Source organism: Oncorhynchus gorbuscha, linkage group LG23, assembly GCF_021184085.1.
Source record: "Oncorhynchus gorbuscha isolate QuinsamMale2020 ecotype Even-year linkage group LG23, OgorEven_v1.0, whole genome shotgun sequence".
Classification (NCBI taxonomy): domain Eukaryota; kingdom Metazoa; phylum Chordata; class Actinopteri; order Salmoniformes; family Salmonidae; genus Oncorhynchus; species Oncorhynchus gorbuscha.
The window spans coordinates 22204141-22348319 of NC_060195.1; the positions used below are offsets into that span (position 1 = coordinate 22204141).

The following is a 144179-nucleotide window of genomic DNA, read 5'->3' on the forward strand; positions in this document are numbered from 1 at the left end:
TGGTTAACGAAGCATTCAGTGACTCTCCACAATCACACTTCTTACGGTAAACACCTTCATGCATTCTTAGCTTTTCTTCTTTACATCTTTTACATTCATCACTTAGATTGTAAACTTTATGCCCTGCTGCAAAAGCTCTTCCTAGAGCACCTGCTTATTCTTTGTTTGAAACAGACGTAACATTTCCCTCAGCCAACACGGTATCTGTACTGTCATTCCTCTCCCCATCATTTTCTTTAACATTTTCCACACAGAATTCCCGCCTTGCACCTTTCTTTGCATTCTTAATGACTTTCCTAGCCAACGCTCTCTTTCTCTGCTATCAAATGTAAAATAATTCTTCAAAGTTTTAAAAGCATTATCACAATTGATGGCCTTAGTACATGCTTCAGTCCACCAAGGAACTATCTTTAGTCTACCATTCCCCCCTCTTATTGGAATAGACAATAAGGCAGCATCCAATATGACTGAATTGACAGATGCAGCAGTCTTCTACCGACCTTTCCATTGACAATTTATGACCCTCTTTTTCACACAAAGTGTCAAAAAGTTCTGAGTTTGCTTTGTTAAAGCACCAATTTGAAACCAGTTCCCTTTTCTGAAACATACGTCAAGATCTATGTTGCACATGACCAGTGGCGACCAGTCATTCAGGGCAGATGGGGCAGTGAAAAGCTCTTACAATATTCGATCATTATATTTCTCAAAAACAGGTTATAGCTACATGTGCACCACCAAGTCAGAACAGTAGGCAAAATTAAGAGGTGAAAATAGACAAAATTATTAGGCTGAGACATATGGGCTACTAACACCGTAAATTAATCGAAATGATGGATTGCCTCTTATCGGCTTGTCGTCCCTTTATGCCATAGTTTGTACATCTCAAATGTCAGTATAAACCAAATTTGTTTAAGCAAGTGAGCCATATCAGCTATGTTTTTTTTTAAAGCAGTAAATGAGGCTGAATGAACTGGTACGTGTTGGGACTCTGCTGTAGGGACAGCTTTATGTAGGCCCTAACAGTTTGTGGGCACCGTTTGTCACTGTTATAGTGCAATTAATGTATTGTTTAGTATTGAGTAGTGGCTTTGCTGGCATGCAGCCCACTCTTCTTTTTTTTGTTGCCCCACCAAGATTTAGATGCTAAAATCGCCACTGTAAGTTATGTTTTTTTAAAGGTAGTAAATGAGGCTGAATGAATTGATTCGCTGCCAGACAAGGCTCTGCTGATGTAGCAGTGGTAAGATGGGACTCTGCTGTTTGGGAAGCTTTATGTAGGTCATAACAGTTTGTGGGCACCATTTGTCACCGTTATAGTGCAGTTTATGTATTGTTTAGTGTAGTGTAGTGGCTTTGCTGGCATGCAGCCCATATTCTTTTGTTTGTTTGCCCCACCAAGATTTACGTGCTAAAATCACCATTGCACATGACTGGGAAATTATCACAACCTATTGTGGATTCTATCTTCACATCCCACTCACATATACCAGCAATGGAGGACATGATGATGTACCTCTCATTCAATCTTCAACAACTGAACTATTGGAATTTGTGGTATTGCTGCCCCACAAACTGTTATGCGCATAGACATTTCCACAACATATCTCCTTATCACTTGAACTGGATTTCGCAACTGTGTCTAATTCAGATACAGAAATGGGTTTACAAGGATTATAGTAATTCAACGACGTGATATTACCCCCTTCTCTACACATCTCCACCGCCCCACATTCATGCTCTTTGAAACCATGTATCACTCTATCTGCTACACCTTATTTGATAAATGTAGCACACCCACCACCTGGATCCTCTATTCCATCACCTCTCACAGAAATAAACCCAGATACAATATAATCCAATTGAGGATTAAACCATGTTTCTTGTATACACACCACATCCAGTAAAACATCTAAGCCATGTATAAACTTCTTCAATTCTTGTCCATTGGCTATCAACTCCAGGTATGGGAGTGGCTTTTTGGGCTCCCGAGTGGCGCAGCGGTCTAAGGCACTGCATCTCAGTGCAAGAAGCGTCACTACAGTCCCTGGTTCAAATCCAGGCTGAATCACATCACGCCGTGAATAGGAGTTTCATAGGGCAGCTCATAATTGGCCCAGCGTCATCGAGGTTTGGACGGGGTAGGCCTTCATTGATAAGAATTTGTTCTTTTAATTTTATTTGTAATTTTATTTCACCTTAATTTAATCAGGTAGTCTAGTTGAGAACAAGTTCTCATTTACAACTGCGACCTGGCCAAGATAAAGCATAGCAGTGTGACACAGAATACAAATTATGACTTTTATTTACTTTTATTATTACTTTTTAACAGCAACAGTTCCAACCTAGACTAGTTTCAACAATAATTTCTACAGTAAGATGTACAGTAGGCCTGATCATTTCTACAATAAGATGTACAGTAGGCCTGATCATTTCTACAATAAGATGTACAGTAGGCCTGATCATTTCTACAGTAAGATGTACAGTAGGCCTGATCATTTCTACAGTAAGATGTACAGTAGGCCTGATCATTTCTACAGTAAGATGTACAGTAGGCCTGATCATTTCTACAGTAAGATGTACAGTAGGCCTGATCATTTCTACAGTAAGATGTACAGTAGGCCTGATCATTTCTACAATAAGATGTACAGTAGGCCTGATCATTTCTACAATAAGATGTACAGTAGGCCTGATCATTTCTACAATAAGATGTACAGTAGGCCTGATCATTTCTACAATAAGATGTACAGTAGGCCTGATCATTTCTACAATAAGATGTACAGTAAGATTTCTACAATAAGATGTACAGTAGGCCTGATCATTTCTACAATAAGATGTACAGTAGGCCTGATCATTTCTACAATAAGATGTACAGTAGGCCTGATCATTTCTACAGTAAGATGTACAGTAGGCCTGATCATTTCTACAGTAAGATGTACAGTAGGCCTGATCATTTCTACAGTAAGATGTACAGTAGGCCTGATCATTTCTACAGTAAGATGTACAGTAGGCCTGATCATTTCTACAGTAAGATGTACAGTAGGCCTGATCATTTCTACAGTAAGATGTACAGTAGGCCTGATCATTTCTACAATAAGATGTACAGTAGGCCTGATCATTTTTCATCTTCATCTGTACTGTTATAAACGCTTTGGTACACCAGAAGTACATTCATTTCCAATGGAACGCTGCGTTTGCCTTGCAGCATTGCATTGCAGAGGCAGTTGCAGTGCGTTCTGTGTGGTGCATACGTTCCATTTATCGAACATATGCATCAAATTGTATGAGTAGACTTTACACAAAGTAGCAACATGTGAATGTCGAATTTTTGTTGCACACATATCCAGTAAAAAAATGTGGGATTAAATAATAAAAACAGTTTGATTGCATAGTTTCTTTACATATTTGTATGAATGTATTTGCCAAGTAGCATACATATGATTTATTCGATGACATCTGAACATGTATTGTGAGAGCCTATAATTTCCCTCCTAAATGCAGTAATAAATAGTCAAGATAGCAGTGAGTAGGCTCTTTCAACAATGAGACCAATGTTGAGGAAGGTGGTTTTGATCGCGCAGTTGGACTGCGACCAGCCCCGCCGAAAGTGTGGGTCTAGAGATGGTTGAAGTCCCGAAAGCATGCAGGGGAGTTCCACTGTCTCATTCAAGAGCTTCAACTATTTCGAGAAGAATTTCGAAGTTACTTTTGTCTGAACCGAAGCGAGTTCGATCACCTGCTCAAGGTGGTTGGAGCCAGGATCGCCCGGGTGGATACCAACTACCGGGAGTCAATTACCCTAGTTGAATGCCCGATTTGTCTCCGGTAAGCTAAATTCTAGTGAATTTTAAAAGCTTTTGATACCGTAATTGATTGATATTAGATATATTTTATGTGCAACCTAGCTAGCTAAAAGGCTCTCTAGTTAATAACCCTTATGTGACATGAGATGTACTTTTACAGAATGTTCATTAGGACTATAACTTTTCCCAAAGTTGGTTTAAAACATTTTTGTAATGATGCAATGTTACCAAATGAAAAGAAAGTTGGGGTGCCCTCTATTCTGATGGAGGTAGGCTAGTCTTTTCCAGGACCACTTGTTGTTCAAGACAGTTGGTCATTCATTAAATTCTTATTGGAATCATTTACACTCTGTGAAAAATGGTTCCAAACGTGTCCTTCTGCTTTCCCCATAGGATAACCCGTTTTGGTTCCAGGTAGAACCCTTTGGGGAAAAGGTTATATACGGAACCAAAAATAACCAATTTCAAGTTACACACAATATTGATCATTATTTTGAATTATATTTCAGATTCTTGGTGACAGGGAACTCCTACAGGACCATTGGATTCAGCTTTGGAGTTGGATGGTCCACGGTGGCAGGCATTGTCCCCTCTGTGCCACAAGCCATTTGGGACTGTCTGGAGAGGTGGAATTTCCCCAACTGTCTTGGCTCCATTGCTGGGAAACATGAAGTAATCCAGGCTCCAACGTGCTCAGATTCTCAATTCTACAACTACAAGGGTACATATGAATTTGTACTCTTGGCTGTTGTAGATGCCTTCTAATGTTTCCGTTTCGTCGATGTTGGTGCTTATGGCAAGGGAAGTGATGGCGGGACCCTCCGGGACTCTACCTTCGGCCAGGCACTTCAGGATGGCACATTGGAGATTCCACCTCCTGCATCACTCCCTGGGGTTGAAGACCTGGGACCCGTTTCACACGTCTTCGCCGGCGATGATGCCTTCCCTTGAGACCCAACCTCATAAGGCCCTACGTTGGACGTCAGCTGCCATTGCCAACGCTTGTAAGGATCTATAACAAACGACTATCCAGGGAAAGGTTAGTTGTTGAATGAGCCTGTGGGATTCTGGCAGCCAGGTGGAGAATGTATCGGAGAGTGCTTGGTCTCAGCCTCTCAAATGTCGATGCCTGCGTGAAGGCCACATGTGTTCTCCACAACTACCTGCAGGTCATTCCAGGAGCCGCTCCGGATGGAGATAGGCACGCCAAATGGTCACCTTCCTGATGTCACCAGGGCAGGTGCCAACAACGCCCCCAGACAGGCACTCCAGGTGAGGGAGAAGCTGACCACCTACTTCTCATCGCCAGCAGGTGAAGTCCCATGGCAGTATGCCGTGGAGTGAAACGGCTCTTTTAAGAGCCCCATAACACAAAGGTTATTTTAAGAACCATCCACCGTTGTCCATAAAATTGCATTTTCCCCCAGATTACTTTATGTATCAATGTCTCTCTTCATTTGGAAGCTATATTTAAGTGAAATTTGTGATTAAAGACCACCACACCTTAACCCCTTCCCTCTCCCACTAACGTCAGTATTATACACACCTGGCATGGTACACCAGGTGAGCGGGAGCACTAATTAAGGTTATACGACATACAGTTAGTATGATAACAAAGGGAGGGTAACCTAGGTAACAGTTTACCTAGTACAGTTTACCACCATGTTCACTGGCCTGACAAATTACAGGTGGGAAAAAAACGAATTAGGAAGAGAATGTGTTTTTACTTTCATCTTGTCTTAGATCAGCAAAGGTGTAGGGAAGAAATATCTAAATTAGATATTAATAAACAACTGACTATGAAAACATTATCATTTAATAAGTATTCAAGTACAGGAAAGAACATGACAGGTATGTGTGTTGTAAAAATGTTTACAAAAAATGTACTATTGAAAGAGGTGTGTGTGCGTGCGTGTAAAAAAATATATATTTAAAAAATGAATGTGTAGCCTGTAACCTGTAAGAGAACAGCAAGAGCATGTATATTTGGCACAACTGCAAACCGATACAGGGACTACTCATAAAGCCTAGACGTAGTAGGGGAACTTCAGACATGGCCATAAAGAGAGAGAGGGCAGGGCACTGGAGATCTGAGGTACGAAGAGGTGTGTGTGTGTTTCTGAGAAAAAGGGAATAATATGCAGCCATAACACAGCAAAACAAACAAATGGCCCCTGGACATCGCGGACCAGTCGATAAAACAGAACTTCATAAAAAGTTTCAACACCCTGGTTTTCAAGTGGTTTTAAATGAAAAAAAAATATTGACCTTTAGTCTCGTAAGAGACCAAGAGCATCTGTGAAAACTCCGTATGAGTTTCAATTCAGAAATCTATGTAACACTAATAACGAATGCTATACTAAGACTTTATAAACAAATTAATTGACTGAATTTAAACAGAACTGTTGTGTGTGAAAAGAAAGGTACAACGAGGGAGGTCAAAACAACAACCAGACAACTCCTCTCCTCTTCCTGTCCTTCCTGTGGGCTGGTTGGCCCCGGCAACTCCTCTCCTCTTCCTGTCCTTCCTGTGAGCTGGTCGGCCCCGGCAACTCCTCTCCTCTTCCTGTGAGCTGGTTTGCCCCGGCAACTCCTCTCCTCTTCCTGTCCTTCCTGTGGGCTGGTTGGCCCTGGCAACTCCTCTCCTCTTCCTGTCCTTCCTGTGAGCTGGTCGGCCCCGGCAACTCCTCTCCTCTTCCTGTCCTTCCTGTGAGCTGGTCGGCAACTCCTCTCCTCTTCCTGTCCTTCCTGTGAGCTGGTCGGCCCCGGTAACTCCTCTCCTCTTCCTGTGAGCTAGTCGGCAACTCCTCTCCTCTTCCTGTCCTTCCTGTGAGCTGGTCGGCTAAATTGACTCCATTTCTGAAAGGGAAGAGAAAAATAACACATACAAGCTTAACATAATATGACACCAAAAAAGGTGAGATTTATGTTAACTAAATACTGCTTGTATAGTGTAGTTAGTGGCATAAATATAGGAACAGTGTGGTAAAGTTGGTAATACTTGCTGTTTACTCATGGAATTTGTATTTCAGATCAAAAGATGAATATGACAGGCAGATATTTTGACAGCAAACTGTTTTAGGATATTTCTTTTCTAACCCAGAAACAACAGCTATACATTTGCCTCATATTAATACTTTGATCTGAAATACCAATTAATCTACATGACTATACTGTAAAAATGACCTACTTTACTTCACCGTTGCACACTTATGACACTACCTGTGATGTGGAGAAAAAAAAACGTACCATTGAACTCAGCTTCGAAAAGCAGCTGATACATTTGAACCTTGACTGCTGCTTTAATTCACTGAGGCAGCCTCTTCAGTGTTGGCACCAGGCTCATGGCAAAGACGGTCTCTTCATCCTCCTTCCTGTGAGCATTAGGTTGGGCTGCATCCCTCTCGACGGCTTGGAGGAGAGCCTCTGCTGAAATGAGTTGAGTGGATCTGGGGGCTGGTGTGACGTTGTTCCTCTTCGTTTCTCTCTCTGTTTCTTTTCACGGCCACATCCTGTTCAACGAGGTCCTCAGTGGTCACTTCCGTGAGGTTCATAATAATCTCAGGTGGTCCAAGATCCAGAGGTGCTTCCTCTATTTCATCATCTTCCATGGCTGCACCGGTGGTGGTCATACTCGTGGATGATGTTGTAGAGGGTCTCACTCCACTGGTGAAGGTGAGGGTCGCATTTGTAGGTGACGTTGAGGGTCTTGATGCACCGGTGGCAACAACACTTGTGGATGATGTAGTAGAGGGTCTGGCTGTAAAATTGCCACTCGTTGCCCGAGGCACAATAAATGGATCCAGAAAAGAATGTGGCAGAGGCCAAGGCTGCTGGCCTGAAGCTGCTGACCCAGACCTCTTCTTCTCTCTCTCTCTGATACCTGCCCCTGAGTCCTCTCCACTTCCTCCTTTCTCTTCTTCTACATAGACATGAACATGATAAGCCAAAACATTACCTAGCATAACTATAGTTATTAGATAGCTATCATGGACATGTCACCTACTGTACACAGACAAACAAACACACACGGTTATCTGACCAAATTATCAGGGGTACAGTAGTATCTACTATTTCTATTACTATTAATCTAGCATACACACTCACACTCTTTCAAACATGATTATTTGGTAAAGTTATCAGGGGTAGTAACTAGCATAATTTATTTGACTATTTATTTTACACACACACGTCATTGGCTAGGTTAGCAAGCTAGCTAACGCTAACTAGCCACATCTAGCACAAGCTCACTACTAAACTGACTTGGCAATTCTACTATCGTGGACCCTTGTCTCCAATCAGCATTTTTTGTGTGTTAATGTCCCTGTAGCTGTCAGCAGTTGTGTCAAAAAGACACCGTTTTGAGGATACTGCGAAAATGATTCTCTCCTCCATGTGTTCAACCGCATGCGACCATTTGCAAAAGTTATGCAGCAGTGATGCAAAACACAGTCGGTGTGTTCGAAGGCTGCTTTAACTAACCGGATAACTGAGTAGTGATCCTAGCTGCACCCTATTCGGCAGATCCTAGCTGCACCCTATTCGGCAGGTTCCCCTCAATGTGTAACAGTGCAGTTGTATTGTCCACTCGACCGCCACTATTTTTGCTTTTCATCCTTTTTGCTTCAATAACTTTTCCTCCTTTCAGGGAAGCCTTAACTTCTTCCATGGTCATTTCCACTGGCATCCCAGCAATTACTCCTCTCAGGTTAGTCGTAACATCATGAATGTGACATTTCACCCGACCCCAATATAGTGAGTATATATATTTTGTTTTACTATTTGCAATGATCAGAACCTTCCCATAACCCAGTGGTTTGGCATCCCTAATCACCCCAATATTTTTCCTAATTGATTTTGTGAAATGCAACGGATGAAAGTACTTACTTGCTGGTTCTGGGAACACTACCAAAACTTTATGACGTTCTACTCCAACGTCTTAGTCTAGAGTGGTCCGTTACAGGTCTACTCTCAACACTACTCATTGTTTCCCCAGCAGTATTCATCCCTCCATCACTCTCATTTGTAAATGGCTGACCACTACTGGTTTTATCGTCATTATCATCAATTGCCCTTTAGAGATACAGTATCTCTATTGCTTTGAATGCTACAAAGGAAAAAAATAAGGAAAAAAACATTTAATATATTGTTTAAATCAATAAAAAAATATAGAGTTGTAGTTGGGGGCAGGTAGGCTACTTGTTTTAAAAGTTAGAGAGGGCTGTGTTATTGTTCAGGAGAGGGACTGTAAGGGTTTTCTACAAGGACCCTGAGCATTCCCTTCAGTGGCAAACTACATTTACATTTACATTTAAGTCATTTAGCAGACGCTCTTATCCAGAGCGGGAGAGGGGTCTATAAATGTGTCATAAATGTGAGGATTATTCCATTGACATTTTGTGTGTCTCAATCTTAAATGTCATGAGGTATTACTCAATTTAAATGAAGGGAAGCTACATTGTGAGAAACATGATTAATCATATCACCTTTGTAAATTATTTTAAAGGGTTAATGACCTTAGGTTTGAGCATCTGTGGTCTCCATTTCAGAAAATCAAAAATGACCTAAAATGTATCATTGGTGTTACTACTCTGACAAGTGGCACAATATTATCATAATGGTAAAATCTATTTAAAGTCTTTAAGCTGCTATAGTAGTTGATTTGGAATGAGAAGAAGTACACAAATGCATTTCAGTAAATACAAATACAGAAAATGGAAGAACATGTTTTCCAAACTCAATGGATTACTTTACAATAATGGATTAATTCAGTAACTAAACATTTCTTTAAGTCATTAATGTTTACAGGTTCCTGTAAATCCATACATCAAGGTAGTCTATGCCCCGCCCATAAATGTGCAGGTAAGATCAGGTAAAAAGGGTGAGAACAGGCAAGTCTCCTTTGACAATCGTGTGGTTGAAGAAGGATATGCTAGCATTGCTGCTGCTGCACTAAAGTAATCTGGAACGGCTTTGACAGAAATCTTGGGATTATTGTTGATTTGAAAATTACATTGGCTAGATTAAACTAAGGATATAGACAAGGTGAACATTTTCAACCATGAACAGATTTCGAAAGTGGTTTCACAAACCTAAGGTAAGTGTCTTTTAAAAAATGTAACCATGCAAGTCAGTTTAGAACAAATGCTTATTTACAATGACAGCCTACCGTGAAACAGTGGGTTATCTGCCTTGTTCAGGGGCAGAACAACAGATTTTTACCTTCTCAGCTCAGGGATTCAATCCAGCAACCTTTTGGTTACTGGTCCAATGCTCTAACCACTAGGCTACCTGCCACCCATCACAATCTTTTGGCCCTATCAAATGTCTGATACTCTTTTTTTGGAAGATTTTATTCAAATCTAATAATTCATAACCCTTTATTATTTGAGGTATTTTAAGAAAAACATCTATTCTTGCATTTCCTAGCAGTTTCTTTGTCTTTTTTTTGTGAGAAACATGTTTCCCATTATATATTTTAAAAAATGGAGCATCAATAATCGTATAAACATTAGCATTACTATTCCATGTAGAATATCCTGTATTTGAGTCAGACATGTTAGCAGTATTCTTTTTAAACTTCAAACCAGTGGTATGTCCACGTTTCCTCTGTAAACACGGACATATAAGCTGCTGCCCAGCTAATTACAGTAAGGGCTCCTTTTTCGGTGGCTGCTGGGCTTTGTAAAAGAAACACAGCCTCGTTCAATAGCTCTGCTTCTGGGCTTGTTCTCTCTCATTTGTTGAGCTCCTTTTGTTTGTCCAAAGTGTAGAATCATACAGAAAAAAATATGTACTGTTACTCCCTCCCTCCCTCCTCAGTCCTTTTACCATAAAAAATGTGATTAGTCTATTCAGTCTTTCATTTCTTAATGTTACACTATTTGATTGCCTGAAGAAATCGGACCAACAATTGCTCGCCCAGTTCTACTGTGCTGATGAAGAGCTGAGGCAAGTGGCTGCCAAGCTCAACAGCCTGAATGGCAAGAACGAACCCCAACGTTGTGCCCTGCTGGTCAGCCAGTTCCGCTCCTGCCAGGTAAAGAAAGGCTGTTTCCCAAATGGAACCATATTCCCTATTTGGTGCACTACTTTTGACCAGAGCCCTAAAGGCCCTGGTCAAATGTAGTGCACTACTAAGGGAATGGGGCGCCATTTTGGACACTGATAAGTGAATCATCATCACTTCCTCTTATTGTAATGATAAAAGCACCAGTAGAGACCTTTAAGATAATGATTCACAAACTGTAAAATAGTATGTGCTATCTTCAATGGGATTTCAATTCCTCTTCTTGGATTTACAACAGGACAATGTGCTGAGCATCCTCAACCAGATCATGAATGAGTGTATTCCAGGCGAGAGAGCCAACCGAGACTTCTATGTCAAGTTCCCAGACGAGATCCAACAAGAGAACCTGGAAGGCCAGCTGTGGTTTGGAGCTGAGGTACCTGTTAGCATAATCTTATCTTGACACTTCAGACGTTCATGTCTCGGCGACAGCATTATAGAACAATTGCTGGTCATAGCGGTTTTAGCTATTATCTTCGAAAAGCTGACTATGTAGAATAACACATTTATGTTATCTCCCTAGTGTTTGGCTGCTGGCTCCATCATCATGAACCAGGAGGCTGAGAGCGAGGCAATGCGTCCCCTAGCAAAGGAACTGACTCGCTGCATAGATGAAGTACGGAACATCGCCCGTGACCAGGCTCTGCGCAATCGGAACATCTATACAGAGCTACTGTGCCAGGCCTTGAGAAAATTTGACAACCTGTTTGCAGGTTTCGAGTTCAGGTGAGACAGTGAAAATTATATTTTACTCCCACAGGAAAAGTGGGTTTCATAGCGTAACACACTCACTATCTTTTTCCTTCTGTACCTCAGCTATGTTTCAGCCATGGTACCAGTCAAGTCCTTTAAACAGTATGACATCCAACAGGATGTCACTGTGCTGTTCTGTGAGACAGTGTCCAGGTGAGAATGTATACATAGTTCTCACCTACTGTATATATGCTTCCTATCAAATAATTGATTTATTAATCTACTAATAAATGTTACTAAGTCACTTTTTCCCTCATGGATTCTGTTAGGGCACTAAAACGGGGATATATCACTCAAGACCTGATCGATGACTATGAGCCTGCACTCATGTTTACAATCCCACGATTAGCTATAGTGTGGTGAGTGTTCTGAAGAAACTCTCCAATAAATACCTTTTCAATTGTCATTTTTATTGTACAGTATTTGAATAATCTACGTCACTACAAATTCTCAAACCAAATGCCATGTGTCTGTCTAGTGGTCTAATGGTGTTTCCTGATGGCCCCATGAAGCTGGATGGTGAGTTGGAGGACATGTCTGAGTTATTCAGGCCCTTCCACTCTTTACTGAAGAAAATTAGGTACAGTACCTCCGTTTCAAAGCCTAGTTTTAACAATAGCATTAGTCTTGATGAGTTATTTTCAAAAGTCAACATTTTGGTATATGAACAGGAATCTCCTGCGCACGCTCAAGGAAGAAGAGCTTCATTCGTTGGAACGCAACCTCTGTGTCACTCATGAAGAGGGTTTGGTTGCCCGCCGCTGTTCTTCAGCCATACCACATTCAGCCATCACTCTGGCCCAGCAACTAGAGCATACCATGCATGGGAAGCAGGGGGCAAAGTCCCAGTCAAGTGTTCCTCCTCAGGTATGTGTCGTGATGGAGGAGGACAAGGAGGACAACCCTTCCCTCCTGGAAGTTGAACCTGGCCGTTTAGAGTGGGACGCAGAGGTTGAGCTGTCATCCTCCATGCAGACTGACATCATGGAGATGGAGCTGCTCAGCATGATGTTCTACCAGGCGGGAGATGAGATGTCCAGCTTTCTGTCCCCAGCACCCAGCCAGACTTCATCTCCTTACCCCCAGAGGAGGGGGGCTGCCAGCCTCACCCCCAGCCCCATGGCCTCTCCTCTCAGGCTCCGCAGGGCTGGGAGCAGAGTGTCGTCTGGTGGTTGGTCGTCTGGTGGGTCAAGTGTAGACAAAGAGGAGCGTATCTTCTACATGGATGACTTGGACGGGACACAGAAGCAAGGCTATTCCCTTTCTAACTCCCCATATCTGAATATGAAGCGGAACATGTCTTGCCCTTCTTCACCGTGGACCAGCTTGTCCAGGAAGTGTGCGGAGGCAGCCCTCCAGCGCAGCAAGAACTGGCCCAGCAGTAGCAGGCTCTCGATCCCAGACCCTGGGGCTCTCTCTGTCCCCCCCATCTGCCTGAATGGGGAGGAGTTGAGCCAGAATGTGAGCCAGGATGTTTTAGAGACAGCAGAGCTGATTGCACTGAGGATGAAGGGGATGAAACTCTCTGCAACTGTGATCAATCCCCCATCTCCCAACCTGTCTACCTGGACCGAGAAGGTGAAAGAGGAAAAAGATGACGATGAAGACGACGATGAAGAGGATTCACAGCTGCAGTCTCTGAATGAAGGGGCCACATACTGCCAGATCAGCCCCTGTATCTGCCTCCAGTGCCCCAGTCTGCATATATTCCCACCAGACCAAGACACCTACAGCTGCCTGACTCCCCAAACCCAAGGTCCCCCCTTATCTGCTGTTAGAAGCCCAGCTCTGAGCCCCAGGGAACTGGGGAAGGAGAGGAGCCATGTGCTGGGCCCACGGTTCTCTTCACTACGGGCCAAGGGTCAACAGAGAGATGGTGTTCCAGCATCTGTTGCCTGCCCCAGCCTGACCCAGTGGAGAACCAATGGAGATGGGAAGGCTGAACAGATAGTGGTAGAGGCAGAGCCAGAGGAATACACCCTGTCTCAGTTCAGGTAAGTGCTAACCTCATACTTGCTCTAGTTTGAATGACGTAACCCAAAAGTTGATCAATTATACTACTATTACACTACTATAAACCAGTAGATTATATTATGTTCTCTAATGGCACTTTAGAAATTACAGAATTTTTATAATACATGACAATAACAGTTTTAGCCTAGTTTTCAATGACTGAGCAGAACCTAATGTTCCCTATGTCCCCTACTTCTCTCAGCTATCAAACCAGCAGTAATAACACAGAGGGGATTGAGCATCCTGACATCCAGTTGGCCTGCCACAATATCCGATCCCGTTTCAATAGCAGCGGTGACCTCCTTCACCGTCTGTTTGTGTGCATCTCAGGTACAGTAGGTCCTCATTGTCTTTCGCTTTGTCAATATTGTAAAAAATGTGTTAATTTCCCCTCCCTTTAGAACCCCGTCATTAGCCACATAATTTTAATTTAAAAAAAAAAAAAAAAAAAGTTTGACAGGGCCACTACGCTAAAAATGAGTGTTGAGCTATTAGTGCTTTTTGAGGTCGTTTTGGTTTCGGTCCAAAAAAAAAAAAAAAAAATCACGGTTTTCAATTTCATTTTTGATTATTTATTTTTTTACAATAAATGCACTACGCATTATGTGGGTTGAATGCTGTAACAACACTGAATAAAACAATAAATAAAAGTCCCATGATGGTAGTGACAGTCCATTTATTAACCATAATGTATTCACATTACCTTAATAAAATATTTCAGTTGTGTATATTACATGTATTTTATTTGATGACTTTATTATTTCCTTCCAAGTCATCATCTCATCTTTATAGAGCTTCTACCTATGCTGTCTTAACAACTCCCTACTACATCGCACAGTTTGGGCTTGATCTGATTTATCTCTAGAGAAACTGCGCATCGGGCAGAAAAAAAACAGAACGAAACGGCATTCAAATAATGTAACCGAAATTTCAGCACGACTAAAAATGGACCAGCCCATCTGGCATTTCTGCCCCTGTATTATGTCATACAGTATCTGGATATGCCTATCCCTCTGTTTGACATAGCTCTTACATCCTAAAACAGACTGAGGGGACAAGTGATCTTAGTCTCTGATAATGTATCAACTCTAACCAGGTGTTGCAGACCAGCTACAAAGCAACTACTCCAGTGACCTAAGAACCATATTGAAGACACTCTTCCAGATAATGACGACTAAGACAGTTCTTGCAGAAGAAGACAAGCAAAGGAAAGGTACTGCAGTGCTTGGGCATATAATGTGACATAACCTTGACATGAGAGATTCTACACTGCAAAAAGTTAAATCTAAGTACGCTTAAATATCTTATATCGAGTGATTACTCACTTTAAAAAAATTCTTACCAAGCTAAATTATCTAACATCATTGGCAGAAATGTTTTCTTATTTTAATCTAAAAGGGCTTATCTCTTATTTTAAGAAATTTTGACCTTAATCATATTATTTGCAGCGTCCGTAGACCACAGGAGGTTGGTGGAACATATATTGTGGACAGGCTGTGGTAATGGCTGGAGAGGAATAGGTGGAATGGTATCAAATACATTCAATAGATAGGTTCCATGTGTTTAATGTCATTCCATTTGCGCCGTTCCAGCCATTATTATGAGCTGTCCTCCCCTCAGCAGCCTTCTGTGACGTAGATGCATCCAAAATCTCTCGACTCCCAGTTCAATATGGTCTGTGTCCTGTTCATGTCTAACCAGCATCCTTAGGCCTGAGTAACAAGGCTCTGGAGGACTGTGCCTTGTGTATGGAGTGGCTGTCCTCCTCCCCATCGATGGAGCAAGATGTCCAATGTGAAGGTGATGTCTCCTTTTGGTCTTGTCATTTTAACTGTCCCTATTATCATTTTCTAACCATACATCAACAACCTCAATCACATGTAGCGCTCCCAAACTGGGTTCCTGATGAGGCCTGTAGCGTCTGCACAGCATGTAACGCCCCCTTCACCTTAATACGCAAGAAGCACCACTGCAGGAGCTGTGGCAAGGTACCTGTAAATACCCAGACAAGGGTACCATATAATCAGCACTCAACTTCCAGCCACACACACATACTAATGAACACAGACTTGTGAATGTATGCAAATAATTTTGAAATGTATGTCGTCTCAGATCTTCTGTTCTCGCTGCTCTGCCCGCTCAGCGCCTCTACCGCGGTACGGCCAGGTCAAGGCTGTGAGGGTATGCACCCACTGCTACATGTTTCACGTCACGCCATTCTGCCCCTGGAACAGCAACTGACTCAACCCTGGCCCTTATTATTATTCTATCAATCCAACTGTTTAAGGTAGTTTACTAGCTTATCAATTAAATAGGCATTCACAATGTGGTACCTGTTTGTGACTTTTAGATGTGTATTAGTAAGAGTATCAAAATGTCATACAAAATGTTTCAACATGTGGAGGACCTTCAATCGTTTGTATTGAATAATATTTTATATTGAGTGTTTTTCTTTCTACAACATCACAACTGGGCACTGACATGAGTGAAACCTCTCAGAATGTTTATTACTTTAAGACAAGACAGATATTTTATTCTGCTTCAATCCTTGAGTTGTAGCCACACCATCTGATTTCACACATATGCAAGAACAAGAGTGCTTTCTCACTACTTCTCACTAGGAGTGGTTGACAATGTCAAACTGAGTGAGAGGGATCATTAGATAACAATATCATTTCATTCAGCTAGCAGTGCATTCTTTAACCATTCGTTTCACAAGTTCACGAAGATACAATATAACTGTTGTGTTGCACAATATCCACTACTTTGAATTGTTAGGCTGCTGGGCACGTACAGCTTAACTTTCTTCCGTGCTACTTTTACATTGTCAGCAACCTGGTTGGACAATTCATTGTACTCAAAAACACATCAAGCATCTCCACTAGAAGATCCATCAGACAGAATTAACATTAAAAGAAACAGTGAGCAATTAGCCCTCTGATTCATTTTCTTCCCCCCAAAACAACTATTTCAATCATGGATAACACCTGAAAGATAAGAGCTGTTAAAAAAGAAGAAGCACATTCAAAGACTTCAAGCATTTCAAAACTTCAGCTCAAACAGAACTAATTTTGTCAAATCAAGCAGGACAGAACAAGCCCTCCCCCCAGTGTCCCCAACGTAAAGGTTCAGACAGTCAAGGGAGACTTGACACAGAACGGCTGACTGAAAAAAACAACCACCCCATTACAAAAGCCCTTGGTACAACAGCAGTGCAAACCATTCGCTTTCTTTAACTAAACCACATATAGGACTACCCTGGAGGACACAAGACATCACAGTAGCCTCTTAAAATAACATATTTCAAATTTGCTCACAAAATATCTGTATATGACAGGATCTTGTCATCCAAGCCAGCTAGTGGCGTGCTTATTTTTTGTTTAGATCGAGGACACAGGAGCGTTTCCCAGGGCAGAGGAAGTGTGGTCAGTGGCAGGGACATCCAGCCTGGCCTCACAGCAAGCTGTTTGCAGACCAAGCCTTCATTACACCACAACGCAGTCCCACTGACCTGAGCAACTGCTTCAGAGACCTGGGATGGAGAAACAGAGCAGGCTGTTAACGAACACTTGCCCCAGAGTCCATGTCTAAGATAACACAAACAAACAACAATAAGATACATCGACATGCTTCAGTCTGTGGATGGCAGATGCATTTCATTACCTACTAATCTTCTTAAACGTCAGCACTACAGAGATGGAAAGGAGATCTTGTCAACTTGATTCATCTTAATGTGATTATCAAGGATTTGGAAGATCTCTTGAATGTTGGGTACATATCCTGACTGCAGCTTGGACCAGATTGGTACATCTAAAAAGGAGTGTAGAAAAGATAGGAGACAAAGATGGTTACATATACATATATATTGTGTACATCCATGCAAGGATGTAAAGTGAAGAAAGTGTTTTCAGTGACCCCATTCAACTCACCATTTAGTGTGATTTCAAATGCACCAGTGGACAAGAAGTGGGTCTCCAACATGTTACTGAGGAAGAATGTCATCAGGCACGAGAATATCTGGAAGACAAACAAGTGTGTTTAGTCAAAATCTATTGAAGTTGAAACCGTAAAACCTCACCTTATTTTCTTGAGTCCACGTCCATGCTCTGGGAGTCTCCAGTCCAAGCATAGCGAAGGGATTTTGTCCACTGACAACCAGGGCAATGGCAAGAAGTTTGAAGTAGGAAAATAAATTTCCGAGATATCTGGTGGAGGGCAAAAAGTGGTGATCAGAACACCAAATTCCCTGACGAAATAAATATGTTGACTGGCTACATGGCAATAACGTGCCATCTTACTTGTTGATGGTTGTGGGAGGGTAATTTTCCCCTTCTATGCGGATGTCCGGGTACAACTGGCTGATAGACCGGGAGTACTCCTGGAACACCTTGCTATACCCTCAGGAGATGCTGTAACACAGAAACTGGTTAGAAATGTGTGTATTTGACATAAATTAGAAGTTATTTTATTTAAGTTATATTTCGTGGCTCCCAAGTGGTGCAGTGGTCTACGGCACTGCATCTCAGTGCTTGAGGTGTCACTACAGACAACCTGGTTCGATTCCAGGCTATATCACAACCGGCTGTGTTTGGGAGTGCACAATTGGTCCAGGTTTGGCCGGTGTAGGCCGTCATAAATAAGATTTTGTTCTTAACTGATTTGCCTACGGTAGTTAAATAAAGGTTACATTAAACAAATAAACATAGCTGGATACTGTGACACCAAATTCCAGACTAGCAGCCTGCATATAGTTAGCTAGTTCAGGTAATATGCCGGTTCTTTCATTCTATATTAGGAGCCAAAAGGCTGTATATAGCTCGGAGGATTAGCGAGCAAGCTCAGTTAAGAACTTACTAGCTAACTAGCTAGTAGCTAGCATCAAACAATGTCCCCAAACGATCAAATGGCTAGTTAGCATAAGCTAGTTAGCATTGACTAGCTAACTGCGCCTGCTATCTAACGTTAGCTAGAAAAATAGCTACATAACAGAAAAAAACGATAATCTTACCAAAACTGGAATTTCAGCACTGGCCCAGTGTAGAGGGCCTGCTTGCTGAGCCTCTGTGGGTCGGCATCCCGCAAAAGATCAGCCCCCATATTCAGGCTGTCAGAGGCCTGCGCTGGGTGTTGAGTCATCATGGACCTCCCGACGTAAATGTCTTTTACAGTGACAACTGTGAACAGCAGAAGCGCCGTCAAGATACCCGTTTGGCTATATTCTGCCATTTGAAACGGGGTTTAGGGGACCAACGCCCCGCTTCACAGCCAAGTCTATCGACTGGCAAACTACTGTACACCTGACAGTTTTCTTCTGACCCGTCTCCACTGACAAGCTGCTACAAACTGGCTAGCTCTGTATTAGCAGCAGCTTCATCCTTTTCCTGTAATCTGTGCACCACATCTCTGAAATGCTGCCCCCTGCCGGAGTGGATGCAGCACTATTTGTATGAATACGTTATACTGTATCTCTAATTCCATGGATACTCTGTACAGTGCCTTCAGAAAGTATTCATACCCCTTGATTTATTTCAAATATTGTTGTGTTCCAGCCTGATTTCAACATGGATTAAATCGTATTTGTTTCTCAACCATTTGCACATAATACCCCATAATGACTAAGTGAAAACATGTTTTTAGAAAAGTTAACAAATGTATTGAAAATAAAATACAGAAATATATAATTTAAATAAGTATTCACACCCCTGATGTTAGAATCACTTATGGCAGGGATTACAACTGTGCGTCTTTCTGGGTAAGTCTCTAAGAGTTGTGTACACCTGGATTGTACAATATTATTATTTTCAAAATTCTTCAAGCTCTAGTTGTTGATCATTGCTGGACAACCATTGTCAAGTCTTGTCATAGATTTTCGAGCAGATTTAAGTCAAAACTGTAACTCGGCCACTGAGGAACATTCACTGTCTTCTTGGTTAGAAAGATCCAGCATAGATTTGGCCTTGTGTTTTAGGTTATTGTTCTGCTGAAAGGTGAATTAATCTCCCAGTGTCTGTTGGAAAGCAGACTGAACCAGGCTTTCTTCTTTTTATTTTTTATCCTCAAAAACTCTCCAGTCCTTAACGATTCCAAGCATATCCATAACATGATGCAGCCACCACTATGCTTGAAAATATGGAGAGTGGTACTCAGTAATGTGTTGTATTGGATTTTTCCCAAACATAACACGTTGTATTCAGGACAAGAAATGAATTGCTTTGCCAAAAATAATGATGTATTATTTTAGTGCCTTAGTGCCTTGTTGCAAACAGGATGCATGTTTTGTAATATGTTTTATTCTGTACAGGCTTCCTTCTTGTCACACGGTCAATTCGTTTAGTATAGTGGAGTAACTACAATGTTGATCCATCCTCAGTTTTTTCCAATCCCACCCATTAAACTCTGAAACTGTTTTAAAGTCACCATTGGCCTCATTGTGAAATCTCTATCTTTGTAGTGACTGGGTGTATTGATACACCATCCAACGTGTAATTAATAACTTCACCATGCTCAAAGGGATATGCTCAAAGGGATTCAATGTCTGATTGTTTTATTTTGTACCATCTAGGTGCCCTTCTATGTGAGGCATTGGAAAACCTCCCTGGTCTTTGTGGATGCATCTGTATCGGCTGATGTACAAAGGGCTTTATAAATACATTTGATTGATGATGTTGGAGAGATACTTTTGGGAAGGTGATGTAGCTCAGTATGCAGCTATCATCATTGATGATGTTGGGGAGATACTTTTGGAAGGTGCTGTAGCTCAGTATGCAGCTATCATCATTGATGATGTTGGGGAGATACTTTTGGAAGGTGCTGTAGCTCAGTATGCAGCTATCATCATTGATGATGTTGGGGCGATGCTTTTCAAACAAACAGTAAGTAGGAAAATTGAAAATGCCATTATTTTAATTGCATAAAGTAAATTCTTACTGAAGGTTTCACATAATATCAAATCAAATCTTATTTGTCACATGTGCCGAATACAACAGTTGTACTGTGAAATGCTTACTTACGAGCCCTTTTCCAACATCACAGAGTTAAAAAGTAAGAATATTTGCACAGAAAAAAGAAGGAAATAGTAACATAATAACAATAATGAGGCTTTACACAAGGAGTACTGGTACTGGGTCTATTTGCAGGGGTATGAGGTAGTTGGGGTGATTGAGGTAATATGTACAGTTGAAGTCGGATATTTATATACACTTAGGTTGGAATCATTAAAACTCGTTTTTCAACCACTCCACAAATTTCATGTTAACAAACTATAGTTTTGGCAAGTCGGTTAGGACATCTACTTTGTGCATGACACAAATAATTTTTCCAACAATTGTTTACAGACGGATTATTTCACTTCTAATTCACTGTATCTCAATTCCAGTGAGCCAGAAGTTTACATACACTAAGTTGACTGTGCCTTTAAACATGTCATGGCTTTAGAAGCTTCTGATAGCCTCATTTACATTATTTGATTAAATTGGAGATGTACCTGTGGATGTATTTCAAGGCCTACCTTCAAACTCAGTGCCTCTTTGCTTGACATCATGGGAAAATCAAAAGAAATCAGCCAAGAGCTCAGATTTTTTTTTTTGTAGACATCCACAAGTCTGGTTCATCGTTGGGAGCAATTTCCAAACGCCTGATGGTGCCACGTTCATCTGTACAAACAATAGTACGCAAGTATAAACACCATGGGACCACACAGCCGTCATACCGCTCAAGAAGGAGACGCGTTCTGTCTTCTAGAGATGAACGTACTTTGGTGCGAAAGTGCAAATCAATCCCAGAACAACAGCAAAGGACCTTGGGAAGATGCTGGAGGAAACAGGTGCAAAAGTATCTATATCCACAGTAAAACGAGTCCTATATCGACATAATCTGAAAGGAAGAAAGGAAGAAGCCAGCAAGGAAGAAGCCACTGCTCCAAAACCTCCATAAAAAAGCCAGAACACGGTTTGCAACTGCACATGGGGACAAAGATTGTACTTTTTGGAGAAATGTCCTCTGGTCTGATGAAACAAAAATATAACTGTTTGACCATAATGACCATTGTTATGTTTGGAGAAAAAATAAGAACACCATTCCAAATGTGAAGCGTGTTGGTGGCAGCATCATGTTGTGGGTGTGCTTTGCTGCAGGAGGGACTGGTACACTTCACAAAATATAAAATTATGTGGATATATTTAAGCAACATCTCAAGACATCAGTCAGGAAGTTAAAGTTTGGTCGCAAATGGGTTTTCAAATGGACAATGACCTCAGGCATACTTCCAAAGTTGTGGAAAAATGGCTTAAGGACAACAAAGTCAAGGTATTGGAGTGGCCATCACAAAGCCCTGACCTCAATCCTGTAGAAAATTTGATAGCAGAACTGAAAAGCGTGTGCGAGCAAGGAGGCCTACAAACCTGCCTCAGTTACACCAGCTCTGTCAGGAGGAATGGGCCAGAATTTACCCGACTTATTGTGGGAAGCTTGTGGAAGGCTACCTGAAACGTTTGACTGTAAAGGCGTTCGTCTGTTGAATGAAGAGAGTCAGACCGAAATGCAGCGTGTAGGCTACTCATGACTTTAATGAAAGTATCGCGGTACATGAAATAACTGAATTAAATACAAAAAAACAACAGAACGGAACGTGAAACTAATTACAGCCTATCTGGTGACTACAACACAGAGACAGGAACAAACACCCACAAAATACAACGCGAACTCAGGCTACCTAAATACGGTTCCCAATCAGAGACAACGACAAGCACCTGACTCTGATTGAGAATCGCCTCAGGCAGCCAAGCCTAACTAGACACACCCCTAATCATCCGCAATCCCAAATAATACAAACCCCAATACGAATACAACATATAAACCCATGTCACACCCTGGCCTACCCAAACATATAACACAAACACAAAATACAATGACCAAGGCGTGACAGAACCCCCCCCCCCTAAGGTGCGGACTCCCGGACGCACCTCAAGAGCATAGGGAGGGTCCGGGTGGGCGTCTGTCCACGGTGGCGGTTCTGGCTCGGGATGTGGACCCCACTCCATTAATGTCCTAGTTCCTCCCCTTCGCGTCCTGGGATCATCCACCTTCTCCGCCGACCATGGCCTAATAGTCCTCACCCAGATCCCCACATAACTGAGGGGCAGCTCGGGACAGAGGGGCAGCTCGGGACAGAGGGGCATCTCAGGACAGAGGGGCATCTCAGGACAGAGGGGCATCTCAGGACAGAGGGGCATCTCAGGACTGAGGGGCAGCCCGGGACTGAGGGGCAGCCCGGGACAGAGGGGCAGCCCGGGACAGAGGGGCAGCTCGGGACAGAGGGGCAGCTCGGGACCGAAGCAGCCCGGGACTGAGGGGAAGCCCAGTACTGAGAGGAAGCCCAGTACTGAGAGGAAGCCCAGTACTGAGAGGAAGCCCAGTACTGAGATGAAGCTCAGGCAGGTAGTAGGCTCCGGTAAATCCTGGCTGGCTGGCAGATCTAGAAGAGACTGGATGTCGGGCAGATCTGGAAGCACTGGCGGCGCTGGGCAGACTGGGAGCACTGGCGGCGCTGGGCAGACTGGGAGCACTGGCCGCGCTGGGCAGACTGGGAGCACTGGCCGCCCTGGGCCGACTGGGAGCACTGGCGGCGCTGGGCAGACTGGAGACTCCGGCAGTGCAGGAGAGGAGAAAGGCTCTGGCTGTGCTAAACAGGCGGGAGACTCCGACAGCGCAGGAGAGGAGAAAAGAGCTGGCTGCGCTGAACAGGCGAGAGACTCCGACAGCGCCGGAGAGGAGAAAAGCGCGGGCTGCGCTGAACAGGCGAGGCGCACAGGAGGCCTGGTGCGTGGTGCTGGAACTGGTGGTACTGGCTCGAGGACACGCACAGGAAGCCTGGTGCGGGGAGCTGCTACCAGAGGACTGGTGTGTAGAGGTGGCTCTGGATAGACCGGACCGTGCAGGCGCACAGGAGCTCTTGAGCACCGAGCCTGCCCAAGCTTACCTGGCTCGATGCCCACTCTGGCCCGGCCAATAGGAAGGGCTGGTATGTGCCGCACCTGGCTCTGCACCCGCACTGGAAACACTGTGCGCTCCATAGCATAACACGGTGCCTGCCCGGTCTCTCTAGCCCAACGGTGAGCACAGGGAGTATGCGCAGGTCTCCTACCTGGCATAAATATTCTCCCTTCTAGCCCCCCCCAATATTTTTTTTGGGCTGCTTTTCCGGCTTCCAACCGCGTTGCCGTGCTGCCGCCTCTCCGCTTTAGCCGCGTCTATTTCATCCGTGGGACGGCGATATTCTCCCAGCTGCGCCCAGGGTCCTTTTCCGTCTAATTCCTCCTCCCATGTCCAAATCTCCAAGTGGTGCAGCCTCTCCCACTGCAACCGCTCTTCACGATTAACAGGGAGAGTAGGCTCAGGTCTGACTCCTGACTCAGCCACTCTCTCTCTGCGCTCTCCCCGTTACTTTCGGTTTTCGCTCTGCGTCACCGTGTTTTCCTTTTAGACTCCATTCGTCTATAGCCCTCTTCGCATTGCTGTAGGGAATCCCAGGCGGGCTCCTGCACTCTCTCCGGGTCGGCCGCCCACCTGGCGATTTCTTCCCACGTAGTATAATCCATGCCTCTACCGTCCATAACTCCTCCTTTAGATCCTGCCAGTTCACACGCTGCTCGGTCTGTGAGTGGTGGTGGGTGTTTCTGTTGAATGAAGAGAGTCAGACCGAAATGCAGCGTGTAGGTTACTCATGACTTTAATGAAAGTATCGCGGTACATGAAATAACTGAACTAAATACAAAAAAACAACAGAACGGAACGTGAAACTAATTACAGCCTATCTGGTGACTACAACACAGAGACAGGAACAAACACCCACAAAATACAACGCGAACTCAGGCTACCTAAATACGGTTCCCAATCAGAGACAACGACAAGCACCTGACTCTGATTGAGAATCGCCTCAGGCAGCCAAGCCTAACTAGACACACCCCTAATCATCCTCAATCCCAAATAATACAAACCCCAATACGAATACAACATATAAACCCATGTCACACCCTGGCCTACCCAAACATATAACACAAACACAAAATACAATGACCAAGGCGTGACATTGACCCAAGTTAAACAATTTAAAGGCAATGCTACTAAATACTAATTGAGTGTATGTAAACTTCTGACCCAATGGGAATGTGATGAAAGAAATAAAAGCTGAAATAAATCCTTCTCTCTACTATTATTCTGACATTTCACATTCTTAAAATAAAGTGGTGATCCTAACTGACCTCAGACAGGGAATTTTTACTACGATTAAATGTCAGGAATTGTGAAAAACTGAGTTTAATTGTAATTAGCTAAAGTGTATGTAAACTTCTGACTTCAACTGTACATGTAGGTTGGGGTAAAAGTGACTAGGCAATCAGGATAGATAATCAATAGTAGCAGCAGCATATGTGAAGAGTGTGAAAGTGTGAGAGTGTGTGTGACTGTGTATGTGGCATCAATATGTATGCATGTCTGTGTGTGTGTTTTGTGTGTGTGAGCGTATGTAGTGTGCGTGTGTGTGTGGTGTGTATTGGAGTGTCAGTGTAGTGTGTGTGAGTGTGCAAGAGAGTCCGTTCAAAAAAATTCTGAGTAGCCATTTGAGTAATTGTTCAGCAGTCTTATGGCTTGGGGGTAGAGCTGATCAGAAGCCTTTTGGACCTAGACTTGGTGCTCCGGTATTGCTTGCCGTGCGGTAGCTGAGAGAACAGTCTATGACTTGGGTGGCTAGAGTCATATACAATCTTCAGGGCCTTCCTCTGACACTGCTTGGTATAGAGGTCCTGGATGGGAGGGAGCTCGACCCCAGTGATGTACTTGGCTGTATGCACTACCATTTGTAGCGCCGTGGACTCGGATGCCAAGCAGTTCCCATAAGAAGCGGTGATACAGCCAGTCAAGATGCTCTCAATGGTGCAGATGTAGAACATTTTGAGGATATGAGGGTCCATGCCAAATATTTTCAGTCTCCTGAGGGGGAAGAGGCGTTGTCGTGCCTTCTTCATGTGGGCACGACAATGATGTGAACACAGAGGAACCTGAACCTCTCATCCCGCTCCACTTCAGCCCCGTCAATGTGAATGGGGGCGTGCTCGGCCCTCCATTTCCTGTAGTCCACGATCAGCTCCTTTATCTTGCTGACATTGAGGGAGAGGTTGTTGTCTTGTCACTTGTCTTGTTTCATTGTCGTCGGTGTCTTGTTTCATCGTCGTCAGGCCTACCACCGTTGTGTTGTCAGCAAACTTAATGATGGTGTTGGAGTCGTATGCGACCACGCAGTCGTGGGTGAACAGAGACTACAGGAGGGGACTAATATGGAGCACTAAGATACTTAATACAGGCTTAGTGTCTCACTGACTTATGAGCAGATCCAATAAATATCCCAAACGATCCAATAAACAATTGAGATATTATGAAGTATGTAAAGTTTTACTCTTCGGCTAAGTAATATGAAATGTTATTTTCATGAGTCAGACTGCGACTACCAATTTCTGCAACATCTAGTGGAGATTCTTTGTACTACATTTTTTAAATAACCTTGAAAATTGTGTCAAGTGAAAGATCCTCACCTCAAAATGTTATTTTTAGTAGTATGTGCTTTGTGATCACCAGCTGCAAAATGCAATAAAGGACACATGATATTTGTTGAATATTTAATTTTGAGGCAAAGACAGGAAACGGTCACAAATTGGATGTTTTGATGATGATCAGAAATATGATGATGATCAATGGAGAGAAAACAGAAAGCAGAAATAGCAGACCTGAAGCCAGAGAAACCCCTGGTGGGGTGGGGGAAGGGTATTGGGCTAACTAGCATCGTTGCCTCCCCATCCTCTGCATTATGGTTATGACAATTCGATCTGAAGGATTATTAGTGGATATGTCTTAAAATATAGTTAAAAAACAAAAAAATATACTCAACAAATGTAAAACGATTACAGCACATATACAGTACGTCAGTGTAAAGCCCAAATAGTCTTTATGAAAGTCCCTTTGTGAGATTGTGACAATCATGTTACACACAAGTATATTGCATGAAACAATAATACTGACAGCAGACATGTACAGACATGATAATACCGACAGCAGTCATGTACAGACATGATAATACCGACAGCAGTCATGTACAGACATGATAATACCGACAGCAGTCATGTACAGACATGATAATACCGACAGCAGTCATGTACAGACATGATAATACCGACAGCAGTCATGTACAGACATGTACAACTCAAATACAAAATAAATTAACATACTTTACAAACACCACAGGATGACCTCTCTTGACTTAAGGCTATTATTACAGAATGTGATAATGGTAACATATCAAAGAAAGAGAGTAAAACAAGAGAGGGTCAGACAGAAAGACAGACAGACAGACAGACAGCAAAACACTATTATAATTTTTAAGAAGAAAAACTGAAATAACTGCAGGCACATTCTTTCAAGAAATGTTAACATTAGAACAGTATCTTCGCCTTTTGTTGTTTATGTTAAATTGTTCAATTCAAGTCACAGCAGTATTAAAAGGAGATAAGGAATCATTGCAGAGTGGAGGAGCCTCAACAAGGGCAGTTACTCTTATTAACATCTGTCTCTTGTGAAAGCCTAACCCTTCCATCCTCCCTCTCAACATCCCTGTACAGCAGGGACTTCTGGGCTTTCAGCCGACATGCCAGGCACATGAAAATGGAGTCCACATTTTGGCTCTCCTTGGGATCTTTCGCTGAGGTCTCAAACAGCAGCATGTTGTGGGCATCTGCAAACTTGAGGGCAGTGTTGGAGGGTACTTGGATATGACTAACCAGGTCACACTTGTTACCCACCAGTACCCGAGGCACAGTGGGTGAGACACGGTGCCCGTTGCACTCCTGGATCCACGTCTTCAGGTTCTGGAATGAGGCCATCTTGGTGACGTCGTAAACGAAAACGACAGCGTGCACATTGCGGTAGTAGTGTTCTACCATGCTCTTTCTGAAGCGCTCCTGTCCTGCAGTGTCCCACACCTGAACCTGTTGAGGAGTAATAACACATCCAGTGGTCAGAGAGGAATCGTGTGTATTGGTCAGAGAGAAATGGGAAAACATCTCTAGATAATGCATCACAGTAAACACACACAACCTTGGCTGACCATTGCGTTATGTTTGGAGGACCATTGCGTTATGTTTGGAGGACCATTGCATTATGTTTGGAGGACCATTGCATTATGTTTGGAGGACCATTGCATTATGTTTGGAGGACCATTGCATTATGTTTGGAGGACCATTGCGTTATGTTTGGAGGATCATTGCGTTATGTTTGGAGGACCATTGCGTTATGTTTGGAGGATCGTTGCATTATGTTTAGAGGATCATTGCGTTATGTTTGGAGGATCATTGCGTTATGTTTGGAGGACCATTGCGTTGTTTGGAGGATCATTGCGTTATGTTTGGAGGATCATTGCGTTATGTTTGGAGGACCATTGCGTTATGTTTGGAGGACCATTGCATTATGTTTAGAGGACCATTGCATTAAGTTTAGAGGACCATTGCATTATGTTTAGAGGACCATTGCGTTATGTTTGGAGGACCGTTGCATTATGTTTAGAGGATCATTGCGTTATGTTTGGAGGATCATTGCATTATGTTTAGAGGATCATTGCATTATGTTTAGAGGACCGTTGCATTATGTTTAGAGGACCATTGCATTAAGTTTAGAGGACCATTGCATTATGTTTAGAGGACCATTGCGTTATGTTTGGAGGACCGTTGCATTATGTTTAGAGGATCATTGCATTATGTTTAGAGGACCATTGCATTATGTTTGGAGGATCATTGCATTATTGTTAAGTTCCCCAGTTTCAGTGCTGTTGTGGGTTTGTATGTGTTTGTATGTGTGTGTTTCAGGATGGCTTCCTGGATTTTAAGCAGCTGATTGGTCGGCCCCATTGGAGATTGGAGCTCTGACCCTGCCCTCTCATCAGGGGATACAGCTGTCTGCAATTACCGACTCCTTCTGCAGCTTTAAAAGCCAGTGTTCCTTTGTTATGAGGCAGAGTGTCTTGGTCTGGTAAATTTGTTGTAATGTATTTTGTAGCTTGCAGAGATATGTGTTTGCTTATAGTACCTAGTGTTTTTGGTTTATTCAAATTGTTCATGGAGGTTGACTTATGTTACATTTGTTCCCAGGAAGGCAAGAGACATACATACATACATACATACATACATACATACATACATACATACATACATACATACATACATACATACATACATACATACATACATACATACATACATACATACATACATACATACATACATACATACATACATAACATACATAACATACATAACATAACATACATAACATACATAACATAACATACATACATTGTATGTACTCTGTCTAGGCACACTGGGTACCACCCCCTGTGCCAGGTGGCATTGAGAGTAGGTGGGTAGGCAGGTAAGTTAGGAGCGGGGACTTTAACTTTCACTTTGGTTCTGTTTATTTATTTTACTAGGCAAGTCAGTTAAGAACAAATTCTTATTTTCAATGACAGCCTAGGAACAGTGGGTTAACTGCCTTGTTCAGGGGCAGAACGACAGATTTGTACCTTGTCAGCTCGGGGATTTGATCTTGCAACCTTCCGGTTACTTGTCCAATGCTCTAACCACTAGGCTACGCTGCTGCCTCTTCTGACCAGCACCTTTTTGGCCACTTTACTGTGTGAAGAGAACAAATTCCCTGTAAATGGTAATATTCTCTACCTCTGTCATCCTTACCTGCACCTACAGTCACATACCTCTTTCACTCCACGGGGAGTTGAGTGTAGCAGGGTGTTATGTACACCTCTTGGCGGGTAAGCAACAATTATGTTTGGAGGACCATTGCGTTATGCGGCCTGTGGGCATGAACCATTCCCAAAAGGGCAGACTATTAGAATAATTCCACATGGATGCTTTTATCATTAGAGAACCCACTGGTCACACCTGTCATTTCAACGTGGACAACTGAGTAATATCTGGTTGAGATGTTGACAGATGAAATTACAACAGTCATTCACTCAAAGACAGAAACAAGTTAGTTGCATTCACAATGTGTTATCACTGTGCTTTCAACCATCTAAAAGCACATCCAAATGACAATGGAACAACAAAGTCAGATTTTTGGTTTAGTTTTCATCTAAATGTTTTATCACTGGGATTCAACCATATAAAAGCAAAGTTGAAATAGGAATACAATGACTGACATTGTTTATTTATTTAACTTCATGTGTCATCACTGCCCTTCATCTAATAGCACAGCCACATGACCTGTACTGCTGTTGAGCTTACATGAACAGTATGTACCCTATGCATAGTATAGTGATCAATGCTGCTTGAGATGCTTTATTATAGCATGCGAAGGTCGCAGGTGCTATCTTGACCATGAACACTTTCTATGATTACATAAAAGGACATAGTTACAGTAACCTCAATGTGGTCACAGATGGTCACAGGTCATTGACTTCCGGCGCCGACTGAGATGGCCGCCTCGCTTCGCGTTCCTAGGAAACTATGCAGTTTTTTGTTTTTTTACGTGTTCTTTCTTACATTAGTACCCCAGGTCATCTTAGGTTTCATTACATACAGTCGAGAAGAATTACTGAATATAAGATCAGCGTCAACTCACCATCAGTACGACCAAGAATATGTTTTCCGCGTCGCGGATCCTGTGTTCTGCCTTACAAACAGGACAACGGAATGGATCGCATGCAGCGACCCAAGGAAACGACTCCGAAAAAGAGGGAAACGCGGCGGTGTTCTGGTCAGACTCCGAAAAAGGGCACATCGCGCACCACTTCCCAGCATTCTTCTTGCCAATGTCCAGTCTCTCGACAACAAGGTTGACGAAATCCGAGCAAGGGTGGCATTCCAGAGGGACATCAGAGACTGCAACGTTCTCTGCTTCACGGAAACATGGCTTACTGGGAAGACGCTATCCAGGGCGGTGCAGCCAACTGGTTTCTCCACGCATCGCGCCGACAGAAACATACATCTCTCTGGTAAGAAGAGTGGCGGGGGCGTATGCCTCATGACTAACGGGACATGGTGTGATGAAGGAAACATACAGGAACTGAAATCCTTCTGTTCACCTGATTTAGAATTCCTCACAATCAAATGTAGACCGCATTATCTTCCAAGAGAATTCTCTTCGATTATAATCACAGCCGTATATATCCCCCCCCAAGCAGACACATCGATGGCTCTGAACGAACTTTATTTAACTCTTTGCAAACTGGAAACCATTTATCCGGAGGCTACATTCATTGTAGCTGGGGATTTTAACAAAGCTAATCTGAAAACAAGACTCCCTAAATTTTATCAGCATATCGATTGCGCAACCAGGGGTGGTAAAACCTTGGATCATTGTTACTCTAACTTCCGCGACGCATATAAGGCCCTGCCCCGCCCCCCCTTTCGGGAAAGCTGACCACGACTCCATTTTGCTGATCCCTGCCTACAGGCAGAAACTAAAACAAGAGGCTCCCACGCTGAGGTCTGTCCAACGCTGGTCAGACCAAGCTGACTCTACACTCCAAGACTGCTTCCATCACGTGGACTGGGACATGTTTCGTATTGCGTCAGATGGAAATATTGACGAATACGCTGATTCGGTGTGCGAGTTCATTAGAACGTGCGTCGAAGATGTCGTTCCCATAGCAACGATAAAAACATTCCCAAACCATAAACCGTGGATTGATGGCAGCATTCGCGTGAAACTGAAAGCGCAAACCACTGCTTTTAATCAGGGCAAGGTGTCTGGTAACATGTCCGAATATAAACAATGCAGCTATTCCCTCCGCAAGGCTATTAAACAAGCTAAGCGTCAGTACAGAGACAAAGTGGAATCTCAATTCAATGGCTCAGACACAAGAGGCATGTGGCAGGGTCTACAGTCAATCACGGACTACAAGAAGAAACCCAGCCCAGTCACGGACCAGGATGTCTTGCTCCCAGGCAGACTAAATAACTTTTTTGCCTGCTTTGAGGACAATACAGTGCCACTGACACGGCCTTCAACGAAAACATGCGGTCTCTCCTTCACTGCAGCCGAGGTGAGTAAGACATTTAAACGTGTTAACCCTCGCAAGGCTGCAGGTCCAGACGGCATCCCCAGCCGCGCCCTCAGAGCATGCGCAGACCAGCTGGCCGGTGTGTTTACGGACATATTCAATCAATCCCTATACCAGTCTGCTGTTCCCACATGCTTCAAGAGGGCCACCATTGTTCCTGTTCCCAAGAAAGCTAAGGTAACTGAGCTAAACGACTACTGCCCCGTAGCACTCACTTCCGTCATCATGAAGTGCTTTGAGAGACTAGTCAAGGACCATATCACCTCCACCCTACCTGACACCCTAGACCCACTCCAATTTGCTTACCGCCCAAATAGGTCCACAGACGATGCAATCTCAACCACACTGCACACTGCCCTAACCCACCTGGACAAGAGGAATACCTATGTGAGAATGCTGTTCATCGACTACAGCTCGGCATTCAAAACCATAGTACCCTCCAAGCTCGTCATTAAGCTCGAGACCCTGGGTCTCGACCCCGCCCTGTGCAACTGGGTACTGGACTTCCTGACGGGCCCTATCCCATCTGGACAAGAGGAATACCTATGTAAGAATGCTGTTCATTGACTACAACCACAACCCCGCCCTGTGAAACTGGGTCCTGGACATTGACGGGCCTCCCCCAGGTGGTGAAGGTAGGAAACAACACCACTTCACTGATCCTTAATTAACACTGGGGCTCCACAAGGATGCGTGCTCATTTCCCTTCTGTACTCCCTGTTCACCCATGACTGCGTGGCCACGCACTCCTCCAACTCAAGATTACAGACGACACAACAGTAGTTGGCCTGATTACCAACAATGATGAGACAGCCTACAGGGAGGAGGTGATGCCAAAAAGACCAATGACAACAATGCCAAAAAGACCAATGACAACAACCACCGAGGCACTGCCAAAAAGACCAATGACAACAACCACCGAGGCACTGCCTGTTTACCCCGCTATCATTCGGAAGGCGAGGTCAGTACAGGTGCATCAAAGCTGGGACCGAGAGACTGAAAAACAGCTTCTATCTCTAGGCCATCAGATTGTTAAATAGCCATCACTAGCACATTAGAGGCTGCTGCCATATATACAGAGACTTGAAATCACTGGCCACTTTAATAATATTTATATTTTGCATTACTCATCTCATATGTATACTGTAACCTGTCCTATTCTACTGTATCTTAGTCCATGATTTGATTTAGTCTATTGTTATTGTTTAACTTCAATTTTTTGATTGAGATTTTTGATTGAGACGGAGATCAGAACCAACATATTAAATTTGAAATCAACCAGAGCTTGAAACCCTAGACCTATTGTATTGTTTGTTTTTTAGTTGAATTCTGGGTTGAATTGCAACAATAGCTGTTGATGACTTCACATATGCTATATAGGCCTAAATAATATCATTAATGATATTGATTCATAGAGTATGGTTGCTGTTAAACCTATTTGAAATGACTGATTGCAACAGTGAATCTATTTATTTTTTCAGTGGAGGATTCTCACAATAGCACATTGCTAAGAGTCTGACAAATATGAAAGCTGAGCACGGCTGGCCTTGTTTAACACTGGATGCCTAGCGACTAGTTTTATCTCATAGGCAAATCTTCGATGTTATATCAACTGTTTAAAATTGATTCCCATGATGACATAATCCTGGAGTTGACATTTCCCCTTCAAAACAAGTTTGTTGATGAATTTTTGCAAATCCAATGTGTTTTAATTTAACCCATTCCATATCACTATGTTGGCAAATTACATTGAAACGACGCCGATTCAACCAGTTTGTGCCCTTGTGGGAAGGCACTATATTTGAAGACTGTATTAGTGTATGTCTTCCATTTCTGAATAAAATAACTACTTGAACAAAGATGCTCTATTGCTAATGTTTTCATACCGAGGAAAGGTTTATTTTGAGGGTGACTCAATGAGAAGTCATGATGAAGAGCTAATATTGTAGAAACATCACAATATCTATCGACGTCACTGTCTGTTGCTAGATACACTGGGATTAGGTCATGTTTGGGGCGGGGGCATTCAGAGGTTATACTAGACTGACATTTTGTGTTTTTATATACACTGAATAAAAGTGTAAACGCTACATGTAAAGTGTTGGTCCCATTTTTTTTCATGAGCTGAAATAAAAATATCCCAGACATTTTCCATATGCACAAAGTTTTTCTATCAAATGTGCACATTTGTTTACAGCCCTGTTAGTGAGCGTTTATCCTTTACCAAGATAATCCATCCACATGACATGTGGCATATCAATAAGCTAATTAAACAGCATGATCATTACACAGGTACACCTTGTGCTGGGGACAATAAGGTCACTCTAAAATGTGCAGTTTTCACAACACAATGCCACAGATGTCTCAAGTTGAGGGAGTGTGCAATTGGCATGCTGACTGCAGGAATGTCCACCTGAGCTGTTGCCAGAGAATGTAATGTTCATTTCTCTAACATAAGCCGCCTAACAATTTTTGAAAATTTGGCAGTATGTCCAACAAATCTCACAAGCAGACCACATGTATGGAGTCAATGTGGGGGAGCAGTTTGCTGACGTCAACGTTGTGAACAGAGTGCCACATGATGGCGGTGGGGTTATGGTATGGGCTGGCCTAAACTATGGACAACAAACACAATTGCATTTTATCGATGGTAATGTGAATGCACAAAATCCGTGACGAGATCCTGAGGCCCATTGTAAGGCCCTTTTTTAAAGGTGACCAACATATGCATATCTGTATTCCCAGTCATGTGAAATCCATAGATTAGAGCCTAATTTAAATTTACTGATTTTCTCATTAACTGTAACTCAACGAAATATTTTATATTGTTGCATGTTGCGTTTATATTTTTGTTTAGTTACTAGGTCTTGCAGAGAACGGTTGGTGAACTGGGGATGTGATGGTGATCTGAAATTAAACGGTAAATTCCGTAATTTGAGAACCATGCCAACATTGCTGAAGGATCTATTAATTCAAAAGATTCAACCTAACAGGCCATTAAATATAAATTGATGGACTCGGGAGAGAAATAATTTTCTACTCGGTTTATTGACATGTCATGCATAGATTTATAACGGTTAAAGCCGAACACATAAATGGTAAATTGACCCAAATAAAAATGACCCTGTCCCGACCAGATGCTAAATTAGGCTATTACCTTAATTTTTTCGCCCTCTATTTCCACTGCTTTCTCCCTGAAATCCACACCGATTGTCGCCTCCGTCTTCTCGGGAAAGCTTCCCCCGGTGAAGCGGAAGGTTAAGCAGGTCTTCCCTACATTTGAATCCCCGATTACAATTATTTTAAATATTCGAGTCTGAACACTTGAATCTAAGGACGTGCTGAGATCCACAGATGATGTGAAATTTGTATTTCTTGAGTTTCTCGAACCGGTACCTCCCTCATTTCCAAAAGATTCATTTGCCATTACGCTAAAATGATGTACACAGTTGTGCACTGGTCTCGCGGATGGGGGAAGGTGAGGCAGTCAGGCACCGCAACAACAGCGACCCACTCCCTCACAAGCAGCTTCATTGAAAAAGGCAAAATGCAATTCATACAATGTTCCCCTATTTACAAATACTGTAAATATGCATAGAAAATAGTTTCTAGTCAGTAAACACAATGGTAATGTTTAAATGTGATTTATAGCCTATATCAAAGAGGAAATGAATAAGGCTACAGTAGGCTAATATTTAACAATCTTTAGATTGTCAACATCTGTCAATATTGTTTATTCCTCTGCCATAGACATTTGATTTTTTTTACATGTATTCAAATGTAACCTACAAATGTATTTCACTCAGGTTTGATTTCACACTTGAAAAATCATGTGATCCATTCAGCTGATCAGATGCCATCATCCAAAATGGTGCAAATGCATTGGCCTCTTACCTGTTGTCCAGATAAGACAAGTGTCAAGTATAATGCAGCTTTTAAGGTGAAAATCAATACTGAGAGGTTTCATGTAAGTGAGTGCACCAGTGATGCATATTTTCCACATTGTACTGGATATCCTAGGCCTATTATAAATAAATATTTAGGTCTAGTCATTAAGTGAAATTTCCCAAATATGTGTTAACAATGTATTAAATAAATTCACAGCTGGTAGAATTAGTTGCTGGGTCTCCATTTTGATTAGCTCTGTTGAACAATTAGAACATTTGTATCACACAAAGCTTCATTTTACGCCCTCTATGAAAGGCTCATTTGTTCCAAATGGTTTGCATAAAATCTGAAAGCATGCCTCAGAATGGGATTCACACAATCAGAGAGGGCGTACAAACAGATTCCTGTGTAAGTGATTCACTTTTATTTTTTATATTGTCAGAAGTAACACTAGGCACCTGCAAGCTGTATCGTAGTAAAAAAAGGGATATAGATAAACCAACAATGTGAGTTCAGTCAACACAGTATAATTAGATATTTACATACAGGAATATTTATAAATTCAAAGAAAAGAGAGCATTCCCTAAGTCACATCTGTTATGTTTTTATATGCTTATATTTCTGCCAACAATTAAAGCAGACATTTTTCTCCTTTCCTTGTTAGTGATATAAGAGTTCACACTATTTTACCTCATATAATATGCACATTAATGGTAAGGTTACATAAATACACTGTACATATGGTATTCTAGAGGATTAAGTTTTACATTCAAGTGTAATTGTCAGATTAGATTAGGGATTTATGTTGTGGCTCAGATCACCTGAAGATATGTTGCTTTGAAGTCACTTCCTAGAGCATTTTTTGCATTGCATTTGTAAATTCCTGAGTTCATAAGCACTGGATCTTGTATGACCAAGCTGCCCTCAACCGTCATGTGAATTCCTCCCTGTGCCGTGAAACGGTTGTTGGGAACAAGTGTGGTTCTTCCAGGTAGAGTCCATGTTATCTCAGGCTTTGGTATGCCTGCAGCGATGCAGTTAAGTGTTACTGATGACCCTCTGTGGACTCTAGTGATGGAAGGGGGTGCGTTTGTGATACTTGGAGGATACACCATAACTGCAACTGGGTATGACAACGCAGATGACCCAAATGTGTTGGTGGCCTTGCAGACATAGGTTCCCCTGTCAAATGTGGCGACCTCTTTGAGTTGAAGTGTGCCGTTTGATAAAAATGTAATTCTCCCAATAATCTGGGGCTTGTCCAGGACCAGGCCGTTTGGTAGGGTCCATGTTATTGAGGCCTGTGGCCAGCCATCCACAGAGCACGGCAGGTTCAGAATTTGGCCAAACGTGATCTTCATGATCCCTGTTGTGCCTCGAATCACAGGCTTTCTTCCTGGTTCTAGAGCGTATCGCTTCTCTGCAGTCCCAGCCACGTTTTTCGCCAGACAACGGTAAACCCCTTTGTCAGCTGTCACTGGCTGGTCGATGCGCAACGTCCCGTTTCCTCTATAGTGAGTGAAGTGTTGATGTCTAGTGCCTGGCATCAGTGCTGTGCCATTTGGCAGGATCCAAACAAACTCTGGGTTTGGCTTACCGCGGGCAGGACACTCCAGAGTGACATCACTTCCATCTTGTTTTATTGGTAAAATCTCAATGTTCGGCATGGCGAAGCTTGGCTTCTCTGCTATGGATGCCACTTCAAGCTCAATTGCCAGGCTTGCTTCTCCCAAGTGATTTTTGGCCAAACACACATACTGACCCTCGTCTGTCTTCCTCACTCCACGTAGCTCTAGACTCCCATTCTTGTGGACTTGGAAGCGTCCTCCCAGGTAAGGTGTTGGCAGAGAGAGGCCGTAGGGTGCGGCCCAGGAAACGCGTGGCTCAGGCTTGCCCTCCGCTCTGCAGTCGAGCAGTGTTGTCTGATAAGATACTGCCAACACTTTCATACTGCTTCTTCCACCTTGTTCATTGATGTGTGGCTCTCTTGGTTCTACTTGTATCTTAATGTTCTTGATGTCATCCCCAGCAGAACTCCTTGCCACACAAGCATACTTCCCTTGGTCGGCCAAAGTCACCTTCTTTATCACCAAAGTCCCATCATCTAAGGTGTGGTATTTGGTTGAAGAGGATGTGATGACATCATTGGTTGGGGAGAGCCACACAATGGTTGGTGGAGGCTCCCCAGTTGCCTGACACGTCATATAGGCAGACTCTCCGAGTCGGGCCGTGAGCAACAGCTGAGCCTTGGATGTGATTCGGGGGAAGTCAGGGCCTACTTTGATGCTCACCTTCATCTCATCCTCCCCCAGTTCATTCTTAGCATGGCATGTATAGTCCCCCTCATCCTTCTTTCCCATCTGCTGCAGCAACAGTGTTCCATTCCCGAAGATGACATAGCGGCGAAAACGGGTGCCGCTGTCATCCGACTGTAGGGCATTGTTGATCATGGTTCCATCAGGGAGGCTCCAGGACACCTCTGGGTCAGGGAGGCCTGAGGCAACACAGTCCACCTGGAAGTTCTCCCCGGAGGTCACCCTCTTCTGAGCTGTGGCCAGATGTTCGATCTTAGGTGGCATCATGAGCACCTGCACCTGGAACAGCTCCATGTCCTCACCGTTGGGCCTCTGGAACATACACAGGTAGCTACCTCCGTCTTTTTCAGTCAGCTGCAGGATCCGTAAGGTCCCATTGGAGAACACGGTGACAGGTCTCTCAGGGCTGATTATGAAAGAAATAGACACACAATATTAATGTTTTTAACAAGAGTTGGAACCGGTTCAGAGTACAGAACCAAAAACCAGAAAATAACAATTACTTGAAGAAAAGAACCCGAACCGAAAAAGAAAGTGATCTATACTGTTCCGGAACAGAACTGTCATTTTAGTTAATAACATTAAGAACATTATTTTATGTTACAGGCAATTTTGTTCCAGTCCCACAAAAATCGCAACAAAGTGCTTCAAGGCAAGCTTCCTCCATCCTCTCTATTAACCATAAACATTTCTGTTGCATCTCACACCCTACACTGTGACTGGCAGCACAGTGTGTGTGTTTGTCTGTCATTATGATTAAACCATGCTGTTATGACAAAATGCAATTTGCTCTTAATGACTTCACTATACAGATTAAACCACTTACCCACTACACAGCAAACTCCTCTATCCTCCCTGATTGGTGAAGTAATTTAATGTCGAGCTAAATGTAAAAAATAAATAAATATATATATATATATATACAGTGGGGCAAAAAAATATTTAGTCAGCCACCAATTGTGCAAGTTCTCCCACTTAAAAAAATGAGAGAGGCCTGTAATATTCATCATAGGTACACTTCAACTATGACAGACAAAATGAGAAAAAAAAATCCAGAAAAACACATTGTAGGATTTTTAGTGAATTTATTTGCAAATGATGGTGGAAAATAAGTATTTGGTCAATAACTAAAGTTTATCTCAATACTTTATTATATACACTTTGTTGGCAATGACAGAGGTCAAACGTTTTCTGTAAGTCTTCACAAGGTTTTCACACACTGTTGCTGGTATTTTGGCCCATTCCTCCATGCAGATCTCCTCTAGAGCAGGGATGTTTTGGGGCTGTTTCTGGGCAACTCCCTCCAAAGATTTTCTATGGGGGTGAGATCTGGAGACTGGCTAGGCGACTCCAGGACCTTGAAATGCTTCTTACGAAGCCACTCCATCGTTGCCCGAACAGTGTGTTTGGGATCATTGTCATGCTGAAAGACCCAGCCACGTTTCATCTTCAATGCCCTTGCTGATGGTAGGTTTGTTACTTTGGTCCCAGCTCTCTGCAGGTCATTCACTAGGTCCCCCGTGTGGTTCTGGGATTTTTGCTCACCGGTCTTGTGATAATTTTGACCCCACGGGGTGAGATCTTGCTTGGAGCCCCAGATCAAGGGAGATTATCAGTGGTCTTGTATGTCTACCATTTCCTAATAATTGCTCCCACAGTTGATTTCTTCAAACCAAGCTGCTTACCTATTGCAGATTCAGTCTTCCCAGCCTGGTGCAGGTCTACAATTTTGTTTCTGGTGTTCTTTTTATCAGCTCTTTGGTCTTGGCCATAGTGGAGTTTGTAGTGTGACTGTTTGAGGTTGTGGACAGGTGTCTTTTATACTGATAACAAGTTCAAACAGGTGCCATTAATACAGGTAACGAGTGGAGGACAGAGGAGCCTCTTAAAGAAGAAGTTACAGGTCTGTGAGAGCCAGAAATCGTGCTTGTTTGTAGGTGACCAAATGCTTATTTTCCACCATAATTTGCAAATAAATTCATTAAAAATCCTACAATCTGATTTCTGGATTTTTTCCCCTCATTTTGTCTGTCATAGTTGATGTGTACCTATGATGACAATTACAGGCCTCTCTCAGCTTTTTAAGTGGGAGAAATTGCACAATTGGTGGCTGACTAAATACTTTTTTGCCCCACTGTATGTATGTATGTATGTATATATATATATATATATATATATATATATATATATATATACATATATACATATACATATATACATATACATATATATATATATACATATATACATATACATACAGTGGGGCAAAAGTACACCTTATATATATATATATAGGCTCTCCCTTGGCAGTATATATATATATATCAGAGGTTTAAAAAGGAATGACATGAGCCGGTACTTTTTTGGGGTTCTAACCGGTTCAGAACTTTATTTTGCTGCTCAGAACAGTGGAACATAACAAAAAACAATTATGGTTCCGTTCAGAACGAAACAATTAGAAAATAATTTTGGTTTCAACCCCTGGTTTTTAATCAGAAATACAATATGATTTTAGTGATATTGAGAACATTTTAAAATGTATTATGTTGTAAGATACATTCTAATCAAATTATGTGCAATAATTTACACCATTTATAATTTACACAATTTACAAAATTTACACCATTTATGTAACTGCACAATAGATACTTTGTATTTGTACAACGGTGCTTCTCCCATTTCCTGCTTCTCTTGTCTTACTGAATTCTGTGCCACTAGTGTTCCACTGTTTGGGAACCATGTTGAGCAGGAATTAATTGGGTGTACTCGACAGACGCCCTGCAAATTGACCGTAAGGATATTTTTACACTGAAAAAAATGAGTTTTTTTTAAAGGTTCTTCCTCAACTCTTAATGTTCCTTAGAGAACTCTTGCCCGATAAAGAACCTTCTAGTTCAGTGTGGGGTTCTTGACGTGGCATCTACGGTCTTTAGAATTCTAAAAGGTTATTTAGATGGAAGCAGGTCCATTTAATAGCACACAGAAAATTGGCCAGTGTTCACTAGTGTTGATATTTCAGTGTAACATTTCTAGTATTGATTCAAGAGTTAAATTAACAATCAGTGGTGTAAAAGAACACACGCGTTGGTGTTAATAACAGAGTTGAACTAAAACCACGCCAACATTACCATATTTCCCAGCATGCTCTATTGCAGGTTGATTTTTGGTTTATATCTATGTTTTTGCATGTTTCTTGATTGTATGTTTTTTCATGTGTAATATTATTCTACTCAAATATAAATAACATACGTTTCCTAAACGAATCAAATCGGTTACTTGGACTTATTGCACCCATTATTAAAATGGTTGTTCCAGTTTAGAGGTTGGCTATCCCCACTCTGGGTGGCTTCCAATTGGAATTACACATCACTTTGCAAGCCAGAATAATGTGACTGGTATGCCTGATATGGCATGTAAACTATGAAAGGCCATTGTATTAGAGTAAAACGGGCCTAAAAATGAGGCTTTATGAAATAGGTATTGTCTTAAATCATTGAATTTGAATGATAACACATTCACTTAGGATCTCACTTGGTGAAGGCCACAGGCCTGAAAATGAATGAATGAAGCAACCATTTCTCTTTGACAATCAAGCACAGTCATGGGTGGTACTGGTAACTAAAATTCACTCAAAAGGCACCCTGGGCAATATGAAAATAATGCTCAACACATTATTTGCGTAAAATAAGGTGCTGAGTGTGTGTACTTCTTCAAAGAACCATCCCATTTAAGGTTATTCAGAGAACCTAAAATGGTTCTCCTATGGCATTGCTCTGGAGAACCTTATTTTTAAATGTTTTAAGAATGTAGTCTCTGACAGTGGGACCCATCAGGGTTTCTGACCCTGAGATCACAGGCTGGTTGACCGTGGTCAGGCTCCAGCAGATAGCTTGTTTTTAATTACACTAATTGTGTTTGAAAAAAATAATTGTGTTTGATTAAACCTCCCGGAAATTGAGGGCTGTAATAGAGTTGAGAAGTTCTTTATAAGGTCACTGGAGGGAAAGCGATTAGAACAGATCATTTAGCTTAATGAATAATTACAGCTATTCTTCAGATCTCTGATACCTAATCGATATCAGCACAGTGTATTATTATTATAGGACAACCCCTATATGGGTTTGATTACTAGCATGGTGGAGTTACCTGTAGCGATGTTCCAGCAATGTTTTGGATGGTAGCTGCCACAGAGTGCCACGGGGAGTGCCAGTGGACTCTGGACAGTGCAGGTACACAGTGGAGCCATACATGGCTGTGACTCTGTGCTGTTGGGAGGGATGGTGTGACAGTCGCAGGCTGGGGACCTCCTGCCTGGCCTTCAGGTGCAGAACTCTCCTGGCCGCACCCACTGCGTTGGTCACAGAGCACTCATACCTCCCTGAGTCTTCCGGAGAGATGTTCTTGATGTACAGCGTCCCATTGGGGAAGACAAACAGTCTCCTGCCGAGGATCTGGGAGGGTTTGACATGTACCCCTGCAGGGAGGGTCCACTTTAGCACGGGCGCAGGCTCTCCCTTGGCAGTGCAGTGGACGTACACACTTCTCCCTTCCTGGATGACGATGCTCTCCGAGGCCTCCTCATTGATGGTGGGCGGTAGCGCTGCCACGTGGATGTGAAAAGTCACTGTGTCAGCTCCGGCCGCATTGCTAGCGATACACCTATAGTCGCCTTTACTGGAGAAGTTAGCTGATTGGATCCTCAGGGTGCCGTTAGCCAGCAGAGAGGCTGACCTGTCAAGAGCTCCCACATCACGCACAAAGGTCTTGTCTGGAAGAATCCAGGAGATCTGAGCCTGGGGCTTGCCAGAGGCTACACAGTCTAAGCTTATAGCCTTCCCCAAATACACTGGGACCTCTCTGGAGTGGGGACCTATAATTTTGGGAGGCTGGGTCAGCACAGCCAGGGTAATGACCATTCGGTCCGAGCCAAATGTGTTCTGTGCCGTGCAGAGGTACTGGCCTCTGTCCTGTAGCTGAATGTTTTTAATCACAAAGGTGCCGTTCTTTACAACTTCAAATCTCTGTCCGTGTTTTGTGTTTGCTTGGACGGTAGCACCTGTTGTTGAAAAGAGAGAGAAGCACATCATTGGTACTCTGGATTAGGCTTGCGTCCTAATGTTAATGCAGTGAATTATTTTTTCATTTTTGTCAAGGGTCTCTCTGTCAAATATTACAGCATGAGTTGAGCACACTCCGGTGATGCCATTTTGTTAATATATTATACAAATGTCTTTATTTTATTTTTATTTCACCTTTATTTTACCAGGTAGGCTAGCTGAGAACAAGTTCTCATTTACAACTGCGACCTGGCCAAGATGAAGCAAAGCAGTGCGACACAAACAACAACACAGAGTTACACATGGAATAAACAAACATACAGTCAATAATACAATAGAAAAAGTCTATATACAGTGTGTGCAAATGAGGTAGGATATGGGAGGTAAGGCAATAAATAGGCCACAGTGGCGAAATAATTACAATACAGCAATTAAGCACTGGAGTGATAGATGTGCAGAAGATGAGTGTGCAAGTAGAGATACTGGGGTGCAAAGGAGCAAAATAAAAAATAAAAATAACAGTATGTGGATGAGGTAGTTGGATGGGCTGTTTACAGATGGGCTATGTACAGGTGCAGTGATCCTTGAGCTGCTCTGACAGCTGATGCTTGAAGTTAGTGAGGGAGATTTGAGTCTCCAGCTTCAGTGATTTTTTGCAGTTAGTTCCAGTCATTGGCAGCAGAGAACTGGAAGGAAAGGCGGCCAAATGAGGAATTGGCTTTGGGGGTGACCAGTGAAATATACCTGCTAGAGCGCGTGCTATGGGTGGGTGCTGCTATGGTGACCAATGAGCTGAGATAAGGCGGGGCTTTACCTAGCAAAGACTTATCCTTACCTGGAACCAGTGTGTTTGGCAACGAATATGAAGCGAGGGCCAGCCAACGAGAGCATACAGGTCGCAGTGGTGGGTTGTATATGGGGCTTTGGTGACAAAACAGATGGCACTGTGATAGATTGCATGAGTAGAGTGTTGGAGGCTATTTTGTAAATGACATTGCCAAAGACAAGGATCGGTAGGATAGTCTGTTTTACGAGGGTATGTTTGGCAGCATGAGTGAAAGATGCTTTGTTTGCGAAATAGGAAGCCGATTCTAGATTTAATTTTGGATTGGAAATGCTTAATGTGAGTTTGGAGGGAGAGCTTACAGTCTAACCAGATACCTATGTATTTGTAGTTGTTCACATATTCTAAGTCAGAACTGTCCAGAGTAGTGATGCTGGACGGGCGGGCAGGTGCTGGTAGCGATCGGATCATTTGAGAAACCACGGCTGTTGAGTCTGCCGATAAGAATGTGAAGATTGACAGAGTCGAAAGCCTTGGCCAGCTCGATGAATACAGATGCACAGTATTGTCTCTTATCAATGGCGGTTATGATATCGTTTAGGACCTTGAGCATGGCTGAGGTGCACCCATGACCAGCTCGGAAACCAGATTGCATAGGGGAGAAGGTACGGTGGGATTCGAAATGGTCGGTGATCTGTTTGTTAACTTGGCTTTCGAAGACCTTTGAAAGGCAGGGTAGGATAGATATAGGTCTGTAGGTCTGTCTAATCCTTTGCAGCCTCAATTAGCCTATGCATATATTATTTCTGCTGCTCCTTGAATGTTAACAAGCTTATAAAATATAGTATTTCTGTTGGATATTATTCTTTACGATGGTAAGCTCACAAGAGCCTGAAGTCAAAATATTTATGCCATGCATTACAGAGAGACTATACTGTAATTCCCTGCAGAGAGGCAATAATTGTTTCTACCCTACAAAGTCTTTCACAATAAAAGTGTTTAAATACCTGTGGAGACTTTAGTCCAGGAGAGCGCTGGCTGTGGGTCTCCTGATGCTTCACAGGGCAGCAGCACATCACCCTCAGCCAGGGCAGACACACTGACTGTATTCACAGAGCTGATCCTAGGCTTCACCCCACTACCCATCAAGTTGGGGAATGGCAGGGCCGTGCTCAGCCTCCTCTGGCCCCAGGGGCTGTAGTGCCAGCGGCTGCCGTACAGGACACTGGCTGTGGAGTAGGGCCTGTTGGTGGGCACGGGGAGGGAGGTGGTGGGGGGCACAGGCCAGTAGTTGTATGACGGAGTGGGAGGCTGGTAGTGAGGTCTAGGTGTAGGGTGACTGATCTTGGGCTTAGTTGTCACTCTCTTCCCTAGCTGTGAAATACGGTCCAGCTGAGCCTGTCTGTATCTGTTTCTGAGCTTGGAGAGCATTAAGAGGTCCTGCTGTCGGGTCCTGCTGGCTGGGCCTGGGCTCCTGTGGGGTGGGTGGTAGGTCAGCGGGGCTGCCATGCCACTGCCCGGTGAAGCAGAGATGAACGCTGTGGGCCTGACAGTCTCAGCTGTGATTTCTGGTCGATTGGTGACCCCAATTCCCCGGCCCCCTGGGTGGGAGAAAAGCATGGGCCTCTCCGTAAAGAAAGGATGTGGCCCTGAACCATGAACTGAGGGCCACACTTGTAAGCGGCTATAAGGCCAATAGGGGGTGGGAGCGCGGGGTGGAGGGGTGGTTTGAACTCTCATTTGGACATTCTGTTGGTAGATCCAGGGGTGGATGGGGAGACTGGGACTGTCAAGTTTCATTTGAGAGTGATCCTCCTCATTTTTATATGAGTTTCTGTGTGTGTTTCTCAGAAAATCCTCCCGAGCAACACTGCCTTTTGCAACGGTTCTCAAATGTGTTTGTGTCTTATCTTGTGATTTTTTAGGAGTTGGATTTAGAAAATGTACTTTTGTTAAAGGGGTTTCTGGCTTTGCAGCTCCTTTATCTGAAACGTCAAGTTTAGTCAGTACGGGTGTTGCCATAGCAACCGTATCATGTGACAAATTAGGTTTTAAATGAATTTTATAATTAATATGAGTGTGCTTTGTTGTTGTTGTTATCGTTGGGGATGTTTGCCTGTTTTGGGTAGTCTGTCTAATAACATCCTGTTTTTTTAAGTTCTCCCATGTCCTCTCCTGTCCAGGCACCTCAGTTGGGGGAGGTAGATTTTCTGCTGAGGTGATCGTCTCTGGTGTAGGCACATGCTCTCTGTTTGAAAGGTTAACTATACTAAGGTCTTTCATCTCTGGTGTTAATGATTTTATGTGAATGCTATCTGATTTGTCTGTAGCAGTGTTGGGATTAATGATCAGATCAACAGGCTCATTGTCATCATGTGTTGAAATAGTGGGTATGTGTTCTGGAATATTGTCCTCCATTTTAGAATTGTCGTTTTGCGATGCAGTAGATTCTTGTTTTTCCACTCTGGTTGCGGGTTGAGGGAGTGTCGTCTGTGGTTTGTGTGATGAGGGGAGGGAGGGTTTCTGAGGTCGAACCCGTCTCTGTGGGGGTCTGCCCCGTCTGTAAGGGGGTCTTCGTCTGTTTGTCCAAATAGGATTGTTCTTCTGGTTCACTCTCTCTCTCTCCCTCCCCACATGCTTGTCTTCTAGATGCATTGGTTGTGTGACGGATTGAGGCGCTTCTGTAACAGACAGATTTATGACCGAGTCTGAATCTGGGTTTGGACCTCCTCTACCTCTACCTCGGTTCACAAGTAATGCTTTCCCTCTTGGGGCCTGTGTCACATGTTTTCTAGGTGGAGGTTCAGGTCGCTTTTCGGAAAAGTCCAATTCACCTTCTGTTTCCGTGTGGTGACTTGTTTTCGAATGGCTCTTGGTGGGCTTTTTAGTTGTGGTTGTTCTGGTAGTTGAAGGAGGAGCAGTAATAGTTGTTGTTGTGGTCGTGGTTGTTGTAGTTTGTCTCATGGTAGTGGTAGTAGGAGTAGTAGTGGGTTTAGGAGTAGTAGTGGTAGTAGTAGTAGTAGTGAGTTTAGGAGTAGTAGTAGTAGTGGGTTTAGGAGTAGTAGTGGTAGTAGTAGAAGTAGTGGGTTTAGGAGTAGTAGTGGTAGTAGTAGTAGTAGTGGGTTTAGGAGTAGTTGTGGTAGTAGTAGTAGTAGTGGGTTTAGGAGTAGTAGTAGTGGCTTTGGCTGTCATTGTCGTTGCTGTTTTTGTTGTTGGTGTAGTTGGTGCTGGTCTTGTAGGCGGTAGTGTCGGAGGTTTAGCATTAGCTTTGGCTAGGATCTCAGCCCAGCGGTTGGGGTCGAGCTCCTTGACAGACTTATTAGGTTTCCTCTTGTTATCCTTGATCCTCTTCCCTTTCATACCAGGGCGTAAAAACCCTCCAGGGTACCTTTGTTGTCCACCCACCCTCTTAGGAGACTGTGTAGCATGGGGGCCTTTTATCTCCTGGAACCCTGACCCCTCACCTTCATCCTCCTTACTCCCAAACAAAGGTGATTCTCCTTTGGCTGTTTCAACACCAGGTGATTCTTTCTCGACCTCTTCTTTTGCATCCGAGTCTTTCTCCCCTGTGACGACCACGAGATGAGCCAACATGTCTACTCCATAGAGGTTAGCAGCCAAACAGCTGTACTCCCCAGCGTCCTCATGAGTTGTCTTTTTGATCACCAGGGATCCATTTTGATTGACGTAGACCCTCCCCTTTGGTTGCGACGGTTGTAGGATCTGATTTTTAGGGAGGTACCAGCGTGTCTCGCTAGGCTGTGCTGAGTTCACATAGCAGGGGAGTGAGAGGGACTCCCCGCTCTCCACTTCCATCTTCTTCCCATTTAGAGTGTTCGGACTGAGCAGGCGTTCTTTCACTGTCAACCTCACAGGCACCATGTCCACATCAGTCTCTGTGCGGACTAGACAGTGATACAGCCCAGAGTCAGACACACTAGCATTTCCAATGACCAGTCTGCCTCCCTCAGACACCAGCCGGGAATTAGATTCTTCCAGGATAGATAGATCTGGGAGCATCCACTCCACAGACTGTGACCCTGAACTGATAACTGTACACCCCAGACTGACCTCTGAACCCTCCAGCACAGATTGAACTCTCCCAGGGCTTCCTCTCTTTATTAGGGCCCAGGAGGAAGTCACATCCTCCTGCTCTCCCCTACCACTGATGTGCTTGGAGATGAATGTGGTAAAGTCCAGCACCAGTTTTTTTGTGGTGGTTTGCCGTCTGTTCAGCTGCAGGGTGACCCTTGGTTGGAGGAGCCACGTCGGTTCAGCCATTAAGTGTCCTTTGAGATCTGTAAAGTAAGGGGATTCCTCGTTGTGTCCCTGGGAGTACTGAAACGTGACTCTGCTGGTGTTCTCCCTCCTCATCCCCCTCTCCAAGAGAGCAGGGCTCTCGTAGTAGTAGGCCACCAGCCTCCAGAGGTTCTGCAGAGTGTCCCGGTCAATCTCACATTCCAGCAGGCTGACCAGGCTCACGTTGACCGCCACCTCCCCGGACGTCCGCAGGTTCTCCCATGTCACAGAGGAGCTCTCGCTGGGCCGCCGGACATCGCAGGCCACATGTGCTTTGTTCCCGTGGTTGTCGGTCAGGACGAATGTGAGGTAGCCCAGGGGACGTTCCAGGTCCCTGGTGTAGGGCAGGTCGGGCTCTGAGTCCGCATCGTCCCAGCCGGGGCTGTCCCACTGCTTCAGATCGGACACCAGAGTGGGCCGCTCACAGACCAGCTGGCCAGCAGACAGTCCCAGGACCTGGCTGCCATTTAAGGACTGAGGTGAGGAGCAGACAGCACAGCTCTCACCAGAGGCAGCGTCACGCTCCTTCTTACACTTAATCACTCCTGACACAGAGAGAGACAGACAGACAGACAGACAGACAGACAGACAGACAGACAGACAGACAGACAGACAGACAGACAGACAGACAGACAGACAGACAGACAGACAGACAGACAGACAGACAGACAGACAGACAGACAGACAGACAGACAGACAGACAGTGAGAGAGAAAGAAAGAAAGAAAGAAAGAAAGAAAGAAAGAAGAGGTGAGGGTGTCAGAATTGTAATTTTTCAGTTTGTTTACCTTAAAGTTGGTTCAGAGAAAGTTACAGATTACTGCACGCTAATTAGAGCATTGTTTAGTGATCGCGTCATGCAACTATTTATAAATATTAGCAGTCCAACTGGGTCAGAGGAAACAGCACATAAACACTCACATTGATGTATTATACACATGTGCCGAATCATTGTTGTGAAGTGAATGACAAATATGTATGTGTTGGAGTGTATGGCAGACACTGGAGAAATATACAGCACAAACAACTAAAGAGAGAGGGAGAGGGAGAGATGGGAGAGAGATAGGGCTGAGAGAGAGAGACAGGAGAGAGAGAGAAGGCAGAGAGACAGAAAGAGAGAGAGGGCAAAGACAGAAAGAGAGAGACAGATTGACGGGAGAGAGAGAGAGAGAGAGAGAGAGAGAGAGAGAGAGAGAGAGAGAGAGAGAGAGAGAGAGGTCAGAGAGACAAAGAGATAGATAGAGACTGGAAAGAGAGAGAGAGAGAGAGAGGTCAGAGAGACAAAGAGATAGATAGAGACTGGAAAGAGAGAGAGAGAGAGAGGTCAGAGAGACAAAGAGATAGATAGAGACTGGAAAGAGAGAGAGAGAGAGAGAGAGACAGATTGACGGGAGAGAGAGAGAGAGGTCAGAGAGACAAAGAGATAGATAGAGACTGGAAAGAGAGAGAGAGAGAGAGAGGCCTCACCCTCATGTTTGTTGTTCCACTCTAGCAGCCACTGGAGATGGCAGTCACAGGTCCAAGGGTTGCCATGCAGGGAGAGCAGCTCCAGTTTGCTGAGGGGCATCAGGGTCCCAGGCTGGAGGTAGTGCAGCTGGTTGTCCGACAGGTGGAGGTGACGCAGCCCAGAGCTCCAGAAGTTCCCCAGGAGAGAGAGGGTGATGAAGCTGTGTGGGTGGAGGTCCCTCAGCTTGTTGCCCTCTAGCTGTAGGAGTTTTAATGATGTTAGCCCACTGAAGGTGTAAGGCTCGATGAAGTCTATGTTGTTGCGGTCCAGGTGGAGTCGCACCAGGCTGACCAAGCCCTCAAACATACCAGGGGTGATGGCCTCCAGCTTGTTGTAGCTCAGCTTCAAAATCTGACAAGAAATAGAAATTGGTTAAAAAAATGTAACATTTAAATGTTTTACAATATGGTTGCCTGTAGACAAGTGACTGAATATTTAATAGTGAGACACAATCCCCTGACTGTTATGCATCTATGTAGGTTATCCTTCTTGTCTTGAATGAGACGACAGACTCCCCTTGGCTGCCAGCCTGTCTGTCGGGGGAACTCACCTGCAGAGAGCGCAGGCTGTAAAATGCTCCTGGAGACACGGTCATGATATCATTCCCATGGAGCATAAGCATCTCCAGCTGGCGGAGTTGTGTGAACTCTGACCCCCCCACGGCCTGGAGGCTGTTATAGCTACACAGAGAGACATCGAGAGGGAGGGACAACGTGAGAATGTTGCAGGAGCTGCCTGCCTGTGTGAAATATAAACAAGTAAAGAGTCAATAATCCTGAGAAATTCTCAAAGACAGATCAAGCAATCCTTTGGCAGGGAAAGTTGTTTAATTCCAACCCCCCACATGTACCGTAGATTGTTGGGTGCAAGTACAGGGTGTTCTTTAAAAACGATTATATATCAGTTCAATTCCCATAACCCAGAGCACCCCATAGTTTCTTGTAAATAGGCTACCATGTTATACTGGGCTGTCAAAGAAAGTGTAACCAGAACATGTTGGCCTATTATATTGGATATTATTAAGATAGAGGACCCGACAGTCTGCTTACACTGAACAAAAATAGAGACACAACATGTACAGTGTTGGTCCCATCTTTCATGAGCAGAAATAACAAATATTTCTCACACATTTTGTGCACAAATTTGTTTACATCCCTGTTTGTGAGTATTTCTCCTTGCCAAGATAATCCATCCACCTGGCATGTGTGGCATATCAAGAAGCTGATTGAACAGCATGATCATTAAAAGGGTACCTGCTGTCTCGACCTCTGAATGCTCGGCTATGAAAAGCCACCTGACATTTAGTCCTGAGGTACTGACCTGTTTGTTGCACCCTCTACAAACACTGTGGCTATTATTTGACACTGCTGGTCATCTACGAACATTTGAACATCTTGAAGAACAATCTGGCCTTAATGGCCATATACTCTTCTAATCCCCACATGGCACAACCAGAAGAGGACTGACCACCCCGCAGAGCTCGGTTCATCACCTTTCTAGGGAGTTTTTCCTAGCCACGGTGCTTCTACATATGCATTGCGGTCCACGAAAGTAAGTCCACAAAGTGAACATTTTTGTATGGAGGTCAGTGAGAGAGTGTTGACTTTTGTTAACACATTGTTAATTTGCTACGTGAGGCGTATTTGATAGAATAGAAGTTTCATCATGGTTAGGCTGTTATGTTATTATTTAACTAGGCAAGTTAGTTAAGAACAAATTCTTATTTACAATGACGGCCTGGGCTAAACCCAGACGATTCTGGGCCAATTGTGCACCGCCCTATGTGCCTCCCAATCACGGCCAGATGTGATGCAGCCTGGATTCAAACTAGGTACTGCAGTGACACCTCTTGCATTGAGATGCGGTGACTTAGACCACTAAACCACTCGGGAGCAATGGCTATGAACGTGTTGCTATAAGTGGACTCACGTGACATTTCGGCAACTTTGAAAAAACAACATCTTTGTATTGGAGTTGTGCTTGTTGTCAGAGATAGAGGACTCATCATGGATATGATCTGTTTTGGCAAAATGGCTTCCACCATTTTAAAGTAGTCACCTGGGTGGGGATTCTTCTGAGTTGGGAGCAAACAGCCAATGAAGAAGAAGAAAAATGGACTACTTTAACATGGAGACAGACTCAGTAGCGCTGCCCGCGCTGTCACAGACACTATAATGATCACACGCATATCTGCCCTCTTATTGCCTAGAATGGTCCCACCTGATTTTGCTCCCTCCCTCCCTCCCGACTTCCATCTTTCAGGACATGCATTACCATTGTTAGAGCGGTCACTTGACCGTCTTGACATTATAATAGACAATCCTTGAGAAGGTATACACTTGTTTCCCCGTGGACCGGTTTGTACATGAAACATTCTCCATTCAGACTACAGAGGCACAGATATCCTCCTTAACTCTATTTAATGGCATGCTCTCTGGACAGACGAGTCAAACATATAACCTTTGGCCTCAACTAGAAATGTTATGTTTGTCGAAAACCAAACACTGCGTTCAAACAGAAGAACCTCATCCCAAACGTCAAGAATGGTGGTGGGAGTGTGATAGTTTGGGGATGCTTTGCTGCCTCTGCACCTGGACCTATCAATGACACAGCCATGAATTCTGCATTGTATCAGAAGATTCTAGAAGAGAATGTCAGGCTATCCGTTCTTGTGCTGAAGCTGAACCGAAAGTTAATCATGCAGCAAGACAGTGTTCCTAACCTGACACGCAAATCTACCAAAGAATGGCTGCAGAAGAAGAAATTCCGCATTTTAAAATGGCCTAGACAAAGTCCGTACCGAAACCCCGTGGGAATGTTGTGGCAGGACCTGACGCCAGCTGTCCATACAAGGAAACCAGAACATGACATTTTGCAAACACTCCATCACATGACTATAGCTCACAACCTTGTCCCACTCCAGAACATGACATTTTGCAAACACTCCATCACATGACTATAGCTCACAACCTTGTCCCACTCCAGAACATGACATTTTGACATCGTCACATGATGAAAGCACTCCAGAACATTACATTTTGACATCATATCATTAAATATAACATTTCTACAGTATTTGGAATACAGGAGCAGTCTTACCCCAGGTTAACCCTCTCTGTGTCCTTGGGCAGGTTACGTGGGGCAGAGGTGAGGTGGCGGAAGGTGCAGTGTACCTCCTTGATGCCAGGGCAGCTGCAGCCTCTGGGGCATGGGGCACACAGGGCCAGTGGAGAGAGGAGCAGCACCAGCAATAACAGCACTGCCCTCAGTCTCAGCCAGGGAGCCAGGACAGTGACACCCTCAGCAGCCATGGCAGGTCTCTCACGCCATCATCCGACCTGGGACAACATGAAGACACAGGAGAGAAGGTTAGTGTGCTTCAGCAGTTTCACTTTGTAAATGGTATAGCTATTGTTATTGTGATTGAACATTTGCAAATTCTAGAATACCTGTAATAGTGCAAATACATCAAAATATTCTTAAGTGGTAGTACAACATGCTAACATTACAAAAGCACAAAGGGCTGGAGTGGTATTAAACTGTTGAAAGTAGGCCTAGCTACAGTGTTTGGTTATATTCATTGCTGCATCGCTTGCTTTCTAACGTTGTCCTTCACTCTTAGAAAAAAGGGTTCCAAAAGGGTTCTTTGGCTGTCCCCATAGGAGCATCCTTTTTTGTCCCAGCCAGGTAGAATGGAACCCAAAAAGGTTCTACTTGAAACCAAAAGGGTTTAACTTGCAACTAAAAAGGTTTCTTCAAAGGGTTCTCCTATCGGGACATCCGAAGAACCCTTTAACGTTAAGAGTGTAAGAATTATGGGAATGAGTTTTAGAATATTGTTTTACTTTTTCATATCCAAATGCATGGAGCTGCTGCTGAATTCATAGGGGAAAAAACCCATAAGATTCTTCCTTAGAAAATGCAAAGCATTAAATACTTATTGCATGCCTGTGCTAGCAGGCCTACGCATTCAAGAGCTCAATTACAAAATCCCCCTTCAAAACGTTGATGACAAGTACAGTGCCTCCCAAACGGCAAAATATTCACCTTGAGGGCAAATAAAACAAGCTACAGTTTCTTGTGTTGTTGGTGCGTTGCCTTGTGTGGACCTTGGTGGTTAGAGGCTAAGCTGTTTGTCATGCCGTGTGTGCAGAGGGTCTATGAGGGAGACATGATTTATCATGTCTGTCGTTGGTATGATAATGACCCATGATGAGTGAGCCAATTTTGGACAGTTTCCTCCCTCCCTCCCCCTCTTCCTGTCCCACCACCTTTGCTGACCCCAGCTGCATGTTGAAATACCCATCTGAGTGAGAATAAAACATACTGACAGCCCAGGCCAGCCCAGCCTAAAGGGACCCTGTAAGAGAGTGAAAATACACTCTGTCTGAGGATGACAGGAGTTGGTGTACGAGTAATACGACCATAATATAGTCTTCAATCTGACTCCATTATCATGTGAATGCTGTTGGTCCATAAGCGTATCTGATGGGTCTAGTCAAGGAAGCTAGCCTTGCATTACCACTCTGAATACTGTACACTGAGTTTACAAAACACCTGCTCTTTCTATGACAGACTGACCAGGTGAATCCAGGTGAAAGCTATGATCCCTTATTGATGTCACTTTTTAAATACACTTCAATCAGTGTAGATGAAGGGAAGGACACAGGTTAAATAAGTTTTTTAAAGTCTTGAGACAATTAAGACATGAATTGTGTATGTGTGCCATTCTGTCATGTTTTGTCATTTATTATCATGTCTTGTCCCTGTGCTTCCCATTCTATTCGTTTCCCTCTGCTGGTCTTATTAGGTTCTTTCCCTCTTTCTATCCCTCTCTCTCCCCCTCCCTCTCTCACTCTCTCGCTCTCTCTTCTCTCTATCGTTCCGTTCCTGCTCCCAGCTGTTCCTATTCCCCTAATCATCATTTAGCCTTCCCACACCTGTTCCCGATCCTTTTCCCTGATTAGAGTCCCTATTTCTCTCCTTGTTTCCCGTACCTGCCCCGTCGGATCCTCATTTATATTCACCGTGCTGTGTCTATGTTTTGCCCTGTCGTGTCGTGTTTCCCTCAGATGCTGCGTGGTGAGCAGGTGTCTGAGTCTGCTAGGTTCAAGTGCCTTCCCGAGGCAACCTGCAGTTCTCGATCAAGTCTCCAGTCTGTTCTCGTCTTTACGTGTAGTATTATGCTTTTTGTTTTGTAATGTTTATTCTGGATTAAATACTCTGTTTTCGCCAAGTCGCTTTTGGGTCCTCATTCACCAGCATGACAGAAGGATCCGACCGAGGAATGGACCCAGCGACTACAGACGCTCGTAACACTGCCGTCGAGATCCAAGGAGCCATGCTCGGCAGACACGAGCAGGAATTGTCTGCTGCTCGCCATGCCGTGGAGAGCCTGGCCGCTCAGGTTTCCGACCTCTCTGGACAGTTCCAGAGTCTTCGTCTCATGCCACCTGTTACTTCCTGGCCTGCCGAGCCTCCAGAACCTAGGGTTAATAACCCACCTTGCTACTCCGGGCAGCCCACTGAGTGCCGCTCCTTTCTCACCCAGTGTGAGATTGTGTTCTCTCTCCAACCCAACACATACTCTAGAGAGAGAGCTCGGGTTGCTTACGTCATTTCACTCCTTACTGGCCGGGCCCGAGAGTGGGGCACAGCTATCTGGGAGGCAAGGGCTGTTTGTTCTAACAATTACCAGAACTTTAAAGAGGAGATGATTCGGGTTTTTGACCGTTCAGTTTTTGGTGGGGAGGCTTCTAGGGTCCTGGCTTCCCTATGCCAAGGTGATCGATCCATAACGGATTACTCTATAGAGTTTCGTACTCTTGCTGCCTCTAGTGACTGGAACGAGCCGGCGCTGCTCGCTCGTTTTCTGGAGGGACTCCACACAGTGGTCAAAGATGAGATTCTCTCTCGGGAGGTTCCTTCCAGTGTGGACTCTTTGATTGCTCTCGCCATCCGCATAGAACGACGGGTAGATCTTCGTCACCAGGCTCGTGGAAGAGAGCTCGCATCAACGGTGTTTCCCTGCTCCGCATCGCAACCATCTCCCTCCTCTGGCTCTGAGACTGAGCCCATGCAGCTGGGAGGGATTCGCATCTCGACTAAGGAGAGGGAACGGAGGATCACCAACCGCCTGTGCCTCTATTGCGGATTTGATGGACATTTTGTTAATTCATGTCCAGTAAGAGGCCAGAGCCCATCAGTAAGCGGAGGGTTACTGGTGAGCGCTACTACTCAGGTCTCTTCATCTAGATCTTGTACTACTATGTCGGTCCATCTACGCTGGACCGGTTCGGGTGCTACATGCAGTGCCTTGATTGACTCTGGGGCTGAGGGTTGTTTCATGGACGAAGCATGGGTTCGGAAACATAACATTCCTTTCAGACAGTTAGACAAGCCTACGCCCATGTTTGCCTTAGATGGTAGTCATCTTCCCAGTATCAGATTTGAGACACTACCTTTAACTCTCACAGTATCTGGTAACCACAGTGAGACTATTTCTTTTTTGATTTTTCGTTCACCTTTCACACCTGTTGTTTTGGGTCATCCCTGGCTAGTATGTCATAATCCTTCTATTAATTGGTCTTGTAATTCTATCCTATCCTGGAACGTATCTTGTCATGTGAAGTGCTTAATGTCTGCCATCCCTCCCATTTCTTCTGTCCCCACTTCTCAGGAGGAACCTGGCGATTTGACAGGAGTGCCGGAGGAATATCATGATCTGCGCACGGTCTTCAGTCGGTCCCGAGCCAACTCCCTTCCTCCTCACCGGTCGTATGATTGTAGTATTGATCTCCTTCCGGGGACCACTCCTCCTCGGGGTAGACTATACTCTCTGTCGGCTCCCGAACGTAAGGCTCTCGAGGATTATTTATCTGTGTCTCTTGACGCCGGTACCATAGTGCCTTCTTCCTCTCCGGCCGGGGCGGGGTTCTTTTTTGTTAAGAAGAAGGACGGTACTCTGCGCCCCTGCGTGGATTATCGAGGGCTGAATGACATAACGGTTAAGAATCGTTATCCGCTTCCCCTTATGTCATCAGCCTTCGAGATTCTGCAGGGAGCCAGGTGCTTTACTAAGTTGGACCTTCGTAACGCTTACCATCTCGTGCGCATCAGAGAGGGGGACGAGTGGAAAACGGCGTTTAACACTCCGTTAGGGCATTTTGAGTACCGGGTTCTGCCGTTTGGTCTCGCCAATGCGCCAGCTGTTTTTCAGGCATTAGTTAATGATGTTCTGAGAGACATGCTGAACATCTTTGTTTTTGTCTATCTTGACGATATCCTGATTTTTTCACCGTCACTCGAGATTCATGTTCAGCACGTTCGACGTGTTCTACAGCGCCTTTTAGAGAATTGTCTCTACGTGAAGGCTGAGAAGTGCTCTTTTCATGTCTCCTCCGTTACTTTTCTCGGTTCCGTTATTTCCGCTGAAGGCATTCAGATGGATTCCGCTAAGGTCCAAGCTGTCAGTGATTGGCCCGTTCCAAGGTCACGTGTCGAGTTGCAGCGCTTTTTAGGTTTCGCTAATTTCTATCGGCGTTTCATTCGTAATTTCGGTCAAGTTGCTGCCCCTCTCACAGCTCTTACTTCTGTTAAGACGTGTTTTAAGTGGTCCGGTTCCGCCCAGGGAGCTTTTGATCTTCTAAAAGAACGTTTTACGTCCGCTCCTATCCTCGTTACTCCTGACGTCACTAGACAATTCATTGTCGAGGTTGACGCTTCAGAGGTAGGCGTGGGAGCCATTCTATCCCAGCGCTTCCAGTCTGACGATAAGGTTCATCCTTGCGCTTATTTTTCTCATCGCCTGTCGCCATCTGAGCGCAACTATGATGTGGGTAACCGTGAACTGCTCGCCATCCGCTTAGCCCTAGGCGAATGGCGACAGTGGTTGGAGGGGGCGACCGTTCCTTTTGTCGTTTGGACAGACCATAAGAACCTTGAGTACATCCGTTCTGCCAAACGACTTAATGCCCGTCAAGCTCGTTGGGCGTTGTTTTTCGCTCGTTTCGAGTTTGTGATTTCTTACCGTCCGGGTAGCAAGAACACCAAGCCTGATGCCTTATCCCGTCTGTTTAGTTCTTCTGTGGCTTCTACTGATCCCGAGGGGATTCTTCCTTATGGGCGTGTTGTCGGGTTGACAGTCTGGGGAATTGAAAGACAGGTTAAGCAAGCACTCACGCACACTGCGTCGCCGCGCGCTTGTCCTAGTAACCTCCTTTTCGTTCCTGTTTCCACTCGTCTGGCTGTTCTTCAGTGGGCTCACTCTGCCAAGTTAGCTGGTCATCCCGGTGTTCGAGGCACTCTTGCGTCTATTCGCCAGCGATTTTGGTGGCCGACTCAGGAGCGTGACACGCGCCGTTTCGTGGCTGCTTGTTCGGACTGCGCGCAGACTAAGTCGGGTAACTCTCCTCCTGCCGGTCGTCTCAGACCGCTCCCCATTCCTTCTCGACCATGGTCTCACATCGCCCTAGACTTCATTACCGGTCTGCCTTTGTCTGCGGGGAAGACTGTGATTCTTACGGTTGTCGATAGGTTCTCTAAGGCGGCACATTTCATTCCCCTCGCTAAACTTCCTTCCGCTAAGGAGACGGCACAAATCATTATCGAGAATGTGTTCAGAATTCATGGCCTCCCGTTAGACGCCGTTTCAGACAGAGGCCCGCAATTCACGTCACAGTTTTGGAGGGAGTTCTGTCGTTTGATTGGTGCGTCCGTCAGTCTCTCTTCCGGGTTTCATCCCCAGTCTAACGGTCAAGCAGAGAGGGCCAATCAGACGATTGGTCGCATACTACGCAGCCTTTCTTTCAGAAACCCTGCGTCTTGGGCAGAACAGCTCCCCTGGGCAGAATACGCTCACAACTCGCTTCCTTCGTCTGCTACCGGGTTATCTCCGTTTCAGAGTAGTCTGGGTTACCAGCCTCCTCTATTCTCTTCCCAGCTTGCCGAGTCCAGCGTTCCCTCCGCTCAAGCGTTTGTCCAACGTTGTGAGCGCACCTGGAGGAGGGTGAGGGCTGCACTTTGCCGCTACAGGGCACAGACTGTGAGAGCCGCCAAATAACGCAGGATTAAGAGTCCTAGGTATTGTTGCGGCCAGAGAGTGTGGCTTTCCACTCGCAACCTTCCTCTTACGACAGCTTCTCGTAAGTTGACTCCGCGGTTCATTGGTCCGTTCCGTGTCTCCCAGGTCGTCAATCCTGTCGCTGTGCGACTGCTTCTTCCGCGACATCTTCGTCGCGTCCATCCTGTCTTCCATGTCTCCTGTGTTAAGCCCTTTCTTCGCACCCCGTTCGTCTTCCCTCCCCCCTCCCGTCCTTGTCGAGAGCGCACCTATTTACAAGGTACATAAGATCATGGACATGCGTTCTCGGGGACGGGGTCACCAATACTTAGTGGATTGGGAGGGTTACGGTCCTGAGGAGAGGAGTTGGGTTCCGTCTCGGGACGTGCTGGACCGTTCACTCATTGATGATTTCCTCCGTTGCCGCCAGGATTCCTCCTCGAGTGCGCCAGGAGGCGCTCGGTGAGTGGGGGGGTACTGTCATGTTTTGTCATTTATTATCATGTCTTGTCCCTGTGCTTCCCATTCTATTCGTTTCCCTCTGCTGGTCTTATTAGGTTCTTTCCCTCTTTCTATCCCTCTCTCTCCCCCTCCCTCTCTCACTCTCTCGCTCTCTCTTCTCTCTATCGTTCCGTTCCTGCTCCCAGCTGTTCCTATTCCCCTAATCATCATTTAGCCTTCCCACACCTGTTCCCGATCCTTTTCCCTGATTAGAGTCCCTATTTCTCTCCTTGTTTCCCGTACCTGCCCCGTCGGATCCTCATTTATATTCACCGTGCTGTGTCTATGTTTTGCCCTGTCGTGTCGTGTTTCCCTCAGATGCTGCGTGGTGAGCAGGTGTCTGAGTCTGCTAGGTTCAAGTGCCTTCCCGAGGCAACCTGCAGTTCTCGATCAAGTCTCCAGTCTGTTCTCGTCTTTACGTGTAGTATTATGCTTTTTGTTTTGTAATGTTTATTCTGGATTAAATACTCTGTTTTCGCCAAGTCGCTTTTGGGTCCTCATTCACCAGCATGACACATTCAGAGGGTGAATTGGCAAGACAAAAGATGTAAGTGCCTTTGAATGGGGTATGGTAGTAGGTGCCAGGTGCACTGGTTTTGTGTCAAGAACTGCAACGCTGCTGGGTTATTCACGCTCAACAGTTTTCCGTTTGTATCAAGAATGGTCCACCACACAAAGGACATCCAGCCAACTTGACACCCCTGTAGGAAGCATTGGAGTCAACATGGGCCAGCATCCCTGTGAAACGCTTTCGACACCTTGTGGAGTCCATGCTTCGACAAATTAAGGCTGTTCTGTGAAGACGGTGAGGTACAACTCAATATTAGGAAGGTGTTCCTAATGTTTTAGGGGCGGCAGAGTAGCCTAGTGGTTAGAACCAGAAGGTTGCGAGTTCAAACCCCCGAGCTGACAAGGTACAAATCTGTCGTTCTGCCCCTGAACAGGCAGTTAACCCACTGTTCCCAGGCCGTCATTGAAAATAAGAATGTGTTCTTAACTGACTTGCCTAGTTAAATAAAGGTAAAATAAAAAAATAAAAAAATAAAAAAATGTATACACTCAGTAAGATACATGTGTCCAAGATAACCGTTATGCAATTATTAAGAAGCTGAGAGACAAAGAGCTAACACTGTTTCTTGCGATTAATGTCAGCATTAAATGATTGAGTTAACCTTAGCTCAGAGCTGTACAGTTAAGAGGCCAAGCATATCTGCTATTTGTAGTGTGAATAACATTTATCATTAGACCATACATAAAATAATAATTCACAGAATAATACTCAGACATTTGAGGACTACCTTTCATATTCATTTAAAAGTAATCAGATTTATTACAGCTATGCAATAAGAATACACTTATCAAATGGTTCCTACCAAAAGTCTTCGATGTCAAAAGATACTAAATATCTAAAAGTCGAAAGGTATAAAACCCCACAATAGTGTAATGGAACCCTACACCAGGAGGTTTACAATGACTCCATGAACAAAGTTTCCACCAGTCTTTTGTTCTCTGGGAATGTCCGGCGCTGGAGGAAGCCACGGATAAGGTATGTTTGACTCTTGTGATAGATGTCAGATGGTCAGCCATCCAGGCATGGCCATAAATCATGATGGAGTCATCACGCTGGGCCTCGGCGCCTGCAAGTCGCTAGACACATCTTCATCACTGGCCTTCATCATCATCTCTTTATTTTTAGACTACAACCCAAAACACAGCACGCACACATCACTGATTACAGGAGTGAAAATAGAGAGAGGTTTGTGGTTACAGCAGTCTATGCTACATGTTTGCTAGCCGTAAAAGTTTGTTAGCTGTGCTTTTAAATCATTGTCAGTAGGTGATAATGCAGGCTTTGCTGGGTATAAACCGTATTGTGTGAAAATGTACAAATGTATACCACAGTACTGAAAACACTCTCCAATCTTTGGTGCACACCTGATGACATGTCACGTACCACCAAAAGTTCATAACAAGTAACTACCAGTCAGTTGGTCCTTACATTGATGGGTTTAACACAACCCACAGCTATACACTAGAGTGGACTTTCTCTCCAGTCTTAAACCACCTGGCAGAGCTGAGGCACCACATGCCTGTAATGTATAATATATCTAATTCAGATCGAAATCACATGTGCTGTCTGGGAGTCAAAATAACACATATATGACACCCATATGTTTCCCATATATGACGTAATGTATGTTATGAAGAACCTTCACAATTTTTATTGAGATTTCAAGCATATTGAAGATGCCATTTTAAATATTCAATTTTAGGGATATAATAAAATGAATCTCTCGGACTGTAAAATGTTGGACTAAAGCCCCTTTTCCACATGTCTGTCTTTACTCTGAATTGTGATTAAGCGCTTCACTGTGAATTGCGGTTATGTATATCCTAACCACAGGTTAATCAGTCCAAAATGACAGGAACCATATAAAATAACATTCATGTATGTCTTGATTTAAGTGTTGAATTAGTTTCCAACTAGAATTGACTGTTTCTTATAGGTAAATGCTGTGTGTTTACATAGCCTGTATGTTGACAAATCAAAGATTCTTCAGGCAATTGCTATTTTGATAACGTATGGTAAATTAATTCAGTCAGACTTGGCGCCAGTTGATTATTCACCTAAGAAAGGAATTTTGTGCATCAGCAATAACTTCTTGCACCAACAACAATGTGAACTTCACTATGTGGCAATATTCTTCAACTCTTGTCAAATACTGTATGTTGCTTACCTGGAAATTCCTCCAAGAAAAAGTGGGTTGACAGCAGTGTTCACAGTAGACAATAAGACACCAGTTCGGTCGAGGAGTGAGGTATCCAGTCTGCGTTTAGTCTTGTTGTGACGCTCTGAGGTAAACCAAGCAGCACTAGGTCTGTGTTAGGAGTGATGGAGGAGAGTTGGGTCTCTTTTAGAGAGGTGGGACCCTAGCTGAGTCTGCACTGGTCCACCCAGCCACACACATCTGGATTAGAGCTTAACTCTAACCCACTCCTCTCTTCCTGAGAGCCTGGCTATACAGGGGAGGAATGCTGTGCTCTGGCTCTGCCTTTGCTTCTCTCTCCTCCACCCACTCTATTCTCTCTCTCTCTCTCCACCCTCCCCTCTCTTATTCTAACACTGTGATTATTTATATCCTTTGGCTTGTCTGGTTGTTTTTTTTCATAGAATATCATGAATGTAAAGATGATACCTTTATAGTGTTTTGCATATTTTCAGATATATTTGAACAGGTTGGTATATATTCACATTAATATCCCCAAAGATAATCGCATTGAAAGCAATGTTGTCAAATACTTTTGTGAATTTTCCAAATTGTAAGCTTGCAATATACACCCCCCTCCAATATACACCCCCCCTCCAATATACACCCCCCTCCAATATACACCCCCCTCCAATATACACCCCCTCCAATATACACCCCCCTCCAATATACACCCCCCTCCAATATACACCCCCTCCAATATACACCCCCCACTCCAATATACACCCCCCACTCCAATATACACCCCCCTCCAATATACACCCCCCTCCAATATACACCCCCCCTCCAATATACACCCCCCTCCAATATACACCCCCCCACTCCAATATACACCCCCTCCAATATACACCCCCCCTCCAATATACACCCCCCTCCAATATACACCCCTCCTCCAATATACACCCCCTCCAATATACACCCCCCTCCAATATACACCCCCCTCCAATATACACCCCCCTCCAATATACACCCCCACTCCAATATACACCCCCCACTCCAATATACACCCCCTCCAATATACACCCCCCACTCCAATATACACCCCCCTCCAATATACACCCCCCACTCCAATATACATCCCCCCTCCAATATACACCCCCCACTCCAATATACACCCCCTCCAATATACACCCCCACTCCAATATACACCCCCTCCAATATACACCCCCACTCCAATATACACCCCCCTCCAATATACACCCCCCACTCCAATATACACCCCCCTCCAATATACACCCCCTCCAATATACACCCCCCACTCCAATATACACCCCCCTCCAATATACACCCCACTCCAATATACACCCCCCTCCAATATACACCCCCCACTCCAATATACACCCCCCTCCAATATACACCCCCCCACTCCAATATACACCCCCTCCAATATACACCCCCTCCAATATACACCCCCTCCAATATACACCCCCTCCAACATACACCCCCCCTCCAATATACACCCCCCACTCCAATATACACCCCCCTCCAATATACACCCCCACTCCAATATACACCCCCCACCTCCCCATTGTAAATATAAGTCAGACAGGTATTATTGTCAGATTGGGCTCTGACATTCCTGTCCCCCTTCTTCCTTTCACCTCCTAAACGTATCTTCTTCCCCATGTCTGTGATGACAGGCTTTGCAGTTTGCACCCATCATCCATCCACAGTACCCCCACCCCAACCATCCACAGTACCCCCCACCCCAACCATCCACAGTACCCCCCAACCCATCATCCATCCACAGTACCCCCATCCCAACCATCCACAGTACCCCCACCCCCCAACCATCCATCTCCAGTCCCTCCCATCATCCATCCACAGTACCCCCACCCCCTACCATCCATCTCCAGTCCCTCCCATCATCCATCCACAGTACCCCCACCCCAACCATCCACAGTACCCCCCACCCCCAACCATCCATCTCCAGGCCCTCCCATCATCCATCCACAGTACCCCCACCCCAACCATCCACAGTACCCCCCCCCCAACCATCCATCTCCAGTCCCTCCCATCATCCATGCACAGTACCCCCACCAATACCATCCACAGTACACCCCCCAACCATCCACAGTACCCCCCCAACCATCCATCTCCAGTTCCTCCCATCATCCATCCACAGTACCCCCCAACCATCCATCTCCAGTCCCTCCCATCATCCATCCACAGTACCCCCATCCATCCACAGTACACCCCCCAACCATCCATCCCCAGTCCCTCCCACCATCCATCCACAGTACCCCCCACCCCATCATCCATCCATAGTACCCCCCACCCCATCATCCATCCATAGTACCCCCCACCATCCATCCACAGTACCCCATCAACCCATCATCCATCCATAGTACCCATCCCACCATCCATCCACAGTACCCCCACCATCCATCCACAGTACCCCCCACCACATCATCCATCCATAGTACCCACCCCACCATCCATCCACCCATAGTACCCCCCACCATCCATCCACAGTACCCCCCAACCCATCATCCATCCACAGTACCCCCCACCCCATCATCCATCCACAGTACCCCCCACCCCATCATCCATCCATAGTACCCCCACCATCCATCCACAGTACACCCCCCATCATCCATCCATAGTACCCCCCACCCCATCATCCATCCATAGTACCCACCCCACCATCCATCCACAGTACCCCCCACCATCCATCCACAGTACCCCCCACCATCCATCCACAGTACACCCCCATCATCCATCCATAGTACCCCCCACCATCCATCCACAGTACCCCCCAACCCATCATCCATCCACAGTACCCCCCCCACCCCATCATCCATCCACAGTACCCCCCACCCCATCATCCATCCACAGTACCCCCACCCCATCATCCATCCACAGTACCCCCCACCCCATCATCCATCCACAGTACCCCCCACCCCATCATCCATCCATAGTACCCCCCACCCCATCATCCATCCATAGTACCCCCACCCCATCATCCATCCATAGTACCCCCCACCCCCACCCCCACCCCATCATCCATCCATAGTACCCCCCACCCCATCATCCATCCATAGTACCCCCAACCCCCACCCCATCATCCATCCATAGTACCCCCCCACCCCATCATCCATCCATAGTACTCCCCCTAACAGATTCTGTTCTGTTTTTTTTTCTGTATTCTGCTGTTGTTTCATTTTCTGTCTTTGCCCAGCAGTGTCGGGACAGGATGTGTCTGCTCATCATGCTGACCATGTCTCTCAGCTGCATCTGGCAAATTAATTTGGCTCTCTCCACCTTTTACTGCTTCTCAGAGATAGTCAGACCTTGGAAAATGGTGGAAAGTGAAGAAATAGTAAACCACCCAATCAATCTGAATTTGCTAAATAGATTAGATATACAGGCCAATACCTTGTAGCTACAGTACATGTAGCAGAGGAAATAGGAAATCTGAACCATGGAAGCTGGCACAAAAGCCACAATCACTCCTAACCAAAAGAGAGACAGTCCATTTCTAGACTGAAAGTTATTTTGGTCTTAGTGTATCATTAATTCATCCTCCTTTTCTCTACCAACACAGATAAAGCCATGCCTGCCCTCTGCTTGCGGTACTGTGAGGGTTGACAGGGGAACAATGCTATGAAAGAGATCATGCACAGGAGAGGTCTCACCTTACACGAGTGGGCTCATCTTGCATTCCCAGAACACTGCTGCCAGTACTCTGTCTCTCTGATATGCAGACAACCCACCATGGGCTCCGGTATTAATGCATGCACTCTCTGTTTCATCTTTACAATGGACTTAACACGTGTAAAACATCATGCTAAGGACAATATGGGACTAAATAACTAAGTCTCACTCACTCACTCACTCACTCACTCACTCACTCACTCACTCACTCACTCACTCACTCACTCACTCACTCACTCACTCACTCACTCACTCACTCACTCACTCACTCACTCACTCACTCACTCCTCCAGGGACGGAGTTCCTTTAGATCTCTTAGGTCATTACCCCAGCTAGCCCAGAGCTAAGTGGCAGCAGCATACCATATCATGCCCCTCAGCTCTGCTCTTCACCAACTGGACCTGGCTGTCCTTTTGAGCGTGTAACTGCTATGTAATGCTGTGGTGGTGCTGTCCTGGACCAGGTCCATTTGAAGATCAAAGTATCATTGGGTGTTTGATCAACTTTACTACGTAAAGGGATCAGGTCTTGTTTTGCCTGCTGACCTAAACTCGATGGCAGATAGAACTACTACACCAGAAACCAACTTGTTCTAACCAACTTGTTCTAACCAACTTGCTCTAACCAACTTGTTCTAACCAACTTGCTCTAACCAACTTGTTCTAACCAACTTGCTCTAACCAACTTGTTCTAATCAACTTGCTCTAACCAACTTGCTCTTACCAACTTGTTCTAACCAACTTGCTCTAACCAACTTGCTCTAACCAACTTGTTCTAACCAACTTGTTCTAACCAACTTGCTCTAACCAACTTGTTCTAACCAACTTGCTCTAACCAACTTGTTCTAACCAACTTGCTCTAACCAACTTGTTCTAACCAACTTGCTCTAACCAACTTGTTCTAACCAACTTGCTCTAACCAACTGTTCTAACCAACTTGCTCTAACCAACTTGCTCTAACCAACTTGCTCCGTAAAGAGCTGGAGCAGTCCACCTCAGGCCTACATCATTAAAAAGGCATCATCAATCATTAATATTCAATTGAGCATTATGCTCTCACACAATGAGACCACTGAATAATGGCTATGGTCTATGCGCACCCTGAAAGCACATTCTTAAGATTCCGCTCCATCGTGGGAGATGGCGTGATCATGCATTCTACTTCTCAATTCATAAAGATGCCAATGATGTTTACTTGCAGTTTCACAGTGAGCCAGCCCATCATTCTAATGATCTAAAAAAAAAATCAGGAGTGGAAATACTCTCCTCCATTTGCCAGGGTTGAACAGAACCCAGCAGTGTGATGCATGATAACCTTTTCACTTTGGGCTACAGTGCTACCACATCTCCAGCAGAGCTGAGTCGAGTATTTAATTACCAAATTAGGCTCAGGATGATTGGACTCCCTGTGATACAAATGGAGAGTTTCACCAATCACATACTAAGGGGGTCTCCTTAATCACAATGAAACATATAGTCTATTATTGATGCCTTGCTCTGTCTCTCTCTCACCTCTCACCTTGTCCCTACTCGGTCCATCTCAACCCCTGGCTGCTCTCTCTCTCTCTCTGTTACTCTCCTTTTCTCTCTGTCTCTGTCTGTCTGTCTCCCCCATGTAATCCGTGACCCCCTTTGACAGCCACGAATCAAGTGGTCAACAGCTCAGTGGACAGGAAGTTAAAAGTTCACCGGACATGGTTATCACAACTTCTATCGAATGTGTTTGGCTTGTAATCTTCTCCTTGTGAAGTCAATAAGAGTTTATTCTTCAAGAAGCCTGTGTGGGCCATGTCAGTTTATTCTTCTGGAAGCCTGTGTGGGCCATGTCAGTTTATTCTTCTGGAAGCCTGTGTGGGCCATGTCAGTTTATTCTTCTGAAAGCCTGTGTGGGCCATGTCAGTTTATTCTTCTGAAAGCCTGTGTGGGCCATGTCAGTTTATTCTTCAAGAAGCCTGTGTGGGCCATGTCAGTTTATTCTTCTGAAAGCCTGTGTGGGCCGTGCCAGTTTATTCTTCTGGAAGCCTGTGTGGGCCGTGCTAGTTTATTCTTCTGAAAGCCTGTGTGGGCCATGTCAGTTTATTCTTCTGGAAGCCTGTGTGGGCCATGTCTGTTTATTCTTCTGGAAGCCTGTGTGGGCCGTGCCAGTTTATTCTTCTGGAAGCCTGTGTGGGCCATGTCAGTTTATTCTTCAAGAAGCCTGTGTGGGCCATGTCAGTTTATTCTTCTGGAAGCCTGTGTGGGCCGTGCCAGTTTATTCTTCTGGAAGCCTGTGTGGGCCATGCCAGTTTATTCTTCTGGAAGCCTGTGTGTGCTGTGCCAGTTTATTCTTCTGGAAGCCTGTGTGCCGTGCCAGTTTATTCTTCTGTAAGCTCGTGTGCCAGCCAGTTTATTATTCTGTAAACCTGTATGGGGCCGTGCCAGTTTATTATTCTGTAAACCTGTGGGTCGTGCCAGTTTATTCTTCTGTAAGCCTGTGTGGGCCGTGTCAGTTTGTTCACCTCTTCTTCTATAGAGTTTTGGGGCATATCCAGGTTTCCTGGTGAGTAATCTCATCTCTGACTGGATTGTATTTGTCTCAGTAATTGATCTACCCAAGATCTTGGCATTAACACTTATTTATAATGCTTAACTCTTTCACAGGTCACTGCTCTTTGTGACATTCTGACTTCATGGTGGGATGATTTATCTGAATAACACCTAACCCTTCTGGGTGTCAATGGAGAAAGCCAGGTAGAGAAGTGCTGAGTCACTGAGAAATGTCTCCTTATCAATTAGAAAACAGTTAGGCCTATGGCCATTTGTTATCGATGTACCTCGGTGAGACAATTAATATCCATTGTGAATCTGTCTGACAGTGTCCTCATCAAATGACCCATCCCTCCATGTATTTCATACTTCGTTTGTTCTCACCCATATTGCCCCCAATTCCAATAACGTGGCGGATCAAGTCTGTCCTTCAGGAATGGACCAATGGAAATCTCTCCTAACCGAGACCAGCTGCAGACAGACAGGATGGAGCAGGGCCAAGAAGAAGGTTATCCCTGGGTAGATAAGTCCATGGCTCCTCAATGCTCTGTCACCCCTCCCTCCTCTGCAGAGCTGTAAATCTCTCTATAGTCAGACCAGACCAGACCAGACCAGGGCACGATAGGACAGGATACACCGTGCCTGCCCTGTGCGTGTGTGCAGCCCTGGCAGCTGGACTGTAGGGGAGCAGTCAAACACACTCATGGCGGTCAAGTCAGCCAAGTTCACTTCCATAGCAGGAGTTTTATTGGAACAGGACTATCCATTATCAACGTGACTTGACATATTATCCATCATGATTTAGGCTCCAATTGTTTTATAGAGATGGAGCATGGTTAGGGAGACAGCAGATGTCTCTGGTAGTGATATTACCACCGAACAATGCACAACAACAAAACCTTTCTTGGTTACACGTTGTGCATTTTATAAGAATGAGCTCCCGAGTGGCGCAGCGGTCTAAGGCACTCCATGTCAGTGCAAGAGGTGACACTACAGCCCCTGGTTCAAATCCAGGCTGAATCACATCTTGCTGTGATCTGGAGTCCCATCGGTTGGTGCACAATTGGCCCAGCGTTGTCTGGGTTTGGCCGGGATAGGCCTTCATTGTTAAGTACAAATGTGTTCTTAACTTTCTTGCCTAGATAAATCAAAAATCCAATAATAATATAACATTTTGTGTGTGTGAGAGCGTGAACGAGGACACAGCAAAGCAGGATGTCTTTCATTACCCGGCTGTGGGTGCCAACCCTCCCTCTCCGCCCCCTTTCCCTGACTAGGGTAGCTGAGGGCCAGCCAGCAGGTGGTGCCGTGGCATCTCCAGTACCTCATCACTCCCAGATGAAGGTAGTAAAGGGATTTGGCAGATCCACTTCTTAATAACGCTCACCTGCTGAGAGGCCCTCTCTGGGAGGCTTATCATCAGCGATGGCAGATAGAAAGGATGCCTTTCAGGTGGCCAGGGTTATCATATCTCTCTCCTCTTTCTTCTCTCTCTTTATCTCTCTCTGATTCTCTCCCTTTCTTTCTCTCCCTTTCACTCCCCCTTTATCACTCCCTTTCCTGCACTGTGAGGGCCAGGTTGTGCAGAGGGAGAGAAAAGGGGTCTTTAACATCTCATCAAAAAACAGATATGATAGTTGATGCCAAAAACATTGTTTCGTATTTTTTTTGTTACCGTTGCCACAATATGTTGTTCACAGCATAAAGAAAGTATAGTATTGTCTGACTTCACCTTTAATATTGCATGTATTGGTAACTTATTTAAAGGAAAATATATATAAAAACATATATATATATATTTTATATACAGTACCAGTCAACAGTTTGGACACACTTACTCATTCCAGGGTTTTTCTATATTTGAGCTATTTTCTACGTTTTAGAATAATAGTGAAGACATACAATCTGTGAAATAACACATATGGAATCATGTAGTAACCATAAACGTGTTAAACAAATCAAAATATATTTTATATTTGAGATTCTTCAAAGTAGCCACCCTTTAGGGCTATCTTCTGTATACCACCAATACCTTGTCACAACACAACTGATTGGCTCAAACGCATTAAAAAGGAAAGCAATTCCACAATTTAACTTTCAACAAGGCATACCTGTTAATTGAAATGCATTCCAGGTGACTACCCCATGAAGCTGGTTGAGAGAATGCCAAGAGTTTGCAAAGCTGTCATCAAGGAAAGGGTGGGTACTTTGAAGAATCACAAATATAAAATATATTTTGATTTGTTTAACACTTTTATGGTTACTACATGAGTCCATATGTGTTATTTCATAGTTTTGATGTCTTCACTATTATTATACAATGTAGAAAATAGTAAAAATTAAGAAAAACCCTGGAATGAGTAGGCGTGTCCAAACTTTTGACTGGTACTGTATATATATTTTAAAAAACAATATATATATATATATATATGGTGGATTGGAAATGATGCAGACAATTACATTGATGGAAGCCAGAATCTATCTGTGTCACGTTCTGACCCTAGTTCTTGTGTTATCTGTTTGTTTTAGTTGGTCAGGACGTGAGTTGGGTGGGCATTCTATGTTTTGTGTTTCTAGGTTGGTTTTCTGTGTTTGGTCTAGTATGGTTCTCAGTCAGAGGCAGGTGTCGTTGGTTGTCTCTGATTGAGGATCATACTTAGGTAGCCTGGGTTTCACTGTTGTTTTGTGGGTGATTGTTTCCGTGTCTGTGTTTGTTAGCCACACGGTACTGGTTCGGTTTTGTTCACGTTTATTGTTTTGTATTTGTGTTCATGTTGAGTTTTTCATATTAAAAACCATGGACTGTCATGTTTGTCATTTATTATCATGTCTTGTCCCTGTGCTCCCCATTCTATTCGTTTCCCTCTGCTGGTCTTATTTGGTTCTTTCCCTCCTTCTATCCCTCTCTCTCCCCCTCCCTCTCTCACTCTCTCGCTCTCTCTTCTCTCTATCGTTCCGTTCCTGCTCCCAGCTGTTCCTATTCCCCTAATCATCATTTAGTCTTCCCACACCTGTTCCCGATCCTTTCCCCTGATTAGAGTCCCTATTTATTCCTTTGTGTTCCGTTCCTGTCCCGTCGGTTCCTTGTTTAGTATTCACCATGCTGTGATTGCGTTTCGCCCTGTCCTGTCGTGTTTTTGCTGTGATTGTGTATCGCCCTGTCCTGTCGTGTTTTTTGCCTTCATCAGATGCTGCGTGTGAGCAGGTGTCTCTGTCAACTACGGCCTGCGCCTACCCGAAGCGACCTGCAGTCTGTGGCCGCTTCTCCAGTTATTTCCCTCTACAGACTAGAGGATTTCTGTTATTCCCTGTTTGGACTTAAATAAACTCTGTTTCTGTTAAGTCGCTTTTGGGTCCTCTTTCACCTGCATGATAGAAGGAACCGACCAAGGAATGGACCCAGCGACTTCAGACGCTCGTTACACTGCCGTCAAGATCCAAGGAGCCATGCTCGGCAGACACGAGCAGGAATTGTCTGCTGCTCGCCATGCCGTGGAGAACCTGGCCGCTCAGGTTTCCGACCTCTCTGGACAGTTCCAGAGTCTACGTCTCGTGCCACCTGTTACTTCCTGGCCTGCCGAGCCTCCAGAACCTAGGGTTAATAACCCACCTTGCTACTCCGGGCAGCCCACTGAGTGCCGCTCCTTTCTCACGCAGTGTGAGATTGTGTTCTCTCTCCAACCCAACACATACTCTAGAGAGAGCTCGGGTTGCTTACGTCATTTCACTCCTTACTGGCCGGGCTCGAGAATGGGGCACAGCTATCTGGGAGGCAAGGGCTGATTGCTCTAACAAGTTCCAGAACTTTAAAGAGGAGATGATTCGGGTTTTTGACCGTTCAGTTTTTGGTAGGGAGGCTTCTAGGGCCCTGGCTTCCTTATGCCAAGGTGAACGGTCCATAACGGATTATTCTATTGAGTTTCGCACTCTTGCTGCCTCTAGTGAGTGGAACGAGCCGGCGCTGCTCGCTCGTTTTCTGGAGGGACTCCACGCAGTGGTTAAGGATGAGATTCTCTCCCGGGAGGTTCCTTCAGATGTGGACTCTTTGATTGCTCTCGCCATCCGCATAGAACGACGGGTAGATCTTCGTCACCGGGCTCGTGGAAGAGAGCTCGCATCAACGGTGTTTCCCTGCTCCGCATCGCAACCATCTCCCTCCTCTGGCTTTGAGACTGAGCCCATGCAGCTGGGAGGGATTCGCATCTCGACTAAGGAGAGGGAACGGAGGATCACCAACCGCCTGTGCCTCTATTGCGGAGTTGCTGGACATTTTGTTAATTCATGTCCAGTAAGAGGCCAGAGCCCATCAGTAAGCGGAGGGCTACTGGTGAGCGCTACTACTCAGGTCTCTTCATCTAGATCTTGTACTACTATGTCGGTCCATCTACGCTGGACCGGTTCGGTGCTACATGCAGTGCCTTGATTGACTCTGGGGCTGAGGGTTGTTTCATGGACGAAGCATGGGTTCGGAAACATAACATTCCTTTCAGACCGTTAGACAAGCCTACGCCCATGTTTGCCTTAGATGGTAGTCATCTTCCCAGTATCAAATTTGAGACACTACCTTTAACTCTCACAGTATCTGGTAACCACAGTGAGACTATTTCTTTTTGATTTTCCGTTCACCGTTTACACCTGTTGTTTTGGGTCATCCCTGGCTAGTATGTCATAATCCTTCTATTAATTGGTCTAGTAATTCTATCCTATCCTGGAACGTTTCTTGTCATGTGAAGTGTTTAATGTCTGCCATCCCTCCCGTTTCTTCTGTCCCTACTTCTCAGGAGGAACCTGGCGATTTGACAGGAGTGCCGGAGGAATATCATGATCTGCGCACGGTCTTCAGTCGGTCCCGAGCCAACTCCCTTCCTCCTCACCGGTCGTATGATTGTAGTATTGATCTCCTTCCGGGGACCACTCCTCCTCGAGGTAGACTATACTCTCTGTCGGCTCCCGAACGTAAGGCTCTCGAGGATTATTTGTCTGTGTCTCTTGACGCCGGTACCATAGTGCCTTCTTCCTCTCCGGCCGGGGCGGGGTTCTTTTTGTTAAGAAGAAGGACGGTACTCTGCGCCCCTGCGTGGATTATCGAGGGCTGAATGACATAACGGTTAAGAATCGTTATCCGCTTCCCCTTATGTCATCAGCCTTCGAGATTCTGCAGGGAGCCAGGTGCTTTACTAAGTTGGACCTTCGTAACGCTTACCATCTCGTGCGCATCAGAGAGGGGGACGAGTGGAAAACGGCGTTTAACACTCCGTTAGGGCATTTTGAGTACCGGGTTCTGCCGTTCGGTCTCGCCAATGCGCCAGCTGTTTTTCAGGCATTAGTTAATGATGTTCTGAGAGACATGCTGAACATCTTTGTTTTTGTCTATCTTGACGATATCCTGATTTTTTCTCCGTCACTCGAGATTCATGTTCAGCACGTTCGACGTGTTCTACAGCGCCTTTTAGAGAATTGTCTCTACGTAAAGGCTGAGAAGTGCTCTTTTCATGTCTCCTCCGTTACTTTTCTCGGTTCCGTTATTTCCGCTGAAGGCATTCAGATGGATTCCGCTAAGGTCCAAGCTGTCAGTGATTGGCCCGTTCCAAGGTCACGTGTCGAGTTGCAGCGCTTTTTAGGTTTCGCTAATTTCTATCGGCGTTTCATTCGTAATTTCGGTCAAGTTGCTGCCCCTCTCACAGCTCTTACTTCTGTCAAGACGTGTTTTAAGTGGTCCGGTTCCGCCCAGGGAGCTTTTGATCTTCTAAAAGAACGTTTTACGTCCGCTCCTATCCTCGTTACTCCTGACGTCACTAGACAATTCATTGTCGAGGTTGACGCTTCAGAGGTAGGCGTGGGAGCCATTCTATCCCAGCGCTTCCAGTCTGACGATAAGGTTCATCCTTGCGCTTATTTTTCTCATCGCCTGTCGCCATCTGAGCGCAACTATGATGTGGGTAACCGTGAACTGCTCGCCATCCGCTTAGCCCTAGGCGAATGGCGACAGTGGTTGGAGGGGGCGACCGTTCCTTTTGTCGTTTGGACAGACCATAAGAACCTTGAGTACATCCGTTCTGCCAAACGACTTAATGCCCGTCAAGCTCGTTGGGCGTTGTTTTTCGCTCGTTTCGAGTTTGTGATTTCTTACCGTCCGGGTAGCAAGAACACCAAGCCTGATGCCTTATCCCGTCTGTTTAGTTCTTCTGTGGCTTCTACTGATCCCGAGGGGATTCTTCCTTATGGGCGTGTTGTCGGGTTAACAGTCTGGGGAATTGAAAGACAGGTTAAGCAAGCACTCACGCACACTGCGTCGCCGCGCGCGCTTGTCCTAGTAACCTCCTTTTCGTTCCTGTTTCCACTCGTCTGGCTGTTCTTCAGTGGGCTCACTCTGCCAAGTTAGCTGGTCATCCCGGTGTTGGAGGCACTCTTGCGTCTATTCGCCAGCGCTTTTGGTGGCCGACTCAGGAGCGTGACACGCGCCGTTTCGTGGCTGCTTGTTCGGACTGCGCGCAGACTAAGTCGGGTAACTCTCCTCCTGCCGGTCGTCTCAGACCGCTCCCCATTCCTTCTCGACCATGGTCTCACATCGCCTTAGACTTCATTACCGGTCTGCCTTTGTCTGCGGGGAAGACTGTGAGAGCCGCCAATAAACGCAGGATTAAGAGTCCAAGGTATTGTTGCGGCCAGAGAGTGTGGCTTTCCACTCGCAACCTTCCTCTTACGACAGCTTCTCGTAAGTTGACTCCGCGGTTCATTGGTCCGTTCCGTGTCTCCCAGGTCGTCAGTCCTGTCGCTGTGCGACTGCTTCTTCCGCGACATCTTCGTCGCGTCCATCCTGTCTTCCATGTCTCCTGTGTTAAGCCCTTTCTTCGCACCCCGTTCGTCTTCCCTCCCCCTCCCGTCCTTGTCGAGAGCGCACCTATTTACAAGGTACATAAGATCATGGACATGCGTTCTCGGGGACGGGGTCACCAATACCTTGTGGATTGGGAGGGTTACGGTCCTGAGGAGAGGAGTTGGGTTCCGTCTCGGGACGTGCTGGACCGTTCACTCATCGATGATTTCCTCCGTTGCCGCCAGGATTCCTCCTCGAGTGCGCCAGGAGGCGCTCGGTGAGTGGGGGTACTGTCATGTTTGTCATTTATTATCATGTCTTGTCCCTGTGCTCCCCATTCTATTCGTTTCCCTCTGCTGGTCTTATTTGGTTCTTTCCCTCCTTCTATCCCTCTCTCTCCCCCTCCCTCTCTCACTCTCTCGCTCTCTCTTCTCTCTATCGTTCCGTTCCTGCTCCCAGCTGTTCCTATTCCCTAATCATCATTTAGTCTTCCCACACCTGTTCCCGATCCTTTCCCCTGATTAGAGTCCCTATTTATTCCTTTGTGTTCCGTTCCTGTCCCGTCGGTTCCTTGTTTAGTATTCACCATGCTGTGATTGCGTTTCGCCCTGTCCTGTCGTGTTTTTGCTGTGATTGTGTATCGCCCTGTCCTGTCGTGTTTTTGCCTTCATCAGATGCTGCGTGTGAGCAGGTGTCTCTGTCAACTACGGCCTGCGCCTACCCGAAGCGACCTGCAGTCTGTGGCCGCTTCTCCAGTTATTTCCCCTCTACAGACTAGAGGATTTCTGTTATTCCCTGTTTGGACTTAAATAAACTCTGTTTCTGTTAAGTCGCTTTTGGGTCCTCTTTCACCTGCATGACATGGACACTTACCACGCCGCATCTTGGTCCGATCCTTGCTACACCTCTTCAGAGGAGGAAAACCGTTACTGCAATATTAAAGCAGATCTACCGCCTATTTTAAAAAATGACATTAAAAATACATACAGTGGGGCAAAAAAGTATTTAGTCAGCCACCAATTGTGCAAGTTCTCCCACTTAAAAAGATGAGAGTGGCCTGTAATTTTCATCATAGGTACACTTAAACTATGACAGACAAAATGAGAAAATAAATCCAGAAAATCACATTGTAGGATTTTTAATGAATTTATTTGCAAATTATGGTGGAAAATAAGTATTTGGTCACCTACAAACAAGCAAGATATCTGGCTCTCACAGACCTGTAACTTCTTCTTTAAGAGGCTCCTCTGTCCTCCACTTGTTACCTGTATTAATGGCACCTGTTTGAACTTGTTATCAGTATAAAATACACCTGTCCACAACCTCAAACAGTCACACTCCAAACTCCACTATGGCCAAGACCAAAGAGCTGTCAAAGGACACCAGAAATTAAATTGTAGACCTGCACCAGGCTGGGAAGACTGAATCTGCAATAGGTAAGCAGCTTGGTTTGAAGAAATCAACTGTGGGAGCAATTATTAGGAAATGGAAGACATAAAAGACCACTGATAATTTCCCTCTATCTGGGGCTTCATGCAAGATCTCACCCCGTGGGGTGAGCCTACCATCAGTAACACACTACGCCGCCAGGGACTCAAATCCTGCAGTGCCAGACGTGTCCCCCTGCTTAAGCCAGTACATGTCCAGGACCGTCTGAAGTTTGCTAGAGAGCATTTGGATGATCCAGAAGAAGATTGGGAGAATGTCATATGGTCAGATGAAACCAAAATATATATATATATATATATATATATATATATATATATATATATATATATATATAACTTTTTGGTAAAAACTCAACTTGTCGTGTTTGGGAGACAAAGAATGCTGAGTTGCATTCAAAGAACACCATACTTACTGTGAAGCATGGGGGTGGAAACATCATGCTTTGGGGTTGTTTTCCTGCAAAGGGACCAGGACGACTGATCCGTGTAAAGGAAAGAATGAATGCGGCCATGTATCGTGAGATTTTGAGTGAAAACCTCCTTCCATCAGCAAGGGCATTGAAGATGAAACGTGGCTGGGTCTTTCAGCATGACAATGTTCCCAAACACAAGCCCGGGCAACGAAGGAGTGGCTTCGTAAGAAGCATTTCAAGGTCCTGGAGTGGCCTAGCCAGTCTCCAGATCTCAACCCCATAGAAAATCTTTGGAGGGAATTGAAAGTCTGTGTTGCCCAGCAACAGCCCCAAAACATCACTGCTCTAGAGGAGATCTGTATGGAGGCATGGGCCAAAATACCAGCAACAGTGTGTGAAAACCTTGTGAAGACTTACAGAAAACTTTTGACCTCTGTCATTGCCAACAAAGGGTATATAACAAAGTATTGAGATAAACTTTTGTTATTGACCAAATACTTATTTTCCACCATAATTTGCAAATACATTCATAAAAAAATCCTACAATGTGATTTTCTGGATTTTTTTCCCTCCTTTTGTCTGTCATAGTTGAAATGTACCTATGATGAAAATTACAGGCCTCTCTCATCTAAAGTGGGAAAACTTGCACAATTGGTGGCTGACTAAATACGTGTTTGCCCCACTGTATGTCCCATTCCCCGTAACAATACATAATAAATATCCTACTAAGACATTACTGAATTATTGAAAAAAGTAACAGCAACTAGACTATCCATTATATAATGGATTCTTCTACGGAAGAGGCAGAATTATATCATATGTATCTATGTGAGTGGGGTGATATGTGCACTTCACAGAGACCTAATAATTAATACAACATGCAGCTTATGGTACGAAGCTTCCGGCAAATGCTTTGGATGCATTGCCAATTTTCCGTCCATGCAGCACATGTAATCATGATACACAACAACAAATGGGCCGCCAAGCATCAAATTGAAGACTCTTGAATGAAAAGCATTGACCTATTATGACAAGCTGCTGAAAGGGCTGGCATGTGGGTGAATCTCCCCCGGTTGGGACTCAAAACAAGCCTTGTCTCATTAGAACAGGAGAACAGATGTGTATAGGAGACATGGAATCTCATTTCCACTGTATCTCTTTACGCCCTCGAGGAGAAGCCAACACTCCGCCAATCAGAATTGCAGTCTGAGCAGTAGGCTCCACATCAGATGTGTGGAAATGCCCTTCCTCATTACTTCTGCATCCCTGTAGTTTCTCTGCCATTCTGTGGTATGGCATCTCAGCTATTATGTGAATGGAAATCAAGTTCAAGCAAACAGGTATGAGTCAGAGCATCTCAGACACTCTAACAGCACATGTTTAAAACATAGGACACAGCCAGACTAAGACTTGGCGACTGGCCATTGTTTCAGTGGATCAATTATTTTTGGCTAAGGGAGAGATAACAGTTACATGGGACAGGTGTGTTCAGATTTCAGTTGGAGATAATGGGATCCGAGAGGAGGGTTATTGTACAGTATATCTCGCCTGCTAAGCAATGTAACATTCACAAGTGGTTTGACCAGATTATGGGGGAAATCTCTGCAATACAATATGCTGAGAAAACAGTGATGAAAAATAATTTTTATATCCTTTTCCATTATTTTATCTAAAAGGCTGTGGATAGCCCTCTGAAGTTATTTTGTGTAGTTTTGCTGCAGTCAAGCATCTCCTACTGTTGGCTGTGGGTGTTAGGGGAGACTGAGGCATTGTCACGCTTTGCTGCTGATTGATCGTGTGGTGTGTGTGTTTGTGTGGTGTTCTTGTTTTGCAGTCATGTTTCAGTTGGGTTGGCGTGTTCTATGCTTTTCTCCATCATAATCTTGACTGTGTTCCATTCACATGTTTTTCCTCAGTGCGTGTCATTAGCCTCAACTCACCTAGGAAGCTAATATAGTTTTTGTTCAGTACATGTCATTAGCTACAACTCACATTGGACGCTAATTTAGTTTTTCTTTAGTGCGTGTCATTAGCCTCAACTCACCTAGGAAGCTAATTTAGTTTTTCCTCAATGCATGCCATTAGCCTCAACTCACCTAGGAAGCTAATTTAGTTTTTCCTCAGTGTGTGCCATTAGCCTCAACTCACCTAAGAAGCTAATTTAGATTTTCCTCAGTGAGTGTCATTAGCCTCAACTCACCTAGGAAGCTAATTTAGTTTTTCCTCAATGCATGCCATTAGCCTCAACTCACCTAGGAAGCTAATTTAGTTTTTCCTCAGTGCGTGTCATTAGCCTCAACTCACCTAGGAAACTAATGTAGTGTCTTTTGGTCTCGGTTGCTGCTCTCCCAACTGCCTGAGGAAGACCAACAGTGTGATGAGGAAACCATCTGCTTCATGTCTTTCCTCTCCCCAGAGTCCACATGTTGGGAGATGATGTGGCCTCGTTTGTGATTAAACTGCCGTAGCATGGAAAATGTTCACTGGCTTTCTTCCTGGCACATCGTTTGCTACGTGAACACAGGCATCTGTCTTTCAACCATTATGTTTTCATGGACTAAATCAGTCACAGTTTTTGATTTGTGAATTTATAATTTGACCTCAGGGGTTGGATGAGCTCTCCATTCAACCAAAACACAGGTTGCTTCTTTAACCTCCATAGCGCCATGATGATCCACCCTGGGAAGCCGTGTAGTTTCTGTGGTTGGAACAAAGCTGTGAATATTCAGTATAGTGGACTGGGTAGAGCCACTGATCTGACCTGAACTGATCTGACATTGCAGTTTACTCCCTTCAGTATTGAATACCTGTGTTGTTTCCTTCCTGTAACATAGAAGCCTGGCCTGTCCCAGATATCCACAGTCACAGCCCCCCTTTGGCAAACTTCACCATCAGGCCCGTATGGAGCTACACAGCTCCGACTTCCTTGGGTTTGATGTAAAGACAATGTATGCTTTGATCAGCCATGTTCCATCACTATAGCATCTCCTTCTGTGTTAAGTGTTTGAACAAACGGGAGGAGACAGCTGCTTGACTGTACATAACTTTGCCCCGGGCCAGAACACGCCCACCAGATGATTTGGAAATTCTTATACATGTCCATAAATATGTAAATGGGAAACAAGACTCAAAGACTTCATACTTCATCATCAATTATCATGATATATATATATTTTTTTTAACGCTGTAGTACTATGTCAGAGAAGATTGGAGTCGGAGCGAGGTGTGGGATATTATATGCACACATTTGACACAATCATAGGATACTAGCATTCAATAGTTCCATTATACTGAATCCAAATTACACTGCATAACAGTAACCTGTAATGACCTCCCTTCAGCAGAAAATTGTCATTGTATAGAATCGCTGCCAATTTGGCTCAGAGGCAAGCGAGTGCTGGTGCACGCACATTCCAACACAAAACATCCAACAAGCCGTTTCATGTATAAAGCAGAGTTGGGGTAACATCACTCATCATCTTGACTCCTAATAAGTAACAACCTAGAGTCATGGGAGTAAAGGAAAACAAAGCCTGAGAGACATCTTTCCCTCTGCTCTCGTTTGCTGCTACGGACTGCAGATGCTTGACAAACTGATACGATCCAGCTGCACAACCTAGGTCTTATCAGAGGGCTTTTCTTAGGGAGGATCAGTGTCCGTCTGTGGTTTTAGGGCTGGGCCTCCTGACTCCCTCTCTTGATAGGTTAACAATGCTTGACTGCCAGGCATGAATCCAAAAGGCATCCAGAGTATGGTATTGGCTGAGTTGATCATGCAGAAGGAGCATGCATGGAGACTTAGCTAGTCTGGCTCCTTTCACAGACTTTTCAGGAGGATTCACATGTTATGGCTGTATTTTTCTCAGAGAACGATTACAGTCAGTCAATTTTACTGGAGACCAGGTTTAATCTGTAGGATATGATCCATGTTTCCTAGCTGGGTCACCATAATGTACTCTGAACAACTGTGCTGCTGTCTAAATAGTTCCAGGCTTCCCTTGTTATTTTTACCTGAATGAAGTGGTGCAGCTGGAAAATAAATGGCATTTTACACCCATCTCATGACTGAGCCTAGTGAGATGGAAAGTCAATGAGGAGCAGCAATCTGTCGGGCTTTTCATTGAAACTGACTGAGTGATTCTTCAATTCAAGCCCATTCACTAACAGTTCCAGTAAGGCTGACTTCCATCAGCCATCTTGTGTGGCGGGCGGAAGACGCATTGTGCTGGTGCTCGGCGGCGCACGCTAACTTGCTAAATGAACAGGAGACATGGAAAAGCCATTGTGCCTGCCAGGGGAGGAAAGCGAGAGCTCAGCACTCAGGCTTTGAAAGTACGCTGTTTGAAATGTAGGCCACCGAAAGAATCGGCACAGCAAATTAGTAGCTCAGGTTGTCGAGCAGGCACACAATAGCAGGACAGGCTCATATATCAGCTCAGTGGCTCTAGCTCATAGTAGTAGAGGGAGTAGTAGAGAGTATGGAGGGGCCAGGGTGGCCTGGTGGATGGCCAGGCAAGGTTTACAGTACCTGAGGACGAGGCCAATACAGAGACAGAGGCTCTCCTGTCTGATGGCAGGCCCAGATGTGAATGCTGAGCTGCAGGCTGCAGGGACCATGCACGTCAGGCCAGTCCACAACAGAACCCACCACCCTGGGGACCACCACGTGATTTATGGGACTCAAAACCCCACTTCCTCTTCCCACTCTGCTTCTGCCCCAGAACGATCTTTATTTGTCCAGGCTGCTCTGTTTCCGTATTCAGATCCAGCCAAGTCTCCGGGAATGAAATGCCTGCATGCAGGAGAAGAGCACCTTTAAAATACATCAGCTCCCTGTTTTAAAATGTGGCGCTTGTTGGACCTTAGGGACGGGATAATATGGGTCAAGCAGAGGAGGCTGGGTCGAGGAGATATAGCTGGATGGGCTCATTGAGCCCGTCCTACTGTAGCTCCGTCCACCAGCCTCCTCTGGTGTCAAGGCCCATGGAACATCTCTGTCAACAATGAGACTTTTTGTGGCCAGGAGTATGGACTGGAAAGCTGGCAGCCTCATGTGCAGGATTCTATACTGTTACAGCTCAGCCTCTGTTGTAGTCAGATCAGGAAATGCCTACATGCACATTGGCAACACATGGCATGGGTTTCCTCTGTTCATTCACCTCTCCTCCAGTAGATGGTGCTCCATTCCACTCAAAATCTTTGATGTCCTCCACTAGACTGCACAGAGCTGCGTGAGGACATTTCATAAAAGTCCACAACATTATGAAGTCTATTGTTATCGTTTTCTGGGATAATGATAAACTACAGGAAACGCTATATTATATTTTCATATATTGCTTTGTTATATGATGTCATGATATCATCCTCATTAGCGAACATGGAAGATAACATTTTCGGGCCTCTCAGACAAGGCCCGAATCCCCCCCCCCTCTCCCCCCCCACACACACATGCAGTCTTGTACAGATAACCGTGTGGGAACACACAATTCAGTCCCATTCAAAATCCTATTTTTCCCTAACTCCTAACCCTAAACCTAGCCTGTACTCTTACTGTAACCCTTACCTTAACCCTATCCCTAGCCCAAAAACCTAACCCTAACCTTAATCCAAAAACCTAACCCTAACCCAGCTCCTAACCCTAACCCTAAAACTAAACCCCCTAGAAATAGCATTTGACCTTGTGGGGACTAACAAAATGTCCCCAGTTGGTCAATGTTTGTTTTGTTTACAATTCTTGTGGGGAGTTCTGGTCCCCACAAGAATAGTTAATAGTCCACACGCACGCACGCACGCACGCACGCACGCACGCACGCACGCACGCACGCACGCACGCACGCACGCACGCACGCACGCACACACACACACACACACACACACACACACACACACACACACACACACACACACACACACACACACACACAAAAATCGTCTTATCTTTTCCTGTCTTCTCGGTACCATACTCTCCCTATCTGCTGTAAATCCCAGCAACGGGGAGTGTGTGGCAGAGATGATTGAAGGTATGATTGTGTTTGGTTAGGGACGAGCTCAGGTGATGCCATATCCAGTGAGTGTATTGCTCCGTGGGCAGGTTCATAAGAACCACAGTTATTTGTGTTTGCCCTGGGATCTATATGAAATCCATGTCTGTGTGTGGTGTTCTAGTCAAGCCCAGCTGGACCTCTCTGTGCTGGGCCCGCCTCCACTGAGCTCTCCCTGGGTGGGTTGGGGGGTTGGATTTGTCTGGGAGTATCAGCACATGGCTCTCACCCTCTCAACCGACAGCTGCCAACACTGCAGTCTGTCTCCCCTGGCGGGTGTCTGACTCTGAACCTCCCACGTCACAAACTTAAGCCCCATTGGCACGTGTTCCCTCCATAACCCCCCCCAGCTCACTGCTATCCTGTGCTAGAGGTGACTTCTCTGAGTGGGTTTGGGTATGTACTGGATCAGATTTTATATTAAGGTCTATACTGGATCAGATGTTATATTAAGGTCTATACTGGATCAGATATTATATTAGGGTCTATACTGGATCAGATATTATATTAGGGTCTATACTGGATCAGATAGTATATTAGGGTCTATACTGGATCAGATATTTCCTCCCTCATGTTCTGTTTTGTTTTACTTAATCTTGTTCTGCTTTATCCCTGCTTAACAGAAAGTCAGGATTTCAGTGGCGGTGTGGCTGAGTTATACGTGGTCTCTGGCTCAGTCTGGGGCCAGGACCTGTTAGCAGACAGAGGAGCAGGGGAGGTTTGTGTCTGAAGGGGAGAGTTGTATGTCCCCCCTGCCTCTACATAGTAGGGAACACAGTTGTTTACAAAACATTTGGAAAGCAAAAACACACTCCAACATGAAAGAGCTTCCATTTTCCGTTCGGACTAATACATCTGTGACCCTCTGAGCCCTCAAAGCTGGGGCAACACAATTATCCCGTAGGACGGGATTCTCATCTAAGAATTATCACTGTTTTTCTCACCTTTTGGGATTTTTCCTGGCGGCATGCATACATTATTGCAGTGCTTGTGCTGGGCAAACCTCTTATGGTGTAATTATACTCAATTGCGTTGTCATGCAGAGGTTTAATATAATAATAATATATGCCATTTAGCAGACGCTTTTATCCAAAGCGACTTACAGTCATGTGTGCATACATTCTACGTATGGGTGGTCCCGGGAATCGAACCCACTACCCTGGCGTTACAAGCGCCATGCTCTACCAACTGAGCTACAGACTATACCCAACGTTTAACACGGTTGCAGTCACTTTTAAGATTGAAAAGGAAATGAGCATATTATAAAAACATTCACCTTCAATCGTGAAACCTCCAAAGGAAAAACAACAATCCACATTTAAATGTTCTATTACGTTAAACTTTCAGGTCAGCCACATTATTTTCACTTGACTGCTCCCTTGTCCTTCACATTACTTACACAGAGTCAATAATGTCTCTCCCAAAGGAAAACGGGCTCATTTTAATTTCCTGGTTAGTTGGCATTCTCTTCTCCTTCAGTAGGTGTCGTTGTGGCTCTCTGTTTAACTCATGTCGCCCAGGCAACGGGGGCACTGCTGTGCACAAGGTTCTCATCCCCTTACCTTTCCAGACGACAGCAGCAACAATAGATGCGGTTTGAAACTCCCCTTAATCTGACTAATCCCCTTCCACTGAGTGGAGACCACTCCTCTGTCTTTGGACCAGTGGTTGTTATTAAACTGTGCTATGCCCCTGAGTCTCCTATAGCCCTGAACCGGGAATATCAGGCTGGGTGCTGGTCGGTGGGGTGGGGGTGGGGGGGGCTTCCTGACACCCCACAGTCATCATAGATCTACATTCACCCCATTGTGGAAGATGTGCTATCATTTAAAACCAGAAGGGGATTCCAATAACCACTGCCAAACCAAATCATTACACGCTTCTGCGGCTTTCTGTTACTGTGCTATTAACTCTCATTATGAACACAATGGTAGCTACCCACAACGTCGCTCAGGAGTGGAGGGAACGTCTTCTGGCTGCTGTAAACTGTGAGAGGATGGTTGTTCCTGGCTGATACTGAGACGGAAGGATGCGAAAATTGGGTGTCGTGACCCTTGTCCCGCTACTCTGCTGGGATCCACCTAAACACTGTTGAGGCCTCAGACGTGGGCTTTGCCAAGGCTAGGCCAGGTCTGAAGTGAGGCAAGGCATGTTTCTCAATATGCATACTACTGCGCCTCACACTCTCAAGTGCTTAGTGCATTCTCCAAACATGTTCTCTTGAGTACATTCTTGTGAGGATGAGAGAGTGTGGAGAATGCCTAAAGCAATACATTTGAGAAGCACTCGCACTCCCACCACTGTATTGACTTACACCTCACCTCCCTATTCACTGAACCTTCTTCCAGCCAGGACAATGGTAACAATATAGGAGATATACACAAAGCAAAAGTTTTACTTCATAATTATCAGTTAGATATGTGAACCGTAATAATCTAGCTAGCCAGCTAGTTAAACAGTCAAAAATGACCTAAAACGAATGTTATTCAAGGTAGCTACCAATTCTTCATGGCTAGATAGTTAGCCAGTTAGCACTATTGACTTACTATGGACTTACAGTACCCATTCACTGAACCTTCTTCCAGCTAGCACAACAATGGAAATAGAGACGAAACAAGATATACACAAAGCAACCATTTTACTTCATAACTATAAGCTAGATATATGTGAACCATACTAATGTAGCTAACCAGGTAGTTTAACAAGCAAAAAGGACCTAAAACGTATATTATGCAAGATAGATGTAAATTCTTTGTGGGTAGCTAGCTAACAGTTCTTTGTGGCTATATAGCTAGCTAAGAGTACTAGTACCTAGCCAGTTAGCCCTATTGACTTATTATGGGCTTGCTATCTCAAATCAAATACAATTTAATTGGTCACATACACGTGCTTAGCAGATGTTATTGCGGGTGTAGTGAAATGCTTGTATTTCTAGCTCCAACAGTGCAGTAATATCGAACAAGTAGAATCTAACAATTTCACAACAATATACACAATACCCCTAAATCTAAAGTAAAGGAATGGAATCAAGAATATATAAATATTTGGACAAGCAATGTCAGAGCGGCATAGACTAAGATACAGAAGAATATAATAGAATACAGTATATATGTATGAGATGAGTAATTCAAAATATGTAAACATTATTAAAGTGACTAGTGTCCCATTATTAATGTGGCCAGTGATTTCATGTCTATATAGGGGAGCAGCCTCTAATGTGCTAGCGGTGGCTATTTAACAGTCTGATGAAGCTGTGTTTCAGTCTCTCGGTCTCAGCTTTGATGCCCCTGTACTGACCTCACCTTCTGGATGATAGCGGGGTGAACAGTCAGTAGCTTGGGTGGTTGTTGTCCTTGATGATCTTTTTGGCCTTCCTGTGACATCGGGTACTGTAGGTGTCCTGGAAGGCAGATAGTTTGCCCCCAGTGATACATTGGGCAGACCACACCACCCTCTGGAGAGCCCTGCAGTTGTAGGCGGTGCAGTTGCCATTCCAGACGGTGATACAGCCCGACAGGATGCTCTCAATTGTGCATCTGTAAAAGTTAGTGAGGGTTTAAGGTGCAAAGCCAAATTTCTTCAGCTTCCTTAGGCTTCTTCACCACACTGTCTGTCTACAGTATGTAGGCAGATAAACATGCCTAAATTAACACAACATGGATTTATTAACATATGAGATGTGAATATGCAACATTTCATTGCGAAGTCGGAGTGTATTTTCTCCCGCTTCAGTTCAAATAATGGCCGGCATTGATTTCAAGAAATGGTGCAATTGTTTTTACATGTTCGTGTCATATTTCTTTGCATACTATCCGTTTGCATCGATGCATGCTTCAAAATATGTACAAATGGAGTACGCATTCGAGAAGCGCCCTCCGTGCTCTGTTTTTCGCATACCTTGATTTGGACTCGTACCCCGACCCTCCCGTGCTCCAAGCTCGGAGCACAGTAGAATATATTTTGAGAAGCATGAAGTGCACCACTTGACCAGCGCACATTAAAGCACGATATATGGAATATGGGTGCCATTTTGGGACATCACAGCAGCTAGGGTAGCAGTAGTTAGAGACACAGCAGCTAGAGTAGCTTTAGCTAGAGTCACAGCAGCTAGGGTAGCAGTAGCTAGAGTCACAGCAGCTAGGGTAGCAGTAGCTAGAATCAAAGCAGCTAGGGTAGCAGTACCTAGAGACACAGCAGCTTGGGTAGCATTAGCTAGGGTAGTGGTAGCTAGAGTCACAGCAGCTAGGGTAGCAGTAGTTAGTCACAGCAGCTAGGGTAGCAGTTGCTAGAGACACAGCAGATAGGGTAGCAGTAGCTAGAGTCACAGCAGCTAGGGTAGCAGTAGCTGGAGTCACAGCAGCTAGTGTAGCAGTTACTAGAGACACAGCAGCTAGGGTAGCAGTAGCTAGAGACACAGGGAAGCCAGTTAAATTACATTAATGATCCTCTGGGTGTGAAGTGGCTGTGGATTTGGACAGGTGCTCTCCCCAGCTACACTCACATTTATAGCAACGCTTGCAGCCAACCCTCTCACTGCCTAGCTGGTGAATAGGACTCTATACTCTACTTGCCTACTGGTTGGTTACCATGGCTCCTGACTGCTTTCATTTTGGTCTTGGAAAGCACAGATAAATAAAATAGAAGGAGGGGAGTGGTGGGGGGTGGAAAGGTTTCCCGTTGTTGGCGTTATGAGCATTCTTCCTGTAGGTCTGGGGCATGTATAGTTAAACTTGAAATGGTTTCTTCTATGGCCTCCCGAGTGGCAAAGCGGTCTAAGGCACTACATTGCAGTGCTTGAGGCATAACTACAGACCAGGTTCGATCCCAGTCTGTGAGAGACCCATGAGGGGGTGCACAATTGTCCCAGCGTCATCCGGGTTAGGGGAGGGTTTGCCCGGCCGGGATGTCCTTGTCCCATCGCGATCTAGCAACTCCTTGTGGCTGGCCGGGTGCATGCACACTTACTTCAGTCGCCAGTTGTATGCTGTTTCCTCCAACACATTGGTGAGGCTGGCTTCTGGGTTAAGCGAGCAGTGTGTCAAGAAGCAGTGCGGATTAGCAGAGTCGTGTTTCAGAGGATGCATGGTTCACGACCTTCACCTCTCCTGAGTCGTATGGGAGTTGCAGTGATGGGACAAGACTTTAACTGCCAATCAATATCACAAAAAAGGGGGGTAAAATGTAAAATATTTAGCCGTCTCAAAATGAACATCAGCCAATTAAAATCTTTGATTTACTTACATGTTATAGTAAGCTACATTGTAGCTGGTCCCATCAGATTAGCCCTATGCTAACCTCATTAGCCCTATGCTAACCTCACCAGCTCACAGTGTTTATTTCCTGCAACAGATTCCTCAACAACCTATCAAAGATTTTAGACTTTAAATCCATGAACCAATGGCATTTCTTAAAATAAGTCAACCCTGGCCACCAGAGGGACAATTTAAACCTACAAATTCAAGGTTTACTTTCGTTCTGTTGATCTCTAACAAAATGTGTGCCAATATTGCGTTGATGCATCCTTGACTAGGCTACTAGCTAGCTGCTAGTACTAACATAAGACAAAAACAAACAAAAAATGGACCTTACGACATGTCCGTTTATTGTATGTCATAGGAAAAAAGAGGAAGATACTTGTGAAATAGCAGTCCTGTACCATTACCACTGCTTCCTTGTGTCATAAGGTGAATGCACCAATTTGTAAGTCGCTCTGGATAAGAGCGTCTGCTAAATGACTTAAATGTAAATGTAAATGTCATATACTGTTAATAGAATAGAATAACAGAATAATTCTATTCTGTGAGGCATGTTGTACACGTGGAGAAGGATGAAATCTCAGGGACATCCTTTCTACATTCTGGGTACATAACCATACCTTGAAGCACACAGACTGTATGACATTGGCTTAGCCAGGAAAGGAAAGAAAAAAATGGCTTTTACTTGACAGATTTTCATCACGATCTGATTGATTTTTGCTGGGTTTTTCCTTTTGCTTAGTAATGTTGTTGGCTTCTGAAACTATACACACTTGAGGGGAGATACATAAATATACCTTTGAATCAATGGTGAACTGAATTTATATCAGTTACCTTGGTAACGGGAGGCTGTGCTATGCAATAAGAGGGAATACATTCAGTACAGTAGGCTAGATGAAGAGCAAAGACTGTTTTTCATGTAAAAGTTCAAATGAATGTTGCGAAACCTAGCCAAGGGAAGGAGATAAATCCAAATCTGGCAGTTGTATAACATAATTCATAACCCTAGTTAACCTGCTGGATGCCAATCACAATCAAAGCAATATTATTTTTGATTTACAATAGTCAAGGCCATTACTGGATCCGAGTATCGCTAAATGCAATTGAGAGATTCATAACACCAGGCCTGGAATTGACATATTTCTGGAAGCCCATAGCTAATTAGTCCTAATTCAAATATCATCAGAGGTACAGTATGTAATAGTTAAACTGCATATTGAGCAGCTGTGTGCCGGTGATTTGGAGCTAGATTTTTCTCTCTTGTTTTGGATGAGCGGTCACAAAGCTGCAGTGATGATGGAGGGGAAGGCCCATGCCTGGCAGGGCACTACGCTGGCCATTGAAAAATGTAGACGCACACAAAGAAATGTTGGATCACAATGAAAAATATTTGAGGTAATGAAGCTAGAATCCTTAATTTTTCTAGGCGCACTGGTGCTCCTAAATTTAAATTCCAGGTTGCACAGCAAAATATTTAGGCGCATATGCAAGTAAATTGGTCGCACATTTAGAGCCCTGCCAGGTATGGAACTCTGGGGCACGGTGGGATCGGCCCAGGCGCACCCGCTGAGGGATTGATCAGCATGAATTTGAGAAGGAAAGAGCAGTGAAGCAGTTTATTGAGTAGAAGGTGGGGGTTAGGGAGGATATTGGGCCCAGCTCAGCAACTTTTCACTCCCTGTTTGGGGCAGGCTTGCCCCCCTCCTATGTTCCAGTGACATTTGGAGCGTCAGCCCGAGAGTCGCATGGCAGAGGCTGATAGATTTACTACTTAATGATCTGCCGATGCCCAGATGGAAGGACAGGACTGCGTTGGGGACAAAGTCTTTGGAATTTGTTGTGTTTTTCAGTGGAATAAAGGTGTGAATCAGCAGAACACTGTAGTCTATTGGTTCACGTCCTCAATAAAAACAGTATATGTTTGCTCCCACATCCTTAAGAGCATGAATCATGATGTTGTTTATTAGTTTGACAGGGACATGGTTCTACTCATGGTGGATGATGCTACAAAAATATCTGGCATGTCAGTCAACCCATTCTCATCCACCTCTAGCTGAGCTATTCTTAGCATCTGATTAAACATATTCTTTGTGACAACAAAATGAACTTACCCATTTTTCATACCATTTGTGCTCACTAGTCCTAGGTCTGTAAATACACCATATCACCAAGAAAGATTGTGTTAAACAGAACTCTGAAATGCACTATATCTATCAGAGTTTGCATATTAGGCTGCCAAGACACGTAATCCTCTCTTGCAAGTAATTCATGTGAGGTAATTTACTTATTTGTACATAAAAAAAAGCCATCCGGCAAATAGACAACAAACCACATCCAAAGGTTGAAATTATCATGCTCTAAGTACGTTGGGAGTTATGTGGCTGGAAGTCAGAAATGGGTATTGATACAAGAGCTTTTGGAATGGGGTTATCTTGATTTCATTCCTTAGGCGTGGGAACACTCTCTGTTCTTCCTGTTATCAGGGAACACGCTGTTCTTCCTGTTATCAGGGAACACACTATGTTCTTCCTGTTATCAGGGAACACACTGTTCTTCCTGTTATCAGGGAACACACTGTTCTTCCTGTTATCAGGGAACACACTATGTTCTTCCTGTTATCAGGGAACACACTATGTTCTTCCTGTTATTAGGAAGACACTATGTTCTTCCTGTTATCAGGGAACCAAGACATGTAATCATCTGCTTCGCTTCAAGTCCTTAGGGACTGTGCAGTATTGTGTTTTTGTATGTATTATTTATTACATTGTTAGCCCATAAAACCTTAAATGTTATTACATACAGCCGGGAAAAACTATTTGATATCAGAGAGACGTCAACTTACCACCACAACCAGCACTACGACCAGGAATACGACTTTCCCAAAGCAAATCCTTTGTCTGCACCTCCCAGGGCATTTAAGCTGATTCCAGAGGCCGACCCAAAACAACGCAGTCGGAGGAGAGGGTGCCGGAGCCGTCTTCTAGTAAGGTTTCTGATGCGCACACACCACGCACCACTTCCGAGAATATTACTCACTAATGTCCAGTTCCTAGTTCACAAAGTCGACGGAATTAGGGCAAGAGTTGCTTTCCAAAGAGATATCCTGGATTGCGACATACTCTGTTTCACGGAGACATTGCTAGCTGTGGACATGCTGCCGGGGTCCGTACAACCAATGGGATATTCAGTGCATCGCGCCGACAGGAACAAGACGGCCATCAAGGAACTTCACTGGACTTGAAAACTGGAAACCATATATCCTGAGGCTGCATTTATTGTAGCTGGGGATTAAAACAAAGCTAATCTGAGAACAAGTCTACCTAAATTCTATCAGCATATCGATTGCAGTACACGAGCGAGTAACACACCCGACCATTGCTACTCTAACTTCTGTAATGCATACAAGGCCCTCCCCCACCCTCCTTTTGGCAAATCTGACCATGACTCCATCTAGTTGCTCCCCTCCTATAGGCAGAAACTATAACAGGAAGCGTCCGTGCTTAGGTCTATCAAACGCTGGTCTGACTAATCGGATTCCATGCTTCAAGATGGCTTTGAACATGTGGACTGGGATATGTTCTGGGTCGCCTCAGACAATAACATTGACGTATACGCTGACTTGGTGAGCGAGTTTTATAAGGAAGTGTATAGGAGATATTGTACCCACTGTGACTATTAAAACCTTCCATAACAAGAAACTGGATTGAACACAGCATTTGCGCAAAACTGAAAGCAGGTACCACCATGGCAAGGAGACTAGAAACATGACCAAATACAAACACTATAGTTATTCCCTCCATAAGGCAATCAAACAAGCAAAGCGTCAGTGTAGAGACAAAGTAGAGTCACAATTCAACGGCTCAAACACGAGACATATCTGGCAGGGTCTACAGACAATCATGGATTACAAAAAGAAAACCAGCCCCGTCGAGGACATCAACGTCTTGCTCCCAGACAAATTAAACAACTTCTTTGCGCGGTTTGAGGAAAATACAATACCACTGACACGGCCTGCTACCAATGGTGGGCTCTCCATCTCTGTGGCCAACGTGAGTAAAATATTTAAACGTGTTAACCCTCGCAAGGTTGCCGGCCCAGACAGCATCCCCAGCCGCATCCACAGAGCATATGCAGACGAGCTGGCTGGTGTGTTTACGGACATATTCATTCAATCTCTATCAGTCTGTTGTCCCCACATGCTTCAAGATGGCCACCATTGTTCCTGTTCCCAAGAAAGCTAAGGTAACTGAACTGAATGACTATCGCCCCGTAACACTCAACTCTGTAATCATGAAGTGCTTTGAGAGACTAGTCAAGGATCATATCACCTCCACCCTACCTGTTACCCTAGACTCACTCCAATTTGCTTACCGCCCCAATACGTCCACAGACGACGCAATCGCCATCACACAACACACTGCCCTATCCCATCTGGACAAGAGGAATACCTATGTAAGAATGCTATTAATTGACTACAGCTCAGCATTCAACTTCATAGTACCCTCCAAACTCATCATTAAGCTTGAGACCTTGGGTCTCGACCCCGCCCTGTGCAACTGGTTCCTGGACTTCCTGACGGGCCGCCCCTAGGTGGCGAAGGTAGGAAAAAAACATCTCCACTCCGCTGATCCTCAACACTGGGGCCCCACAAGGGTGCGTTCTCAGCCCTCTCCTGTACTCCCTGTTCACCCATGACTGCGTGGTCAGGCACATCTCCAACTCAATCATCAAGTTTGTAGATGGTAGGCTTGATTACCAACAATGACGAGACAGCCTACAGGGAAGAGGTGAGAGCCTTCGGAGTGTGGTGTCAAGAAAATAACCTCTCACTCAATGTCAGCAAAACAATGATCGTGGACTTCAAGAAACAGCAAAGGGAGCATCCCCCTATCCACGGGAAAGCAGTGGAGAAGGTGGAAAGTTTTAAGTTCCTCAACAAACTGAAACGGTCCACGCACACAGACAGTGTGGTGAAGAAGGCGCAACAGGACCTCTTCAACCTCAGGAGGCTGAGAAAATGTAGCTTGTCCCCTGAAAACCCTCACTAACTTTTCAGGTGCACAATTGAGAGCATCCTGATGGGCTGTATCACCACCTGGTACGGCCATTGCACCGGCCACAAACGCAGGGCTCTCCAGAGGGTGGTGCGATCTGCACAACGCATCACCGGGGGCAAACCAGCTGCCCTCCAGGACACCTACTACACCCGATGTCACAGTAGGGCAAAAAGATCATCAAGGACAACAACCACCCGAGCCACTACCTGTTCACCCTGTTTCCATCCAGAAGGTGAGGTCAGTATAGGTGCATCAAAGATTGGACAGAGATTGAAAAACAGCTTCTATCTCAGGGCCATCAGATAGTTAAACATCCACCACTAGCACAGAGAGGTGGCTGCCTACCTACAGACTTGGCCACTTTAATAAATGGAACACTAGTCATTTTAATAGTGTTTACATATCTCGCATTACTCATCTCACATGTACAGTTGAAGTCGGAAGTTTACATACACTTAAGTTGGAGTCATTAAAACTCGTTTTTCAACCACTCCACAAATTTCTTGTTAACCTTTTCGGGCTTGGGTGCAGTATTTTCACGTCCGGATGAAAAGCGTGCCCAAAGTTAACAGAAGCTAGGATATGCATATAATTGGTATAGTTAGATAGAAAACACTCTAAAGTTTCTAAAATTGTTTGAATAATGTCTATGAGTATAACAGAACTGATATGGCAGGTGAAAACCTGAGAAAAATCCATCCAGGAAAAAAGAAATTGAGGTTACTCTCTTTTCAATGAGTTTTCTATGGGGACCTAGATTTCTGTGGCACTTGCTTGCAGTTTATATTGCTTCCACTGGATATCAACAGTCTTTAGAAATTGGTTGATGTTTCTCCTTTGAGAAATGAAGAAGTAGGGCTGTTCAGAACGAGGATGGAGTGTAGTGTACTGTTTGTTAGAGGCGCATGACTTGAAAGCACGCTCCACTTTGTTTTTATCCACTATTAACGCAGTTTATCCTGTCTTAAATTTTATCGATTATTTACGTTAAAAAATACCTAAAGTTGTATTAGGAAAATTTTTTGAAATGTTTGGAACAAGTTTACAGGTAACTTATTAGATATTTTGTAGTCATGTAGCTCGAGTTGGAACCGGTGTTTTTCTGGATCAAACACGCCAAATAAATGGACATTTTGGAGATATAACGACCGAATTAATCAAACAAAAGGACCATTTGTGACGTTTATGGGACATATTGGAGTGTTAACAAAAGAATATCTTCAAAGGTAAGGCATGAATTATATAGTTATTTCTGCGTTTTGTGTCGCACCTGGCTGGTTGAAATATGAATGTCATGTATTTGTTTGGTGGTGTGCTATCCTCAGATAATCGCACGGTTTGCTTTCGCCGTTAATCCTTTTTGAAATCTGACACGTTGGCTGGATTAACAACAAGTGTAGCTTTAATTTGGTGTATTGCATGTGGGATTTCATGAAAGTTTATTATTTATAGTAATTTAACTTGAATTTGGCGCTCTGCCATTTCACCGGATGTTGTCGAGGGGTTCCGCTAAGGACATCTACTTTGTGCATGACACAAGTAATTCTTCCAAAAATAGTTTACAGACAGATTATTTCACTTATAATTCCCTGTAAAATTAGGCTTTAGAAGCTTCTGATAGGCTAATTGACGTCATTTGAGTCAATTGGAGGTGTACCTGTGGATGGATTTCAAGGCCTACCTTCAAACTCAGTGCTCTTTGCTTGACATCATGGGAAAATCAAAAGAAATCAGCCAAGAACTCAGAAAAAAAGTGTAGACGTCCACAAGTCTGGTTCATCCTTGGGAGCAATTTGCAAACACCTGAAGGTACCACATTCATCTGTACAAACAATAGTACGCAAGTATAAACACCATGGGACCACACAGCTGTCATACCGCTCAGGAAGCAGACGTGTTCTGTCTCCTAGAGATGAACGTACTTTGGTGCAAAAAGTGCAAATCAATCCCAGAACAGATGATGGAGGAAACAGGTACAATGTATATATATATATATATCCACAGTAAAAACAAGTCCTATATTGACATAACCTGAAAGGCCGCTCAACAAGGAAGAAGCCACTGCTCCAAAACCGCCATAAAAAAACGTCAGACTACGGTTTGCCATTGCACATGGGGACAAAGATCGTACTTTTTGGAGAAATGTCCTTTGGTCTGATGAAACAAAAAGAGAACTGTTTGGTCATAATGACCATTGTTATTATGGCCAAACCGGGGGAGGCTTGCAAGCCGAAGAACACCATCCCAACTGTGAAGAACAGGGGTGGCAGCATCATGTTGTGGGGGTGCTTTGCAGCAGGAGGGACTGGTGAACTTCACAAAATAGATGGCATCATGAGGTAGGAAAATTAGGTGGATATATTGAGGCAACAACAAGACATCAGTCAGGAAGTTAAAACTTGGTAGCAAATGGGTCTTCCAGATGGACAATGACCCCAAGCATACTCCCAAAGTTGTGGAAAAATGGCAACAACAACAAAGTCAAGATATTGGAGTGGCCATCACAAAGCCCTGACCTCAATCCTATAGAACATTTGTGGGCAGATCTGAAAAAGTGTGTGAGAACAAGGAGGCCTACAAACCTGACTCATTTTCACCAGCTCTGTCAGAAGGAATGGGCCAAAATCCACCAAACTTATTGTGGGAAGCTTGTGGAAGGCTACCTGAAATGTTTGACCCAAGTTAAACAATTTTAAGGCAATGCTACCAAATACTAATTGAGTGTATGTAAACTTCTGACCCACTTGGAATGTGATGAAAGAAATAAAAGCTTAAATAAATCATTCTCTCTACTCTTATTCTGACATTTCACATCCTAACTGACCTCAGACAGGTAATTTTTACTAGGATTAAATGTCAGGAATTGTGAAAAACTGAGTTTAAATGTACTTGGCTAAGGTGTGTGTAAACTTCCGACTTCAACTGTATATACTTTATACTGTGTCTTTCACTGTCTATTCTTTACTATCTATTGCATCTTAGCTGCTATGTCACTGCCCAACCATATATTTTATACTTATATATTCTCATCTTATTCCTTTACTAGATTCTGTGTATTAGGTTTGTTGTGGAATTTGTTAGATATTAGGTTTTGTTGTGGAATTGTTAGATATTACCTGTTAGATACGGCTGCACTGTCGGATCTAGAAGCATAAACATTTCGCTACACTCACAATAAAATCTGCACAGTATGCGACCAATACAATTTGATTTGATTTGACACCGTTCGTTCCTGATATCAGTGAACCCCCCCGGTCATTCTTGTTATCAGGGAACACTCTGTTCTTCCTGTTATCAGGGAACACTCTCTGTTCTTCCTGTTATCAGAGAACACTCTATGCTCTTCCTGTTGTCAGGGAAGCACCAAACTCACCATCAAGGATTTACACAGCGGGAGGTCAAACAAGGAACTGACCGCTCTCATTTCCTTTGGGCTAAATGTGATGCGTAGGAGATTGAAAAAATGAAATGCACTTTTACTGTCTGGGCCTCTGTGACCTGAGTTTGTGTGTGGGCTTGTGTCAGTGTGTGAGTGTGCAATTAATGTGTGTGTGTGTGTGTGTGTGTTGCTGAGTGCTCCTTCCCCCATGCTCATTAACTCTCTCCTCCATCTCCCTCTGGGAGCAGACGGTGGTGTGGTTCTTGATGACTACTGGGAGAGAGAGAGATAAAGATAAAAGGTTATTCCTATTATACAGGAGGGGACATCAAAGACACTACCACTCCCTGCATTTCAGAGTGGTTTCATTCTCTCATTGTATTTGCTAATCCTAAAAAGTGGACTTGTCCACTAACAATGTGGCTGGGGAATCGTTTGAAGTTTCAATTGAGGCACTCAGACATGTACGAGGGCGATAGCACCGCAAGGAAAGCATCGCTTTCCCCAAAAATCTTCCGTGTCATTAACATGACTACGAGGATAGGAAACCTACACTACCGCACAATTTATTCCAGTCTTTGAAAGAGAGACTTGCAGTGAAGTCACTCTTCTCCCATATACGTCACACAGTGCTTCCAGGCCCTCTGAGTCTCTCTCTCTGTGCAGGTTTTTAGAGTATTTTTTAGCTGTAGCTCCATGGTAGTCAGGTAGAAGCAGCATTGCTCATTAAAGGGTAAGAGAGAGAGAGAGAGAGAGAGAGAGAGAGAGAGAGAGAGAGAGAGAGAGAGAGAGAGAGAGAGAGAGAGAGAGAGAGAGAGAGAGAGAGAGAGAGAGAGAGAGAGAGAGAGAGAGAGAGAGAGGCCCTGTCTGTCTATGTGTGAATCTCAATTGGCACCCTTTTCCCTATCTAGTCCACTACTTTTGGGCTTTGGTCAAAATAGGGCCCTGGTCAAAAGTAGTGCACTATACATTGAAAAGTAGTCCAATAGGGTTCAATTTGGGATACAGACTCTCATTCACCCAGGGGAGGGGGATAAAGGAAAATCCACTGGACCGGCGAGAGGGGGGATCGGAGGGCTGCCCAGAGAGCCTCCCAGGCAGAGGGCGAGGGATCGGAGGGCTGCCCAGAGTGCAGAGAGCCTCCCAGGCAGAGGGTGAGGTATCGGAAGGGTTGCCCAGAGAGCCTCGAAGGCAGAGGGTAAGGGATCGAAGGGCTGCCCAGAGTGCCAAAAGCCTCCCAGGCAGAGGGCGAGGGTTCGGAGGGTTGCCCAGAGAGCCTCCCAGGCAGTGCACGTCTGGCAGGGTGACGGGCTAATCACAGGCCAGCAGGACAAGGCTGAGCTACTGCCTCATATCATAATAAGGTCTGCTGTTGGAGTTGCATGGATCTCCTGTCCCTGCTCCGACTGGGCACCCGGCTGGGCTCCTAAACAGTGGTCCTCCTTGCACCACGGTAATTGTCCTGTGTAAACAGAAACAGCAGCCTCCCCACTCTTCCACTTCCTTCTCTTCTACCTCACTCCTACACTTCTTCCCCCTCTCCCCCACACACACACACAAGGCCCTATCCTATTGTCTCCTTCATGCCCAGAGGTGAGAGGTTGGAAGTAATTGGATAGGTATCCATTGGAAACATGCTGTGGTGTTGTGCCCATGCCCACATGGGATGCCCGCCCCCTCAATGGGGCGCTAAGGCTCCTCAACACCCTGGAACTATTACAGTGTTTCCCTATTGTACCTGAGGGCTTACTATACTGGTTACACAGACACACACCGGTACACACACACACACACACACCGGTACACACACCGGTAAACACACGCCAGCATAGCCCTTCCAAATCTGACTGAAGGTTTCTGTAAATTACTGCCTTTTACACAAAACTTTTTAGGCCGAAATAAATCGCAGGAGGTTTCACACTATGCTGAGGAATACCTGATGCGTTTGCCAACAAAGCACAAGCTCTGATTCGCTCATTTCTCACACATAACCGTGCATACATTCACACTCTACAGTCAATCCACCTTTGTACTGTGTTGGTTTGTTGCATTGGTTGTTTGTTTGACCATTGCAGCAGTCAGCTCTTTTCTCCCACTATTTTGTCCTCTTACCAAGGATGAGGGATGCAATGCAGTCTCTGTGTTTCCCTCTATTTTCATGCTAAATTCTTGCCACCTCTGAAAAAGAAATATTAGATATAAAAATATATACACACACACCACCGGTCAAAAGTTTTGGAACACCTACTCAAGCACTTGTTGACAGCTTTTCCTTCATTTTGCGGTCCAACTCATTCCAAACCATCTCAATTGGGTCAGGTTATTGTGGAGGCCAGGTCATCTGATGCAGCACTCCATCAGTCTCCTTCTTGGTCAAATAGCCCTTACACAGCCTGCAGGTGTGTTGGGTCATTGTCCTATTGAAAAACAAATTATATTCCCAATAAGCGCAAACCAGATGCGATGGCGTATTGTTGCAGTATGCTGTGGCAGCCATGCTGGTTAAGGTTGCCTAGATTTCTAAATAAATCAAACAGCGTCACCAGCAAAGCACCCCCACACCATCACAACTCCTCCTCCATGCTTCACGGTGGGAACCACACATGCAGAGATCATCCGTTCACCTACTCTGCGTCTCACAAAGACACAGAGGTTGGAACAAAAATCTCAAATTTGGACTCATCAGAACAAAAGACAGATTTCTACCGGTCTAATGGCCATTGCTCGTGTTTCTTGGCCCAAGCAAGTCTCTTCTTATTATTGATGTCCTTTAGTAGTGGTTACTTTGAAGAATCTCAAATATAAAATAGATTTGGATTTGTTTAACCCTTTTTGGTTACTACGTGATTCCATGTGTTATTTCATAGTTTTGATGTCTTCACTATTATTCTGCAATGTAGAAAACAGTAAATATAAAGAAAAACCCTGAGTGTGTCCAACATTTTATCTGGTACTGGTACATTACCTGTCATGTTTGTCATTTATTGTCATGTCTTGTCCCTGTGCTCCCCATGCTATTCGTTTCCCTCTGCTGGTCTTGTTTGGTTCTTTCCCTCCTTCTATCCCTCTCTCTCCCCCTCCCTCTCTCACTCTCTCGCTCTCTCTTCTCTCTGTCGTTCCGTTCCTGCTCCCAGCTGTTCCTATTCCCCTAATCATCATTTAGTCTTCCCACACCTGTTCCCGATCCTTTCCCCTGATTAGATTCCCTATTTATTCCTTTGTGATCCGTTCCTGTCCCGTCGGTTCCTTGTATTGTATTCACCATGCTGTGATTGCGTTTCGCCCTGTCCTGTCGTGTTTTTGCCGTGATTGTGTATCACCCTGTCCTGTCGTGTTTTGTGCCTTCATCAGATGCTGCGTGTGAGCAGGTGTCTCAGTCGACTACGGCCTGCGCCTACCCGAGGCGACCTGCAGTCTGTGGCCGCTTCTCCAGTTTTTTCCCCTCTACAAGTCTAGAGGATTTCTGTTATTCCGTTTTGGACTTTAATAAACTCTGTTTCTGTTAAGTCGCGTTTGGGTCCTCTTTCACCTGCATGACAGAAGGAACCGACCAAGGAATGGACCCAGCGACTTCAGACGCTCGTTACACTGCCGTCGAGATCCAAGGAGCCATGCTCGGCAGACACGAGCAGGAATTGTCTGCTGCTCGCCATGCCGTGGAAAACCTGGCTGCTCAGGTTTCCGACCTCTCTGGACAGTTCCAGAGTCTACGTCTCGTGCCACCTGTTACTTCCTGGCCTGCCGAGCCTCCAGAACCTAGGGTTAATAACCCACCTTGCTACTCCGGGCAGCCCACTGAGTGCCGCTCCTTTCTCACGCAGTGTGAGATTGTGTTCTCTCTCCAACCCAACACATACTCTAGAGAGAGAGCTCGGGTTGCTTACGTCATTTCACTCCTTACTGGCCGGGCTCGAGAATGGGGCACAGCTATCTGGGAGGCAAGGGCTGATTGCTCTAACGATTTCCAGAACTTTAAAGAGGAGATGATTCGGGTTTTTGACCGTTCAGTTTTTGGTGGGGAGGCTTCTAGGGCCCTGGCTTCCTTATGCCAAGGTGAACGGTCCATAACGGATTATTCCATTGAGTTTCGCACTCTTGCTGCCTCTAGTGAGTGGAACGAGCCGGCGCTGCTCGCTCGTTTTCTGGAGGGACTCCACGCAGTGGTTAAGGATGAGATTCTCTCCCGGGAGGTTCCTTCAGATGTGGACTCTTTGATTGCTCTCGCCATCCGCATAGAACGACGGGTAGATCTTCGTCACCGGGCTCGTGGAAGAGAGCTCGCATCAACGGTGTTTCCCTGCTCCGCATCGCAACCATCTCCCCCTCTGGCTTTGAGACTGAGCCCATGCAGCTGGGAGGGATTCGCATCTCGAATAAGGAGAGGGAACGGAGGATCACCAACCGCCTGTGCCTCTATTGCGGAGTTGCTGGACATTTTGTTAATTCATGTCCAGTAAAAGCCAGAGCTCATCTGTAAGCGGAGGGCTACAGGTGAGCGCAACTACTCAAGTCTCTCCATCAAAGTCCTGTACTACTTTGTCGGTCCACCTACGCTGGACCGGTTCGGGTGCTACATGTAGTGCCTTGATAGACTCTGGGGCTGAGGGTTGTTTCATGGACGAAGCATGGGTTCGGAAACATGACATTCCTTTCAGAGAGTTAGATAAGCCTACGCCCATGTTCGCCTTAGATGGTAGTCATCTTCCCAGTATCAGATTTGAGACACTACCTTTAACCCTCACAGTATCTGGTAACCACAGTGAGACTATTTCTTTTTGATTTTCCGTTCACCGTTTACACCTGTTGTTTTGGGTCATCCCTGGCTAGTATGTCATAATCCTTCTATTAATTGGTCTAGTAATTCTATCCTATCCTGGAACGTTTCTTGTCATGTGAAGTGTTTAATGTCTGCCATCCCTCCCGTTTCTTCTGTCCCTACTTCTCAGGAGGAACCTGGCGATTTGACAGGAGTGCCGGAGGAATATCATGATCTGCGCACGGTCTTCAGTCGGTCCCGAGCCAACTCCCTTCCTCCTCACCGGTCGTATGATTGTAGTATTGATCTCCTTCCGGGGACCACTCCTCCTCGAGGTAGACTATACTCTCTGTCGGCTCCCGAACGTAAGGCTCTCGAGGATTATTTGTCTGTGTCTCTTGACGCCGGTACCATAGTGCCTTCTTCCTCTCCGGCCGGGGCGGGGTTCTTTTTGTTAAGAAGAAGGACGGTACTCTGCGCCCCTGCGTGGATTATCGAGGGCTGAATGACATAACGGTTAAGAATCGTTATCCGCTTCCCCTTATGTCATCAGCCTTCGAGATTCTGCAGGGAGCCAGGTGCTTTACTAAGTTGGACCTTCGTAACGCTTACCATCTCGTGCGCATCAGAGAGGGGGACGAGTGGAAAACGGCGTTTAACACTCCGTTAGGGCATTTTGAGTACCGGGTTCTGCCGTTCGGTCTCGCCAATGCGCCAGCTGTTTTTCAGGCATTAGTTAATGATGTTCTGAGAGACATGCTGAACATTTTTGTTTTTGTCTATCTTGACGATATCCTGATTTTTTCTCCGTCACTCGAGATTCATGTTCAGCACGTTCGACGTGTTCTACAGCGCCTTTTAGAGAATTGTCTCTACGTAAAGGCTGAGAAGTGCTCTTTTCATGTCTCCTCCGTTACTTTTCTCGGTTCCGTTATTTCCGCTGAAGGCATTCAGATGGATTCCGCTAAGGTCCAAGCTGTCAGTGATTGGCCCGTTCCAAGGTCACGTGTCGAGTTGCAGCGCTTTTAGGTTTCGCTAATTTCTATCGGCGTTTCATTCGTAATTTCGGTCAAGTTGCTGCCCCTCTCACAGCTCTTACTTCTGTCAAGACGTGTTTTAAGTGGTCCGGTTCCGCCCAGGGAGCTTTTGATCTTCTAAAAGAACGTTTTACGTCCGCTCCTATCCTCGTTACTCCTGACGTCACTAGACAATTCATTGTCGAGGTTGACGCTTCAGAGGTAGGCGTGGGAGCCATTCTATCCCAGCGCTTCCAGTCTGACGATAAGGTTCATCCTTGCGCTTATTTTTCTCATCGCCTGTCGCCATCTGAGCGCAACTATGATGTGGGTAACCGTGAACTGCTCGCCATCCGCTTAGCCCTAGGCGAATGGCGACAGTGGTTGGAGGGGCGACCGTTCCTTTTGTCGTTTGGACAGACCATAAGAACCTTGAGTACATCCGTTCTGCCAAACGACTTAATGCCCGTCAAGCTCGTTGGGCGTTGTTTTTCGCTCGTTTCGAGTTTGTGATTTCTTACCGTCCGGGTAGCAAGAACACCAAGCCTGATGCCTTATCCCGTCTGTTTAGTTCTTCTGTGGCTTCTACTGATCCCGAGGGGATTCTTCCTTATGGGCGTGTTGTCGGGTTAACAGTCTGGGGAATTGAAAGACAGGTTAAGCAAGCACTCACGCACACTGCGTCGCCGCGCGCTTGTCCTAGTAACCTCCTTTTCGTTCCTGTTTCCACTCGTCTGGCTGTTCTTCAGTGGGCTCACTCTGCCAAGTTAGCGGGTCATCCCGGTGTTCGAGGCACTCTTGCGTCTATTCGCCAGCGCTTTTGGTGGCCGACTCAGGAGCGTGACACGCGCCGTTTCGTGGCTGCTTGTTCGGACTGCGCGCAGACTAAGTCGGGTAACTCTCCTCCTGCCGGTCGTCTCAGACCGCTCCCCATTCCTTCTCGACCATGGTCTCACATTGCCTTAGACTTCATTACCGGTCTGCCTTTGTCTGCGGGGAAGACTGTGATTCTGACGGTTGTCGATAGGTTCTCTAAGGCGGCACATTTCATTCCCCTCGCTAAACTTCCTTCCGCTAAGGAGACGGCACAAATCATTATTGAGAATGTATTCAGAATTCATGGCCTCCCGTTAGACGCCGTTTCAGACAGAGGCCCGCAATTCACGTCACAGTTTTGGAGGGAGTTCTGTCGTTTGATTGGTGCGTCCGTCAGTCTCTCTTCCGGGTTTCATCCCCAGTCTAACGGTCAAGCAGAGAGGGCCAATCAGACGATTGGTCGCATACTACGCAGCCTTTCTTTCAGAAACCCTGCGTCTTGGGCAGAACAGCTCCCCTGGGCAGAATACGCTCACAATTCGCTTCCTTCGTCTGCTACCGGGTTATCTCCGTTTCAGAGTAGTCTGGGTTACCAGCCTCCTCTGTTCTCATCCCAGCTTGCCGAGTCCAGCGTTCCCTCCGCTCAAGCGTTTGTCCAACGTTGTGAGCGCACCTGGAGGAGGGTGAGGTCTGCACTTTGCCGTTACAGGGCACAGACGGTGAGAGCCGCCAATAAACGCAGGATTAAGAGTCCAAGGTATTGTTGCGGCCAGAGAGTGTGGCTTTCCACTCGCAACCTTCCTCTTACGACAGCTTCTCGTAAGTTGACTCCGCGGTTCATTGGTCCGTTCCGTGTCTCCCAGGTCGTCAATCCTGTCGCTGTGCGACTGCTTCTTCCGCGACATCTTCGTCGCGTCCATCCTGTCTTCCATGTCTCCTGTGTTAAGCCCTTTCTTCGCACCCCCGTTCGTCTTCCCTCCCCCCTCCCGTCCTTGTCGAGAGCGCACCTATTTACAAGGTACATAAGATTATGGACATGCGTTCTCGGGGACGGGGTCACCAATACCTAGTGGATTGGGAGGGTTACGGTCCTGAGGAGAGGAGTTGGGTTCCGTCTCGGGACGTGCTGGACCGTTCGCTCATCGATGATTTCCTCCGTTGCCGCCAGGATTCCTCCTCGAGTGCGCCAGGAGGCGCTCGGTGAGTGGGGGGTACTGTCATGTTTGTCATTTATTGTCATGTCTTGTCCCTGTGCTCCCCATGCTATTCGTTTCCCTCTGCTGGTCTTGTTTGGTTCTTTCCCTCCTTCTATCCCTCTCTCTCCCCCTCCCTCTCTCACTCTCTCGCTCTCTCTTCTCTCTGTCGTTCCGTTCCTGCTCCCAGCTGTTCCTATTCCCCTAATCATCATTTAGTCTTCCCACACCTGTTCCCGATCCTTTCCCCTGATTAGATTCCCTATTTATTCCTTTGTGATCCGTTCCTGTCCCGTCGGTTCCTTGTATTGTATTCACCATGCTGTGATTGCGTTTCGCCCTGTCCTGTCGTGTTTTTGCCGTGATTGTGTATCACCCTGTCCTGTCGTGTTTTGTGCCTTCATCAGATGCTGCGTGTGAGCAGGTGTCTCAGTCGACTACGGCCTGCGCCTACCCGAGGCGACCTGCAGTCTGTGGCCGCTTCTCCAGTTTTTTCCCCTCTACAAGTCTAGAGGATTTCTGTTATTCCGTTTTGGACTTTAATAAACTCTGTTTCTGTTAAGTCGCGTTTGGGTCCTCTTTCACCTGCATGACATTACCGTTCAAAGTTTTGGGGTCACTTAGAAATGTCCTTGTTTTCCGGGAAAACATACATGAAATGAGTTGGAAAATGAATAGGAAATAGTCAAGACATTGACAATGTTATAAATAATGATTTTTAATTTAAATAATAATTGTGTCCTTCAAACTTTGCTTTCATCAAAGAATCCTCCATTTGCAGCAATTACAGCGTTGCAGACCTTTTGCATTCTAGTTGTCAATTTGTTAAGGTAATCTGAAGAGATTTCACCACATGCTTCCTGAAGTACCTCCGACAAGTTGGATTGTCTTGATGGGCACTTCTTATGTACCATACGGTGAAGCTGCTCCCACAACAGCTCAGTAGGGTTGAGATCCGGTGATTGTGCTGGCCACTCCATTATAGACAGAATACCAGCTGACTGCTTCTTCCCTATATAGTTATTGCATATTTTGGAGTCATTGTCCTGTTGTAGGAGGAAATTGGCTCCAATTAAGCGCAGTCAACAGGATATGGCATGGCGTTGCAAAATGGAGTGATAGCCTTCCTTCTTCAAGATCCCAAAGCACCCACAGACCATCACATTGCCTCCACCATGATTGACAGATGACATCAAGCACTCCTCCAGCATCTCAAGAATGTTCTTCTCTGTGATCCGAACACCTCAAACTTAGATTTGTCTGTCCATAACATTCTTTCCCAATCTTCCTCTGTCCAGTGTCTGTGTTCTTTTGCCCATATTAATCTTCTATTTTTATTGGCCAGTCTGAAATATGGCTTTTTCTTTGCAACTCTGCCTAGAAGGCCAGCATCACAGAGTCGCATCTTCACTGTTGACATTGAGACTGGTGTTTTGCGGGTACTGTTTAATGAAACTACCAGCTGAGGACTTGTGAGGCATCTGTTTCTCAAACTAGATGTCAGGACCCGGTTACGAACCCGGGTCTCCGGAGTGAGAAACAGTCACTTAACCAACTGAGCCACAAATAGTCGGCAGAACCCAGAAGATGAGGCAGACACAGCAGTACTTGAGACAGTGTATTTAATGAAGTAAAAAAAAGTGAAGTCCTTCAGGAAAACATGTAACTCCACAACCTCAAAAGGAATTCCACAAGAACAAAGGTAATCCTCCAAGACAAAAAGGTAAATTCACAAGGTGGTAGGTATAGCATAAAAAGCCTCAAAAGATACTCAAAAATAAATAAACAAGAACAAAAAACAGAATTCCACAAGAGAGTCCACCGGGATCAACAAGAGTTCACAGAATACTAGGGCTGGGTGCTAACATACAAACACAGAGCAAATAACTGAGGAAAACTAAGGGTTTAAATACAATCAGGGGAAACGAGGCACAGGTGCAAATAATAATGGGGATCAAGTGAAAACAAAAGGTCAAAAAGCACAATGGGGGCATCTAGTGACCAAAAACCGGAACAACCCAGGCCAAATCCTGACACTTGACACTAATGTACTTGTCCTCTTGCTCAGTTGTGCACCGGGGCCTCCCACTTCTCTTTCTATGCTGGTTAGCGCCAGTTTGCACTGTTCTGTGAAGGGAGTAGTACACAGTGTTGTACAAGATCTTTCGTTTCTTGTACATTTTTTGCATGGAATAGCCTTAATTTCTAATAACAAGAATAGACTGACAAGTTTCAGAAGAATGTTCTTTGTTTCTGGCCATTTTGAGCCTGTAATCCAACCCACAAATACTGATGCTCCAGATAGTCAACTAGTCTAAAGTGTAATGAACATGATGGGAGACAGAGAGCTGGTTTCAAGTGCAGGGTGCAGCAGGTTTTTATTTGTAAAGGACCACAGTAGGAGGAAGGTAGCTGGGTCCAGGGACAGCCAGAAGGTCCTACACAGGGGGTCCAAAAAGGCAACAGTACAGGCAGGGAATCGTCGTCCAGGAAATCAGGCAATAGGTTGATAACAGGAAAACCGATAGGCTAAAGTACAGGCAGTGAAGAGGCAAAAGGCATCGTTAGTGAGTCAGGCAAAAACTATCATACACGGGAGGAGTCAATTATTGGGCAAACCAGCGCTCCGAATAGAAGCATGTCACAAAACAAACAATACCTCACAATGATTGGAGAGAACTGAACTAAATAGTGTGTGATAATGACATACAGGTGGGTGAACAGGTGATCAGAATTCAGGTGATCGGGATCTGGAGAGTGAGCTGCGTTGAGGGCATCTACGTGTTTGAGAGTGTGAGTTGGAAGCATACATTACATAAAGAAGGCCAGTTGTATTGCTTCTTTAATCAGAACACGTGTTCAGCTGTGCAAGCATAATTGCAAAATGGTTTCTAATGATCAGTTAGCCTTTTAAAATTATAAACTTGGATTAGCAAGCATAATTGCAAAATGGTTTCTAATGATCAGTTAGCCTTTTAAAATTATAAACTTGGATTAGCTAACACAACGTGCCATTGAAACACATGAGTGACGGTTGCTGATAATGGGACAGAAATATTTCTCAGTTTCATCAGCTGTCCGGGTAGCTCGTCTCAGATGATCCCGCAGGTAAAGAAGCTGGATGTGTAGGTCCTGGACTGGCATGGTTACATGTGGTTTGCAGTTGTGGGGCTGGTTGGACATACTGCCAAATTAAAAAAAACATTGGAAGATGCTTATGGTAGAGAAATTAACATTACATTATCTGTTAACAGCTCTAGTGGACATTCCTGCAGTCAGCATGCCAATTGCACGCTCCCTCAAAACTTGAGACATCTGTGTCATTAATTGTATTGTCCCCAGCACAAGGTGCACCTGTGTAATGATCATGCTGTTTAATCAGTTTCATGATATGTCACACCTGTCAGGTGGATGGATTATCTTGGCAAAGGAGAAATGCTCACTAACAGGGATGTAAACAAATTTGTGCACCAAATTTGAGCAAAATAATATTTTTGTGCGTATGGAAAAATTATTGGATCTTTTATTTCAGTTGTTCCGTTTATATTTTTGCAGAGACACGCTTTTAAATGGATAGTAGTTGGCTCAATGACCGGACGTCTACGGGAACAGCTAGCATGTCATTGCACTAATGCTAGTAGCAATGCAACCCCCCCCCCCCTGCCACCACTGTGGAAAAATCTTGGTGGAAACACTGCAGTCTGATTGTGCTCTGCTGTGCTCTGCCATGGCTGTGCCAGTTAAATAAGGACCCACACAATTAGGCCCCTCCCAGCCCTGGGCCCTGTAATGAATCCCCTCACTGATGAGTAATGTGTTGGCCTGTCTGTCGCTTGGCTAATAGAGCTTTGTCTCTTCTAGCTCTGCACCGGGGAAAATGAATGGCTGACAAATGAGCCGCGTCCTCTGGCAGAGCCCGGTCCCTCTGTGTGTTTAGTTCCCAGGACAGGGATGGGGGACCAGCCATGGGCATGAGGCAGGCCCAGTGCTAGGTGCCTAGGCCTGCAGGTAGCAGACCTAGGCCGCCAGGCCCAGTGCTGCACTGGCTGTGTTGGGCTTAGAAATGTTCCCTGATGCCCTTTTTACTTCCACTATTCCCATCCATATGGGCTGCCACACTTCATCAACAGATATAATTTTTTAGGCTAGCACCGGTTGGCTGGTACTGACTGCCATCCACTAAGGTGTGTCAGCATTAGGGCTAATGCCCCTTTTGTCAGCAGAAACGAATTGGTGCTGATTCATTTATTTTGTCCATCATTACCAGAATGTATATCCTATACTGTTGGAGAACAAGCAATGTGTTTTTTAGAAAATAATATGCTGTAATTCCTTCTTTATCTAGAATACCTGGATGTTGTGTTATAATAATGAGTGTGAGCTCTTTCGTTTTTTGTATTGGTCACTAATGACAGGTCACGTCCACCGTGTTCATGCTGCTCCAATATGAGGCACCTGAGAGCTCAATATGGACCCCAGGGGAGCTGCCCAGACCACTGATCCTGTCTTCTGTCACTACAGCAACAGCAGTGGCCATTAGCACAGCCTTAATTACACAGCAGTCAGTGAGTCTTGATGCTCTCCTCCCCCTTCCCCTCCACAACCCTCTGTCACTGCAGCCTGTTGTCTATCTCATGCTCAGCCCCCACATCCACAACAATCCATCACACAGGCTTGGCATGGGGAGAGCTCATGGATTGGCGGGCCACTGTCTCTCTCCTACCAACCTGGAGAACATCAGCTCTGTCACAACCTCAGGATCTGAGTTTCTATTTACATGTGAGCCTCTGCCACTGGCACGCTACAGAGAGAGAGAGAGAGAGGGACGTATGATGAAGTCGTAGTCCTTATGATGAAAAGAAACAGAACAGGAGGATGAGAAGAAAAGAGAGAAAAAAGCACAGCCATCAACAAACATAGTTCTCCTCCGTAGGGGTCTGGGTAATGAGTGGGCTGGTAGCAGGAGGTGATGGTGTTCTGCCGTACCGCTGAGTGTAAATCCATCAACCTTGGAGACAACATCATGTGAAGACATTCAAATGGCGAGTGTGTGTGACATCTAGGTACTGTAGCGATGCATGCCATTCGTCACACCTGAAGAGACGTGCTTCCGACAACCAATCCAAACCCGGCGCTTTACGAATTCTTGTTTTTTCTTTCTGTTTCGTGTTGGATCAATTTCTTCCTCCATATATTATTAATTTGATACAATTTGTAATTCTGAGCAGGCAACACATTTCAAATGAATTAAATCGGAGAATCAGACTTGTAGATTTGCAGAGCCCCCCCCCCCCCCACACACACACACACCACACAAATATCAGCCATTGGAAGAGGAGGCTCTTGAATTCTAGAAAACCGGCACCAATTTGCAGTACATTATGAAATGTCTCCTCATAGAGACATTTAAGGCCGTATTTAAGCGTGCATTGTTTTTTTTAACCTTGTAGCAGCACTAAGCAAGTTTAACTAATGGCCTCAGATGACTAGCGATGGACATCAAACCAGCAACAAGATGAGCCTGGTGGAGAGAGGCTTTACCCCAGGGTATCGGGGCACTGTAACAGCATTGCTAATTGCCCCTCAGGCAGCCTCTGTGCAGGGAACCTCTTTTGAATAAATATGTTGAAACACTAAACAATGGAGCCAACTAAGATGTGTGTATAAAAGACACACACAGCCAGAGACCAATACAACCGCTTCTCTCCAGGTGACATTGATTTGACCTGCTGTGAGTACATGGGAATATCACCAGCATAGTGCTTGATGCTTTTAACACCCTGCCTATGAATGTGTCCTGTATGAGTAACTTAAGTGCTCCCTCTATCCTCCAGTTCAGGGATGCTAGATGTGCTGCATGCTAGTTTATTAAAGGTACATTGCTTGATGATTATGTGGGGAATGAAAGAGGCCATATCCTATACTGTCATTCAGAAATATGCATTCAGATTGAAGATCCCCTTTCCCTTGAATCATTGAATGATTCATGTTGTGAAAGTTTATTTGTGTTAAAGAATATTTGTGACCACGCTGTATCTCAACATCTTCTGTTTGCGGAGATACATGGCATTTCATCCCAACAAGGACATATTTTAGATTACAGTAACAAAACCTGATTTAATAAGATGGCGAAGGCTTCAGCTCTTCTGCTTGCTATTCACCTCACATTCCAATGCAACACAAACTGCTGCATCGCCAGATGGAATTTACACATTGTAATCAATGGTTTATTCCTGTTGAGGAGACGTGGTTGAGCCTGATATTGCCCTCCTGCTGGGAGTGAAGGAACGCCAATGCTCCGGCTCCAGTCTGAATGAGGTAACAAACGGGAGCGCAGTTCCACACTGGGATTAGGAACCATGACTCAGGTACACTAGAGAGAGGAACGGAAAAGGGGCTGCCTCAAACTGACTGACTCACAGTCCCATGCAGATGTAGATTCACTGGCCAACGTGCAGTGAAAGTCCATGAAATTATGTTTGTCCCACTACTGCTAGGCCCATTGCGTCTTTTCTCTTTGTTCAGCAGCGTAGGGCCTTGAAATAAACCAGTGATCAATGTTCATCTTCTGGCATATTGGCATACAAGTTTGTCCGTTTTAATGAACTCGCTCTGGCAGTTCTATTAAATCAGAGGCGATTATTATCTTGGCTTTTTATGATTTGGTTCATTGGACCGCAGAATGAACTCTATATTAAATAGCATTCATTGAACATTTCCTATTTGTGCCAGTAACCATTATATTCAGTGTTCCAACACAGTCTACTGATGTCTTCCATTGCATGAAGATTCATCAGGGCCCTTATCAGAAAGAGATGAAAAGTTATTCACAACAGATTATGGGGTAGTTGGTTGATAGAAACTCTCTCCTCTCTGGTTTATGAAAATACTTTTGCTCACGTATGCTCTTCTATGGGAGGTGAACTCTATGGGAGGTGAACTTTCAGAGAGCCATAGACAGAATGTGTTTAGTCACTGTATGTAGTCACATCATGTGAGTCAATTAATGCTCTTCCAGTGTCACCATAAGTTAAAAGACAGGCCATTTTGTAGTTATATCAACCCTGTAAATGCCCATCAGGGAGCAAGCCTATGATATGGCTTGTCATGATACAGGGTTGCTTTTCCCAGTTAGGGGACATTTACTGTGATCCTAACCTCCCGGTGTCATCGCTCCAAACAGAACCCTCGTATTGAGAATACGCCCAACAACAAAGATACTGTCATGTTTTGTCTTATATTGTCTTGTCATTTTGCTTTTCCTTCTGTTCGTTTTCCCCCTGCTGGTCTTTTTAGGTTCGTTCCTTTTTTTCTCTCTCCCTCCCTCTCTCTCTTCTCTCTATCGTTCCGTTCCTGCTCCCAGCTGTTCCTATTCCCCTAATCAATCATTTAGTCTTTCCACTCCTGTTCCCTATCTTTTCCCCTGATTAGAGTCCCTATTTCTCCCCTTGTTTTCCGTTTCTGTCCTGTCGGATCCTTGTATATTGTTCACCGTGCTGTGTCTTTGTATCGCCCTGTCGTGTCGTGTTTCCCTCAGATGCTGCGTGGTGAGCAGGTGTCTGAGTCTGCTACGGTCAAGTGCCTTCCCGAGGCAACCTCCAGTTTATGATCGAGTCTCCAGTCTGTTCTCGAGTGGAATTGTTTTTTATGCTTTATTTACCGCTCCGATTTGTCTAGGAGCATTGCATATTTCCTTTACTGGATTAAAGACTCTGTTTTCGCCAAGTCGCTTTTGGGTCCTCATTCACCTGCATAACAGAAGGATCCGACCAAAGAATGGACCCAGCGACTACAGACGCTCGTAACACTGCCCTCGAGATCCAAGGAGCCATGCTCGGCAGACACGAGCAGGAATTGTCTGCTGCTCGTCATGCCGTGGAGAACCTGGCCGCTCAGGTTTCCGACCTCTCTGGACAGTTCCAGAGTCTTCGTCTCGTGCCACCTGTTACTTCCTGGTCTGCCGAGCCTCCGGAACCTAGGGTTAATAACCCACCTTGTTACTCCGGGCAGCCCACGGAGTGCCGCTCCTTTCTCACCCAGTGTGATATTGTGTTCTCTCTCCAACCCAACACATACTCTAGCGAGAGAGCTCGGGTTGCTTACGTCATATCACTCCTTACTGGCCGGGCTCGAGAGTGGGGCACAGCTATCTGGGAGGCAAGGGCGGATTGTTCTAACAATTACCAGAACTTTAAAGAGGAGATGATTCGGGTTTTTGACCGTTCAGTTTTTGGTAGGGAGGCTTCTAGGGCCCTGGCTTCCCTATGCCAAGGTGATCGATCTATAACGGATTACTCTATAGAGTTTCGCACTCTTGCTGCCTCTAGTGACTGGAACGAGCCGGCGCTACTCGCTCGTTTTCTGGAGGGACTCCACGCAGTGGTCAAAGATGAGATTCTCTCCCGGGAGGTTCCTTCCAGTGTGGACTCTTTGATTGCTCTCGCCATCCGCATAGAACGACGGGTAGATCTTCGTCACCAAGCTCTTGGAAGAGAGCTCGCGTCAACGGTGTTTCCCTGCTCCGCATCGCAACCATCTCCCTCCTCTGGCTCAGAGACTGAGCCCATGCAGCTGGGAGGTATTCGCATCTCGACTAAGGAGAGGGAACGGAGGATCACCAACCGCCTGTGCCTCTATTGCGGACTTGCTGGACATTTTGTCAATTCATGTCCAGTAAAAGCCAGAGCTCATCAGTAAGCGGAGGGCTACTGGTGAGCGCTACTACTCAGGTCTCTCCATCTAGATCCTGTACTACTATGTCGGTCCATCTACGCTGGACCGGTTCAGGTGCTACATGCAGTGCCTTGATAGACTCTGGGGCTGAGGGTTGTTTCATGGACGAAGCATGGGCTCGGAAACATGACATTCCTTTCAGACAGTTAGACAAGCCTACGCCCATGTTCGCATTAGATGGTAGTCATCTTCCCAGTATCAGATTTGAGACACTACCTTTAACCCTCACAGTATCTGGTAACCACAGTGAGACTATTTCTTTTTTGATTTTTCGTTCACCTTTTACACCTGTTGTTTTGGGTCATCCCTGGCTAGTATGTCATAATCCTTCTATTAATTGGTCTAGTAATTCTATCCTATCCTGGAACGTTTCTTGTCATGTGAAGTGTTTAATGTCTGCCATCCCTCCCGTTTCTTCTGTCCCCACTTCTCAGGAGGAACCTGGCGATTTGACAGGAGTGCCGGAGGAATATCATGATCTGCGCACGGTCTTCAGTCGGTCCCGAGCCAACTCCCTTCCTCCTCACCGGTCGTATGATTGTAGTATTGATCTCCTTCCGGGGACCACTCCTCCTCGGGGTAGACTATACTCTCTGTCGGCTCCCGAACGTAAGGCTCTCGAGGATTATTTGTCTGTGTCTCTTGACGCCGGTACCATAGTGCCTTCTTCCCCTCCGGCCGGGGCGGGGTTTTTTTTTGTTAAGAAAAAGGACGGTACTCTGCGCCCCTGCGTGGATTATCGAGGGCTGAATGACATAACGGTTAAGAATCGTTATCCGCTTCCCCTTATGTCATCAGCCTTCGAGATTCTGCAGGGAGCCAGGTGCTTTACTAAGTTGGACCTTCGTAACGCTTACCATCTCGTGCGCATCAGAGAGGGGGACGAGTGGAAAACGGCGTTTAACACTCCGTTAGGGCATTTTGAGTACCGGGTTCTGCCGTTTGGTCTCGCCAATGCGCCAGCTGTTTTTCAGGCATTAGTTAATGATGTTCTGAGAGACATGCTGAACATCTTTGTTTTTGTCTACCTTGACGATATCCTGATTTTTTTCACCGTCACTCGAGATTCATGTTCAGCACGTTCGACGTGTTCTCCAGCGCCTTTTAGAGAATTGTCTCTACGTGAAGGCTGAGAAGTGCTCTTTTCATGTCTCCTCCGTTACTTTTCTCGGTTCCGTTATTTCCGCTGAAGGCATTCAGATGGATTCCGCTAAGGTCCAAGCTGTCAGTGAGTGGCCCGTTCCAAGGTCACGTGTCGAGTTGCAGCGCTTTCTAGGTTTCGCTAATTTCTATCGGCGTTTCATTCGTAATTTCGGTCAAGTTGCTGCCCCTCTCACAGCTCTTACTTCTGTCAAGACGTGTTTTAAGTGGTCCGGTTCCGCCCAGGGAGCTTTTGATCTTCTAAAAGAACGTTTTACGTCCGCTCCTATCCTCGTTACTCCTGACGTCACTAGACAATTCATTGTCGAGGTTGACGCTTCAGAGGTAGGCGTGGGAGCCATTCTATCCCAGCGCTTCCAGGCTGACGATAAGGTTCATCCTTGCGCTTATTTTTCTCATCGCCTGTCGCCATCTGAACGCAACTATGATGTGGGTAACCGCGAACTGCTCGCCATCCGCTTAGCCCTAGGCGAATGGCGACAGTGGTTGGAGGGGGCGACCGTTCCTTTTGTCGTTTGGACAGACCATAAGAACCTTGAGTACATCCATTCTGCCAAACGACTTAATGCTCGTCAAGCTCGTTGGGCGTTGTTTTTCGCTCGTTTCGAGTTTGTGATTTCTTACCGTCCGGGTAGCAAGAACACCAAGCCTGATGCCTTATCCCGTCTTTTTAGTTCTTCTGTGGCTTCTACTGATCCCGAGGGGATTCTTCCTTATGGGCGTGTTGTCGGGTTGACAGTCTGGGGAATTGAAAGACAGGTTAAGCAAGCACTCACGCACACTGCGTCGCCGCGCGCTTGTCCTAGTAACCTTCTTTTCGTTCCTGTTTCTACTCGTCTGGCTGTTCTTCAGTGGGCTCACTCTGCCAAGTTAGCTGGTCATCCCGGCGTTCGAGGCACTCTTGCTTCTATTCGCCAGCGCTTTTGGTGGCCGACTCAGGAGCGTGACACGCGCCGTTTCGTGGCTGCTTGTTCGGACTGCGCGCAGTCTAAGTCAGGTAACTCTCCTCCTGCCGGTCGTCTCAGACCGCTTCCCATTCCTTCTCGACCATGGTCTCACATCGCCCTTGACTTCATTACCGGTCTGCCTTTGTCTGCGGGGAAGACTGTGATTCTTACGGTTGTCGATAGGTTCTCTAAGGCGGCACATTTCATTCCCCTCGCTAAACTTCCTTCCGCTAAGGAGACGGCACAAATCATCATCGAGAATGTGTTCAGAATTCATGGCCTCCCGTTAGACGCCGTTTCAGACAGAGGTCCGCAATTCACGTCACAATTTTGGAGGGAGTTCTGTCGTTTGATTGGTGCGTCCGCCAGTCTCTCTTCCGGGTTTCATCCCCAGTCTAACGGTCAAGCAGAGAGGGCCAATCAGACGATTGGTCGCATACTACGCAGCCTTTCTTTCAGAAACCCTGCGTCTTGGGCAGAACAGCTCCCCTGGGCAGAATACGCTCACAACTCGCTTCCTTCGTCTGCTACCGGGTTATCTCCGTTTCAGAGTAGTCTGGGTTACCAGCCTCCTCTGTTCTCATCCCAGCTTGCCGAGTCCAGCGTTCCCTCCGCTCAAGCGTTTGTCCAACGTTGTGAGCGCACCTGGAGGAGGGTGAGGTCTGCACTTTGCCGTTACAGGGCACAGACTGTGAGAGCCGCCAATAAACGTAGGATTAAGAGTCCAAGGTATTGTTGCGGCCAGAGAGTGTGGCTTTCCACTCGCAACCTTCCTCTTACGACAGCTTCTCGTAAGTTGACTCCGCGGTTCATTGGTCCGTTCCGTGTCTCCCAGGTTGTCAATCCTGTCGCTGTGCGACTGCTTCTTCCGCGACATCTTCGTCGCGTCCATCCTGTCTTCCATGTCTCCTGTGTCAAGCCTTTTCTTCGCACCCCGTTCGTCTTCCCTCCCCCCTCCCGTCCTTGTCGAGAGCGCACCTATTTACAAGGTACGTAGGATCATGGACATGCGTTCTCGGGGACGGGGTCACCAATACTTAGTGGATTGGGAGGGTTACGGTCCTGAGGAGAGGAGTTGGGTTCCGTCTAGGGACGTGCTGGACCGTTCACTGATTGATGATTTCCTCCGTTGCCGCCAGGATTCCTCCTCGAGTGCGCCAGGAGGCGCTCGGTGAGTGGGGGGGTACTGTCATGTTTTGTCTTATATTGTCTTGTCATTTTGCTTTTCCTTCTGTTCGTTTTCCCCCTGCTGGTCTTTTTAGGTTCGTTCCTTTTTTTCTCTCTCCCTCCCTCTCTCTCTTCTCTCTATCGTTCCGTTCCTGCTCCCAGCTGTTCCTATTCCCTAATCAATCATTTAGTCTTTCCACTCCTGTTCCCTATCTTTTCCCCTGATTAGAGTCCCTATTTCGCCCCTTGTTTTCCGTTTCTGTCCTGTCGGATCCTTGTATATTGTTCACCGTGCTGTGTCTTTGTATCGCCCTGTCGTGTCGTGTTTCCCTCAGATGCTGCGTGGTGAGCAGGTGTCTGAGTCTGCTACGGTCAAGTGCCTTCCCGAGGCAACCTCCAGTTTATGATCGAGTCTCCAGTCTGTTCTCGTCATTACGAGTGGAATTGTTTTTTATGCTTTATTTACCGCTCCGATTTGTCTAGGAGCATTGCATATTTCCTTTACTGGATTAAAGACTCTGTTTTCGCCAAGTCGCTTTTGGGTCCTCATTCACCTGCATAACAGATACATCTCCTGTATTTGCAGAGTGGGTGTGTGTCATACCTTTTAACTGGGATGCCTGGGTGGCTTTGATCCCCCAGAAATCAGTGGGGTTTGTTGAGCTGAATGCGGTGCTGGGAGGTTGAGCGGGCCACTAATGCGCTTTGTGTTTATGGGGCTGCTGCCATGTACTGTGCTGATGCATACTGGAGACTTGCCTGTGCCTCTGGGTGGAAGACACACTTCCCAGGCTGCACAATGGATTGGTTATGCATGATTTAAGAAATTTGGGGGATGCTCTGTGCAGATGGAAAGCTGCCTTTCTTTTCCCTGTTGAGGTTGTAAATCACCACTGGAAACGACTCTTTGGAAAACAGCTGACCTCCACCACTCTCTGTCTGTCAGTGAATTCATTCCTCATTCAAGTTACTCACAACTGATGCACAACTACAGTGACATGTTCTGTTCTTGAACACTGAGCGTTAATTGCTTAAACTTGTGCCATGGCATTGGTACATCAAGTATTTTTGGGCGCTGCAGTTCCTCTTGCAGTTCCTACTTCTCTTTTTCAATGCTTCTATCACCCTCGCTGGTCTTGTTGCCTTATTGGAAACCAACCCAGTAAGGACCTGGTGTCCTTTACGATTAAGAGCAGTAGTCTGGTGCTCCGGTCTCTCCTCTGTAGACTTTGATAATAAGTAATGCCCCCTCCTTAGTAACCTAACACAGTAAGGGGCTCTCCTCTCCTCTTCACTAACCTAACACAATAAGGGCATTGGTCATCTGAGAGAGCTGGCATCTGCTGTTGTCTGCCATCACTACAGGGGGTAGGGAGAGGGCACAGGCATGGCACCCCAGGAGTGGGGGGGGGTGACTCTCACAGTGCAGCTGTTCTATTATCTCCCCCCTATGACGCAAGGACAAGACTCTGTCATGACCCCCCCTCGTGACCTGATAGTGGCCCCCCCAGTTCTGATGGAGTGGCAGATGATGGCCCAGATCCCTGCTCCCTGCATGGGAAAAATACATCCTACTGACACAGACCTCCTCTGGGGAGATGGCATAATGACATAGTCCCTTGTCTGAGGATGCTGTTCTGCTCCTCCCAACATGACTCACAGAGAAAGAGGGGGAGCAGAGAGATGGGGGTAAAATGAGAGAGGAAGGGGGATAAGAAATATACTGTATAGAGAGACAGAGGTATAGAGGGAGACATTTTAGCTCAAATATACAGTACCTGTCAAAAGTTTGGACACACCTACCCATTCAAGGGTTTTTCTTTATTTGTACTATTTTCTAAATTGTAGAATAATAGTGAGACATCAAAACTATGAAATAACACATATGGAATCATATAGTAACCAAAAAAGTGTTAAATAAAACTAAATCTATAAATCTATATATCTATATATTTTAGATTCTTCAATGTAGCCACACTTTGCCTTGATGACAGCTTTGCACACTCTTGTAATTGTCTCTGCCAACTTCACCTGGGATTCTTTTTCAACAGTCTTAAAGGAGTTCCCACATATGCTGAACACTTGTTGGCTGCTTTTCCTTCACTCTGTAGTCCAACTCATCCCAAAGCATCTCAATTGGGTTGAGGTCTGGTGATTGTGGATGCCAGGTCATCTGATGCAGCACTCCATTGGTCTCCTTCTTGATCAAATAGCTCTTACACAGCCAGGAGCTATGTTGGGTCATTGTCTTATTGAAAAACAAATGATAGTCCCACTAAGCGCAAACCAGATGGGATGGCGTATTGCTGCAGAATGCTGTGGTAGCCGTGCTGGTTAAGTGTGCCTTGAATTCTAAATAAATCACAAACAGTGTCACCAGCAAAGCACCCCCACAACATCACACCTCCTCCTCCATGCTTCACAACGGGAACCACACATGCGAATATGATCCGTTCACCTGCTCTGCCTCACAAAGACACGGCGGTTGGAACCCAAAATGGAACCCGAAAATCTCAAATTTGGACTCATCAGACCTAAGGACAGATTTCCACTCGTCTAATGTCCATTGCTCGTGTTTCTTGGCCCAAGCAAGTTTCTTCTTCTTATTGGTGTCCTTTAGTAGGCCTGATTCATGCAGTCTCCTCTGAACAGTTGATGTTGAGATGTGTCTGTTACTTGAACTCTGTGAAACATTTATTTGGGCTGCAATTTCTGAAGTTGGTAACTCTAATGAACTTATCCTCTGCAGCAGAAATAAATCTGGGTCTTCCTTCCTCTTCCTTCCTGTGGCGGTCCTCATGAGAGTCAGTTTCATCATAGCGCTTGATGGTGTTATGCAGGTGAATGAGGACCCAAAAGCGACTTGGCGAAAACAGAGTCTTTAATCCAGTAAAGTAACTTTACAATCAAAAGGCATAATTCTACTCGTAATGACGAGAACAGACTGGAGACTTGATCAAGAACTGCAGGTTGCCTCGGGAAGGCACTTGAACGTAGCAGACTCAGACACCTGCTCACCATGCAGCATCTGAGAGAAACACGACACGACAGGGCGATACATAGACACAGCACGGTGAACAATAGACAAGGATCCGACAGGGCAGGAACGGAAAACAAGGAGAGAAATAGGGACTCTAATCAGGGAAAAGGATCGGGAACAGGTGTGGGAAGACTAAATGATTGATTAGGGGAATAGGAACAGCTGGGAGCAGGAACGGAACGATAGAGAGAAGAGAGAGAGGAAGGGAGAGAGAAAAAGGGGAACGAACCTAAAAAGACCAGCAGGGGGAAAATGAACAGAGGGAAAAGCAAAATGACAAGACAATCTAAGACAAAACATGACAGTACCCCCCCACTCACCGAGCGCCTCCTGGCGCACTCGAGGAGGAATCCTGGCGGCAACGGAGGAAATCATCAATAAGCGAACGGTCCAGCACGTCCCGAGACGGAACCCAACTCCTCTCCTCAGGACCGTAACCCTCCCAATCCACTAAGTATTGGTGACCCCGTCCCCGAGAACACATGTCCATGATCCTACGTACCTTGTAAATAGGTGCGCTCTCGACAAGGACGGGAGGGGGGGAGGGAAGACGAACGGGGGTGCGAAGAAAGGGCTTGACACAGGAGACATGGAAGAAAGGATGGACGCGACGAAGATGTCGCGGAAGAAGCAGTCGCACAGCGACAGGATTGATGACCTGGGAGACACGGAACGGACCAATGAACCGCGGAGTCAACTTACGAGAAGCTGTCGTAAGAGGAAGGTTGCGAGTGGAAAGCCACACTCTCTGGCCGCAACAATACCTTGGACTCTTAATCCTGCGTTTATTGGCGGCTCTCACAGTCTGTGCCCTGTAACGGCAAAGTGCAGACCTCACCCTCCTCCAGGTGCGCTCACAACGTTGGACAAACGCTTGAGCGGAGGGAACGCTGGACTCGGCAAGCTGGGATGAGAACAGAGGAGGCTGGTAACCCAGACTACTCTGAAACGGAGATAACCCGGTAGCAGACGAAGGAAGCGAGTTGTGAGCGTATTCTGCCCAGGGGAGCTGTTCTGCCCAAGACGCAGGGTTTCTGAAAGAAAGGCTGCGTAGTATGCGACCAATCGTCTGATTGGCCCTCTCTGCTTGACCGTTAGACTGGGGATGAAAGCCGGAAGAGAGACTGACGGACGCACCAATCAAACGACAGAACTCCCTCCAAAACTGTGACGTGAATTGCGGGCCTCTGTCTGAAACGGCGTCTAACGGGAGGCCATGAATTCTGAACACATTCTCGATGATGATTTGTGCCGTCTCCTTAGCGGAAGGAAGTTTAGCGAGGGAATGAAATGTGCCGCCTTAGAGAACCTATCGACAACCGTAAGAATCACAGTCTTCCCCGCAGACAAAGGCAGACCGGTAATGAAGTCTAGGGCGATGTGAGACCATGGTCGAGAAGGAATGGGGAGCGGTCTGAGACGACCGGCAGGAGGAGAGTTACCCGACTTAGTCTGCGCGCAGTCCGAACAAGCAGCCACGAAACGGCGCGTGTCACGCTCCTGAGTCGGCCACCAAAAGCGCTGGCGAATAGACGCAAGAGTGCCTCGAACACCGGGATGACCAGCTAACTTGGCAGAGTGAGCCCACTGAAGAACAGCCAGACGAGTGGAAACAGGAACGAAAAGGAGGTTACTAGGACAAGTGCGCGGCGACGCAGTGTGCGTGAGTGCTTGCTTAACCTGTCTTTCAATTCCCCAGACTGTCAACCCGACAACACGCCCATAAGGAAGAATCCCCTCGGGATTAGTAGAAGCCACAGAAGAACTAAACAGACGGGATAAGGCATCAGGCTTGGTGTTCTTGCTACCCGGACGGTAAGAAATCACAAACTCGAAACGAGCGAAAAACAACGCCCAACGAGCTTGACGGGCATTAAGTCGTTTGGCAGAACGGATGTACTCAAGGTTCTTATGGTCTGTCCAAACGACAAAAGGAACGGTCGCCCCCTCCAACCACTGTCGCCATTCGCCTAGGGCTAAGCGGATGGCGAGCAGTTCGCGGTTACCCACATCATAGTTGCGTTCACATGGCGACAGGCGATGAGAAAAATAAGCGCAAGGATGAACCTTATCGTCAGACTGGAAGCGCTGGGATAGAATGGCTCCCACGCCTACCTCTGAAGCGTCAACCTCGACAATGAATTGTCTAGTGACGTCAGGAGTAACGAGGATAGGAGCGGACGTAAAACGTTCTTTTAGAAGATCAAAAGCTCCCTGGGCGGAACCGGACCACTTAAAACACGTCTTGACAGAAGTAAGAGCTGTGAGAGGGGCAGCAACTTGACCGAAATTACGAATGAAACGCCGATAGAAATTAGCGAAACCTAAAAAGCGCTGCAACTCGACACGTGACCTTGGAACGGGCCAATCACTGACAGCTTGGACCTTAGCGGAATCCATCTGAATGCCTTCAGCGGAAATAACGGAACCGAGAAAAGTAACGGAGGAGACATGAAAAGAGCACTTCTCAGCCTTCACGTAGAGACAATTCTCTAAAAGGCGCTGTAGAACACGTCGAACGTGCTGAACATGAATCTCGAATGACAGTGAAAAAATCAGGATATCGTCAAGATAGACAAAAACAAAGATGTTCAGCATGTCTCTCAGAACATCATTAACTAATGCCTGAAAAACAGCTGGCGCATTGGCGAGACCAAACGGCAGAACCCGGTACTCAAAATGCCCTAACGGAGTGTTAAACGCCGTTTTCCACTCGTCCCCCTCTCTGATGCGCACGAGATGGTAAGCGTTACGAAGGTCCAACTTAGTAAAGCACCTGGCTCCCTGCAGAATCTCGAAGGCTGATGACATAAGGGGAAGCGGATAACGATTCTTAACCGTTATGTCATTCAGCCCTCGATAATCCACGCAGGGGCGCAGAGTACCGTCCTTCTTCTTAACAAAAAAGAACCCCGCCCCGGCCGGAGAGGAAGAAGGCACTATGGTACCGGCGTCAAGAGACACCGATAAATAATCCTCGAGAGCCTTACGTTCGGGAGCCGACAGAGAGTATAGTCTACCCCGAGGAGGAGTGGTCCCCGGAAGGAGATCAATACTACAATCATACGACCGGTGAGGAGGAAGGGAGTTGGCTCGGGACCGACTGAAGACCGTGCGCAGATCATGATATTCCTCCGGCACTCCTGTCAAATCGCCAGGTTCCTCCTGAGAAGTGGGAACAGAAGAAATGGGAGGGATGGCAGACATTAAACACTTCACATGACAAGAAACGTTCCAGGATAGGATAGAATTACTAGACCAATTAATAGAAGGATTATGACATACTAGCCAGGGATGACCCAAAACAACAGGTGTAAAAGGTGAACGAAAAATCAAAAAAGAAATAGTCTCACTGTGGTTACCAGATACTGTGAGAGTTAAAGGTAGTGTCTCAAATCTGATACTGGGAAGATGACTACCATCTAAGGCAAACATGGGCGTAGGCTTGTCTAACTGTCTGAAAGGAATGTCATGTTTCCGAGCCCATGCTTCGTCCATGAAACAACCCTCAGCCCCAGAGTCAATCAAGGCACTGCATGTAGCACCCGAACCGGTCCAGCGTAGATGGACCGACATAGTAGTACAGGATCTAGATGAAGAGACCTGAGTAGTAGCGCTCACCAGTAGCCCTCCGCTTACTGATGAGCTCTGGCCTTTTACTGGACATGAATTGACAAAATGTCCATCAAATCCGCAATAGAGGCACAGGCGGTTGGTGATCCTCCGTTCCCTCTCCTTGGTCGAGATGCGAATACCTCCCAGCTGCATGGGCTCAGTCTCTGAGCCAGAGGAGGGAGATGGTTGCGATGCGGAGCAGGGAAACACCGTTGACGCGAGCTCTCTTCCACGAGCTTGGTGACGAAGATCTACCCGTCGTTCTATGCGGATGGCGAGAGCAATCAAAGAGTCCACACTGGAAGGAACCTCCCGAGAGAGAATCTCATCTTTGACCATTGCGTGGAGTCCCTCCAGAAAACGAGCGAGCAGCGCCGGCTCGTTCCAGTCACTAGAGGCAGCAAGAGTGCGAAACTCTATAGAGTAATCCGTTATGGATCGATCACCTTGGCATAGGGAAGCCAGGGCCCTAGAAGCCTCCCTACCAAAAACTGAACGGTCAAAAACTCGAATCATCTCCTCTTTAAAGTTCTGGTAATTGTTTGAACAATCAGCCCTTGCCTCCCAGATAGCTGTGCCCCACTCTCGAGCCCGGCCAGTAAGGAGTGAAATGACGTAAGCAACCCGAGCTCTCTCGCTAGAGTATGTGTTGGGTTGGAGAGAGAACACAATATCACACTGTGTGAGAAAGGAGCGGCACTCCGTGGGCTGCCCGGAGTAGCAAGGTGGGTTATTAACCCTAGGTTCCGGAGGCTCGGCAGGCCAGGAAGTAACAGGTGGCACGAGACGAAGACTCTGGAACTGTCCAGAGAGGTCGGAAACCTGAGCGGCCAGGTTCTCCACGGCATGGCGAGCAGCAGACAATTCCTGCTCGTGTCTGCCGAGCATGGCTCCTTGGATCTCGACGGCAGTGTTACGAGCATCTGTAGTCGCTGGGTCCATTCCTTGGTCGGATCCTTCTGTTATGCAGGTGAATGAGGACCCAAAAGCGACTTGGCGAAAACAGAGTCTTTAATCCAGTAAAGTAACTTTACAATCAAAAGGCATAATTCTACTCGTAATGACGAGAACAGACTGGAGACTTGATCAAGAACTGCAGGTTGCCTCGGGAAGGCACTTGAACGTAGCAGACTCAGACACCTGCTCACCACGCAGCATCTGAGGGAAACACGACACGACAGGGCGATACATAGACACAGCACGGTGAACAATAGACAAGGATCCGACAGGGCAGGAACGGAAAACAAGGAGAGAAATAGGGACTCTAATCAGGGAAAAGGATCGGGAACAGGTGTGGGAAGACTAAATGATTGATTAGGGGAATAGGAACAGCTGGGAGCAGGAACGGAACGATAGAGAGAAGAGAGAGAGGAAGGGAGAGAGAAAAAGGGGAACGAACCTAAAAAGACCAGCAGGGGAAAATGAACAGAGGGAAAAGCAAAATGACAAGACAATCTAAGACAAAACATGACAGTACCCCCACTCACCGAGCGCCTCCTGGCGCACTCGAGGAGGAATCCTGGCGGCAACGGAGGAAATCATCAATAAGCGAACGGTCCAGCACGTCCCGAGACGGAACCCAACTCCTCTCCTCAGGACCGTAACCCTCCCAATCCACTAAGTATTGGTGACCCCGTCCCCGAGAACACATGTCCATGATCCTACGTACCTTGTAAATAGGTGCGCTCTCGACAAGGACGGGAGGGGGGGAGGGAAGACGAACGGGGGTGCGAAGAAAGGGCTTGACACAGGAGACATGGAAGACAGGATGGACGCGACGAAGATGTCGCGGAAGAAGCAGTCGCACAGCGACAGGATTGATGACCTGGGAGACACGGAACGGACCAATGAACCGCGGAGTCAACTTACGAGAAGCTGTCGTAAGAGGAAGGTTGCGAGTGGAAAGCCACACTCTCTGGCCGCAACAATACCTTGGACTCTTAATCCTGCGTTTATTGGCGGCTCTCACAGTCTGTGCCCTGTAACGGCAAAGTGCAGACCTCACCCTCCTCCAGGTGCGCTCACAACGTTGGACAAACGCTTGAGCGGAGGGAACGCTGGACTCGGCAAGCTGGGATGAGAACAGAGGAGGCTGGTAACCCAGACTACTCTGAAACGGAGATAACCCGGTAGCAGACGAAGGAAGCGAGTTGTGAGCGTATTCTGCCCAGGGGAGCTGTTCTGCCCAAGACGCAGGGTTTCTGAAAGAAAGGCTGCGTAGTATGCGACCAATCGTCTGATTGGCCCTCTCTGCTTGACCGTTAGACTGGGGATGAAAGCCGGAAGAGAGACTGACGGACGCACCAATCAAACGACAGAACTCCCTCCAAAACTGTGACGTGAATTGCGGGCCTCTGTCTGAAACGGCGTCTAACGGGAGGCCATGAATTCTGAACACATTCTCGATGATGATTTGTGCCGTCTCCTTAGCGGAAGGAAGTTTAGCGAGGGGAATGAAATGTGCCGCCTTAGAGAACCTATCGACAACCGTAAGAATCACAGTCTTCCCCGCAGACAAAGGCAGACCGGTAATGAAGTCTAGGGCGATGTGAGACCATGGTCGAGAAGGAATGGGGAGCGGTCTGAGACGACCGGCAGGAGGAGAGTTACCCGACTTAGTCTGCGCGCAGTCCGAACAAGCAGCCACGAAACGGCGCGTGTCACGCTCCTGAGTCGGCCACCAAAAGCGCTGGCGAATAGACGCAAGAGTGCCTCGAACACCGGGATGACCAGCTAACTTGGCAGAGTGAGCCCACTGAAGAACAGCCAGACGAGTGGAAACAGGAACGAAAAGGAGGTTACTAGGACAAGTGCGCGGCGGCGCAGCAGTGTGCGTGAGTGCTTGCTTAACCTGTCTTTCAATTCCCCAGACTGTCAACCCGACAACACGCCCATAAGGAAGAATCCCCTCGGGATTAGTAGAAGCCACAGAAGAACTAAACAGACGGGATAAGGCATCAGGCTTGGTGTTCTTGCTACCCGGACGGTAAGAAATCACAAACTCGAAACGAGCGAAAAACAACGCCCAACGAGCTTGACGGGCATTAAGTCGTTTGGCAGAACGGATGTACTCAAGGTTCTTATGGTCTGTCCAAACGACAAAAGGAACGGTCGCCCCCTCCAACCACTGTCGCCATTCGCCTAGGGCTAAGCGGATGGCGAGCAGTTCGCGGTTACCCACATCATAGTTGCGTTCAGATGGCGACAGGCGATGAGAAAAATAAGCGCAAGGATGAACCTTATCGTCAGACTGGAAGCGCTGGGATAGAATGGCTCCCACGCCTACCTCTGAAGCGTCAACCTCGACAATGAATTGTCTAGTGACGTCAGGAGTAACGAGGATAGGAGCGGACGTAAAACGTTCTTTTAGAAGATCAAAAGCTCCCTGGGCGGAACCGGACCACTTAAAACACGTCTTGACAGAAGTAAGAGCTGTGAGAGGGGCAGCAACTTGACCGAAATTACGAATGAAACGCCGATAGAAATTAGCGAAACCTAAAAAGCGCTGCAACTCGACACGTGACCTTGGAACGGGCCAATCACTGACAGCTTGGACCTTAGCGGAATCCATCTGAATGCCTTCAGCGGAAATAACGGAACCGAGAAAAGTAACGGAGGAGACATGAAAAGAGCACTTCTCAGCCTTCACGTAGAGACAATTCTCTAAAAGGCGCTGTAGAACACGTCGAACGTGCTGAACATGAATCTCGAATGACAGTGAAAAAATCAGGATATCGTCAAGATAGACAAAAACAAAGATGTTCAGCATGTCTCTCAGAACATCATTAACTAATGCCTGAAAAACAGCTGGCGCATTGGCGAGACCAAACGGCAGAACCCGGTACTCAAAATGCCCTAACGGAGTGTTAAACGCCGTTTTCCACTCGTCCCCCTCTCTGATGCGCACGAGATGGTAAGCGTTACGAAGGTCCAACTTAGTAAAGCACCTGGCTCCCTGCAGAATCTCGAAGGCTGATGACATAAGGGGAAGCGGATAACGATTCTTAACCGTTATGTCATTCAGCCCTCGATAATCACGCAGGGGCGCAGAGTACTGTCCTTCTTCTTAACAAAAAAGAACCCCGCCCCGGCCGGAGAGGAAGAAGGCACTATGGTACCGGCGTCAAGAGACACCGATAAATAATCCTCGAGAGCCTTACGTTCGGGAGCCGACAGAGAGTATAGTCTACCCCGAGGAGGAGTGGTCCCCGGAAGGAGATCAATACTACAATCATACGACCGGTGAGGAGGAAGGGAGTTGGCTCGGGACCGACTGAAGACCGTGCGCAGATCATGATATTCCTCCGGCACTCCTGTCAAATCGCCAGGTTCCTCCTGAGAAGTGGGAACAGAAGAAATGGGAGGGATGGCAGACATTAAACACTTCACATGACAAGAAACGTTCCAGGATAGGATAGAATTACTAGACCAATTAATAGAAGGATTATGACATACTAGCCAGGGATGACCCAAAACAACAGGTGTAAAAGGTGAACGAAAAATCAAAAAAGAAATAGTCTCACTGTGGTTACCAGATACTGTGAGAGTTAAAGGTAGTGTCTCAAATCTGATACTGGGAAGATGACTACCATCTAAGGCAAACATGGGCGTAGGCTTGTCTAACTGTCTGAAAGGAATGTCATGTTTCCGAGCCCATGCTTCGTCCATGAAACAACCCTCAGCCCCAGAGTCAATCAAGGCACTGCATGTAGCACCCGAACCGGTCCAGCGTAGATGGACCGACATAGTAGTACAGGATCTAGATGAAGAGACCTGAGTAGTAGCGCTCACCAGTAGCCCTCCGCTTACTGATGAGCTCTGGCCTTTACTGGACATGAATTGACAAAATGTCCATCAAATCCGCAATAGAGGCACAGGCGGTTGGTGATCCTCCGTTCCCTCTCCTTGGTCGAGATGCGAATACCTCCCAGCTGCATGGGCTCAGTCTCTGAGCCAGAGGAGGGAGATGGTTGCGATGCGGAGCAGGGAAACACCGTTGACGCGAGCTCTCTTCCACGAGCTTGGTGACGAAGATCTACCCGTCGTTCTATGCGGATGGCGAGAGCAATCAAAGAGTCCACACTGGAAGGAACCTCCCGAGAGAGAATCTCATCTTTGACCATTGCGTGGAGTCCCTCCAGAAAACGAGCGAGCAGCGCCGGCTCGTTCCAGTCACTAGAGGCAGCAAGAGTGCGAAACTCTATAGAGTAATCCGTTATGGATCGATCACCTTGGCATAGGGAAGCCAGGGCCCTAGAAGCCTCCCTACCAAAAACTGAACGGTCAAAAACTCGAATCATCTCCTCTTTAAAGTTCTGGTAATTGTTTGAACAATCAGCCCTTGCCTCCCAGATAGCTGTGCCCCACTCTCGAGCCCGGCCAGTAAGGAGTGAAATGACGTAAGCAACCCGAGCTCTCTCGCTAGAGTATGTGTTGGGTTGGAGAGAGAACACAATATCACACTGTGTGAGAAAGGAGCGGCACTCCGTGGGCTGCCCGGAGTAGCAAGGTGGGTTATTAACCCTAGGTTCCGGAGGCTCGGCAGGCCAGGAAGTAACAGGTGGCACGAGACGAAGACTCTGGAACTGTCCAGAGAGGTCGGAAACCTGAGCGGCCAGGTTCTCCACGGCATGGCGAGCAGCAGACAATTCCTGCTCGTGTCTGCCGAGCATGGCTCCTTGGATCTCGACGGCAGTGTTACGAGCATCTGTAGTCGCTGGGTCCATTCCTTGGTCGGATCCTTCTGTTATGCAGGTGAATGAGGACCCAAAAGCGACTTGGCGAAAACAGAGTCTTTAATCCAGTAAAGTAACTTTACAATCAAAAGGCATAATTCTACTCGTAATGACGAGAACAGACTGGAGACTTGATCAAGAACTGCAGGTTGCCTCGGGAAGGCACTTGAACGTAGCAGACTCAGACACCTGCTCACCACGCAGCATCTGAGGGAAACACGACACGACAGGGCGATACATAGACACAGCACGGTGAACAATAGACAAGGATCCGACAGGGCAGGAACGGAAAACAAGGAGAGAAATAGGGACTCTAATCAGGGAAAAGGATCGGGAACAGGTGTGGGAAGACTAAATGATTGATTAGGGGAATAGGAACAGCTGGGAGCAGGAACGGAACGATAGAGAGAAGAGAGAGAGGAAGGGAGAGAGAAAAAGGGGAACGAACCTAAAAAGACCAGCAGGGGGAAAATGAACAGAGGGAAAAGCAAAATGACAAGACAATCTAAGACAAAACATGACAGATGGGTTTTTACAACTGCACTTGAAGTAACTTTCAAAGTTCTTGACATTTTTCAGATTGACTGACCTTCATGTCTTAAAGTCATGATGGCCTGTCATTTCTCTTTGCTTATTTGAGCTGTTCTTGCCATAATATGTACTTGATATTTTACCAAATAGGGCTATCTTCTGTATACGACCCCTAACTTGTCACAACACAACTGATTGGCTCAAACGCATTAAGAAGGAAAGCAATTTCACAAATTAGCTTTTAACAAGGCACTACAGTAATTGTAATGCAATCCAGGTGACTACCTCATGAAGCTGGTTGAGAGAATGCCAAGAGTGTGCAAAGCTGTCATCAAGGCAAAGGGTGGCTACTTTGAAGAATCTCAAATCTAAAATATATTTTGATTTGTTTATTTTAATTTTATTGAACCTTTATTTAACACTTGTTTGGTTACTACATCATTCCATATGAGCTATTTCATAGTTTTGATGTCTTCACTATTATTCTACAATGTAGAAAATAGTACAAATAAAACCCTGGAATGAGTAGGTGTGTCCAAACTTTTGACTGGTATTGTATATATTTTTCTCGACCTCTATTTGCCTGACTGTATGAATAATATCTGTGTTGAATACATTACCGAGTATCTGTGTTGAATACACAAAAGAGTAAGTGTGTTGAATACACTACAGAAGGTCCATCCACAATAAAACCATCTGGGGCCCTTTGAGAACTGGAACTGGAAACAACTGGAACTGGAAACAACTGGAACTGGAAACAACTGGAACTGGAAACAACTGGAAATGATTTATTTAGTGATAAACTGTTTTCCAAGGTGATGAGTTTCATAGCCTTTTGTAGAATAACTTAGATACTTTTCAAAATAATCAAACAAGCCATACTTGTTGCCTTACCTTCTCTGCTATGCAATCTGCTTTCCGAGTTGGTCATGGGTGCACCTCAGCCACGCTCAAGGTCCTAAACGATGTCATAACCTCCACCGATAAGAGACAATACTGTGTAGCTATATTCATAGACCTGGCCAAGGATTTCGACTCTGTCAATCACCACATTCTTATCGGTAGACTCAACAGTCTTGGTTCCTCAAATGACTGCCTCGCCTGGTTCACCAACTACTTCTCAGACAGAGTTCAGTGTGTCAAATCGGAGGGCCTGTTGTCCGGACCTCTGGTAGTCTCTATAGGGGGGCCGACTCACTTCTCTGTATACATCAATGACATCGCTCTTGCTGCTGGTGATTCTCTGATCGACCTCTACGCAGACGATAACATTCGGTATACTTCTGGCCCTTCTTTGGACACTGTGTTAACTAACTTCCAGATGAGCTTCAATGCCATACAACTCTCGTTCCGTGGCCTCCAACTGCTCTAGTAAAACTAAATGCATACTCTTCATCCGATCGCTACCAACACCTGCCCGCCCGTCCAGCATCACTACTCTGGACGGTTCTGACTTAGAATATGTGGACATCCTCAAATTACCTAGGTGTCTGGTTAGACTGTAAACTCTCCTTCCAAACTCATATTAAGCATCTCCTTCACTCAAGCTGCCAAACATACCCTAGTAAAACTGACTATCCTACTGATCCTTGACTTCGGCAATGTAATTTACAAAATAGCCTCCAACACTCTACTCTGCAAATTGGATGCAGTCTATCACAGTGCCTTCCGGTTTGTCACCAAAGCCCCATATACTACCCACCACTGCGACCTGTATGCTCTCGTTGGCTGGCCCTCGCTTCATATTCGTCGCCAAACACACTGGCTCCAGGTAAGGATAAATCTTTGCTAGGTAAAGCCCCGCCTTATCTCAGCTCACTGGTCACCATAGCAGCACCACCCATAGCAAGAACTCCAGCAAGTATATTTCACTGGTCACCCCCAAAGCCAATTCCTCCTTTGGCCACCTTTCCTTCTAGTTCTCTGCTGCCAATGACTGGAACGAATTGCAAAAATCACTGAAGCTGAAAATCACTGAGACTCATGTCTCTCTCACTAAATGTAAGCACCAGCTGTTAGAGCAGCTCACAGATCACCGTACCTGTACATAGCCCATCTTGTAAATAGCCCATGCGACTACCTCATCCCCATACTGTTATTTTTGTTGTTGTTGCTCTTTAGACCCCAGTATCTCTACTTGCACATTCATCTTCTGCACATCTATCACTCCAGTGTTTAATTGCTAAATTGTAATTATTTCACCTCTATTTATTGTCTTACCTCCCTTATCTTATCTCATTTGCACACACTGTATATATACTTTTGTCTATTGTGTTATTGACTGTATGTTTGTTTACTCCATGTGTAATTCTGTGTTGTTGTTTGTGTGGCACTGCTTTGCTTTATCTTGGCCAGGTCGCAGTTGTAAATGAAAACTTGTTCTCAACTAGCCTACCTGGTTAAATAAAGGTGAAAAAAAGTGATGCCTCTACTTAAACCACGTACTATGTCTGTAGCCTGAAGATCGAGTTTCTTCCTTTTTAATGAAAAGTGTACTTTAAAGGGATTCTTTACACAAATTAAGTCATTTAGCTACAAATACAGGCTATGAAGTCAAGGAATTTGGATGCATTGTACTGTTTCACTGAAAGAGCAGGGAAGCCTTGAATGCTTTCTCACAGTACATGGCATGTGCTTGTGTACGTGTGTGTGCGTATTCTAAATGACACAGTCTCCCCAGAGGAATTGGGGTAAATCAAATTACAGTGAAAAAAGAGAGCCTGGTTGAAGTTTGAGCCTGTAAAATAAAAACATTAATCTTAATAAGCTTCCCTGAGGAAATCGCACAAGATTGCTGTGTGTTATTATATTTGATTACAGCATTGTGCGTTAGTGTAAAAAGCTCCCCTCCATTCTGTGTGGGCATGTGGAAAGAAATGGGTCTCTCTGGCTTCTGAATGCAGTGGATAATCTGGGCACAAACAAGCCGGTGTTTGAATGAATTACTCACAGCACTCAATGAAAGCCGAGTGCCATTTGAGTGACTGGTCTTGGCTGGGAGACTTGAACTCACTAGAGCCAGGCATGTGGATGCTATGCTATTAGGCTCAGTCCATAGGGTTAGGTGAATAGTACACCTGCTGCATCAGACAGACCAGTGGTATTAGGCATCCTTATCAATGTTAAATGGAGCATAACTTGATATTACAAATAAAAAAATCAATAATCTTTCATGGTTTAAGTAGAAATGTGAATAGTTGAAAGTGACAGAGAGATCATTGAAGACACTTTGGGATTGAAGGGCTAAGATTTTGTCCAATTTATCTCCTTGGTTGCTGAATTCTATAAGGCTCAGGACACTCCTGACAATCCTTGTGCGCTTCTCTGTGAAGAAGAGCAATGGAATAGCCAAGTTACAATTTCCCATCTCAGACGGCTAAGCTCTTGATCTGTCTGCAGAACCCTTACCTCTGAGGCTTTGATCTTTGCTCTTTTGGCTGAGTTAAAAGAAAAAGAAACACTAATGAAACCAGCTCACTTGGCCCTTTTTCTGCCAAGCAGGGAAAGGAAAAAAAAACGTATATTCTGTTCCGTTTCAAGGGCCCCAATGTCCTAGGCTGTTATGGAATACTAAAGTGTGTCCCACTCCCCTCCCTCCCCAGCCCTCCTTTTGGACTGAACGTCTCTATGGAAGCCAGAATTTAAATGTCTCGACTGTCACTGACTAAGTGACCTTTTCTAATGGCAACACAATGAGTTTAGCTCTTCTTAACCACACAATGAGTTGGAACACGACACCTGCTCGGTATATTAAGAACAAACTGACATAGGAAAGAGTGAAGTACACCTTGGCTTTAATTGAACATACATACATGTTGGTGATAAGCACATGGCACATTAGATAGTCGGGGAGTAGTGTGTTCCTCTCAGGTGCATTGCCAGCCCGGAAATCCGTTTATCATGCTGACTAGCAGCCAGGCTCCTAAAAAACAAACAAAGCTATCTCACAGGAGACTAATTTACCATGAAACCCAGTCCTGAGACTCACCTCATTCATTCTAGCACATTTCACTGACACAAAATGAAGGATTGCACTAAAACAAGTGTGCTCTCTACAGGACTACCAAGGGTAAGAGGTATCAGCTTCTGATTGAATCATGCTGGTGGATGACTAATGATATGACCAGGGCTGGCATTTGTAGTCTTGTGTCTCTATTGCAACATTCATTCTTATTTAATATGGACCCACAACACAGAGACATGTTTCTACTGCTATGTAGGCTAAGAGGTTACTCTGTCAGATCCAGTCTACCCCAAACTAAGAAATATATAGTGTCAGAGGAAGGCCCTAAAAATTGCCAAAATTGCATCCTAAGTCATAGACTGTTCTTTCTGCTACGGCACAGCAAGCGATACCGATAAACCAAGTCTGGAACCAACAGGACCCTGAACAGCATCTACCACCAAACCTTAAGACTGCTCAACAGTTAACTATATAGCAACCCGGAACCAAGAGGACCCTGAGTTTTTCCTAGCCACCATGCTTCTATACCTGCATTGCTTGCTGTTTGGGGTTTTCGGCTGGGTTTCTGTACAGTACTTTGAGATATCAGCTGGTGTAAGAAGGACTTTATAAATACATTTGATTTGATTTTGAACAGCTTCTACCCCCAAGCCTTAAGACTGCTCAACAGTTAACCATATAGCTACCTGGAACATCTGCATTGATCCTTGACTGTTTTGACTCACCACTCACACTGCTGCTACAGTTTATTACATATCCTGTTGCCCAGTCACTTTATCCCTACCTACTGTATATGTTCATAGCTACCTCAGCTACCTTGAATTCCTGCACATCCACTGGTAATGGGACCCCATGTATATATCCAATCGTTACTCATTGTGGATTTATTCCTTGTGTTATTATTTTTATATTATTTATCTTTTTTTTTCTCTGCGTTGTTGGGAATGACCCATGTGTAAGCATTTCACTGTTAGTCTACACCTGTTGTCTATGAAGCATTTGACAAATATACTTTAATTTGATAGTGCCACCCATGAAATGCACACTTGCTTAAGTTAAGTAACTGAGTCACTGAGTTCTGTATTCATTGGATGTCGTCTGAGATGGCTGGGGATATCTGTCTCAGGTGGACTGGGTTCTGGAGCAGAGAACTCATTCAGTATCTGTGGGGAGTGGATGTGGTTAAGACCAACAATCCAGGAAGACTCCATCATAGGGGGAACGAGGATCCTGTCAATAACTTAGACACTTTTATGTAAATACTGTATATAGAGTGGCTTGCAAAAGTATTCACCCCCCTTGGCATTTTTCCTATTATGTTGCCTTAGGGGGGGGGGGTTGTATCATTTGATTTACACAACATGCCTACCACTTCGAAGATTGGAAAATATTTTTTATTGTGAAACAAACAAGACATAAGACAAAAAACAGAACTTGAGCGTACATAAGTATTCACCCCCCCCAAAATCAATACTTTGTAGAGCCACATTTTGCAGCAATTATAGCTGCAAGCCTCTTGGGGTATGTCTCTTTAAGCTTGGCACATCTTGCCACTGAAGTGTTTGCCCATTCTTCAAGGCAATACTGCTCTATTCTCTCAAGATGGATGGGTTCCACTGATGTACAGCTATCTTTAAATCATACCACAGATTCTCAATTAGATTGAGGTCTGGGCTTTGATTAGGCCATTCCAAGACATTTAAATGTTTCCCCTTAAACCACCCAAGTGTTGCTTTAGCAGCATGCTTAGGGTCATTGTCCTGCTGGAAGGTGAACCTCTGTCCCAGTCTCAAATCTCTGGATGACTGAAACAGGTTTCCTTCAAGAATTTCCCTGTATTTAGCGCCATCCATCATTCCTTCGATTCGGACCAGTTACCCAGTCCCTGCCGATTAAAAACATCCCCACAGCATGATGCTGCCACCACCATGCTTCACTGTGAGGATGGGGTTCTCAGGGTAATGAGAGGTTTGGGTTTGGGTTTGCAGTGGAGTGTATGGCTTAAAGTGATCCTATGGACAGATACTCCAATCTCCGTTGTGGAGCTTTGCAGCTCCTTCAGGATTATCTTTGGTCTCTTTGTTGTGTCTCTGATTAATGCTCTCCTTGCCGGGACTGTGTTTTTTTTTTTGGTGGGTGGACCTCTCTTGGCAGGTTTGTTGTGGTGCCATATTCTTTCAGTTTTTTAATAATGGATTTAATGGTGCTCCGTGGGATGTTCAAAGGTTCTTATATTTTTTTTAGAACCCAATCCTGATCTGTACTTCCCCACAACTTTCTCCCTGACCTGTTTGGAGAACTCTAAGCTTTTCATGGTGCCGCTTGCTTGGTGGTGACCCTTGCTTTGTGTTGTTGCAGATTCTGGGGCCTTTCAGAACAAGTGTATATGTACTGACATCATGTGACAGATCATGTGACACTTAGATTGCACTCAGGTGGACTTTATTTAACTAATTATGTGACTTATGTAGGTAATTGGTTGCACCAGATCTTATTTAGAGGCTTCATAGCAAAGGGTGAATGAATATGCACGCACCACTTTTCCATTAAATTGTTTTTTTTTATTTTTTAAACAAGTTACTTTTTAAATTTCACTTCACCAATTTAGACTATTTTGTGTATGTCCAGTTGGTAGAGCATGGCGCTTGTAACGCCAGGGTAGTGGGTTCGATCCCCGGGACCACCCATACGCAGAATGTATGCACACATGCATGACTGTAAGTCGCTTTGGATAAAAGCGTCTGCTAAATGGCATATATATATATATATATACATGAAATCCCCACCAAATCCATTTAAATAACAGGTTGTAATGCAACAAAATAGGAAAAACGCCAAGGGGATGAATACTGTCGCAAGGGACTGTACATATATTTAATCTCACAGCCTCAATGTGTTCCTGTATACCTCCATAAAACTATATACAGTTGAAGTTGGAAGTTTACATACACCTTAGCCAAATACATTTAATCTCAGTTCTTCACAATTCCTGACCTAGTAAAGATTCTCAGTCTTTGGTCAGTTAGGATCACCACTTTATTTTAATAATGTGAAATGACAGAATAATAGAACAGAGAATTATTTATTTCAGCTTCGATTTTTTTCCATTACATTCCCAGTGGGTCTGAAGTTTAAGTACACTCAAATAGTATTAGGTAGCATTGCCTTAAAATTGTTCTGTTCTAACGTTTCGGGTAACCTTCCACAAGCTTCCTACAATAAATTGGGTGAATTTTGGCCCATTCCTCATGACAGAGCTGGTGTAATTGAGTCAGGTTTGTAGGCCTCTTTGCTCGCACACACTTTTTCAGTTCTGCCCACAAATTTTCTATAGGATTGAGGTCAGGACTTTGTGATGGCCACTCCAATACCTTGACTTAAGCCATTTCGCCACAACTTTGGAAGTATGCTTGGGGTCGTTGTCCATTTGGAAGACCCAAATGGACACTGACCCAAATGGACAATGTCATCCAAGCTTTAACTTCCTTACTGATGTCTTGAGATGTTGCTTCAATATGTCCACATAATTTTCCTTTCCTCATGATGCTATCTATTTTGTGAAGTACACCAGTCCCTCCTGCAGCAAAGCACACCCACAACATGATGCTGCCACACCCATGCATCACATCTGGGATGGTGTTCTTTCGCTTGCAAGCCTCCCCTTTTCCCTCCAAACATAACGATGGTCATTATGGCCAAACAGTTCTACTTTTGTTCCATCAGACCAGAGGACATTCCTCCAAAAAGTATGATCTTTGTCCCCATGTGTAGCTGCAAACCGTAGCCTGGCAGTTTTGGAGCAGTGGCTTCTTCAGTCTTTCAGGTTCTGTCAATATAGGACTCCTTTTACTGTGGATATAGATACTTTGTACCTGTTTCCTCCAGCATCTTCACACGGTCCTTTGCTGTTGTTCTGGGATTGATTTGCACTTTTCGCAACCAAAGTATGTCCATCTCTAGGAGACAGAGCGCTCCTCCTTGAGCGGTATGATGGCTTTCTGGTCCCATGGTGTTTATACTTGCGTACAATTGTCTGTACAGATGAATGTGGTACCTTCAGGCATTTGGAAATTGCTCCCAAGGATGAACCAGACTTGTGGAGGTCTACAATTTTTTTCTGAGGTCTTAGCTGATTCCTTTTGATTTTCCCATGATGTCAAGCAAAGAGGCACTGAGTTTAAAGGTAGGCCTTGAAATAAATCCACAGGTACACCTCCAATTGACTCAAATGACGTCAATGAGCCTATCAGAAGCTTCTAAAGCCATGACATCATTTTCTGGATGTTTCCAAGTTGTTTAAAGGCACAATCAACTTAGTGTATGTAAGCCTCTGACCCAATGGAATTGTGATACAGTGAATTATAAGGGAAATAATCTGTCTGTAAACAATTGTTGGAAAAATTACTTGTGTCATGCACAAAGTAGATGTCCTAACCGACTTGTCAAAACTATAGTTTGTTAACAAGGAATTTGTGGAGTGGTTTGAAAACGAGCTGTAATGACTCAAACCTAAGTGTATGTAAACTTACGACTTCAGCTGTACCTGTAGGTGGCATTCTGGACAAAACCATAGTGGTTTTCTTGAGAGGAAAGCTGTATTCATACTGCAGCAATATAAGCTACTGTGCTTTTCAAATCAAATTAGCAAAACACTGCTCTGAATAATTAGCCTAATGAAAACAATTTCACAGGCCTTAACATCAATAAACAGAGGTTTGTCAACAGCGGCCATGGCACAGCATGTAATTACACCTTTTATCAGGCCTTAACATCAATAAACAGAGGTTTGTCAACAGCGGCCATGGCACAGCATGTAATTACACCTTTTATCAGGCCTTAACATCAATAAACAGAGGTTTGTCAACAGCGGCCATGGCACAGCATGTAATTACACCTTTTATCAGGCCTTAACATCAATAAACAGAGGTTTGTCAACAGCGGCCATGGCACAGCATGTAATTACACCTTTTATCAGGCCTTAACATCAATAAACAGAGGTTTGTCAACAGCGGCCATGGCACAGCATGTAATTACACCTTTTATCAGGCCTTAACATCAATAAACAGAGGTTTGTCAACAGCGGCCATGGCACAGCATGTACTTACACCTTTTATCAGGCCTTAACATCAATAAACAGAGGTTTGTCAACAGCGGCCATGGCACAGCATGTAATTACACCTTTTATCAGGCCTTAACATCAATAAACAGAGGTTTGTCAACAGCGGCCATGGCACAGCATGTAATTACACCTTTTATCAGGTTCTAAGTATCTCCTTTCGCTCAGTGCCTTCACCCTTCACCCCTATTCCACAGCTCGACTGTATTCCTGTACTCTTAGAGAGAGCGAGAGAGAGAGACAAAAGGAGGAGGAAGATGGAGAGAGACATAGAGACAAAAGTAAGAGGGAGATGGAGAGAGACAGAGATGGAGTTGAGAAGTGAAATGGGTGTAGACAGAGAGCAAAAGAGAAAGAGAGAGAGAGAGAGAGACAGATCAATAGAGAGAGAGGGGGGGGGTAAGAGCTGTCTAGTTAAGCAGTCATCCTCCTATAGCTGAACACCCAGATAGATCTCCCCAGCTGGACCTGGTGGATCACGTAGATCCCATCCACAGCTGTAGTATATATCTTCTACTAACATGCATAGTTCATGGGGAACAAAATGAGGCCAAAAGCAGCTTGTGACATGATAGAGAGATGAAACAGATTGACTGGTGAACTGGCCTGGGACGACTGACATGCTGATAACCAACATGGTGTCCACACTGAGAAAGATGTAGAGGAAAACACAGTGATGGATCGGCAATGCATAAAGGGAATGAGGAATGAGTGGGGATAGACATCAACAAGGTTGTTGGACGCTATAAACGCACAGTGAATATGTAGCTCGCTCATAATTCTTACTGCAAAGCAAAGACTGTCAACAAAGTATTTCAGTAAATACGTGACAAAAGCTATTATCCGCAGTGTCTTCTTCACATCTGGAATATATGAAGACCCTGGGGTGTTACTGGGTCTAAAACCAGCTAATTGAACTACATTTCAGGCCCGTCCTGACTATATTTAGCCGAAACGTAGGTTCAGGACAAGCTCTGCCTTTGTAAACAGCTGACAGGAAGATTAACCTCTTTCACAGCAAAAAGTCTCACTATGAGCCCTGCTGCCAGGAGAGCTGAGGGATCCAGGGTCCTATACGCTGCTACATCTCCCCACAATTAATGTATTCAGGTCATTAATTAAGTACAACAGAGGTCTTATGAATATGGCTTAGGTCGAAGGTCAACACTCTTGTCAGTTGATAATGATTTGGATACTCCTGAGGCACTGTGGGTATAGGTTCCAGAAGACAGCAGCAGTTAGGGTAGCAGAGTCAAGAAGGCACCTTTACTCTCCTCAACTCCACAAGGCCTCCTGGTGGATATGTTGTCAGCCCCGTCTAACGAAGAGTAACGCACGCACACATGCACACACATTTAACCTGTGTATGTAAGAGTTGTCATTCACGGTAGATATCTCATAGGTGGTTTCCTCATGACATCGTAGACGGTGCATTTTTATATTGAATAACGCTTAAAGGTGATGTTACGCCTTGGTAACTCTTATCTCCTCAAATTACATGTAATGGTCGGTCGCCAGATTGTGTTTTACGTTTTCCAACGGCAGGCCTCAATATAAATGAATACTAAGATGTGTAGCTTTTCTGTTCTGATGCACACCAGCAGGCTTTTTGCTGTGCTCAAGTGCATAGGGAAGAGAGTTTTAATCCCTATTTCTGTTTTAATCTTTGCTGTGGTAGCTACCTTGGCTCCCGCTGGATTTAAAGGCTCGCTGCAGCTCCATTCAGCCTGGTTTTCCACCACCTGCTGGCATGGCTCCTTCCTGCCAGCAGAGCAGAGCCCTGAGCTCCTCACATTACATAATGAACAACACATCCCAGCTAGCATAATGACTACTCACAGAGAACAACACATTCCAGCTAGCGTAATGACTACTCACAGAGAACAACACATCCCAGCTAGCGTAATGACTACACACAGAGAACAACACATCCCAGCCAGCGTAATGACTACACACCGAGAACAACACATCCCAGCTAGCGTAATGACTACACACAGAGAACAACACATCCCAGCTAGCGTAATGACTACACACAGAGAACAACACATCCCAGCTAGCGTAATGACTACACACAGAGAACAACACATCCCAGCTAGCGTAATGACTACTCACAGAGAACAACACATCCCAGCTAGCGTAATGACTACACACCGAGAACAACACATCCCAGCTAGCGTAATGACTACACACAGAGAACAACACATCCCAGCTAGCGTAATGACTACTCACAGAGAACATCACATCCCAGCTAGCGTAATGACTACTCACAGAGAACATCACATCCCAGCTAGCGTAATGACTACTCACAGAGAACATCACATCCCAGCTAGCGTAATGACTACACACAGAGAATAACACATCCCAGCTAGCGTAATGACTACACACTGAGAACAACACATCCCAGCTAGCGTAATGACTACACACAGAGAACAATACATCCCAGCTAGTGTAATGACTACACACCGAGAACAACACATCCCAGCTAGCGTAATGACTACACACAGAGAACAACACATCCCAGCTAGCGTAATGACTACACACAGAGAACAACACATCCCAGCTAGCGTAATGACTACACACAGAGAACAACACATCCCAGCTAGCGTAATGACTACACACCGAGAACAACACATCCCAGCTAGCGTAATGACTACACACCGAGAACAACACATCCCAGCTAGCGTAATGACTACACACAGAGAACAACACATCCCAGCTAGCGTAATGACTACTCACAGAAAACATCACATCCCAGCTAGCGTAATGACTACTCACAGAGAACAACACATCCCAGCTAGCGTAATGACTACACACAGAGAACAACACATCCGAGCTAGCGTAATGACTACACACCGAGAACAACACATCCCAGCTAGCGTAATGACTACACACAGAGAACATCACATCCCAGCTAGCGTAATGACTACACACAGAGAACAACACATCCCAGCTAGCGTAATGACTACTCACAGAGAACATCACATCCCAGCTAACGTAATGACTACACACAGAGAACGACACATCCCAGCTAGCGTAATGACTACACACAGAGAACATCACATCCCAGCTAGCGTAATGACTACACACCGAGAACAACACATCCCAGCTAGCGTAATGACTACACACAGAGAACAACACATCCCAGCTAGCGTAATGACTACACACCGAGAACAACACATCCCAGCTAGCGTAATGACTACACACAGAGAACAACACATCCCAGCTAGCGTAATGACTACTCACAGAAAACATCACATCCCAGCTAGCGTAATGACTACTCACAGAGAACAACACATCCCAGCTAGCGTAATGACTACACACAGAGAACAACACATCCGAGCTAGCGTAATGACTACACACCGAGAACAACACATCCCAGCTAGCGTAATGACTACACACAGAGAACATCACATCCCAGCTAGCGTAATGACTACACACAGAGAACAACACATCCCAGCTAGCGTAATGACTACTCACAGAGAACATCACATCCCAGCTAACGTAATGACTACACACAGAGAACGACACATCCCAGCTAGCGTAATGACTACACACAGAGAACATCACATCCCAGCTAGCGTAATGACTACACACCGAGAACAACACATCCCAGCTAGCGTAATGACTACACACAGAGAACAACACATCCCAGCTAGCGTAATGACTACACACCAAGAACAACACATCCCAGCTAGCGTAATGACTACTCACTGAGAACATCACATCCCAGCTAACGTAATGACTACACACAGAGAACAACACATCCCAGCTAGCGTAATGACTACACACAGAGAACATCACATCCCAGCTAGCGTAATGACTACACACCGAGAACAACACATCCCAGCTAGCGTAATGACTACACACTGAGAACAACACATCCCAGCTAGCGTAATGATTCCTCACAGAGAACAACACATTCCAGCTAGCGTAATGACTACACACCGAGAACAACACATCCCAGCTAGCGTAATGACTACACACCGAGAACAACACATCCCAGCTAGCCTAATGACTACACGCCGAGAACAACACATCCCAGCTAGCGTAATGACTACTCACAGAGAACATCACATCCCAGCTAGCGTAATGACTACACACCGAGAACAACACATCCCAGCTAGCGTAATGACTACTCACAGAGAACAACACATCCCAGCTAGCGTAATGACTACACACCGAGAACAACACATCCCAGCTAGCGTAATGACTACACACAGAGAACATCACATCCCAGCTAGCGTAATGACTACACACAGAGAACAACACATCCCAGCTAGTGTAATGACTACTCACAGAGAACATCACATCCCAGCTAACGTAATGACTACACACAGAGAACAACACATTCCAGCTAGCGTAATGACTACACACAGAGAACATCACATCCCAGCTAGCTTAATGACTACACACCGAGAACAACACATCCCAGCTAGCGTAATGACTACTCACAGAGAACAACACATCCCAGCTAGCGTAATGACTACACACCGAGAACAACACATCCCAGCTAGCGTAATGACTACACACAGAGAACAACACATCCCAGCTAGCGTAATGACTACTCACAGAGAACATCACATCCCAGCTAGCGTAATGACTACTCACAGAGAACATCACATCCCAGCTAGCGTAATGACTACTCACAGAGAACATCACATCCCAGCTAGCGTAATGACTACACACAGAGAATAACACATCCCAGCTAGCGTAATGACTACACACCGAGAACAACACATCCCAGCTAGCGTAATGACTACACACAGAGAACAATACATCCCAGCTAGTGTAATGACTACACACCGAGAACAACACATCCCAGCTAGCGTAATGACTACACACAGAGAACAACACATCCCAGCTAGCGTAATGACTACACACAGAGAACAACACATCCCAGCTAGCGTAATGACTACACACAGAGAACAACACATCCCAGCTAGCGTAATGACTACACACCGAGAACAACACATCCCAGCTAGCGTAATGACTACACACCGAGAACAACACATCCCAGCTAGCGTAATGACTACACACAGAGAACAACACATCCCAGCTAGCGTAATGACTACTCACAGAAAACATCACATCCCAGCTAGCGTAATGTCTACTCACAGAGAACAACACATCCCAGCTAGCGTAATGACTACACACAGAGAACAACACATCCGAGCTAGCGTAATGACTACACACCGAGAACAACACATCCCAGCTAGCGTAATGACTACACACAGAGAACATCACATCCCAGCTAGCGTAATGACTACACACAGAGAACAACACATCCCAGCTAGCGTAATGACTACTCACAGAGAACATCACATCCCAGCTAACGTAATGACTACACACAGAGAACAACACATCCCAGCTAGCGTAATGACTACACACAGAGAACATCACATCCCAGCTAGCGTAATGACTACACACATGACCAAGAGAACAACACATCCCAGCTAGCGTAATGACTACTCACAGAGAACAACACATCCCAGCTAGCGTAATGATTCCTCACAGAGAACAACACATTCCAGCTAGCGTAATGACTACACACTGAGAACAACACATCCCAGCTAGCGTAATGACTACACACCAAGAACAACACATCCCAGCTAGCGTAATGACTACTCACTGAGAACAACACATCCCAGCTAGCGTAATGACTACACACAGAGAACAACACATCCCAGCTAGCATAATGACTACTCACAGAGAACAACACATCCCAGCTAAATGACTACTCACAGAGAACATCACATCCCAGCTAACGAATGACTACACACAGAGAACGACACATCCCAGCTAGCGTAATGACTACACACAGAGAACATCACATCCCAGCTAGTGTAATGACTACACACCGAGAAC

The 144179-nt window shown here is 45.4% G+C and overlaps 4 protein-coding genes and 1 long non-coding RNA gene across 6 annotated transcripts; 2 read left to right on the forward strand and 3 right to left on the reverse strand.

Annotated features, from left to right (window-relative positions):
- The first annotated feature begins 3532 nt into the window (after nt 1-3532).
- On the forward strand, nt 3533-5368 carry LOC124010510. The gene is made up of 3 exons (XR_006834455.1): nt 3533-3822; nt 4310-4839; nt 4970-5368. It is a non-coding gene; the product is annotated as an uncharacterized LOC124010510 (long non-coding RNA).
- A 2964-nt stretch (nt 5369-8332) lies between these two features.
- On the forward strand, nt 8333-16064 carry LOC124011158 (lateral signaling target protein 2 homolog). 2 transcript variants are annotated; one of them, XM_046324232.1, is made up of 13 exons: nt 8333-8555; nt 10699-10839; nt 11108-11245; nt 11393-11595; nt 11686-11775; nt 11892-11981; nt 12101-12202; nt 12294-13616; nt 13838-13965; nt 14732-14848; nt 15337-15435; nt 15520-15623; nt 15748-16064. In XM_046324232.1, the coding sequence occupies exons 3-13, from the start codon at nt 11138-11140 to the stop codon at nt 15874-15876; spliced, it is 2493 nt and encodes an 830-aa protein (XP_046180188.1). In that variant the 5' UTR covers nt 8333-8555; nt 10699-10839; nt 11108-11137; the 3' UTR covers nt 15877-16064. The 2 variants fall into 2 exon arrangements, with proteins under 2 accessions (XP_046180188.1, XP_046180187.1); XM_046324231.1 differs by lacking the exon at nt 8333-8555 and adding an exon at nt 9605-9897.
- Nucleotides 16065-16116: 52 nt separating this feature from the next.
- On the reverse strand, nt 16117-19006 carry selenot2 (selenoprotein T, 2). Its single transcript, XM_046324233.1, has 6 exons — nt 18644-19006; nt 17934-18044; nt 17714-17840; nt 17565-17652; nt 17299-17445; nt 16117-17167 (listed from the first exon to the last, which is right to left on the reverse strand). The coding sequence occupies exons 1-5, from the start codon at nt 18859-18861 to the stop codon at nt 17324-17326; spliced, it is 666 nt and encodes a 221-aa protein (XP_046180189.1). The 5' UTR covers nt 18862-19006; the 3' UTR covers nt 16117-17167; nt 17299-17323.
- Nucleotides 19007-26289: 7283 nt separating this feature from the next.
- rab33a (RAB33A, member RAS oncogene family) lies at nt 26290-35315 on the reverse strand. The gene is made up of 2 exons (XM_046323555.1): nt 34911-35315; nt 26290-27665 (listed from the first exon to the last, which is right to left on the reverse strand). The coding sequence occupies exons 1-2, from the start codon at nt 35178-35180 to the stop codon at nt 27216-27218; spliced, it is 720 nt and encodes a 239-aa protein (XP_046179511.1). The 5' UTR covers nt 35181-35315; the 3' UTR covers nt 26290-27215.
- A 727-nt stretch (nt 35316-36042) lies between these two features.
- On the reverse strand, nt 36043-62177 carry si:ch211-159i8.4 (matrix-remodeling-associated protein 5). The gene is made up of 7 exons (XM_046323554.1): nt 61903-62177; nt 52702-52940; nt 50153-50282; nt 49563-49953; nt 44805-48641; nt 42103-43012; nt 36043-38362 (listed from the first exon to the last, which is right to left on the reverse strand). The coding sequence occupies exons 2-7, from the start codon at nt 52911-52913 to the stop codon at nt 36454-36456; spliced, it is 7389 nt and encodes a 2462-aa protein (XP_046179510.1). The 5' UTR covers nt 52914-52940; nt 61903-62177; the 3' UTR covers nt 36043-36453.
- Between the last annotated feature and the right edge of the window lie 82002 nt (nt 62178-144179).

Excerpts from the sequence above, each read along its gene's own strand:
- LOC124011158 (XM_046324231.1), top strand. The coding sequence starts at position 9,862 with ATGAACAGATTTCGAAAGTGGTTTCACAAACCTAAG. Across the intron at positions 9,898-10,698 it reads AGTGGTTTCACAAACCTAAG|AAATCGGACCAACAATTGCT; the intron begins GTAAGTGTCTTT and ends GATTGCCTGAAG. Across the intron at positions 11,982-12,100 it reads CCACGATTAGCTATAGTGTG|TGGTCTAATGGTGTTTCCTG; the intron begins GTGAGTGTTCTG and ends GTGTCTGTCTAG.
- rab33a (XM_046323555.1), bottom strand. The coding sequence starts at position 35,180 with ATGGCAAATGAATCTTTTGGAAATGAGGGAGGTACCGGTTCGAGAAAC. Across the intron at positions 27,666-34,910 it reads TAGAGGGCGAAAAAATTAAG|GTTCAGGTGTGGGACACTGC; the intron begins GTAATAGCCTAA and ends ACTCCTCAACAG.
- si:ch211-159i8.4 (XM_046323554.1), bottom strand. The coding sequence starts at position 52,913 with ATGGCTGCTGAGGGTGTCACTGTCCTGGCTCCCTGGCTGAGACTGAGG. Across the intron at positions 50,283-52,701 it reads ACAGAGAGGGTTAACCTGGG|CTATAACAGCCTCCAGGCCG; the intron begins GTAAGACTGCTC and ends CTCTCTGTGTAG. Across the intron at positions 43,013-44,804 it reads CTGGACTAAAGTCTCCACAG|GTGCTACCGTCCAAGCAAAC; the intron begins GTATTTAAACAC and ends TTTCAACAACAG.